Below are 140,188 nucleotides of genomic sequence, written 5' to 3'. Positions count from 1 at the left end.
TCTGGACTGCAGTTTGGTGTACTTAATTCAACCTTTTTTTTTTTTTTAAATGGCAGTTGGTATTTTAAAATCCTGAAGATTTTGCTGGTGCATTGTCCAGTCAAAAACATTCTCAAATAAGTCTTAATACAGGAAATGCAGTCTCAACAAACCAATACTTGAAAACAGTAAAATTTAAATAGTAAAGAGAACGTAAGAGAATTTATCATATGCATCACCATATTCCAAATTAACTTTTCAGAAAAAAAAAAAAAAGGCGTCAAGTTGGCAGTTTAATGAAGATCTCTGCTAGTTATAAAGCAATGGTAAAGACCTGGAACAGAGAAGGAAGAACTGATTATATTCTACTACACAAATAAGTAGGAGAACGCTAGTTACAGCTATCACAGAACAATTTTAACCATCTTTATTTCCTTGATGTAAGATGGGGTGGAACCACAGCAAATTCCTTATGCACAAGCTGAACAACCCAAGATGAAGTTACTTGGAAAAGATGTAAAAGGAATATAAATTAATACTACCTTAGAAAAGATTAAATGGGTACTTGCAGTGATACTGCCACAATATAGTTACAGGAAAAAACACAACTTCAAAGACTATTTATACACATTCAACTAACTATAACTAACCTATGGAAATGGGATTCTTTTAGGTCTCATTAAGCTCTCATCATAGCAGAAAAACAAGACAATTATCACAATGAGAACATTCACAGCCACACAATATAAGGTAAAAATTGCACTGGGCAAGACAAACATATCCTTCCTTCAAGTTATACAGCATCCATTAAAATGTAATCAAGAAAAGACTTCCATTGAGGCAGTTTTGTCAACACCAGATGATTTACTGGACCCAAGCACCTAGTATCAGCTATAATTAGAAATAGGTACTGGTCACACCCAGGAGAGTAGTTTATTTTCTGTGTAATCTACTTCATCCCACTGTAAGTAGCCTGCATTTCTCTCCCCCCTCCTTAAACCAGTTATGCTGTAATTCAAGCAGTTGTGATGGTTAAGTGATTAAACTAAATCTCTCACCATTCGTGAAAAGCATGCTGTAAGGATTCCACTTCCAGAACCTACGTCAAGTGCTTTGGCTCCTTCATGTAACTGATCAGACAGAAGTTCAAGAGCATATGCGTGCTAAGGAAAGGAAAGAAGATGTCAAAATATTTTAAATGTAACTTCACCCTACACATGTTCATTTCTTCAGTGGTTTTGGACAATGCACAGAAAAATGTACAGAGCTTAAGAATCCTCAGAATTACTTTTTATTACCAAAAGAAGGCAGAGAGTTAGCTACATAATTGCTGTTATTTCATTTACTTCAAGAAAGCATCTTTTTGTTATATATAGACACATGGTTATCCGACCATTCAGGCTTCTAGCTTGCACTCAATTTAGATACAGTTACTGGGAGAGACACCATAGATCAATTAAATTCTCTTCAAGTCTGAGGGTTCTCACTGTTCTGGTGGATATGGGCTATAGAAAATTCAGCTTATTGTGCCATATACATTGGAATATGCTGGGACAGATGCTAGTTAGGAAGAAGGCAGCTTTGGAGGACCAAGGAGAAAGGCTATTGTAGTTAAACTACCTCTTGTATTACCTGCACACTTGTTGGATCAAAGAGTAAGAAAAAAGTTGTGTATTAGAAAGGCAGAAAGACAAGAAGATTCATATATGAGAATGTAGTAATCTACAGAGACATCCTGAGCTGTTTTGCTTTCTTACGTAGCAGACCAGTACACAAACTAAGCTTACTTCACATGTTAAAAAAAACAATTTGTTATTGAGACTTGCTAGTTTAACCTCAGTCCCTGGAAAAGTTATGAAGATTACCCTGGGGGACATTCAAAGCAGGTATCAGGCATAATCAACATGGGTTTGGGAAGGGAAGATCCTGTCTCAGTAATTTAATTTCCTCCTATGAGAAGAAGGAAATCCACCCTATATCCACCCTACATGGTGGATGAAGGAAAGACAGGGGACATAATCTTTCTGGATTTCAGTAAGGCTTTTGATGTTATCCCTCACAGCATCCTTTGGGACGAATTGTCCAACTGTGAGATAAACAGGATCACGCTGTGCTGTGTGCTGAACTGGCTCTACAGTGGAGCTCAAAGGGTCATAGTAAGTGGGGCTACAAGTGGCAGGCAGCCCATTTCCAGCAGTGTTCCCCAGGGCTGTTCTAGGGCCAGTCCTGTTCAGCATTTCTATCAGTGATCTGGATGCAGGAATGGAGTGCATCCTCAGAAGTCTGCTAAATGGGGAGGTGCTGTTGACCCCCTGGAGGGACGAGAGGCCTTGCAAATTATTTTCCTCACTTTGTCACAGTATTTCTCTCTTTATATCCTTGAATACAGCTGTTAACATTTCTGCAAGAAACACTGAGGTTTCAATATTGTTGAGTAGGAACGTTCTAGCCCAGCTTGGTAGTTTTCAGTGGACAGGGAGCAAACTTTTAATAACACTTTTAAACCATTCTTTGCTCCATACATTTTGATACTCGCCAAACATTGCATGAACAAATATATCCTTCTATTCATTCTTCTCAAACTGAAGAATTACATCTGTGCTGCATTTATGTACTGAAGTCCCCTCTTAATGCTCAGCCATGATTGCCCTGGTCTCCAATTACTTGGCCAAAAAAAAAAACCAAAAAAAAACACATCTCAGTCAACAGTGTATTTTCTCCTGCCCAAAAAATTAAAGGCATTACTGCAACACCACACCACAGAAGTCACTGTTATCCACTTCTGAATTTTTGTTGTTCTTAAAGTTACATAGTCAGAGTAATTTAGGTTGGAAAAGATCTCTGGCAATCCTGCGGTCCAACACTCAATTCAATGTTGAGTTAAATTAGGCTGCCCAGGGCCCTGTCCACTCAGGTTCTTTGTATATCTAAGAACAGAATTTCCACAATCTGGGAAACCTGTTCCAGCACTTGATTACTCTCAACATGAATTTTCACCTGGAATCTAATCTCATGTTGCATTTTTCATCCACTACCCCTCATGTCTCTGTGCACCTCCAAGGAAAGTCTGGCTCTATCTTCTCTGCGCCCTCCCATCGGGTAGTTCACAAGCACATCACTGCAATCAACTGCTGGTTAAATTTGTTAGGAGAAGTATTTTACTTCAGGAGCATTTGGATCTTTATGAAATCATCTACACTAGTCACGTAAGTTTAAAGCTTACCATATGCGGAGCACTGATTGTTGCTTGGAAACCTGCAAGACAAGAAAGTGGAAGAATTGATAATTGTTCAGACAGCGATCTCACTATCTTTACAGATCTCAACTGTGAAATGGCTGCGTAAGTACTTAACTCACTTCTGAAGTAGAGAACATCATCTGTAAGCTATGCCTTGTTGATTCTGGACAGGAAAATAAAAAGGGTTCTACACTTATCTCAGTTACAATCTCCACTTTGCCACTATAACTCCTTGATTTCATCTAGTAAGTTGGATTCAGAAGACTTACGCTTCCCAGAACGAATTTTTTCTCCCCCCCTTACTCTTGGACCCTATATAAACCCTATATAAAAACAAGGATTTGTTAGTGCGAGTTTGATGTGGCGGGGATCAGAAAACCCCTGGAGACAATATTTCATCTGTTTTTCAAACAGCATACATACACCTAAGAAAAAACATGGAGGAACACTCACCTGTATTTATTTCTGTGCAGATATATAATTTTTGAGTGTGTATCTTAAAAGATTTTTTTAAAGTTTCCTACAAAAATAATAAAATCCCATTACAATTCATAATGCTCACTACCCACTACTAAAGGGGAATGGGGGAAAAAAAAGGAAATTGGTATATTCATTTAATTCATCCTTCTGCCTTGCAACGGTAAAACCAGGAACTGAATGGAAAATAAGTGTCCTAAACAACTGTCCTATCAGATCTTCCCATTTAAAGCCTATTTACATGAGATATTCTTCTATGAAAAAAAGTCTGAGAAACACTGCAACAATCTCAGCTGAGCCATTTCTATAAAGAAAGGCTGTTTCTGAAGTATGTTGGGTATGTGATTTGGTTTTCGTTTTCAATATTTAAACATTAGCTGCACCTCCACAAATTGGTGTGGTTTCAAAAATGCATTCATACCTACACATTAATAACGAAGAGCAATCTACTTGATGTATCCAAGTATGCCAATTGCATTCCAGAACAAACTGAAAACTTTGTAGTTAAAAGCTATTGAACGAACTGATAAAGAACTAAATTGCTTCCAAATATTAAAAAAATCCACATATATATCTGCCAAAGGCAGTCACTGTTACACAAATTAGAACAATCATTTTTACAAAATGCTCTTACCTATAGACTGAGGAGAATCCATATATGGGTTGTATTTTGCATAATGGCAACGGTCTGTAGCCAGCATTACTTCAAATACCTTGTCCGATTTAATTATCCCATTTTCTATAAATAAAACAAATAAAATTGAAGGCATTGTTTCTCTTCTGCAGTCATGACAACGTGAAATACATGAACACATTCCTAACACTGTGAGAGATCACGCTACCTCACAGGTCCCATCAATTAAGCTATGATCAATTAAGCTTAAGACAGTGAACGTGAAGCAAGACTCTCCCAGCAGTTACAGATGCTTTTCTGAAGCAACAGAGATCCTTTAAAAAAGATCTATCCCCTAGAAAAGCTCAACTTCATGCATGCCTTTGATATTCCTGAAAATGTACTTAGTAAGAAAACGATAGCACACTCTATAAAACTAACACGATATACTTCACATTTTTAGTGCAAGTAATTAATTATGGAAAAATCTACAAAAGCAGGTTAGAAGCTCGAAGCCACGGCTTCCTTGCTTGATATTTTATTTTCAAGTTCCATTTCTGTTTTGTGATGGCAAAAGGAAAAAAGTCCCTTTGTGAAGGAACGCCTACAGAATCAGAATTCTTATGCAGGGGCAGACCAAAGCCAAGGAGTTTTCACACCAAAACACTCTGAACCTTTGTTCATTCTTCAAAAGGAAAGGGAAACAAAATGTCAGAAGCACTATGCAGTACAGTATTTTTTCTTTTAGTTTTATAGATTTTCTTTTTTAACATTTCTAGTTTTTGAAGCTCTAAAGAGACATTTGCAAGTAAAAGAAATGGTTAGAAAACAAATGGAAGAAACTAATCACTTGCATTGAAAAATTCAGGATAAACTCAAAATAATAGAAAATGCAAAAATGTAATGCTTTACTCACTAGCTAGTAACTTTAACCAAGGGGGATTTATTTGGAAAGAAAAAAAAAAAAAGATTACTTCAGCACTTTCAAAATCTAAACCTAAATGGAGTAAATCAGATGATCAGATCTTAATTGAAGTTGCATCATTTTTTTTTAAAGCCCCACCCAGCAGGAAAACTCCTGTGAGCTGGCCTCAGCTACCTTCTGCAGTGGTGTCCTGACTGCTTACAGTGTGCTCCCACAAACTACTCTTAGCAATCACAGTTGTGTTGGATTTTTGTCAATGTTCTCCCCCCCGCAGCCCAATCCACTGCCTGTATCCAGGGTTTCATGACCCTGTATAATAGAGGTTTTGATTCAGAGAGCAAGTTACCACTACCACCACCCCCCAAAAAATAAATAAATTTTGCTTTTTGTTCTGAATGCAAAGTACCAACTAGAACTGCAACAGCAATATACAACCAAATTATTAAGGAAAACAGCAATGCTTTATATTGTTACTTTTTTAAAGAATGATTTCTATATCTGGTAAGCCTCAGAAAAAGCACATGCTCCCCTCACAGATTACACACATTACCCATTTCTCGTGCTGTGACTTCATTCATAACTGTCTAGTACAGTCTCAGTTAGAAAGAACTCCTCATTTCAGTTCATATTTTTTCATCTGAGACACAGCAAGCATTTGCAGCAGTTCCTAAGTTGACATACCGAGCGAAACAGTACCCCAAAACCAAATACAAATAAAAAAAAAAAAAAAAAAAAATCAACCAATTAACACAATGGCATTGACAATGTAAAATAGTATAAGAAAAAGCCCTAGCCACTCTGAATTAGTTACAGATCAGTTCAGGAAATTAAGCATAAGAAAAAAAAAAATCCCAATTTTACTGTTAGCTTCTCATTAGGTATCACCAAAAATTGATTTATCTAACATAATTGTACCTAAAAAAGAAAAGAGGGATGGGAGAATAAACCAAGCTGATTATGGCAGAAGTGAAAAGAAAATTTCTGGGAGCTAAGAGGGACAAAAGCAAGCAGCTGAGAAGCAGTCAAGAAAAATCCAAAGTTGCAGTTTTTTCCTTTATGGCGTATTGTTACCTATGCATCTATCTACACCATCTGCTCCTTCCTTTTGTGCCTTGGGGAAACAAACACGTGGAGAATAAACAGATCAAGCTTGAAAGAGCAACCACTGAATGGCCCGAGCAAGGCTCTATGGTCAGGCAGACAGCCTCCCCTAGTTTTCAGGGGACTGTCTCTATACTACCATGACTGCAGGCTTTTTCCACACCTCTCCTTTCACTCTACCCAATGATCTGTTCCTTTTTTTTTTTTTTTTTTTTAAAAAAAAAAAAAAAGGGCCTCCATGTCTGCCACTTCTCTGATCTATTCCTGTCATCTTTCTACTTAGAGTATCACTAAGTAGAATTCCTGGCATTTACCAGTTTTCTTCTGCCTCCATTACATTACTTTGTTTATATATTTTACCCATTTTTCCTCTCTAATTTAATTTCATTACAAGAGCTCTACAGATGTCTGCGCAAGACAAAACCTAAAATTTTATTTCAGCCGAAGTAAGCTTAATTTCACCAAGTGTGATGCTCTCACCAACACGCAAACAACCCAAAAACTTGGGAGTGGTAGTCACTAATATTTTACAAATCCCCAGTATTCAGGATGCAAATATTTCAGTAACTATTCCTGAGATTTGCTGACTGTAGGTCTGTCTTCGATTAGTGCCATCTTTTACATTGGTGAAGCAAGTTAAGCAAACTTGGAGTCCCCAGCAGAACTGGGGAAGAGCTGGATCTCATGGCTCAACCACTTACTTCAACTGTTAAATAATGCCCCTCTTCATAAAAAAATTAACCCTCTTAGCCACAAACGTGGAATTACACAGCATCATATTATCACTCATAGATAAATTCTGCTTTTTCCATTTTGTTTGGAGAACACCAGAATGCAAACAAACAAAACACAGCCACGCTCCCAGAACACAACTGCTATTTCCTAGGCAGAAAAAAAAAAATAGTAAAATTTAGAAGGGAATTAAGAAAAGCGAGCAAGACCTAAACAGTTTTTGTCCGTGTTGATGACATATAGACTTTTCTTTGTCTCATGATTAAATATAGAGCAACGCAGCAACAGGAAGGTACTGAACTCCAGCGAATGTCTTCTTGCTGCAGAAGTCAGTCCCTAGACAACCAACTGTGAGTATCTTACTTCCATCTGGAATGAATCTCTTCCAGATTCTGAATTGTCAAGAAAACACAAATACCCCCTAGAAAAGCCAATATTAGAAGTTTATATTGCAAAGGCAACATTTGAATTTTGTGCTCTCTCTAAATGCCAAGAAAGACAATCAGCAGTAAATTATTTATTAATAAAACACCAATGCAAAATGTTTTGTATATCTTAAAAGGAAGTTCTATCTCAGAAGAAAATCAATCCCAATTGAGCACATATAAGTTGACTTTGTTTCCAGCGATGACACGCACAGGAGACCTCTTCCTGCAGTTCGAGCAGACTGCTGGGTTCTGAGGCTTTTGTAACCACCACTGCAAACAAATCAGCTATTAAATTATACAGTGTTTGTAAGCAAAAGCTAATACACAAACAAACTAGGTTAGAGCCTGAAATCAAATGTAAGCCCTGTTAGCTACACCAGCACAACCCCTAAGAGGGAAAGAGCTGGTGCCAAAAGGTAACCACTTAATAGTAAAGCACGGCCTGCAGAGTTCAAGAGTTATTCTGCGCGGAGGCTGCAGCACTGACAGCTTGACATAATTGGAGCATGTTTTGAAAACTCTGGTCTGCTTCTTTTCCATGAATAACACCGGGAAAACAGGAACAGAACTCACAGAAGAGCTCCCTGTGCTTGAAGGTGGAAATATACTGCTGCTGAATGTAAGCTGGGAAACCGGACGGCTGGCTGTCAGGGAGCAAGGAAAGAGCTAAGCCTGACAAGACCGGATGGACTTGCACCAAGAAAACCACTTCTCTCTTTATTGAGCAACAGATAAGTTGCAGAAGCGCCTATCTTTCAAGGAAACGCCTACTTCACTGATGAGTCCTGACTGTTGATCAAGCAAGCTTCCAACCTACCCAGAAAATACCAGCAGTCAACACTTATGCTGATACTAGCCCCCGGATGACAAAAAGGATGTCTGCTGCTGCATGAGCTCACTACACAACGCAGAGATGGTGCAGCTGCAATGGCCTGTCGCAGCACAGGAACACCTCAAACACCTCCTGGTGCTGGCTGTACACAAACAATATGCTCATGAGGATCCCCAAACCATTTACCGTGGGGCTATTTCAGCATGAGCATCGCTCAGTTTCTCCCCAGATGACTTTCTCCATGACCACTGCAAAGAACTGCACTTACGGAGACAACCTGTCAGTGAAGCAGTGACATTTCACAAGCATAGAGGTCTTAACTCATGATGCAAAGCAATTACAGCGCAGCGTGGCAAAAGGTGAAATGCAGTAGATTACTTCAGTGACAACTAACAGTTTTCAGAGGGCTCCACCTGAACGATCCAAACCAGCCAGCAGCTTTCCAACAGAGAGCAGGCTGGGCTAGAACCACAGCTTGATTTTCAAGGCTGTTCAAGTGACAGCTGCTTTTTAGGTTGGGGTCTTTTTGCTAGGGAGAAGAAACAAAAAGATGAGGAAGAAACCACTTCAGTTAACAGAGTTTTATTTAAGTATCAAGCACAGTAAGCTTTCACTGTAAACCATGAACACAAAGAAAGCACTTTGAACAAGAAGTGATGGATCAGCACCCGGAGATGCAATAAAGGACACTGGTCCCAAAACATACAAACTTCTTTGTGCTAAAGAAACCAAGTAGGTGTTTGCAAAAGAGCATTTTTAAACCACTCATACATACAAGTCTCTTGTGCTTTGCTTACACCTTAGAGAGTAACTGCCTCATATGTTCAGCTGCAGGTCTGCTGTCACCAGGACAAGGCTCAGAAACGTTACTCAAACCAAACACTGCACAGGGCTAACTGGATGGGATCGGTTGAGACTGTAACTCAGAGACAGAACAATGACAAAGACTGAGGGAAGAAAGGAAGGGACCACCACAGCTAACCTTGCAGCCCAGAAATTAAACTCAAAAGATGGAATCTCAAGAAAATCCCTAAGAGGAAGCAATAAATAAACAAAGCTAAGCAAAACACGGGTGAAACCACATGGGAACCAACAGCTAAACATACTAGTATAGATCCTCAAGATCTAAATACAAGCTTACCCTCAAAAATTTCCCTTCTATTTTATTTGAATACTCCTTGTCTATTTAATAACGACCATCTCTGAAAACAAAATGGGAAGGTTGGTATCACAGGTAACAGTTCTCTATCCACGGATCTGAAAGTCTGCAAATGACTAATTTAGGCACATTTAACTGCAGCTGTATCTTTCCCTCATACTTGAGAAAAATGTTGCAAAGTAGGTATTAACAAGTTTCTCCTGTGTGGATAGGGTGGAGGAAGGCAGGCTAGTTCTTGCCTTACACCTCTACAGCATGTATCCCCAAACACCACCCATAATGCTGTCATGTTTCTTGAAACACGACATCAGTCAATCTACATCAGCATCTGTCTGAGCAAAGCAGCTTTTGAGAGCACGTGAAAGAATGAAGTGCCTTTAAGTTAGGGTTCAGCCTGCAAGAACAGAACTACATTTTCCAATAAACTGTAACAGACTGGGTGCAGATGAGGGAGACCACTTCCAGGCACATCTTGATCCCTCTGCATTTAGGGGGACTGATCTCCACTTACAAGTCACAGGGGGTGTCAAAACCAAGTTCAACACAAAGTAGCAACAGGCACCAGTAGTTAAAAAAAAAATAAAAAATGTTGCAGCAGTTCAGATAAACATAGCTGGGTAGGACAAGCAGATAAGGAGCTCCTCACAGTAAGGCTGGAGGCAAGGCTACTTCAGGAGCTTTAGCAGGTCTTCAAGGAGCAGAGATGCTGCACATCTCACAACTTCTGCAGCAGATTTGCTGGCCTGATTTCAGAAAAGGCAATGCTGTCAAAGCCAGCAGCCAGACCACATCGGCTGTTGGTTACTTTGAAGGGTGTTTCATTAAAACAGGCGCTAGTGCTACGTGATAGCTGAGGGAAGATCAAAAAAAGTAAAAACCATCAGCAAAATGTGACCCGAACTCTCAGAGCATCCAAGCATGGTACCCTATGCTGAACCAACTAGCTTCCCAGGGATGAAAGCTGTCATCAATTTCTTGTGAAGGAACGGCAAAAGGCAGTTCTGACTGCAGCCTCTTGCTCCACGGCAACTGCATTACGAAGGAGGACCACCAAGCTGAAGCACCTAAAAACCATGAGAAAGACATGTCCCAAAAATATCCCAAGCTAGAGACAAAACTATATATTGATATAACATTTACAGACTATAAAGCACTTAGGTACAAAATCACATGGAGCTGTCATACTAGCAGAAATGAGGGAGAACTTCTGAAGTCCTATTTGTACACTTCTCTCTTCTAGTTTTTGACAGTGCAAGCATTAAAATCTATGTTGTGTTCAAGTCCAACGTTGCAGTATTCAGGCTCTGAAGTCTCTAAACGTAAGTCAACCAGAACAGGAAAGATGTCATTGAAAAAACAACACTGGTCTCAGCCTTTGAAAAAGTTTACTCTGCTTTTGCCAAACTTTGGTAATTCAAATCAAAGGCATAAGATGAACCTCAAGAAAAAAATTCACCTGAAGTGTTATTGTAACAAACATGGCTTTGAGGTATTATATTCACAGAAACAATCAGTCAGAAGAACAGCAGCACTACACAGTTTCTTCCCAAGCTTACTAATAGCCCTCAGTGAGTTCTCTGTACTACATTAACAGTAGCATTGAAAGAAAAGCTTGCAGTTATATTGAAATTAAAACATACCAGATTCCCATTTTTAACATGCCCACAAGCAACGGTAATCACCTGCAAAGGACAGACTTGCAAGACTTATTTCCATTCTACTATGGGTTATTAGGCAGCTTCAGACTGCCAGAAAAATAGTATTATGCCATTAAACCCAAACCAGAGGCAAAAACATACCTTCAGTCAAGCAAAAGAACTAAATATTTTTAAATTAAAGTGACTGATTCTAAAACATTATAATATAAAAAAGTAGCCAGAAACATAGCTTTCTTTTTTCCTTGTATGACTGAGCATTCAGACTTTGAATTTTGGGGTTGTTGTGGGAAAGAATGAGGCATGGTTATAACTTTATATCAACACTTTGGCTAACATTTAGGGGATGCCAACAGAGAACCAGTTAGGGACACAGTCCTAGTTCACACAAATAAAACACAATGAATGTTCTGTCCATTATTTTTCCTTTCTGTTACCATTTCTTATGCCTCCCTCTTAGAGCCACAGATTTCCCACCAGAACCATTAACAAATTTGAATTGACTTTTTGCATCTGTAAAATAACATACCAATGGATGCACTGATTTTTAATAAAAAAAAATTCTGACTGTTTCACTATCCTGCCCTGAGTTACAATGCTTAGTCACGCAAGCCTCAACACTGCACGCATGTTGCAAGGAAGCCTGTTCACTGAACACGTGCAATAGGCAGCATAATTGCCTGTACCGTGTAGGTGTTAAATGTGGGTTAAGTGTTTTTTATTGGTTTCATCAATTGCTATTTCCCTTCTCCGTGTTCATCCCAGTTACATTACCCTTCCACGACCTAAATTAGTCTGTTGTGGAAGAGCTTTGGCTGAACCAAGAGGAATGACACAGCAGGAAAGCACAACCTTCAGAAGAACCATGGTCAGCTCTTGCAGAACCAAGCTCAGGCTCAGCAAGGCCACGCGCAACGCCTTCATGTTCATGGCAGCTCACCGCCCTCCACAAAGGAGGCTTGTTCTGAGCAAGCAGAAAAGTGTCTGCAGCAAAGGCGTGGATTCTCTGTTGATAAGCCTTCGCCAGGATGAAGCTTGCTTTGAAAGATACGACTTTTAATTATTTAACATATAAGAAAACACTCAGAAATATCTTTCTCATGTCTAAGAATAGACTTTTCAAAGCCCAACAATATTTGAATAAACGCTGCTTTGAAACATCATTCATGCTGAAAAATTAGGAATCTGTGCCTGAAGCGAGCCATCACACTCTATGGAATCTGCAGTACCTCATGAATTGCAATTGCTAACTTTTGTGATCCAAGGCTATTAGATGAGGAAGAGACTGGAGCGTAGCAGCAAACAGGCACAAAGGCAATTAACAACACCATGCAGCACCTCGGTCACGTCCAAGTTAATTCACCTGCACATTCAAACCTGAACACTCGGATTCAACAGTATATTTAGCTGGTTGTAACACCAGTGGCACGACATGATCAGAGAAGCAAGGAAACAGATTGTCATATTGCAGCACCCCGTGTTCACTGGAGGAGAGAAAGAAAGGTGTGATGAAGGAACCTAATTAACTCTGATGGACTGAGAGCTGGATGGGAACCAAATTTTCAGTTCTGCAGGTGGAGAAGACAAGCTGATTTCTAAGACGGTGGTGTGTAGAGCAACAGGACTTGGCAAGAGCCCAGATATGAGGAACAGAAGGAGATTAAAAGGACCCAACAGGGAGAGAAGGGTGGCTATCTGAAGATAAAGGGGGGGGGGGGGAGAGAGAGAAGATAAAGATTTAGGATCCAAAGATCCCCAGCCAAGCAATGTAACAGCAAGTAAGTCACCTGTTACCGAGTCTTTTCCTATTTTCTCAGCATCCACATATGCTAGGTTGTCGTGGTTCCGCTCGAGTGGGCAGCCGAGCTCCACCACAGCCGCTCTCTCACTCCCCCTCCTCAAAGAGGAATGGGGAGAAAATATGTGAAAAGGGCTCAAGGATTGAGATAAGGACGAGAAAATCACGCAATAATTATTGTAACGGGCAAAACAGACTCGGCATAAGGAGATAGTAAGATTTATTGCCTACAACTAACAAGCGAGAGAAGTGAGAAAACAAAGGGAAAAAAAACCAAAAGCACCTTCCCCCCCCATCCACCCTCTTCCACCTCCTCCCCCCGAGTGGCACAGGGGAACGGGGAATGGGGGTTATGGTCAGTTTACAGCACTTCTTCTCTGCCGCTCCTTCTCGGTCACTCTCGTCCCCTGTGCTGTGGGGTCCCACCCACGGGATACAGTCCTTGATGAACTGATCCGGCGTGGGCTTCCCACAGGCAGCAGCTCTTCCAGAACTGCTCCAGATATGGGTCCGTACCACGGGGTCCATCCCTCAGGAGAAAACTGCTCCAACCTGGCTCCCCTACGGGCAGCAGCTCCTGCCAGATCACCTGCTCCTGCGTGGTCTCCTCTCCACGGGCTACAGGTCCGGCCCGGAATCTGCTCCGGCAGGGGTCTTCCACAGGCGGCAGCCTCCGTCGGTGCAGGGCCACCTGCTCCACCGTGGTCTCCTCCACGGGCTGCAGCGTGGAACCCTGCTCCACCGTGGTACTCCATGGGCTGCAGGGGGACATCCTGCTTCACCATGGTCCTCACCACAGGCCGCAGGGGACTTCTGCTCTGGCGCCTGGAGCACCTCTCCCCCTCCTTCTACACTGACCTTGGTGCAAGGCTGTTCTCTCACTCCCTTGACTCTCCCGGCTGCTGTGTGGCGCAGCGTTTTTTCCCTGTCTTAAATATGCTCTCACAGAGGCGCAAAACAACATCGCTTATTGGCTCGGATCTGGAAAACAATGGGGCCCTTCCCAAACATGGGGCAGCTTCTAGATCTTTCTCACAGAAACCACCCCTATGGCTCCCTGCTACCAAAACCTTGCCACGTAAACCCACTACATAGGTTCACAACAGAAAGGAACTCCAGCCACAGCCATGTATTTAAACACAGCCAACTATTTCTGCATTCAGTACGATCTGTAACTCTCCAGCAATCTTCATTTAGATAGCTTCCTAGAAGTGCTGCTTCTTAAACGATTTTTGTTTCAATCTTTTTAGGGGTAAAGTCTGATCAATTTTGAAGACAGGTACTCAGCTATTTCCAGCTGGTAAAAAGCAAAGGCTTAAATAATTACCCCATAAAGGTGAAAAATATCTTTTAACAATAACTCTCATGCTTGAAGCATCAAAACATTAGGATTTTTTTTCCACGAGGAGTAGTTTGCAAACCACTTGAAAACAAAGCAGCTGAACACCTTGAGAAAACAGCATACACAGGGACAGCGCTCTGGTTGTGCAGAGTGTGATTTAAGCGAGCTCTTTCTGTATGTTGTACAAATTGTATGTCTATGATGCCTCAAATTAATGGTGCAAGAACACACAATAAACAGCTACAAATCAAAACAAACAAAACCAAAAGCCACACAAGATTCCTCAGTCACTTGTCTCCAAGTATGCACTGAAAAGCATGCAGAGTTCCAGGGCCTTCTTCATTAACTTACCCCTTTTAAGACACGAAAACAAAGACGAGGCTTGTAAAAGCAGTCGTCTAAATCTGCATGCAATATACACAGGCACTTAGCACTGCTCTCACACACCCCTTGTTCCCATCAGAGAACAAGCCAGCGCTATAGTTAAGGCAACAGTGAAAGGAGGGTACGTTAATGTAACTTCATCAAACTAGGGCTCTATTGCCACAAAACAGAGACGTGAAGAGCTGTCAATAGCACCCTGTAATAAAGCACAGTCTATATGGCTGTTCTAAAGAAGAATGCGTAGCCTCCGGGAGTCTTCCATTGATGCCTTTGTACAGAGGCAGAACCAGTTTAAGAAGCTCCCATTCTCCCCAGCCCACTTACACCCACAGCCACGGTCACTGCCTCTCCAGACCTACCAGCACAGCAGCTTACGAATGCCGAGGGGCTTAAACCTCTGCTTTCTGCCAAGGGGACTGATAAGAAAGGGACCCGCTCTCACAACACAGCCTCCCTCACAAGCGTTTCTATGAGCACACTGAAGAGAAAACGGGGCATAAAAGCAGGAGCGAGCACAACTCAGCCAGACTCTGCCGCGGAAGAAAACACGCTATGCCACTACAATGGGAGACACTGCCTTTATTTTAATTTATGCAAATTACATACTCAGTTACTAAGCTACACACACACACGAGATACCTCACGCTCGGAGAGCATCAAACTAGCCCCATCAGACTTGCATTATTTCTAGTATAAAGATGCTAGAGATGCTGTGCTGCTTAGCTGTTTTTAGAAGAGAAAGTTAAACACGTTGAGGGCTCTACTATTGAAATGGAATCCTCCAGAACATCTCAGTCCTTCTGTAGCCCAGTATTTTTTTTAAGTTTGTTGAAAGCACGTCTAACAGAACTACATGCCACATGAAACAGCCCTTTTTCCTAAACTCTTTCCAGCTTCAGCAACAAGTTCTCCCCTTACCTGGAGAACTCCTATTTGACATTTCTGGTCTTCACCCTGCAACTGCTGAGCCCTGGCAAAGCCCTGCCCCGTCACTGCAGTCCCACTCACGCCAACAAAACAGTGGTCAGCAACACAACCTTGCAGCAAGATCAACAGCACTTGTGCCTCTGCAACGCTTTATTCCCAGTCCAATTTGATGTCACTCAAAATATTTGGGGTTCGGATGCAGAACAAGAGGGGTAAAAGTTACAGAGTACGATTTTCTGAAATGCTGACTGAATTACCAGCAATCGGCATTTTTGAGATTATAATGTTAGAACTTCAGCTTGCTTTCCTATTCCTTCAGGAATTGCTGTTGCGTTCTGACTATAGCGGGCCTTAACTTTATTTTTTTTATTATTATTATTATTTGCAAAGCCCTCAACAGCCTCCATGCGTTGAAAGACACCGTCACCGCTTCCTGCAGCCACCAAATGCGTTTCGCCGCCAGGTCCTCTGTAACCACCCTGCCACCACCGCCTGCTGGGATGGGCTGGGGAGCCGGCCGGCCCCGCTGCCAGCCCCCTGCCGGAGAACCGGCTCCTGAGGGGCGTGAGGAGTGGAGCAGGGACGGGACGAGGGGGGACCAGCGGCCCCTCACGCCCCCCGGGGCCGTTCTGCTCCCCCGGCGGCCTCCCCGGGGCTGGGCACGGCGAACCGCCGCCTCCTCTTCAACCTCCTCCCGCCCCCCCCCCGACCGTTAGGGGCCGTTAGCGGCCGTTAGGGCCGTTCGGGGCCGCCCGCCGACTCACTGCGGAGGTTGTGGATGAGCTCGGCGTGGCTGGCGCCGCCCGACTTCCAGGCCATGGCGAGGCACACCCTGCGCAGCAGGTAGAGGGCCGCCTTCAGCGCCGCGACTGCGCACAGCAGCTTGCCCAGGAAGGACACAACCTCCAGCGCCGACACAGGCGCCGCCTCCTCGCCGCCTCCTCCTCCTCCTCCTCCTCCCGCCACAGCCGCCGCGCGCCCGCCGGGGGGAGGGGCCACGCGCCCGCCGCCCCGCGCGCCCGCCATGGGGAAGCGCGCATGCGCCGCCGGGGGCGCTTCGGGGGTGTACGGGGAGCGGAGGGAGGGGGGGGAGGACGCGCTCCGGGACGCGGCCGCCGATCGCTACCGGCGGTAACCCGCGCGCCCGTGCGCCGCAGCCAATCCGGGGCGCGGAGTCGCGCCGCGCTCCGTACGGAGAGCGCCGATTGGTTGGCGGGGAGAGCGGGAGGGGCAGGCCTACGTGTCGGCGGCTGCCATTGGTCGGGTGGGGAGGGCGGGCGGCGCGGGGGCTGAGGGGGGCTGCTGACGGGGCAGAGCCGCGCGCGTTAAACCGCCGAAACGACGCGGGGGTGGCGGCACCCCGAGCTGCCAGCTTAATAAATTAACGGCGTCACCCGCAGCCATACATTCAAACATCACCGCTGTGTGAAGGCGTCACTGGTAGAAGGACGCGCACAGCCTGTCACACCGCCCTAGGAGACGCAGATAATGTTGTCTTCCCTGTGAGAGCCCCTCCCGGGAGGGACGAGGCTGTTCCATCTCTGCCCCACACACGCCGCCCGTCCCACAATTGTTAATTCAGGTAAAGGAAACGAGGAGAACGTGGGAATTTGCTTTCCTGGCTAGCACGCCGTGCATGGCAAAGCTGGCAGTCGCCCAGTGCGCATGCCGGGTCTCCAGACCCTTCCCATCTGGTTCTTTCAAACCCGGAGACGGCTCTGCTGCTTCACTCTGTATTCAGCATCTGTCTTCTCTCCAGGCATCTCTTGGGAGCTGCCCTACAGTCTGTCCCAGAATATAAAGGGTCTCCTTGTTATACCCCGTGGGCCAAGAGAGAAGGAGAGAAGCCCTGGAGTTAGAAGAATTCCCAAAGGGCAGCAAGTACAGAGAACAAACAGACATTGTAAAAAAAATACACACACAAAAATACTTCATTGTTTTAAATGCAAAAGACGTTTTCTGTTGTGAGACATAAGCAAACTGCATTGCTCTCACATAGAGAGGCTGTTGGCAAGAAATTAGCTGGCCCATGCTTAAAAGCATTCCAGGGATATTTACCCCCTCGGGAGACCAGAAATACAAGAGAAACCATTTACATACAGTCTGCCTGTTCCTACCGATTTAGGCTTAAGCTTGTCACAGAGCGCAGAGAAAGAGACCACCTTTATCTCCTAGGAGCACACAGGCCTGCCTGGAACCTCAAGGTACCAATTGGCCGCTTGCTGGAGGTGTTCTTGGCGTGACTCTTCAGGGAGCAGCAGAACAAAGTGATATCTGGGGTGTCTTGGGTGGGTACCAGGCATCTGCGAAGGAAATCGAGTTAGGCTCTGCAGGTTTCCAGGAATTTTAAGACAGGCCAATTTGCCTCAAACGTCCCTGAGAAACTAGAATGCACCAGTGGCAGCAGGATGCACCCCTTTGGGCAGTAAACACAAGGGTCATTGGCTCTTTCTGCTCTCTAACTCCAGGCCATGAGCCTGGTTTTTAAACTTCCTAAGTGCATGCCCATCAAGATAAGCTTGTAAAAAACAAACAAACAAACAAAAATCTATGCTAGAATAAAAACAAGCCTTTTTAAAAATAAATAGATACATGTGTGTTTTCTGGCCATCAGCACTCCTGTGAAACATCTCCATCTGCTCTGCTGCTCAGTGTTCCTTCATCCTCTTCCCCCTCGCTTGTCCAAGCCAACCCAAGCACCTCGGGCCCCAGATGCCCACAGTCAGTCACAGGCTCCTTGGTCTTCCAGAGGGGCAGCCACCTCCCCAGCTCCTCCAGGGAGCTGCTGCAGGGACGGCCCTGCCAGGGAAGAGGCAGGGGAGTGCCAGCAGCCAGAGGAGTCCATCATGTGAGTGCTCTGAAATGGAGATCCCACTAATTTTAAGCACACAGCCCATCTTGGATCTCTCCTTTTCTGCACATTCACCCACATCTCCGTCCCTTATACATTTATATATAAACCCCTCCGTGCTACTATTTCTGTTTCGTCCCTTCCCTCCCACCTCATGAACCTGTTAGAATTTTGAAATCCTTTGAATTTAAAAAGCATATAAAAAGTTGGTCATCACTGTCTGATCCCATCTGCTTCTGCATATACATACCAGAAGCAGAAGTTTCCTTATGAAATGTTCCTGCTGAACATTTCCGCAGCTATGTCCCACACCACACACTAATTGGCTCCTACACCTACACTTGCTCCTCTCCCTGCCTGCGTTCTGTTTTTAACTTAATCACTCGCCTTCATCTCACATCTCTTCCTGTAGTCTCAAGCCAGCCTTGGCGTGTGCCTTCATTTTGTATTTCCATTTCCAAAGTTTACATCTAGGGCTATTCTGTGCTTTGCAGCCCCTGGTCAGGGCAAGCAAGGGCTGGGGATGTGCTCAGGGCCCTGGTGCTCTGCTCGTACATCTGCTCTGCAGTGCCCTGCGTCGTCAGCTGCGCTTGTTCAGGAGACTGAGCTGGGCACAGCTCCAGGAGCCATGACCAGCAGTAAAGACAGCGTCTCCAAATAACTCTCTTAAAATATTGCTGCATGATAATTGGAGGAAAGCAGATTGTCGGCAAGTAGAAGTCAGCATTGGCTTCCCCCTGCCCTTGCACACCCACTGGCTGGGGGGTGCCTGCCTTCCCAGGCTCTGGCACCTTTGGCAGAGGGAGGCACACCTTTGGTTCTCATCGCCCTCGCTCACACCCCTAACGTTAGCCACAGCTGAGGACAACCCATACAACCCCCTTTTTGTCTCCACTAGTGTGTTTGGACCTGATGCTCAGAGCCAGCTTTGTCCAGTCTTAAAGTCCTCATTGGCAACCTCAGAAATACTCCATCAGGCATTTTTTTCTCATGGTCTTGTGCTCGGCTTTGTACTGTGTTCAGCTTTAGGCCCCTCACCACAAGAAGGACATCGAGGCCCTGGGGCATGCCCGGAGAAGGGCTATGAAGCTGGTGAGGGGTTTGGAGCACAACTGCTGTGAGGAGCGGCTGAGGGAGCTGGGGGTGTTTGGTCTGGGGAAGAGGAGGCTCAGGGCAGACCTCATTGCTCTCTGCAGCTGCCTGAAGGGAAAGTGTGGGGAGCTGGGGGTCGGCCTCTGCTCACCCAGATAACCAGTGACAGGACCAGAGGGAATGGCCTCCAGTTGCAACCAGGGGAGGTTCAGGCTGGCAGTGAGGAGACATTTCTGCTCAGAAGGAGCAGTCAGGCACTGGGACGGGTTGCCCAGGGAGGTGGTGGCGTCACCGTCCCTGGGGGTGCTCAAGGAGAGGCTGGACGTGGTGCTTGGGGACATGGTCAGTGGGGAGACTGGTGGTAGGGGTGGTTGGACCGGGTGAGCTTGGAGGGCTTGTCCAGCCTTAGCGATTCTGTGATTCATTTTATTTAAATGTGCCATCGCAGTGAAAACGTGCAATAACACACATAACGACCAGACGCACGTAAAGCTTTAACCCTCGACCCGTCACAGCCCCGCGGCCGCCATTTTGGGCTCAGCGCGGCGGGCACCCCCTCGGCGCCCTCCCCGCCATGCCCGCCCCCTGCCCCGCCCGGCAGCCAATGGGGGGCGGCGCGGCGGGAGCGCGCGGCGGGGCGGCCATGGAGGAGGTGAGCGCCCGCTTCGTGGCGCAGAAGATCAGCAAGGCCCGATGGCGGCCCCTGCCCGCCGCCGCGCTGCAGCCGCCCGACATCTTCGCCACCGGCTCCTGGGACAACGAGGTGAGCGGCCGCGGGGGTCCCGGGGAGGGGGTCCCCGGGGGGTCACTCGTCGGGGCGGGCCTGCGGGAGCGTTGAGGCGGTGCGTTCTCCGTGCAGGACAACCGGCTGGCGCTGTGGGCCGTGGGGGAGCTCGGCAGCGGCGAGTACCTGGGAGAGCCTCAGCTGCTCTGCGACATCGGGCACGATGGGGACGTCATGGACATGCAGGTAACACGGCTCCCCTTCCTCTCCTGTTTCTCTCCTGACACTTAATCAGTAATGATTGTAACACTAATATTCCCCCCCAAAACCCCAACCCCCAACTAATCCTTATGAAAAAGGGCAAAGCTGGCCAGTATCAGTCTTTGCTCTTTACCAATAAGTTAAGATACAAGTCTAATCGCTTTGATTTTAGAGTATTGACATCAACTCATCAGGTGTTCATTATCTCCCTTTATAAAGTTTTTGGACCAGGAGAGAATTGTTGTTGCCTCTTCAACAGGAAGCGTAACCGTGTTCCGTCACCATCAGAATAACCAGGTGGGTACCTCGCACCGGCTCGAAGCTGCCACTCTGCATAACACAGGGCCACTTTGATCTTGCTCTAAGATTTCTCAAATCTGCCACAGCAAGAAACATCTGGCAACAAATTTTTTTTTTTTTGAAGTCTGTCAGAAAAAAAAAGCTTTAGTCTTATACATACAAGGAAAGAAGAACATTTTGCACTCACACCACATTAATTAGGTTCCAGTGCCAGACAGATATCTGTACGCCAACATATCTGTAGCTATGTAGTCAGTTCACTGAAAGCACACTTGAAAAGATTAGATTGTTAACTACAGATATATTTGAGTAGTTTCAGGCAATGGGAATTAATGAATTTGAGTTTTTGCATTATTTTAAAACTATTTGACTCTATAATGTCTAAAACTTAGTCACAGAATCACAGTCTTTTGCTTTGATTATAAGTCACTGAGAATAAATTATTTATTCACAGTGACACATCAAAGACTAATATTTGTTAGTAGTTTGGCACACTACCTTAAAGAAACTAAATTCCTCACAATCAGAATGTAAATCTGACCTTACATTTTGTAAAGGCCTCAGCTCTTTTTCCTTGGCCTAGGGAGAGATTGGAGGGATAAGTCTGGTGAGGGACATTTTGCATTCATAAATAGATCCTGTTAATTCTGAATTCCAGCTCTTGTTAAAAAGGTGGTTCAGAGAAGACAATCACTGTTTTATTGAAGAGTTACGTGCTCAAGCGTTGAGGGAAATTCAGATCTCTGATTCTTACTTGTGTAGAAGATTGTCATTCCTGTGAGGTGGTATGGCTTTCCTTGAGCTTCTTTCTGGTTTTGTGAGTATTCTGAAAGCTTTGCCCTATCAGGATCATTACTTAACAGCAGAATTTTGTGTCTGGTTGCTATTTAGACTTTATCGGTCAACCAGCGGTGGGAAAAAGCCCATTGCCATGTGGATCAAGACACATCTTGTGGTGGAGCGGCGTGTACTGGAGTCATCTGCAACAACCCAGAAATTGTCACTGTTGGGGAAGATGGTAGAATAAATCTCTTCAGAGCTGACCAAAAGGATGCAGTAAGGACTATAGGTATGCCAAGTAAATACTCAGGTTGTTTTGGTTTGGAAAAGCTTGGCTGATTCTATATAGAATCTATAGTTTATAGAATATAAACTATTCTATATATAATAGAATAGTTTAGTTGGAAGGGATCTTAAAAGATCATCTAGTCCAACTGCAAAATATTTATTTTAGCCAAAACACTGTTGTGTTTTCAATGCTCTTCTAGTCACAAATCCAAAACACGTGTAGCTCATCAAATGATAACAATAAAAAGGAAGGCAGTTGAGAATTTAAATATCCCAAGGTGAATGTACTTCCTCCAGATCATTCCTGTATTCCCGTAAACTTCATATATTTGAAGTGCATTTCAGATAAATGTCTATATTCATTCAGATTTCAGATATTTGTGAGTCAATGATTAAACTGATGGAGACATTTTAAGCTTAACATTCACTCCCTGTAGGCTTCTGTTCCATCAGAATTGCTAAATACTCTAATAGAATGCATGAAATATGGTTAAATTTCAAGAACCAAATCATTCATAACCGAGCATATAAAATGCATACATAACTGTTACGTTACATAAGTGAGTAAACGTCTACGGTCATTTCAAATCATTACTTGTAGTAAGATTAACTTCCCTGTACCAGAACATCTACTTCTGTGTGTCTAAAGGAACCCCAAGAGCCAGAAACCACAACTTGTGCCCTGTTCTTTTATCAGATAACATGGCTTAGAGTGATCATCTCCCACTTAGTGAAAAGGGTTCGTATTTCCTGCAGTAAGAGATGATGTGATAGAGTGACAGATGTTTTTTGGAAGGTGTCAGAACTGAATCTCAATTCTTCTGTCATGCTAGTCTCATGGAATAGTACATAGCGGCTGTTAGAAATCAGACAAAGCAAAAATGATTTAAAGCATGCTAGCGCTGTGCTTGATAATGTAACTTTCTCCCTGAAACCTCAGTTGGACACATCATCTGTGTTTCCTCTAAAGTGAAATCTTACCTCAGATTGAGCAGATGAAGGAATTTACACAGTGGTAAGCCAATTAAGGAATGAAGTGTCTGGGATTTCTAGAGAGGGATACTTGGGTGTGTATGGCTGTGTGCATGCACACACAAGGTAAATCCTATTAATTGCATACAGTCCTTTACTGAAGCTCCCTGAATATTCTTGTAAGAAATCTTTTTTTTAAAGTATAGGAAGAAATGTTGTGGGGCACAAGGCAGAGTTTTAGCACTAACCCACAAAACACAGTAACTCCTTCCCCTTGGAAGGGGAAAAATAATTAGCTTAAAAGGGTTATCTTATTTTTACATTTTAGGTAAACTTATAAACATTTTTATTTATGGCAGAGAGTGTTCTGATACAAGTTTAATAGAGTAGAATGTTTTGCTGACTCACAGGAAAGAGACGTTCACCAAAAAAATACTGATTTTTCTCCTGGCAATTGCTCAGATGGATATAAGTCGTTAGTCTTCTTGGTGTTCACTTGATAGCACTATGTAAAAATGTTTGCTTTTGTAGCGCTAGCTCTGGAGCCAACTAAACATAGCTTCTTACAGATTTGTCTCAGTAATGTTGGTTAGAGGAAGCGAGGGCTCCTTTTTCACGGGGTATCCTTGCAACACTTAAAATTTTACGTGACACTGGACCATCTCTGCCCCTGAAGAGGTGGTCTGCTTTTAGAAGAGTTATTTCGTTGCAGTTAAATGGAGATGAGCATTCGGTGGATTTACCTGAATTTCTAGTTCAATGCTTTCTCGATCTCTCTTGCAGACAATGCAGACAGCAGTACGCTCCATGCAGTGACTTTCCTTCGCACAACTGAGATCTTGACAGTAAATTCAATCGGACAGTTGAAAATATGGGACTTCAGACAGCAAAGAAATGAGCCATCTCAGATATTTTCTTTGTAAGATCTTAATTTTTGACATAGTTACTGAGAAGCATATGCTACTTTATATCTGATTTAAGTCTTTCCTTATACCACACTGTTCTTGACAATGGGATGATAAATGACCTTTTTTTTTTCCAAAGGTTTTTAACCGCTTTGGTATATTAAATACCAAAAGCAAACTCTGCCTAATGGCTGAATTACTCTTGAGACTGAGCCTTCCTCTTTCCCTGATTAAAAATATCTTTTTTCCCCACAGGCCTAGTATAAAGCTCTTGGCATTTGAAATGTTTTTTTGTGTGATAACGATGTGCCTTATAAGGCATTGTGTGAAAACAAACTTAGAGCTAGATTCAAATCCCGTTCTTTGTCTGTGGAATAATTCCCACTGCTGTTAATAGACTGCGGGTTAGGTACCTGCTTTTGTCAGTAATCGGTCTTCCTTTTTAACTAGTACTATATGTTGTAACTGTAATTATAACATGAATTTCAGAGTAACTCTCTTTTTGTATGTATACCTAAAGTACACAAGGCTTTGTGTTGTAAAGCTGCCAGATACACTGCAGGTGCCTGTACACTGCACGGCGCAGAACCTGCTGTAGGTCCAGCTGTAGCTGCGTGTCACTGCTGTGCCTATGAATTCCAGTAGGTGTCATGTGGCTTCAGCCTCTTGTGACTAGCTGCTGCAGGAACTGAAGCTGCAGCTGATACAATTAATGTGTTGGTCAACACTGCTAGGGATTACGGAGGAGAAAATATAAATTGAATGAAGAATTCACGTGTGTGTGTGTATATATATTTTTTTCTTCTTCTCCCTTGCAGGACAGGTGAAAGAGTTCCACTGCACTGTGTGGACAGGCACCCCAATCAGCAGCACATTGTGGCCACAGGGGGCCAGGATGGGATGCTGAGCATATGGGACATCAGGCAGGGTACTATGCCAGTGTCCCTCCTAAATGCTCATGAAGCAGAGAGTGAGTATCTGGATTGGAGCAGGGAGAAGAAAGCATTTTTAGAAAAGCTTCTCGAAATCCTGGATAAAAACTTGGATGCATTGTAGCTACAATAGACAATCACATGTGCTATTTAACGTGTCTTTATCCAGCTCAGGTTGGTCCTTTTCTGTACGTGAGACTGTTCTCACCTAAAAGCCAACTCTATTTATATTAAAAGTAGAACTCATTATGAGTTCTTTATTAGTCATTAGAGACACATAATCAGAAAGTCTATTTCCATGAAGTATATATTAATAGTTTCTGCTCGTAGAAACTGATGCTGTGGTGTGCAGCTGTAGCAAAGTGGGAATGCAGTTTCTAGCAATCTTGAAAATGTGAAGGAGGAGGACACAATAGTACAGAGCTAACTTTTCTGTTCATTTATGTGACTAAGATACCAATTCATTTTGAGCTGAACATTTCTTGACTCAATGCCACAATTATATTTAAGGAGTTAAAAAAAAAAAAAAATGAGGTAAGCTTTACCCACAAGTATTTTTCACAGTTGTGGTATTTAGACACAAAATAATAACACGTGTGCTGGGAAGGAATGCATGTTGTGTGCAAATTTTAACTTAATAGTAGGGAAGGTGGCATGAGAAAGTATTTGGAATGCTTCAATTCAGATAAGATTGTAACTTCTAAGAACATTCTCAGTATTGAAAATGCAACAAAATAGGCTTTTCTCCCCCCTGTCCTCTCAGGGGAGGGAATACTGTAGTAGATAACTAATGGTGGGGCTTGGGGCCTTTCTCCCCACCTGCCCCACTTAAGAATGGAAAGTTTTGATGGGGACCTGAGCTCTTTTAAGTGCATGTCCATATACTAACCAGATTGCACTGAGCTACATGCTTGATATTTCTTGTAGTTTTGTTTCTCTTCAGGCCCTGAGGACTTACTGAAGGGCAATCTAGCCTTCACTAGTCCAAAAAGTAAAGAGAAAGGTGTTAACTTCTCAGAAATCAGTAGTACTCTTCCGTTTCATCAAAGCTCTTTTTCTTTCTCTGAAACTGATTGGTCTTTCTCCCCACCCATCTCCCAAGCAAAACTGTAGGAGGTGCTGACTGGGTGATTCCATTCTGCATATGGCCAGGCTATACACATCAGTGGTAGCAGCGTTATTTTATGCTATGTGCACTCCTTTTGATTTGTGCATGAATTGTAGTTATAGATTATGTACCCTCCACCTCTTTGGCAACACCAACTACACTGCCATTGAGACACACAGTGTTCTTGCAGTCTGGACAGATCGGCGAAATACTTATATCTCAAATACCTGGAGATGGCGGTGGCTTTGTTATCCATACCACTATCCACACAGAAAGAAGCCATCCTGGTTTATGGTTGTGAAATTATCTTTCTACTGTCATAAATCACACTTAAGTTATTTTAAGACAGAAGCGAGCTCTTAGAGTTTTATACACATTATCTGGATTTATGAAATGGAAAAACCAAACTGCTTTTAATATCATTGCAATGTCAAAATCTTCAGGAGCATGTTTTACGCTTTTTAAGTATGCTTTCTTCTTTGTTTGTTTCGATACTTACAGTGTGGGAAGTTCACTTCCATCCCTCCAACCCAGATCACTTATTTACATGTTCTGAAGACGGATCTCTTTGGCATTGGGATACTTCCACAGATATATCTGAAAAACCATCGTTTCTTCATCAAGGTAAGGATGATTAAAATTTATTTGCATTGAATTTGTCAGTTGGCAACATAATTAAAGCCCATGTCAAATTACAAATACAGTCATAACACAGAACATTTAAAGCTGATTTATTTTCTTAGAAAGAAAGCACTGATAGGCACTTCAGGAAACCTACTTATAAGGCAAACAGTTGTGCGTGGGTTTTTGTGTTTTAATCTGTCCTTCCTGTACTTTGGTGTGTGAAATCTGGTATTTCAGAGATAGAGTTCAATTAAAAATCATTTGTATATAGAAGAGACACGAAGGCAGCCTAAATGACCGTACTACCTGAGTCTCTGAGGGAGACGGACAAAATTTTGTAATAAAATAAGTAATAATTATACACTTATTCCTTATGCATTTTTATGGTTATAATTGGAAGACTGTTAATTAATGAAACTGGATCCCTTTGTAACATGCAGGATTTTAATTAAAAATATGATAATGGTTTAATATAAACATTTCACATGATAGTCATAAAGACTACTTAATTGCTTGCAATTTCAGGTTGTAAACGGGAAACTTTCAGATGTCATCTGCTGCCTTTGATTTAAAAGTTGCCATTCAAAATCCAGTTCTGTGTAGGGAAATAATAGGATAACTGATGATCAAATAGGATAACTGATGATCAAGTTGTACTCTACATGTTTTGGGGTATATTAAATATAAACTCTTAATACCTCTTTAACCATGTGTTATTTTTATGCCGAATGCCAAAACTGCAAGACTTCGGTTTGAATTTAAAATTTCATGTGGAAAAAATTCCAAGTCAAATCCAGCTATATTGTTTGGGGCAGAATAAGTAGGAAGAAGATACAGTAAGGGTAAAAGTGTTGTTAAAGCCAAGCTGATGCCCCAAATGTAGCAAGACACTGTGTACGCAGACTTTTTTTTTTTTTTTTAATTTTAGATCTTTCCTTGCTTTAGTGTCTGGCTAGAAAAGCTTGTAGGTAATTAGTTTCTTCAGCAAGATGAGGTCTTAGCTGTACTGACCTGTTAGTGTTGACTGAGGATAGAGCTGGCAGCAGGCTTCTGTAATAGCTTCAAGAACTTAGTTTTTTAAGCTATTTTTCCTCAGTTTACCACAGAGACAACTTCTGTTAACTAATCCGAAAACTGACTTGTCAGTTTAAAGTGGCATTCTAATTAAGTCTGTCCCACACTTACTATGTTTCTCTAAATTCAGACAATACTAAATGGAAACTTATTTCCCCATTTTCCCTCTTCTCTTCCCTTTCTTTTAGGAGGAAGAAGTACTGCCTACCTTTCCCACAATACCATTAACCAGTCTGTTGTGAGTGCCTGGCTAAACAACGATCCTACCAAAGACCGCATGGAAATCACCAACTTGATTCCAAATCAGACTTTGTCTGTGAATAGTTTAGATGTTCTGGGACCATGTCTGGTGTATGGTACCGATGCAGAGGCTATTTACGTGAACAGACAACTTTTTTCATGAGACTCCTCCAGGAGTCCTTTGAAGTGCTGATGACCTTGAGCTACTGGACAACGTTTGTTTCATTTAGGTTAACTGTGCTCAGTCTGTTATCAGCATGTGGGGGAGAGGCCTGTAGCTTGGCCCTGGTATTGGAGCAGGAATGTGAGTTATCCCAGATTCTGAAAGCCCTCGCTTGGTACCGGTGCTCCAGCATGGGTAACTAGGCAAGTTTACATGTATGCTAGTCCTCATTTCTTCCCTAATGCCTGTCTGATTTTGGTAAGCAGACAGGTAGTCAGTAGGGCAAGATCTATGCTGTAAAGTTATTTCTGGAATACGCACAAGGCGAAGAAAAGATAACCTTTTTTTTTTAATGTAAATACTTTTTTCCAAGTGTTAATTCAAGGCCAAACTATGGAGTTCTTTGGCATTCTTTTTATGTCACATGAAAGAGATTGGGGTTTTTACTATGAGGTTTTGCTATATATTTTGGGAAGATAACTTTTTATCCAAGCGCATGAGAACTGGAGAGGTAAACTGTTAAAGATGTGAACTATGAAAGGCCCTATAGGAGTTTTAACATTTTAGTAGCATTGTTTTGGGTTATTTACAGCTTCGTCACAGATGTCACATGTTAAATGTTGACCATGATGAGATACCACGTACATAATGGGCAGAAGACTGTTTTTATAGTTAAGTGGTCATAAATGAGAGACGCGTTGGCTGTTTTCAAGTATGAGATCGACAAAGACTGTGTCTCAGATTTCGGAAGCCTCAATCAAAACTTCACATCTAGCCTTGTTGCAATCTTTGAAAGGTTGATTTTACGATTAAAGCTGTGCCTTTTTGTTGCAGAGGACCCTTTCTCTTTTTAATAAACATTTTGCACAAGAACAGTGGTCTGGCTTAATTAGTTTCCACAGGTGTAACTGCAGTTACCTGCGCAGGAAGGCAAACAACTGCAAGTCGGGCTGCCTGGGGGCGAGAGCAGAAGGACAGAGGGAGATGCCAGGACTTGTGGCAGCAGCTCGGGGACCAGCTTCTCCTCAGCAGCCCCCGCTGAGGGCTGCGCCCCGTCCCCGTCCCCGTCCCCGCCCGCTCCCTGGGGCGCTGTGAGGCGAGGGGAGCTGAGGCGGCGCCGCGCGGGGAGCGGCGGCGGCGCGGTGGCGGCCGGGAGGAGCCCACATCCGGGCCGCGCCGCGCCGCAGCCCCCGACAAAATGGCGGCGCCGAACTGAGCGGGGCCCGGCGGTGGCGGCGGCGGGCGGGCAGGAGGGCGGCGGAGCGGAGCCGCTGCCGGCAGCGCCGACGGCTCGGGGCCGGGCTGCGGGCCCCGGGGCGCTGCCGCCGCCGCCTTCTGGCCGCAGGTAGGCGCGGGGGCGGCGGGAGGCCGCCGAGGCCCGGCTCCGGCTCCGGCTCCGGCCCCGGCCCCGGCCGGCGGCGGGGAGAGGGCCCGGGGGCGCGGGCGGGGCGCGGGCAGCGCCGTGAGGCGGCCGGGGCTGGGGCCGGGCGCGGCCCTGCCCGGGGGGCGCTGGGCGCTGGGGGCAGCCCCTGGGCGGCGGGGGCGCGGGCTGAGCCCCTCAGACGGAGCCGGTCCGCAGCCCCCGCGCTCCTGCCCTTCCTGCTGCCCTCGGCGGTAAAGGCTTCAGTGAGGTTATGGTAAAACAAGTTACTGGAACAGGGACGGGGAGAGGGATCAAACGGTTACAGGGTGATGCTCGTAACTCGGCTGGACGTAGGAATGCTTAAATGGATTAAAAATAGATGTGAAACGTCCCAAACCTGCCACAAAGCTGTCTAGTTTTTATATTTTTTCCCCAGAAGAGACTAAAAGGCGCTGACAGTTGTGTGCACCTGGCCTGTGTTTTCATTCAAGTTGAGTTTTCTGTGATTATACTCTAAAAAGGCTTTTTTTTTTTTTTTTTTTTTTTTTTTTTTTTCCCCTAGTAGTTTGACCTATAGAGGAATATACCCTAAATTCCTAAAAGGACTAACAATTCTTTAGTTAGTTTAGGGAAGCGGAGAACTTGATGAGTGGAAATATCGGCATTACCAAGCACGTATCGTTTACATTTACCAACGCAGCTACAGGGAGAATACCTGGGCTGGAGTTTGTGCTCGCTGGCTGGAGGTACACAACCGAGGGGGTCTCCTACTGACCACTTGAGATTTTCTCCTTTTAAAATGAATGCAAGCATCTGTAAGAGCAGATGACCTTTGAATTTTGAGGTGCATATGTAAAGCAAGGTGAACTGCAGTCGGTGGTAATAAATACCGGCTTTCTCTTTCTTCATTAAACTGGAGGCCAGATTAACTGGCTTCCTGAGCCATTACGGCTGTAGCTTCACGTACACGTCTAACTGTTGTTACCCAATGCTGCCATCAAAGAAACAACCCATGGAAAAAAAAAAGTTAGTGTTTATCTGGGTGAGTTCCCCAGCCTGACTGACACTGCGTGGCCTTACAGACAATTGTGCTGGCTCAGGTAAGTGCTGGCAGATAAGCAGCCTGTCCGCTTTGCACTGGCAAACCTTTGCTTCTGCTACGTGAAAGTGCAGCTTTATTTTCCAGGACTGCTTAGCGCATATCCTGTTGTGCTGCCGCTGCCAGCAAAATAATAGTTGTCAAACACAGAACCTCTTGTCTTCAACTTCTCAGAGCACTGTAAAAAGAAATACAGCTAACTCGTTTTTGCACAGAAAGGCATCGAAGCACAAGATGACCTACACGCTCTACCTCGGTGGTAGAGCTGTGGTCTTTGGATTTATGGGTTAAGTGCCCTCTTAATTTAACCTTGAGATATTTTATGGGTGTTGCATTCGTTTATCTCAGCTACCGTTGGGGTAGCCATAAAGTATGTGATGAAACACCAAATGAAATTTGGTGAAATACATGGGTGCTAAACAAGTGTTGCCTCCAGAATTCCAGGCCATTGGAGCTTGCTAAAAAGAGTAACTTGTGCGTGGGCATTTCTTTCTTCTCTCGTTTGGAATTTGTCCAACACAAGGTGGATACCAACTGTTTTAGCTAGATAACCCTGCCATTGATGAACCAATGGTTGTGCTTAATTTGAACAAGTAATCTAAATTACTAAGCTCTGTTGTTCTATGTTGTGGGATGAGCTTATGCTAGAGGTTTCACTTTTCTGGAGGTGGTGATTCTTTTAAGCATTAGTAGCAAGTATCCCCACACTTGTGTATCCAACATGTTTCTTTTTGAAGCAGGTCTATTGGATAGAAAAGAACATCCCAAGCAAAAAAATGTTTTTAGCCAAGTATTTTTCAATGTGGTCTTAAATATTGCATGTTTTGAAAATGATCTTGAAAGTGACCAAAATTAAGTTATGTTTCAACTGCTCTCATGATGTGCTTTCATCTGAATCTAGATTTCTTAAAGCTTTGACCAAAACTTTACTGTTTATAATTAAAAGTCCCTTAGATGTTTGATAATTTCTTCCCGTATTCAGTGAGCGCTGAAGAATTGCCTGTTAGCAGACTGCAGGAAAAAAAACTTTAGTATCAGTACCAAATTCCATTTAGGTAAAGTTTCACACCTACCATGGGACAAAGGAAGTTTGTGGCTGCAGCTGGCTCCATGAAAAGAATCATCAGAAAACTGGGAAAAAAACATTTTAACGCGTTAAGAAATGGAAACAAGAAAATGCGAATGCTTTTGTATTGCTTCTCTTGGATATGCCGTTGTAGTGACAGAGCAGTGTGAGTTAAGCTTTTCTTCTAGTTGCCCGTGGAAAAAAGATAGTGCTAGAGAATGTAATTTTTGTGTTTTGTGCTGTCTTTCATACATGATCCACCTCAGTGGAGCAGTAGAGACTATAAAAGGCTTATTCCACGATACTCTAAAGAAGCAAAGGCTCTGTAACTTCTTCAGGGTGTCACCTTGGTTGCCGTACCTTTTACCGTCCCAGTTACAGGTCAGGCAAAAGCACGGCACAACTGCGGAGACCGTAGTTCGCTGCAGAGCACAGGGTTCTTTCCCTGATGAGTCAGTCCCTTCAAAATGCTAAAGTTATTTGGTTTTGGCAGAATTTTCTGTTTCCTTTACCAAATGTCACAGTTATGCTCTCAGTGAATTTAATGCCTGAGTTGTTAAACAATTACAGTGAGAAAGTCTGAGTGTTTTTTAGTTTGCTTTTATCCGCCTGCTGCCATCTCCCTTCGCACAAAAAACATTACATAACTGCTAACAAAGTGAGTGAGACCGGATTGAGAAGGCTCGAGCTGAGAGCCTGTGACAGCCGGAGAAAACAGGGGCCTGAGGCAGAGTTAAATGGAAGATGGTACAAGACCAGGCTCCTGCAGCTCCCGAGAGTGCTGGTGGAGGGAACGTGGCTGATGATGGCCCTGCTGCCTGTGGACCTTTCCCTGCCACCAGCGCTGCGCCGTGAACTTTCCCCAGTGGGTGTGTAACAGGAATTTGTTGTGTTTCCTTGACAGGACGGCTCTGCTGGGTTGGGGCAGGCTGCAGCACCGCCAGGAGCCCGGTTTCAGCGGTGAACGGTCGCGGCCTTCGCGAGCTCTGAGACTGCCATCCAGCCCTTCTGGAGACGGTGTGCGCGCGAGTCCTCGGGAAGGTTGCATATATACATGTTTTCATGAAGAGAAGTGAGAAACCAGAAGGTTATAGACAAATGAGGCCTAAGACTTTTCCTGCCAGTAACTATACTGGCAGCAGCCAGCAGATGCTACAGGAAATACGAGAGAGCCTCAGGAACTTACCTAAACCCTCAGATGCTGCTAAGGCTGATCACAGCATGGGGAAAATGTCATCTGAAGATCCCAGACAAGGCCGAAATCCCCCCAAATTTGTAACGTATCATAAAGTTTTGCAGGAGATCAGAAACTCTCTTCTGCCTTTTGCGAACGAAACAACCTCAGCTGTCAAAGGAACATCAGAAGTGAATCGTCAAATGCTGCAAGACTTACAAGCTGCTGGCTTCGATGAGGTGAAACTTTTTATTTTCAAGATGTAGTGTTCTGCTAACTGTAAACTACCAGTGCATGTTGGGGGGTTGTTGATCACGGGATGTTTAAACAACACAGGAGAAGCAAAATAGGTTTTAGAAAATTGGGTAGGTTTCTAATCAGGATTTAGTAAAACTGTTAATGTGAAGGGAATTAGGACTAGGTAAAATAGTAATTAGGACTTAATGAAACAGGGATGAAGAAGAGGAACAGAAGGTTACAGAAGATAAAGTTTGTCTTTTTTTTTTTTTTTTTTTAGCACCTTGTGCAATGTGTTTTTACAAGGTAGGGATAGATTGTTTTAGTTATTCATATCATTTTAGGCAGAGAGAATGGGACACCTTAAAACATTTTTGCCTCTTATTGCACAGAGTTTGAAATTGCGTGCAGTAAAAATAGGTTGATAAAATGTGAACAAATATTTCAGAAATTAATTTTAATGAGCTTTTCACATCTGGAGTTAACTGAAGGTCCAGTTTTGTAAAGAAAAAAATGGCTATTGTTGCTATATGCTTTGTCAGATACAGCTAAAATGAGAAATACAGTTATTAAATACAGCTAAAATAACAAATACAGTTGCAGGGTGTCTTCTCTGCAGTATATTCATGAAAAAATGTAGAGATCGTAGCTCTTGAGAGTGTTAGACATAAGTAATCTGCAATTACTGTTATAAAAAACAGGCAGTAGGTAATTATTTAGTTTTTATTGACTATATATTAGTAATATTTGTAGTGCTAGCAATTATTAACTAAACTTCTGTTCATCCTAATAAGTGAAAGGAGTCTGAAATGTGGTTTCCAGTAATATAAAATGAATGTACTTATTGCTCCTGTGTTTTTATTGAGATTTTAACATCAACGTAAAGTATGCCTGTTTTCATTCCTTCTCTCTAGACCTGAGTACAAAAGCAGGTGGTTTGCCTTTTTTTTTTTTTTTCTTTAACCTGTCTTCCAAGGGCAAAAAGCCCAGTGCCACAACAGGGGTTGCCTCTTCAGGAGTGCAGTGACTGCAGTAGTTCAGTTCTCAAGCCCACTTTTTCAGAATGATCCTGCGGTCACTGGCAAACTGCAGAATGGCATGTGGCTGGATGGAAAGCACCTCAAGTTGGTATTTCTGTTGGATCCTTTGCATTTGGAATTTTTGGGGGTGTGGTAGGGGGTGAGACAGAAAGTAGGACTGGAATGAAGGTGTATTGTGAGCTGGGATAGTTTGCTGGAATGGATTGTAGTGGGAGTGTGTTAGCTGCTTGCAGTTGGCTGATCTGGGCTGTTTCCGACTTAAGTTGGGTATGTGTGGGATTTAGCAGGTTACATGTAGACCTCTTACTTTAAGGATCGGATCTCTGGTGGGTTACCAGGGGCTTTCTGTAGAGACTAATCCATCTACTATGAGAGGAAGGTCGTTGCCATATTGTAGGCTCAGTCACCAACTGAAGTTTGGAAACACAATGATTTTGTTCCCTCCCCCCTTTTTTTCTTCATACATTGAATATCATAGAAGTTTTGGTTGTTCCTCCCCAGCCCTTCTATATACTAGTAAGTAGCATTTGGGGTTAAAGCTGAAATGACACATATAGTAATAAAATTATGGGAAAATGCGGTTCATTGTGCGTGTTTTTTAACAAAACAAGACAAATCTTAAATTGCTTACAGGGAATCTTTCTGACTTGGTGAGATTCAAGTTCAGTCCTCATATGTTTTAGGCACTCTTCAAGACATGAAATACTCCATGTCACATAGGTCCAGGGTTGATTTTGTTCTTCGGGCAGAGCAGGGAGAGATCCCTTGGCTGGCTCTTCCTCTGGTTCTCTGGTTAGTGGAGGAGGGAACTTAAATTTCATCTTTTAAAGTACTGCTGGTTGTGTACGTTTATTCAACAAAATCAGCTGGTCTGTAAACACTGAGGCAGTCTTACTCTCTTGATGCATTTGTTTTAAAATCCTTTTACGGGTTCTGATTTGTTTCTGAAGGCCATGTGTATGTTTGCATTGTCAAAAATGTGCACAGGTGTGGTGAAAATATCAACGTGGGTTTGAATTTGAGATCAATACTGACCACTTCCCTTCTGAGCCCTGCTGGGTTTCCCATTGATTTTGGTAGTAAGCACATCCCCTTGGATGCTGGTGACCTGTTCAGATGTAACATGAACTGATGGCTTTCAGCTGACAAAGGCAGACCAGAGCAAGTCACTAAAGGCAGCGTGGTTAAGTCTAGGGCATTGTCTGGCTGTCCAAAACTTCTGTTTGGATCTCTAAGAACACGGAGCCTAAATCCACCACAAAGCTAACTTTTTCTTCCTGAAGATCCAGACTGTTGATTTTTTTGGAGGATCTGTTGTGAAGAAAGCATTTTTAGTTCATTATTGATTTCTCTCAATTAAAAAATATACCCTGTTAAAATTACTGGAGGATATATGGTTAAATCCTCATGATTTTTGGTCATCTTGCCATTTTCTCGTAACTTATTTTTTATATTTAATTTTTCTTTTAGGATATGGTTATACAAGCTCTTAGACAAACTAACAACCGTAGTATAGAAGCAGCCATCGAGTTTATTAGTAAAATGAGCTACCAGGATCCTCGTCGGGAACAGATGGTTGCAGCAGCAGCAAGACCTGTAAACGCAGGTATGAAACCACCAGGTAGGTATATCCGTTCAGTAACTCACTACATGTATTACTACAGGTAAAAAAAAAAATATAAAATAGCAAATTCCTCCTTCACGTGCCCCCAGTGGAAGAGAAGAGGTGCTGAGATACAGGTTTTCCCTTTTAAAAATAGTCTGTAAATTCTAGAATATTTCTGGAAGATAGGTGTGTTTAGTGTGAATGTGTCAGCCTTTCTTTTTATAATTGCATGCTTTTAGTGTTGTATCCAAGTATTCTATCCAAGGAATGACATTCAGGTATCATTTTAGTCCTTTTTGCCCCAAGTTGGTGTGATGCTCATGTTTTTTCTCAGTCACATCCCTTCTAGAAATCAGTGGTGAGCACTGAATTCTGACCTTAATGCACTTCCTCACGCAGCAGCACTATGTATATGTATATATAACTGTGTATTTATATATCACATGGTCCAATATTTGTATTTTAGTATGTCCCAGTTCAAGATCCCCCCCCGCTTCATTTTCTGCTTGGTTCCAGATTTTGCCTGTATGTTTTTTTTAAGGCAGACTTTATAATAGATGCTAGGGAACAGACTGGAGTTTAGTAGCAAGAGTCAGAATTTTGCCACTTGCCATTACTGCTTTCTTAACATGCAAACACACTTTAATAAATCTTATTGCCTTTCTTTTATACCAGATTTTAGAATTGTAGACCTAAACAAGCTGTACTTTCCAGATGCAGCAGGAACACTGAACTTGGATTTGACTTAAAAGTTGAATGATGAACAGCTGGCTCTGTAAAGTCACACTTCAAATTGACAGCATAGGTGTGAGGAAAAATTGGTGGTCAGGAGTAGCAAAGTACAGCATTTATTTTCATTTACCCTGTGAAGTGGACTTAGTTGGTGCTTCTATGAAGCAGCTAGCTAAATGCTACCATTTAGCTTTAATTTTAATTATTATTCACAAAGTTAGGATAATTAACGTTCTTTTACTGACAATCCAGAAACTTTCCATGATTATAGTGTTTACAAATGTCTTGCTAATCACATGCTAAAAAGCACCATAAGACTGCATGAGCTATCAGTTTCATATGTAGTATTTTGCATGACAAGCGAAATAAGATCTGCAAAGTAAATATTTTGTAAAGCTTTATTCTGTAAGTTTTGCTCTCAGTTTAAATTCTTGCCTCCATGCAAAACTTTTACCAATATAGACATTAACTTTAAAATTCAATTACCTGAATATATTCCTCGATTGCAAAATTTGGTTAAGTTTGGATGAGCTGTATTGCAGACAAGGGTTTAAATGGGCAGTTTGCTTTTTCAGAACTCAGTTAATTTTTAGTTGAGGAACACTTAATCTGTTACAGGCGTCACTCTGGAACGAATAGCAGCATGACTAGAAGTATTTTTCCATGCTGTTGTTGTTCCGTGTTTGTCCTGAAGAGCTCTTCTGGGTGTTGTTTGTGTTCATGATTAAAAAAATCCATCATGTGCCGTATTACATATTACCATATTTTCCTCAACGAGAAATTATGAATGCATCAACATTTGCAGCAAGATGTGTCTTCAGAAAAGTGATTCCTAATGTCTATAAAAATTCCTGCAATACAGTTTCATTGAATTTCTTTGCTCTTGTACTCTGTACTGAGCATATTACCATAGCATGCTATGTATTAGATAGAAGTACATTTTCCATGAAATACATCGGGTTGTGCAACGTCTGAGAATTCCCATCACGTTTCTGTAGCGATTAATGCTGAAGAACAAAATACCAAACAGTAGGCAGAAATAATTTCTAATAACACAAATGCTGTGTTCTCTTTTTGTGCGAGCAGGGGCCGTGCAGCAGTCGGTTAACCGCAAGCAGAGCTGGAAGGGTTCGAAGGAGTCGCTGGTCCCTCAGAGGCACGGCCCGGCGCTGGGAGACGCTGTGGTGTACCGCTCGGAAAGCCCCAGCTCTCAGCCTGACGTAGGAAGGCCGCTGTCTGGATCCGGCATCGCAGCGTTTGCTCAGGCTCATCCTGGCAACGGGCAGAGAGTGAACCCCCCGCCTCTGCCCCAGATAAGGAGCGTCACTCCTCCGCCCCCGCCTCCTCGAGGACAGACGCCCCCTCCGAGGGGGACAACTCCTCCGCCTCCCTCCTGGGAGCCCAGCTCCCAGACCAAGCGGTACTCTGGGAACATGGAGTACGTGATCACCCGCATCTCCCCGGTGCCACCCGCAGCGTGGCAGGATGGTTACCCGCCTCCACCGATGAATCCTCCAGCCCTGAATTCTGCCGGGCAGGGTCAGAGAGGCATGAGCGCTGTCCCCATTGGCAGGCAACCCATAATCATGCAGAGTTCAGCCAACAGCAAGTTTAGCTTTCCCTCAGGAAGGGCTGGAATGCAGAACGGTAATTGTCAGGCCGAGTTCATGGTTCACCAGAACGTCGTGTCTGGGAACTCAGTGAGTCGCCAGCCACCCCCCTACCCTATGAACCCAACCAACAGGCAGAGTCCTACAGCACTACAGATGCAGGCAGGAGGATCTGCTCCTCCTTCAGCGTACACTAATGGAAATATTCCTCAGGCGATGATGGTGCCAAACAGAAACAGTCACAACATGGAACTTTATAACACAAACGTAGCCGGAATACCCGCCTCCTGGCCGCAGCCTCCTCCGGTGCAACCCCAGTCGTCACCTGGCAGTGGGCACGAAATCCCCGCCTGGCAGCCCAACGTTCCCGTGCGCTCCAATTCTTTCAACAACCATCACGGAAGCAGGCAGAGCCACTCCAGCAGCTCGCAGCCTTCGGCGACGACAGTGACAGCTATAACACCAGCTCCCATTCAGCAGCCAGTGAAGAGCATGCGCGTGTTAAAGCCGGAGCTGCAGACGGCCCTGGCGCCCACTCACCCCTCCTGGATGCCGCAACCCGTGCAGGCCGTGCAGAGCATCCCGTTCTCCGAGAGCCCCTCTGCAAACCTGGCAGTTATGGCACCTGTCGCAGAGGCTCCAAATTACCAGGGTCCCCCCCCACCTTACCCGAAACACTTGTTACACCAGAGTCCGGCTGTCCATCCGTACGAGGCAGGGCCCAAGCTTGGCAAAGAGGAGCCACCGATTTTACCGAAGGAGGAAGAGAATGAGAAGAGTTACGAATGTGTTGATTCAGCAGACAAAGAAAAGAAACAAATCACAACATCACCTGTCCCCGTTAGGAAAAACAAGAAAGATGAAGAGCGACGAGAGTCTCGCATTCAAAGTTATTCCCCTCAGGCCTTTAAATTCTTCATGGAGCAGCACGTGGAGAATATACTTAAGTCACACCAGCAGCGTTTACATCGGAAAAAGCAACTGGAGAATGAAATGATGCGGGTAAACTCTTTCTCCTAAGTCTCTGACTAGAATTGCTCCTGTATGAATTTTAAGAAATGTCTTAGTGGTAGGATGTTTAAATAGTACAGATAAATAGAACCTTGTGGCATAAGCATGCTGTTGAAGTCTCTTTTTAGTTTCTGTGTTTCAGATGTGGCAAATTCTTCATTGCTTTATTTACATGCTTCATTGTCTTCTTATAAATTAATTTTTTAAAGTAAGATTTTTGTCTAAACATAGCTCGTATGGCTCATGTATAGTAAGGCAGAAGAAGCAAAATAATTTTTATATGAACTGAGATAACTGTATGACTCAGAGCTTTTTGTTATGGATTCTGTACGATCCTAATTTTTGAGTGAGCAGTGTTTTAATGATATGTATTTAAATAAACACTGCAAGTACAAGTAGCACAGCAGGGACGAGTAATGGGGAACGCTAATGCCTTTATACAGTCACCCAAACAATCATTCCTCCTGCAGTTTGTTCCCTCTGGTGAGAGGGTTTTCTAACTTCACATCCGAAAAAACAGTAATCAGAAGTTACATTTCTAGAACGAGAGAGACATGGTACAGTTTGCCAGAGTATTTTGTAATCCAGGCTGGGAGGGTGTCTGTTTAAACAAGGTGTAATTGAATGGGCAATAAAAAACAGACATCAACATGTAAAATCAATTTCTTTGTGCCCACATGAAGTCAGAGGTCCATTTCCTGAGATTTTGTGTAAAAACTGGAGCTGATACGTACCTGTTAAATTTCAAAAGTAAAAAACAAATAGTGCTATTAAGACTTACAGAAATGGAGATTTGAGCTGTATTACTTCATATATTTGTAACAATTGTAGCTGAAAATTTGACATAACTATGATGTACCTTTAAATTTATGAGAGAATGTATTTGCCTTATGCCACTTTCTTGAAATGCTGCTTTTTATCTGTGTTTTCTTACTCTGAAAATTCTTACTGTAAGCTGTAGTGTTTTATAAGCATTTGGTTAATCATGAGATATGTAAATGTTAGCAAGATTTCTTCCTGGAACTCTTTTTCTAGATCTTTACTCTTAGTTTTTTCTCTTTCCTTTTCACTTCCACTAACAGCTGGTTTAAACTGGTAAGGTGTGGGAAGCTTTCCTGAACTCTGTAGCCTCCATCCCTGTGTAGGCAAGTAAGATTTTGGAGCAACAGTATTTATTGTTAAGAATAGCATGATCCCTTTTTAGAGGTCTCTGCATGCAATCCTGCATCAAAATTAAGCATGAATTTTATTTTGACTATTTTTGAGTACTTAAAAGTAAGATTGTAATTAATGTTGACTTGCAGACTTCACTTTCCCTTCTTACTGTGTTATTCCATAGTATCAGAAGCGTAAGTCTTACTTAAATGAAGGCACCGATTATAAATTTTCTTGTACATTTAAAGCACCCTAGTGAATGTTTTTTATATAAGAAAAGGCATTTTACAATATTTACACTAGATTTAAAGCTGGTATGTTTAACTGAAGACTGAAGGAGAGGAAATGAGGTATTATGCTGCAGCAGGCCTCTCCTATTTCATCAGGTTATAGGAGAAAATTCCTAAAATAGTGAAGTATATTTCAGGTCTTCATGAGAAGGAGAAAGGGAAACTTGTCCATCACATATTCTCAAGAAGTTTAAGAGGATTAATCAAGTATCAAATTCTTTCTCCCTACCAATAGGGGAGAAAATTTTGAAAGGGAAAAACAAAACAAACCTGAACAGAATGTATCCCAGCAGAAGTGCCTACCTTCCCAGGTTGCTGTATTTGTAGGATAAGTGATATATTTCTATGCTGTCAGGGTTCCTGGGGAACAGAGTGGATGTCTTTCAAAAATACTTGATTTAAATGTGTGAATTGACTTCCCTTACGTTTGTGCCCAAGTATTATGCTAGATATCTGTTGCAAAGCAAAACTAAGTCAGTCATGATCCAAGGCACAGCAAGATGAGAAGGAAGTAAAATAAGAGCAAATTGTGTGGCGTTATATAGCAGTGCAGGAAGCTCTTGCATCGATTAGAAGTAAGTGGAGGTGTATGTGCGTAAGCACTTTCTCAGCTGACAAAACCAGTTAGTTTTTGGTAGATGCGAGTAGTTCTAGGAAGATACTGCAGTGCAGGGAGCGATCAGCTTGAGATGAGCATTTGTTTTAATGAATGGCGTAGGAAAATGTGAAGACTAGAGTTAGGGGAACAGATGACAAATTGGAGTATTTAGGCTGGTTTTCACAGTAAAATTGGTTGGATGGGACAGCTAGAGAGCAGATACTAGACTGTAAATCTGCAAGGTTTTTAGAAACTGTATTTGTCTTGCAGTGACTAATTCCTGTGTTGGATTTCCCTCTTTCTAGTGTTGTGTTGCCTCCTAGGCCATGCTCTTTGCTAGTTTTATAGCTGCTCAGTGGCATTCAGTCCGTGTGCGAGTGGGGCTGCCCTGAAGCAGACTTCATGGTTTCCGTGGGACTTGAGCAGCTGACCCACCATTGTCTGAACTTTAAGAAGGCTCTGAATGTCATCTTGACATTTTGAACTCCTCAGGATTCCATTCTTCTGCATTGAAGTGTGCTTTAAGCGTGTTTATCTGCAGAAGACTTGAGATGCCTTTGACTGAGTCTCTGCCCTGGGTATTCCTGCAGCAGGGGGTTGCGGAAGGCAGTTTCACAGACCTGCTGTATGTGACTGGGAGTAGGGAGCTGAACCTATTTCCCATGTCTGGTCTGAAACTACTACTACCCTGTCCTAACTACTGCTTGTCTGATTTTGATGACAAGTTTTGTCTGAGATTTGAGACAACCTTCCCTATTTAAATCTTTTTTGAGTGGATGAGCATTTCATCTGTATTTTCCTAATTGCATCTCTTTTGGATCTGTTTTTTTTGTTTGTTTGTTTTGTTTTTTTGATACCTCTTAGAAATGTTCTGTGATCTAACAGTTACGTTTGTGTTCTGAATGAACATTATACGGTATCCTGGAAGGATTTGTAAGATAAAAGACTAGATATCATTCATTATCATTCCCTTTTTTTTTTTTTTTTTCTTCAGTCATATATAGAATCATTAAGGTTGGAAAAGACCTGCAAGATCATCTGGTCCAACCATCCCCCTACTGCCAATGTCACCCACTAAACCACGTCCCTAAGCTCTGAGTCCAACCTTTCCATAAACACCCTATATAAAATATTTATATTTATAATATAAAATATATTTTGTCTCAAGTTAGGCTTTAAGTTAAGCAAAGTAGGAGTCACCTGTTAACATATAGTCTCTACAGGCCTAGACTAGTGGATACCTAATTTACTGCTTAGTGGTTACCTACTTACTGCTCCTATACGCATCTTGGCTTCCTTTTGCTCTGCATAAAGGATCAGGGGAGGCAGTTATTTCACATTGCAGCAATTTTTTTTAATCTGAATGGCAAGTAATACTACTTGCAGTAGTTTGTAAGACACCTCACAAAGGAAATAATTATTCCAATTTTATAGGAAGAGGAAGTGAGGCCCAAAGAGATGGGAAAGGTTAAAAAAAAAAAAAAAAAAAAAAAAAAGATCTTAGTCTCAGGTGGTATCTTGTCCTCTCAGCTACGTGTTCATAGTGATTATGGAATTAGTAAAGTTTGTAAAAAGCTGAAATGTTTAGCCAAGTACGATCAAAAAGATTTATTTGAAGGGCTGTATTTTTGTTCTGCAAAGAAAGGCTTGAAAAGCTAGCTGTTAGTTGTTTATTTTTTTCAAGGGTACTATGAAAAGCCTAGTTTACTATTTGAATTTCCTCAGACTTCTGGATTGTTTGTGAAGTTTGATCATGTATCTAAGAGAAGAGTTCATCTTCTTAAATCAGAAATATTTGTTATTTTTCTGTTGAAGTTGAACAAGCAGTGAACAGTTGCAAGAATACAAATTGTTCAACTTATACTACCTAAGGGATTTTTAGTGTTCCTTTACTACATATGCAGGTGCAGCGTTGTCTTCCAAGATGGCTAAGATCTGAATTTTGACATAGAAGTAGTCAGAAAACTCTTTAGGCTTTCTTTTATTCAAGAGGAAATAAAAGGCAGAATCCCTGGCAGGTCTTCTTCAGTGAAGAGAACCAGTGGAAATAATTTCTTGAAAAAACAAACTCGCAGGGAGCAGTTCTCAAATACGGCTGTAAAATCTTCAGACGAATACACTGAAAAAAGTATGTGAAGAATTAGCTCAGTAATGACACTGTTAATCCAGAGAATCCATGAAAAATTGAGCATGCAGAGCACTTTATGGACTGATTTAGTGATTCCCAAATGTAGACCATTGGCTGTCTGAGGCCAATGATAACTAGTGCTCCATGGTGTTGAAATGAATAATTTACAAACCTCTAAGCTTAGTAGTTGTGCTGGTGATCTGCTGGGTGGTCTGATGGGTGGCTTTGTTCAGAAGTTTGAAAACCATTTGGTTTATAAGTTTAGAGTTTAATATCAAAATATATGGAGAAGGAAGGGGATACTAACAGTCCTCTTCCTATACTGTGGTCTTGCTGGCTAAAGTGAGGGCAGTTTTCTGTTTTCTTATCCCTTCTCTCCCCAAGAACATATTCCCTTCTCAAGAACCTGCTGGTGCATGGCACCTCATGCATTTTGCTGTCGAAAGTGTCCCATAGATCACGTTTTGTTTTTATCACTCCTTTCTGTTTTGATAGAATTCTAATCTGTAAATTTAAACCAAAAAAAAAAAAAAAAAAAGGCCTTGTAGTGTTATTTCCCATGCTGTATATAAGTATTTCGTTTGCTTTGCTTAAGCCTTGTAATTATAGGAAGATCACCAAGCACTAAGAGTACTGTTCATCGTCGGATTTAATTCTGTTTGCTGTACAGGTTGGATTGTCACCGGAAGCCCGAGATCAAATGAGGAAAATGTTGTGCCAGAAAGAGTCTAATTACATTCGGCTAAGAAGAGCTAAAATGGACAAGTCGATGTTTGTAAAAATCAAAACCCTGGGAGTTGGTGCCTTTGGAGAAGTTTGCCTAGCAAGAAAAGTGGATACTAAAGCTTTATACGCGACAAAAACTCTGAGAAAAAAAGATGTGCTGCTTCGAAATCAAGTTGCTCATGTTAAAGCTGAGCGGGATATCCTTGCAGAAGCTGATAATGAATGGGTGGTTCGCCTGTACTATTCATTCCAAGATAAGGACAATTTGTACTTTGTAATGGACTACATTCCTGGAGGTGATATGATGAGTCTCTTAATTAGAATGGGTGTCTTCCCAGAAAATCTGGCACGGTTCTACACAGCAGAACTGACCTGCGCAGTTGAGAGCGTTCATAAAATGGGCTTCATCCACAGAGATATTAAACCTGATAACATTTTGATAGACCGCGATGGTCATATTAAATTGACTGACTTCGGGCTCTGTACAGGCTTTCGATGGACCCATGATTCAAAATACTACCAGAGTGGTAAGAAAAGTACAAAAGTGTTGTTTGTTTGTTTGTTTTTAGTGTTGTTGACATGTTGTTCTCTGCAAGGAACTAAATAACAAGTAGAAAAATTACTGAGACATTTCCTTTGTGGACAGTAAAGCACTAGCAATGCTTCTACATGCCATTCAGATTACAAAAAGCAACCTTTAGTTAGGGAGAGTTTGTGAGCATAGGTAAGCACTGATTCCTTAAGGGAGAAGGAATGAGCTATGCTGCTCTAAGTTTGTCCCATGAGTAGTTTCTGAAACTTGGAGGCAGAAGATCACAGGTGTAGCAAATAGGTAGGGTTGTTATCTAAGTAGTTCTGTTTTGAAGGTGGGGTTGATGTTTCAAATTCATTGTTCTTGAAAATCTCACCCCAAGTGTCTCATGTACTTCTTTTAATGTAAACTCTTGATTTCTGAGGAAGGTTTAAGACTTTTTTTAAAAAAACAAACAAACAAAAAAACCTGCTTGACTTAAAACAATGGTTTACAAAGAAGAGCCAAAAAAAAGTCTCAGTTCTATGAGTGATATCAATTATGTAATAACCTAAATTTAACTTCTCAATTTAACTTTTCAATTTCTGAAGGTATGTTTTTAGTTTTGAAAACAATTCTTAAATTGCTTTTAACTTTTTTAAAATTAGTCGTGCTTCTTAGGCCAGACTATTGGCACAGTCGCTGAAGAGGAAGCAAAAGTTGTTATATTCTTCAAGAGAAGAGATTGAAACTGAATAATAGGAAAATGTTGAAGATATAAAATACGATTGATCTAATCTTTTGGTAATTAGCGTCAGTTGATGCTTTGTGCTGTATTTTCTCTTTGTATAAGAGAGAGATAATAGACACCTTGTACAGCCAGTGTAAGTTATAGTTATAATAAGTTATAAGTTGTTATACAGGTATAATAAGTTGTAATAATTTTAAGCTTCTAAGTAACTTAGAAAATATCAAACATGATATATTTCTCAACATTATGCTACAATTAACTTTAAAAAGTGTCCTCAGAAACTGTGATGGTCTGTATCGTAAGCAAAAAATCAAAATCCTGATCTTCTAAGACCTTTTCAAATCTTTTTCTCCAATGTTGAAATTGAAGTAGATTCTGGTTTTATTATAATGTTAATACAAGTATGAAGTTTTCTTCATTTAAGTACTACAATAATCTTCCTCGATTTTTGTCATCTTTCTCATGCAATTATAGGTGACCATGCGCGCCAGGACAGCATGGATTTCAGCAATGAGTGGGGTGACCCAGCAAACTGCAGGTGTGGAGATCGGCTGAAGCCACTCGAACGCAGGGCTGCGCGTCAGCATCAGCGCTGTCTGGCCCATTCCCTTGTTGGCACACCCAATTATATTGCACCAGAAGTATTGCTACGAACTGGTAATGCATTTATTGGTATTTTTTATTGTAATCTCGCTGCAGAGTAACTGGTATTCAAGTAGTAGCTTCATCTTTCTTACACGACCACTTCCCCCAAGTACATATTTTGACAATAAGTAGTTACTAATATGGAAATATAAGTATTGAATAGAATTTTCCTGCAAACCTTTCCTAAGTACAAGATTAAATGTAGGCTAAGGCTCTGACTACCATTTTTAAAATATTTCGCTATTTTTTGATTTCATTTCAGGTTACACACAGCTGTGTGACTGGTGGAGTGTTGGAGTAATTCTCTTTGAAATGTTAGTGGGGCAGCCTCCTTTTCTGGCACAAACACCTCTGGAAACACAAATGAAGGTAACTTTTACAATCTCATGTCAACAGGCTGAAAAACAGGGTTGAAATTTAAATTATTTTTCTAATTTATAATGGAATCAAAAGTGATTTTCTTGAGTGCTGCTTTATCCGAGCATGTTGTAAACTAACAGGATTGTAAATGTTACATTACTGTGGTGGTGCACTTACTTCGTCAGGGACTTCAGGAATCACGCCCGTATCTTTTATCTGGCCATGTAGCAGGTGTGCCAACCAAAAATCCCATTTCAGATCTCAGGTGTCCCCTTTCGCTTCCTTCACCACCTGCTTCCAGTTATTAATTTCCCTTCTCATTTTCCAGCTACCATGTGGCTTCCATGCCTTCTTACATACAGCAGATTTCTTTTGGTGAAGCATCCATAGGTGCTCAGCCTGCAAACGTGGAGGAACAGCAGGTGACCGTGGCTGCTTAGGGTTCTGGCAGCTCAGAGCTATTGGTCCCTCCCTTCCTGAGCCTCAGCTGTTGCAGAGAAACCACTGCAGTCTTCTGCAGTGCCATTTATACAGAACGGTGTTCAGCTTGCAAGATATTAGCTGGTCTAAACATAGTTTCGCCAACTGATTTTTTTCTTCAGATTTTTGAAGTAATTTACAAATTTTTAACTTTAAATGTGTTAATCTTTCCAATACATCAAGTAATTAAAAATTAATTTCCTGCACTCTCTTTTAAGACTGTAAGCTATGTGCCTAATTATAGGTTCCAGGCACTGCTCTTTGTGATGTCCTTGTTGGCTTATGGCAGGCATATTTCATGCCAGACTCTATTTAGACCCGGAACATGAATAAGTTTTGCCTGGATTTTGCCAAATTTCCACACAAAATATTGCTTGTGTTTCTGAAAAAGCAGCTTTACATTTGCCCTCTCTCATTTGAAAATACGCTGAATGATTCTATTCTTTTCATTTTCCCCGTGTTTTTTCCTTTTAATTAAATAGTAAATAGAAAATGACATCTCTTTGCTTTAAAGGTTATCAACTGGCAAACTTCGCTTCATATTCCACCTCAAGCTAAGTTGACTCCAGAGGCCTCCGACCTCATTATTAAACTCTGCCGAGGGCCAGAAGATCGTTTAGGCAAAAATGGTGCAGATGAAATAAAAGCTCATCCATTTTTTAAGACTATTGATTTTTCGAGTGATCTACGGCGGCAGTCTGCCTTCTACATTCCCAAAATTGCCCATCCTACGGACACATCAAACTTTGATCCAGTTGATCCAGATAAATTGTGGAGCGATGATGATAAGGAAGGCAATGTAAATGATACCCTGAACGGATGGTACAAAAACGGAAAACATCCTGAGCATGCGTTTTATGAGTTCACTTTCCGAAGGTTTTTTGATGACAATGGCTACCCGTACAACAACCCAAAGCCCATTGAGTATGAGTATGGTAGTTCCCAAAACTCAGAACAGCAGTCTGACGATGATGATGATGAAGAACAAGCAGGTAGAGGGGTTCAGAATCGTGACCTGGTTTATGTTTAGTAGAGGAGTAAACACTAAATAAACGGTTTATTTTGCAGCTGGAGTTTTTGAAAAGTCTCTTCTCCTAACAGAATTGAGAGAAGATTGCTAGGGTGAATATATGCACGCTCTTTATTTCGTTTTGAAACACTAAGAAAGTTATGTCTTCTCTTTCCCTCTCTGTACATTTTGTTTCCCCAAAATACAGGGAAATCTTTCTCAAATATTAATTTATTCCATCATTGTTAATTGTTTAATTTAGAAGAGATTCGATGTTAGGTGAAAAAATTATCACTTGAATTTTATTATCAGTTCTCTGTACTCTAAGTACTTAAAATAGGAAATAGTGATTTATTTTTTTCCACCCGAAGATGATGCCTGGTATCTATTTGTACATATACTAAATAATTTTAAAAAACAAATCTTTGTTGCAGAATTTTTTTAATGACAGTTCTTCCTTTGCATTGACCAAATATAGAATTCACTTTACACTAATAAAGCTTTCTGATACATTTGGGGGGGGGTTGGAACAAGGGTGGGGAAGAGGCTGCTGTACCCTCATTTCTCACTGAATTTAGCCTAATTATTCACAGTGTTGGGAAAAACTGAGCCATCTATCTGCTGAAATGTTTCCAGCTGCTGCGGTAATGGCATAGTTCTCGGCTTTGGAATGAGAAATTTTCTTGGCTGTAGTATCATCATGAAGTGATTAACGCGTTAGAATTGGTCTTCCATTAAATACATAAATTTGAGACTAGTAATGGTGTAGTGTGTGAGTGGAACTCTCAAAGCAGGAGGATTGCTCACTCAGAAAGAACATGATTGTCTCATCAGTTCTCTGACAGTTATAAGAGAAAACAAGCTTTAGGAAAAATACTTTCTGCAAATTAGTTTAATTTTCTGAATACAAACAAACTATAAAATCTAAAAAAAAAAATAAATACTGCTTTAGTTAGAATTTTTAGTTTGAAATCTAAACTTTCGAATAGTTTATCGTATGATTGAGAAAGTAATGAGGAAAAAAGTATAAATTACGGCTTTTGAGACTGTTGTTGCGGAGACCGCTTTCCCTTGGTTTTAACAGGTTTCCTCCTGGTGACGCAGGTGGCGAGGAGAAATGTCCTGCACCCGCCTACCTGAGCTGCCTGTTTTCCTCAGCACAGTTTTCAGTGGTCCATCTGTCACAGCCTAGTTCAGAACAGAAGTAGGAGCTTGGGGCTGTCTGTTACGTTCTGTGTTACTCTTTCGGTACCTTTCCACGGCAGGTGAGCAGCCTTCCCCTTAGTCTCGTGGTGGGAGGGTGATGAGCCTGCTGAGGCTACTGGGAGCAGGTAACCCTGTCAACAAATTCTAAGACAAGATGGGGAGTTGCAGGTGAGGCAGAAAGAATTACACTTCTATTTCTCTTTGTCTCTCTCTCCCTCCCCTGAAGCTAACACATTAATAAATAAAATGCACTACCTTTTTAAACACTTCATCCTTGGAATTGAATTCCAATGGATAGATGTAATAATGCACATGTAAAGCGTTAGTGCTTTCTTAAATTATTACTTTGTGCTATTGCATTGTCACGATGACTCTCATAGCTATTCTGGCAGCAGACACTAGCTTGCTAATTCAGTTTTCTCACCAAGCTGGCCTACAGCATTCTTGTTCGCTTTCTGTGCTGCAATTCAGCGTCTCTGTGCCAGCGCAGCCACCTCTGGGACTGCACTGTTACTGGATCAGTGGAAACACTGCTTGGTGTGCGGCATCTGGAGGTTGTTTGTTGTTGTGGGGCGTGCTCATTGAAACGATCCAGTTTCCAGTGTTGTCCAAAAATGGTTTATGTTGACATAACCGAGGGAGGAGTGAATTGCAGTTAAGACATCTCCATGCTGCCAGCCCTCTTTATCAGACTTAATAGCAGGACAAAACATGTATATGTCTTTTAAAGGTCACCCCTCTACTGTGAAGTGCTTAGGATTATGAGATGGTTACAAAACCAAACAAAATTTTAGCAGGTAGTTGCTTGCTACAGTGAAAATGGGCTTAATAAAGCAATGTATGTTCTGTCTAGCTGTTCCACAGCTGTTGAAACAGAATAGCTTTTCAGATTAATTTCATTTAGCTTAAATATTATAAAATGGCTGCAGTGTATAGCTACTCCATTTTATATATTATGTAAAAAAGATTGTTTTAAATGTAAAAAAACGTTTAAAGATTATCTTCCTTCATAGTAAGTATCCCAGTAAAACTGGTCTACTTTGCTTGGAGTAAAGTATAATATATTACTGGTTAAAGGTAATTTAATGAAACCTACCTTGCCATTTGTGAAGTTTGCAGAGAAAATAATGTCAGTTCTTCATTAAATTGACTGTTAAAATTGCATTTTTACCTGAGTATATTTCTCCTTTGCCTGCTTTATATTATGTTATATTCCAATTGAACATTATGACTGGTCTCTAGGTAGCTTTAAAAAAACAAAACACACAAAAAAAATCCAACCACTACCACCAAAAACAAACAGAAGGGTCCTGCAAAGGTACGACGCTTCTGTTTAAGCAAAGCCAATTGTTTTTTATTAAAAAGGAATTATCGAGTGTTTCATGGACATGTGCAAGTACTGAAATATTAAAGACTATTTTACCATTTTGAAACAAAGGAAGAGCTCCCTCCCATTTTTAGACTTTGGCTGATGCTTCTAGCATTTTCTGTTACCTTGTGCTAGAAGTTGTAATATTGGGTTTGAATTTTGCCACCTATATGCTAAAACATTATACGTCTCTTTGCAAAAATGCAGCGTGTTACAGTCCAAGTTCTCTGAGAAGAGAAAGTTACTTACATAAACGTTGGCACAACTTGCCAACACACTAGGCCTTACCCATGTTTTGAAACGTCACGTTTCACACTCTCGAGTCTGTTGAGATTCTTCAGAGCTGCTGCTTAAAACATGGGTATTTCTCTGGTGATTCATCATGGGGATTGCTTTGTACTGGCAGTTGAGAAGAGAGGCTCCTAACCAGTAGCTGTGGAATTCTGCAGTAAGTTTTAGTTCGGATTACTTTCACTTTGTAAAGCATGAAAATGATTTTCTCCTATGTGCCCTTGTATACATGTAATTTGTATTTATAAAATGTTCTATAATCATGTTACTGTACTGTAAATACTATTTGATATTCAGTGGCATTCTATCCTAGGGCAGGCCCTCTTGCTGTATCTTTTCTATCCTCGATTTGTAATAGAATCTATAGAATATATGGCTAGAAAGTCACTTTGAGACTGACATCTTCTGCTGTTGCAAAGCTCCAAGCTGTGAGTGGGAGTGATTTATTTAGACTCCTTGTAATATGATTTAGCTAATAGTGCGGTGGGTGGGTTCTTAGATGATGCTGCTGTCACCCAAGATACCTTTAGGCATTGGTCTTTGGCGTTTCAGATCAGACCTTTTAATCTGTTTGCTTTAACTCAGCCAAAGCAAAAAGATACTGAGCTGGATCAATGTCACAGTAAAATGTTTGAATGCCTTAGGATGCTCTCGATAAAGACACTACTCAAGTTTACTGATTTATCTATATAAGCATATAGATATATTCTCTGTGTGTATATGTATATATAATGCCTTTTTTGTATTATAAACTTTCTTTCTGAATCCTCCAATTAAATACATAGACCACTGCACAATTCTGCTTAAGCAAATTGTTCATTTATTACGTGCCTATTTAGTAAACTTTAAAATCTTGTGTTATCTCCTGGCCATAGCAAGTTACTCACCAGCCTTTGAGTGTTCTCTTCTTGTCTCTGTCATGACATGGGCATCCCCTTTTGCCAGGTCTGTGGTTCGTGATGTCCAAGTGCTTTCTGGTGTGTTTGGGTTTCACAGGAGTGTGTGATGGTGGCTTGGACCATAATCCCCGAGTCCTTTGATGTTCACATGGAAAGAAAGTGCATCTTACATGCTTTCTTTTCCAGTTGGTCCTTCCAAGACTGTCCTTCCCCTTTGTGTTAGATGCTAGCTTTACCGTTCCCTTGTCTATACCAGCTAGCTGAGAAACTGAGACTTGCTTGCCCCTGCTGACCCCACTGTTAGTGCAGCGAGCGTGTTTCACCTGGGGGCTGTGAGTGGTTGGTTGCACTGACTTACAAAAAAGTTACATCAGAATGAGAGAGAGAATTCTAGAACTTGTCAACAGCATAACCGAATCATCTTTGCGCATTTTTGAGTTATCAGCTGCTGGTAATCAATGATGTTCCTTCAGAGGTTTAGAAACTATTTCTGTTCTCAGCAGTTTCCATAGTGTAACACCTGCTAGGGTAATGAAAAATACAAGGATTTTTACAGTAAGTGAAAATCAATTCTTGTTTTGGATAATCAAATATGAAATTTAAACAGTAGTTGCTCAAATGTATTTTTTTTTTTTTGTTCTCCTTCACACCCCTCTCTCCAGAGTTCCCTTTATACTGCAGCGGCTCTACTGGTTAACAAAATAATTGTGTGTGTTTAAAAGCAGAAATGTTATTGTAGTTAGCTATTGCCTCATGTTTGTAATGTGTTCTCAAAAGTATACATTTTGATATTCAAGATTTGAATTTATTGGTGCTCTTTCCCTGTCCTCTGCTGCCTTTTTCATCGAAATAATTAAAATGTTGCTTATTTATTATGCATATGTTATGTATCATAAAGCTATTCCTTCTCTTAAGAGATGCAACATATCCCAGCTTTCATGTTTATTAGGAGGAGGGAAAATTGTCTTTAAGAAAGTCCACTTATTTAAATGCACATCTATAACTACCCATACAGAAAACAGTGTCTTAATGTAGAGTCCGTATATTACTACTTTTCTTCCTTGGGTTTGGGGGGAGAATATATATGTAAAAATATATGTATATAAGCTATTTTTCATTCATCATCAGCTTATGGGCTGGAGTTTGCCCTTCTTCAGTTTATATCAATCAAATGGTATAATACAGTAACACAATTTTGAAAACTCATCAACAGCTTTATCTTGCAAGTAAACTAATATAGAAAGGGCTATTTTAAGATCAGACATTTATTAAACACAAACTAAATCAGTGACAGCTTAACAGTATCAAACAGGTAAATATCCCAAGAGTAAAATGGATGAGATAAACATAATTAGGACTACGTAGGACTGCAGGTCTTTCGAGTTCGCCCTTATGGACTATCATAAAGCTGCTCTGTTGTGCCCAACCTTTAGATCCTCTTTGTTGCTGAGCAACTGAGTCTATTTAGACAGGTGATAAGTCACTGCTCCATCTGGGACACAGTACCCAAGGGCATTGTTCTGTGGCCCCTGCCACGCTGAGCTTGGTATCTGGATTTCCTTGCCCTGTTGTACACGATGCATTTTTTTCCCCCAGAACTTCACCCTTTATAGCAGTTTCAAGATCTGGAGATTTCTGCAAAGCAGGAAATGCGCATGCTCTGTGGAAGGAATGCATGCATGCTCTTCACTAGGAAAAACCTGTCTTAAATTACAGGAAGTAAATATGTAAATAAAGCACCTCTTTGCAGGTTGCAAACTATATTGCAGCAGGCCCTGCTTGTGCTGGTGGCGCTGCGTTCCTCGCCGTGTGAAATCCTTCCTCCTCAGGAGCACAAATATGCTTTATTGCTGTGGGACCTTTCTCCTTCCTTCTCCTCACCTCTGGCCAGGGGCGGTTCATGTGCTTTAACGCCTGGTCTGAGGAAGAGAGGAAAGACTGAAAAATCACCTGGGAGGCTGGTGGTGAGGTCCCCTCAGAGCCCTGCTAACGGGAGCTCCTGAGATGGCCGAGGCATCTTTGTGTTACTGTAATTTGTTTAATGCCACCGTATCTCTGGGGAGGAATTCACTCAGCTTTACGAGTAAATAAACAAGTAGGAATGGCACGGGCTGAAATGAGGAAGCTGTGTGGCGTTAGGTGAGCTCAGCCCCTACCACCTGCTGGGCTCTGCTCGATTTCTGAGTGAATTTATAACCGGAAAATCAAACAAATGAGAAAAAGGGGATTTGCGCGCCTTTAGCTAAAACACCGTGTGTGCGTGCGGCGGCTCCGCGTGCCGTTAAACGAAGCGTACAACAAAAAAAACGTCGATAAAATGCCGTCCCCAGCCGTTGCCCTCAACGGCCGGCGCCAGCTTTCAAACGGCCGCGGCGGGGCGGGGGCGGGGGCGGTCCCGCCCCGTTTGAAGCCCGCCGGTAGCGCGGGCAGGGCCCGGCCCCGCGCCCTTTAACTGAGCAGCCCCGGAGCCCCCTCCTGGAGCCGCATTGGTGGTTCAGTGGTAGAATTCTCGCCTGCCACGCGGGAGGCCCGGGTTCGATTCCCGGCCAATGCAGTTACACTTTTTTAACATTTTCTATCTATTTATTTTTTATTTTTATATATTTTTTTAAGTAATATATTAAAGAAAACAGCCGAAACCTCACTACCAGCGCCGAAACGAGCATTAACCGTGCGGCGCGGTGCCGCCAGCCCGCACGGCGGCGGGGCTGGAAGTGACGCAGCCGGATTTGCCTTCAAACCGGCGGCGGCGGCAGGAGGCGGCCGAGCAGAGCCGAGGCGGGGCCGCCCCCTCCCTCCCTCCCCTCCCGTCCCTCCCTCCCCTCCCGTCCCGTCTGAGGCAGCAGCGGCGGCCCCGGAGCTCCCGGCAGCCGCCAGCGCGGTACCGAGCGCTCCCCGGTGCCCCCCGGTCGCGGCAGGGCAGCGGCGCGGCCGCCCTGAGGTGAGGGGAGGGGAGGGGAGGCGGCGGTGGGGTGGGGACCCCCGGGGGGCGCGGGGTGCGGGGCTGCCGCTGCTCGGGGCGGGGAGCGGGGTCTGTGCTGGCTGGGCTGGGCGCTCCCCGTTCCTCATTTTCCCTCTTTCCCGACTTTTCTCGGTTCTTCCTCACGCAATCCGCCTTGGGGCTTTGCTGCAGGCCCCGCTGCAGCCGCCGAGGGGGTGCGCGGTGGGTGTCTGTGGGGGCAGCCCCTGTGGGGTGGTGTTTGCCTTCCACCGCCCTCACTGCTAAACGCACCGAGCAGGTGGTTTGGTGCCCCATAACCCAGCACCTGTAGGGTGTTTGGGGTACTTGGCACAGCCGCGCTCCAAACTCCAGCATTTGTTATCAACAGGTCTGTTTGAGAGTAGGATGCTACAGCTGGGAGGGAGCTCCGAGGCGATGTGGTCCCGTCACACAACGCTGCGGGCAAAAATTGGTTCCCGAAAGCTCGCACTTTGGGTTTTTCCGTGTTTTGCTGAGAGAGCTTTCTGCATTTCACGTGGCTGCTTTGATGTCGAAGCCTGCATAGCAGACTGGGGTAATGGGAACAGGAACACCTCGCCAAGGCTCGACTCTGACATAGTCCAGGCATTAAGGGCTGTCTGAGGGACTCTGCAGAAATATTTTCCTGGTAGGGCTTGTGCTGTCCTCTGAGTCACCAGAGGAGCCGGTGGGTCCTACACAGAAACTGATAGACCCTGACTTCATTCTTCCCTCCCAACATCTCAATACTATTATTTTTTTCTTTATGTGTATGGGGGACTTTGTAGTGTTCAGCTTCCCATACTGTAACGTGATCAACTTCAGGTATTTCTTGATAATTCCTTAAAGTTGTTACTGAAAACATGACACATCCCCAGTGTTTCCATGATGATGGTCAGGCTGTTACCTTTAAACTAAAAAAACAAAAATAAGTTCCCAAACCTCATTCTCCAAAGCTGCAGATACCTTGAACCTCCCTTAGTTTCAACCCATGCTGCTCCTGGCTCTTTCAAACTCTGGAAGTATTTTGGGTGCTTGGGGCAAATGGTGAAGTGTATTCTGTTACTGGAGATGGGTTAATTTGATGGGTTTCTTTTGTGTTGCTCTGTGGGAGCCCAAAATGCTCACAGCTAGTGTGAAGAGAGAGTGTTGTGAAGTGTGTGTGTACACGTAGAATTAAACCACAAGACAAAGCACTGAGGTTATTTGTCTTCTGTCCTGCTCCTTGTCAACTTTACAAGCTTGTTGCTGTTGGGACGTAGATAATTTCACTGGGTATGATTCACGGGAAGGTCATAGCTGATAAGTGCAGCCTTGCTGCTTGGACATCCTGTTACGTGACAGCACGAGGTATTTGAAAATACTTTAAAAATTAAGCAGTTTGGAATTAGGTCCTTTGCAAAGGATACTTTCTAATTTTGTTCATTGTTAGATGTTAGCTCATCTTTCTTCTGTGTCCAGTCCTTTTTTCTGTCCATCTTTTATTCTCTAAAATCACATTTGTTTGTCTGTTATGTGCAATACTGTCATCAGGGTCCTGAGCTCTCATCTCTTCCTAACCTAGCCTCAGTACCTTTTTTTTTTTTTTGATTCCTGCTATTGGTTTTTTTCCACTTGTAAAAGTTGCCCCCCTCCACCCCAATACTTACGCAGAATTGCTGTTCTGCGTGATTACTCTAATAATGCCAAGTGTTTCTACACTGTTTCATTTTACTTTTCTTCTTTTTTTCTTTTTTTTCTTTTTTTTTTTTTCTAGATGACTTCTCACGGTGTTTGAAAGTCTGGCTTGGCTTTAGTAACTTGCTATTACTTGATTTTTAAAACCTTTATTAGCATCTTGCTCAACGCGTGATTTCAGAGGCGTTAGTCATCAGTTTGGATTCACAGGACAGGCAAACAGGTGTATCTGGTAGGATGAGCACGGGTGGAAAAGCCTGCTCCTAAATATAGCAGTAAAAACTTCAGTAATATCTGCGTGATGATCCATCCGGCAGCTGGCAAACACCTTCAGGCTCTTTCTCCTGAGGTAAAAACCAAAACTCCCAAGTCGAGCTCTGTCTCCGCAGGTTAATTGGAGTGGGATGTGGCGGTGTGCGGAGCTGCTGGCCACGCTCACGCTATCAGCTTGTACACATCCCCGTGGCTAGCTCGGCGAGCCTCTGGCCAGGGTGAGATTAGGGAGGGTACAGCCACTGCCGGGCCCACCTTCAGCTGTCCTGTTGGCAAAGTTTTGCCACTTGGGCAGAAACTTTTCTCTGCAGCTTCGAGGGAAGCTGAGGAAGGAAGAGAAAGGAAGGAAAAGGCTCTGCTGGCTCAAGAGCGGATCAGCTGTGTATTCAGGCGTAACGCTGCTGGGGAAGGGAACAGAAAACGGAGGAGTGGAAGCTTTTAAACTGTTTGATAGGTACATAGCAGCTCATCTTCACGGTGGGGACTTCGCATTTTAGCAGTGTGACTTCTGAAACCTCTGCTAATGTGTCCAAATTTGACCATGACCTGGTCTTCAAATTGTTCAGTCTTAAGTCTGTTTATTGCGTGCGTGAGTTCAGTGCCTCTTACATTCTTTAAATAGTTGATCTGTATCAAGTATGCTTCATCCCAGGGCTTAGCAGTAATTGCTTGCTTGCAGTTGCTTCCTACTGGTGCTGGGTAAAGGTGCTGAAACGAGAGCAAGAAGACTCTCCTGCAGGCTTGTTTATTTGCTTATTTTGATGTTGTCTGTACTTGGGTCTGGGAAACTTGGAGGAGAGCAGGACAATTCTTGGTGTGAAGGAAACAGGGAAAGTAGAGGTGGTGCAGGTATCTTGGAGAGCAAGGGCATAGGATGTGTAAATAATGGGTAAAACCTGAGGAGGACTGCTCTGTGGATGAAGGCAGGACTGTAAAGAGTAAATCTACTTGCTAGCTAGTCTAGCTATTGCAGTACTCGTGCAAATAATAATTCTGTGCTATTCTAATCTAAGAGTACAGATTCTGCTAATGCTACAAAGTAGAAGAGGTCACATTCCGTAGTGTTTGCTCCCAAAAAGCGCTTGTGGGAAAATTAGCATGGTTTGAACAATATGTTAAATAAAGTGAGCAGCCACACAGCGAGCATTCAATTCTGGCTTTTCCTTACATTTCAGTGATATCTTACCTGCCTCAAAACAGAGGCTCTGATGTTTGAAAATGAGGGTGATGGGAAGGGGCAAGGTGGGCATGGAAGGTGGATATTTGTTTTAAGGAAATATTAAATAAAACTGAAGATCTAATAAAATAAAAAAAAAAAGGGAAAAATGTTATCCACAATGCAGAATCAGGCTGTTAAGCTTATATATGGGGTAAAGGCAAAACATAATAACAGAGCCCTATGTATCTGGAGGAAAAACTTTGTTTTTAACTGCAGATCATTGTAGTACAGGGGCTGTTGTAGCACTAACAATAAAACACCAAATGAAGAGGGGAGGAGATTATGCAGTTGCGGTTTGTAAAGGCGTGTTAAATCTGCATGTCTTGTATATAATTTTGAACAGAATCCTCATCGCATGAAGTGAAAAGTTCCACTTCTACCAATAGAGAAGCAATTTTCCTTTTCCATGGCTGACATTCATTCTGGAACCTTTTTCTAACCAATGTATTTTGCTGTTTCTGTGTTTTGATGTGCCCAGTGGGGTAACAATCACGTGAAAATAGTTGCAAAAATTTGCTCTGTTCCTGGCTTGTGGGATTTTTTTCCTTAATGTGTTTACTGTCTTTTTCAGCTTCATGTTGAACATGAGCCTTGTTATGATCAGTGAGAATGTAAAGCTGGCTCGTGAGTATGCCTTATTGGGAAACTATGACTCTGCACTGGTTTACTACCAGGGAGTTCTTGACCAGATGAATAAGTACCTCTACTCTGTCAGAGATACCTATCTGCAGCAGAAATGGCAACAGGTAAATAATCCTTTTCTGGGACATTTTGAGGGTAAAACATTAAACTAGCAAAGAGCACCTTGTTTATTGAACAGAAGTTCAAAAATTGTTGCACTGCTCTCTGATAAACTTTAGTGTTACTTTACAGACATGTGTAAGGCTTCATTAAGAATTCTGGCTCTGACACTGACAAATAGGGAGTGAAACTCAGCTATGGGAGCCAGTGCAATATCTGGCTTGTCAGCTTCTGTTTATGCTGGAGCTTTTTTTTCTAGCTAGTATTACTTTGAATAGTCATATTTCTCTCTGTTCCAGTAGTGTGACTTAACAGACATTTAATAGAAACTGAGTTGTGGCTGCCACGTTAACTTATCCTTAACATAAGCCATCATTTCCACATTGACATTCAGTTGATAAGGTCGCACTCTTTTCTGTCATACTCTTTTCATGTGTATTGCTTAATACAGAAAACTTGTCAGAAATCTTTTCAGTGTTAAATTCAAAATCTTTTTTTTTATTCTTGAAGTGTGCTGGGAAAGGCAGAAGAACATTTTTAATATCTGATGTGCATTATTCTTGTCTCTTTAAGTAGGATGAGGTAACTTATGAAACCTTGTGGAATCCATCCAGGCATTACATAGGCTTAAACAGAAGATTACGACAAACTTACTTGCACTGTGTGTAATCTACCTTTTTTTCTATTTATCAGGTTTGGCAGGAGATAAGCGTGGAAGCTAAGCATGTGAAAGATATAATGAAAACACTAGAGAGCTTTAAACTAGACAGTACTCCTTTGAAAGCTTCACAACAAGAATTACCAGCTCATGATGCAGAAGTCTGGTCTTTGCCAGTACCTGCTGAACGGAGGTAAGAAGAAACCTGGAGACATTAAATTAACATTTATCAGTGTAAAGTGTGCTTTGACTTCAGCCTGCTCCTGTGCAATTTCTGTTCAGAGCTTGTATGACTTATAATACACCATGGTGGTGGAGATGCCATTTTGAGGCATTGTCCTTCAGAACGTTCTGAGGCTTTTGTCCTTTATAGGCTGACCAATGTCAAGGTTCTTTGTGCATGCATTTGTTTGTTTTTTTCTGAGTTGAGTTAAACTTGTCATTCTGTGGAAGCTCAAGTCTATTCCTGAATTGCTCTTTTCATCAACTTTAAAACGATTCTGCATGTATCTGACACGACAAGGACGAAATGTTACCAGAGTAATGGGAAAATCTTGAAGTGCCAAGTTCAGTTCTTTTCGTGTAGCAAGTTGGTCCCCTGATCTCCACGAACTGGTCAGTTATGCTACAATATGCTGCTGTTGTGTGCGTTTGTTTGAAACTTGGAGCAGTCTCATTACAAACAACTCTAAGCCTTGCACCTACCAGGGCCTGATATCTGCTAGAAAGACAACACAGCAGAGCTGAAACGATCTAGGAGATTTCTTGAGTGCACTGATGGTAACTTCCTAGCACAGGTAATTAAGGAGCCAACAAGGAAGGATGCTTTGTACACGATACTGAAAGGAGATACTGTAAGGAAGAACTGAGGACAAGGGCAACGCTGGCTGCAGTGACTAATATTACAGAGTGTGAGATCTAAAGAAGAGAAACATGACCACAGCCTTGGATTTCAAGAGAGCTGACTTCAACCTCAGAGATGCTTGGAAAAATCCCATGTTATACAGCCCTGGAGAGGAGAAGGGTCTAGGAGATCTGGCTGATACTCAAGGATCAACTCCTCCAAGCTGAAGAAGGGTCCAGTTTGACAAGCAAGAAGTGAAGTAAGGGTGACAGGAGGCCTGCATGGGTGAGCTGAAGTGAACTTAGACCAAAAGTGTGCAGAGGTGACCCAGGAGGAGTCAGATATATTGGATCTGAAAAGGATTAGAAAAGCGGAGACCAGTCTGGAACTGAATCTGATGAAGGGTTACAAGAAATGGTTCTGTAAGTACATAAATGAACGTGGGCCTGCTGATGAATGGGGCAGGGGATGGATGGATGTGGAGAAGATCAAGGTACTTAATGTCTTCTCTGTCTCAGCCTTTACCAATAAAGCTGGTGTTTGGGAATACCAGGCCCCTGAGACCAAAGGGAAAGTCTGGAGCAAAGTCTCTCTCCCTCATTGGGGGAGAACTAGGTTAGAGAGCACTTGAACAAACTGAAGGTACCCAAGTCCACGTGTCAGATGGCTTGCTGAGGGAGCTGGTTGATGTCACTGCGATGCCACTCTTTGAATGGCCATGGTGACCAGGAGAGGTGTCTGAAGTCTGGGAAAGATCAAGTATCACTCCTGCCTCCAAGAAGGGCAAGAAGAAACACAGGGAACTACACATAAGTCATCCTTGGGAAGACGGTAGAGAAAATCTTCCTGGAAAACATTTCCAACCACATGAAGGACAAGCAGGTGACCAGGAGTTGTCCACATGGATTTACAAAGGGACAGTGATGCTCGACCAACTTCATTGCCCTCTACAATGAGGTGACTGACTTGGTGGATGATCAGTAGATGTTATTTACCTCAACTTTAGTAGACACTGTCTCCCACAACGTTGTTGTAGGCAGGCTGTCAAAGTACAGGTTAGGTAAGTGGACAAGCTAGGTGGATTTAAGAACTTGCTGAATGACTGGGCTCAGAGGATTGTTATCGGTGGCATGACGTCTATTTGGAGGCAAGTCTATCTGGAGTGCTCTGTCTATTTTGGGTTTCCCAGTATGAGAGAGATCGACTTACTGGAGTGAGTCCAGCACAGGGCACCAAAGGTGATTACTTGAGCAAGAGAAAGTTCAGGAGAATTTTATCCATGTGCATAAATACCTGATGAGAGGGAATGAAGTTGTGGGAGCCAAACTCTTCTCATTAGTAGCCAGTAACAAGACAGAAGGCAACGAGGTCAAATTAAAATGCACAAAATTCCACCAGAACATAAGAAAATGCTCTTTTACTGTGGGAATGGTCAGACTCTGATGCAGATCTTCTAGAGAGGTTGTGGAGTCTCCATCATTAGAGATGCTCAAAATCTGACTGGGCACAGCCCTAGGCAGCTCACTCTAACCCTGATTGAGTAGGGGGGCTAAACTAGATGATGTCAAGAGGTCCCTTCCAACCTAACCTAAATAATTATGTTTATGTAAGTGGTAACAGGTGTGTCCAAAACAGTATTTTTTGCAAGCTGGAGTTTCTGAGAGGAGAGCTTTGAGGGACAGGGTTAAAAAATAGCATGTGTTTTCCCTTTGAAAATCTTGATAAGACATCTTGATTGGTGTTCAGAAATGCTTTTTATAAGTTATTTTGTGCGTGTGTGTGTTTCTCTGTATTTCCCTTTAAAACAAAAACGATACCTCTCTGAAGTTAAAATCTGATAGCTTTGTGTTACATTTTGAGTTGGCTTCTGTTTTAGTTAGCCCTAGGTTAAGCCAGCAATAGAATGATAGGCAATGATGGGAGAGATCAGACTCTTTTTCTCATTGAGATGTTTCTTGGGAACTTATTTTTACACTTGTGCTTCTTTGAATTGGAAGTGAGAACAATTGTGATAAGAATGAAATGTATATATATTTTTTTCTTTTTCTAAGCTTCAAAATATTAGAATTACGTTTATTTGTGAAATAGGCAAAGCAAGAAGCTTGCTTTAAGCAAATAATGAGCCCTGAGCTTGTGGCAAAGGGAAAGTGAATGTTTAGTGCCTATCTAAAAACGTCTGTCTTCTTTCTGACCTACATGTTCTGTATGGTGACTCGTCATGTTGTTGGTGCCTTTAATTTCACTGAGTGCAACATCAATATATGCAGATAGATTTTTATCTTGAGCAAAATGTTTTTTATAGCTTGCAACCACTTGATGTGGTTATTTAGTGCTCACCAGCGACTTTGCACTGAGGCTTTTTGCATATATTACAACTAATTAGACCTTCGCCAGGACCCAGAAAACGTCAGTCTGCTCAGTGCAGCGATTGCAGAGGTCACAATAATCGCATAAGTGCAGCTGTCAGAGGCCCTCACCGCCCATCCTCTCGAAATCCCAATGATAAAGGGAAGGCAGTCCGCGGCCGGGAAAAAAAGGAGCAGCAAAATAAAGGAAAAGAGGAAAAGGTAAGTTTTCAGATAGCTTCATGATGTGGAGAAACTCAGTCTTGTTTACTTTAGTATTTTATAAAATTAGATGCCTATAAGATGTTTTTTCTTTTCAAGTCAGTGTGCCAGTTTTAATCTCACTTCATATCTTTGCTTTATGGACAGTCTTGCTTACCGAAGGGTACAAAATGGATTAATTTAAGCAAACAGAAACCCAGTAATAAAGCCATCCAGAGGAAGTGATCTGCCAAATGTGGGATTGTTCACTGCAATTTGGAGATAATAGTTTAAGATTATACCATTTAATTACTGACAACAGGCTTGGTGGAGCTCATTCAAATGCGATGTCCCTGTGGGTTTTTTTATTGCTTTTATATAGTTTAGACTGAGATCAACTTGTCTGTTCCAAAGCATTTCCAGATTTATTTATTCTTAAAGGGACGCTTTTGCCTACTTTTTGTTCTTGTTGTTGAGATGTGCTGTTAGCTCCAGATTCCCGAGCAAACAAAAACCTGACATGCTCCATGAAAGAGAGTGATGTGGGATCTATTCTTTTCTACTGGAGTGCTTGAAATTTTGTTCTGGTCTCCATAAATGTAGCTAATGATCATAGTAAGGGATCATACCGAGGACACTGTATTCATGTCCATGTACTAAAGTTTCTCTTAGTTCCAGCAACCTTATGGTGTGGGCAAGGTGTTATGGCCTGTGCAGATAGTATAAACTACACGGGTAGAAATGTTTACCGATGAAGTTTGATACTTCTAGTTAGTAGGAATTAAATCATATTCTCTTTGAGTAAAGATCCTCACTCAAAGGACGTACATATGCAGAGGCAGGGTAGTATGGATTTCTTCTTGTTTTTCTTTTTTTCTTTTCCAGTTCGGTCATAACTAGTGCTTACTAAGTGTATAAAAGAAAGGATATGTTTAGTCCTTTTTATTTGCTCTCAGTTGCGTGATCTCTTCTGTGTAAGTCTACTCAGCTGTGTAGCTTCTTTGCTTCTGCTTAGTGCAAAAGTGCTTCTATGTTCTTGTCATAAGTTATTTAGCTTTTCTATTGCTTTTATGGTCTTCGTGTGGATCAGCTTTGCTCAAGCTACGTGTGAAAGTCCTGCTTCACTTTTTTTTTGTCTACTTGACATATTTATGATACCTACGAGATGTGAGTTAGAAGGTGTCACGCTAGGCTAGGCTAATCCAGTTTCACAGAGAATTCCCCCTGCCCAGCTAAATACTGTGGATAGTTTTCAACACCTCTGTGAGAAGAGGCAGATGTTGTTATATTGGGATAGGTGTGTGCAGTTTTGATTACCTACTGAAGCAAAGAAACTGCATCGTTGCTTGCTGGCTTTGGGGAGAAGGAAATGGGACCAGAGCAGTATGGAAGTGTGAGTGAACCAAATAAATACTGCAGTGCAGCAGTAATATAGATGCCTCATAACTTTTGTGCTGTTTTATATTGCCTTCTAGAAACTTGTGGTCTTGTTATGAAAACCTATTAGTAGCATAACCATTATAGCATATTTACACTGCTATATCCCTTCTATGTAGAACAAGTCTGCATCTGAGATTTCAGAGTCTGAACCAAAGAAGTTTGATAGTACTGGATATGATAAAGATTTAGTAGAAGCTTTGGAAAGAGATATCATTTCTCAGAATCCCAACATTCGATGGTAAGTTTGAATACTGTTGCCAGATCTGAATTGTTTGCTTTTTTCTCTTGTACATTATGATAAGAATTAAATATTTTAGCTTATGCTCACCTATAAGAAGTACATAAAAGCTTTCCTTAAATAGTCAGCTAAGCCTCTTGTGTAGTTGAATATTTTTAGAACTTTTTTCCTCACCCATACAAAACTCAGCCTCTTCTAAGAGTCCTGATACCAGTTTGTGAGACACTATTTTGTAATGTCTAAGATTCTGTTGTCTGACAGCGTCTCTTAATTTAAAACCTGTTTTGTTACCCAGGGCTGTATCAAGATAGAAGACGAATTAACAAGGAAGTTATATCAATTTAGGAACCCTTTGAGTTCTTGCTAGACGTGATATGACTGCCAGTATAAAATATAACCACGTGTCAGACCCTTTACATAAATGTGTTAAATATTAAACCGTATACAAAGGAGGTTTTGTGTTCTGAATGTTTCCAAGCTTATGTGATTTTTGTGGGGATTAAATGAGCAAAACTCTGGCAAATGAAGTAGGCTTAAAAAAAAAAGAACAAACCCTGACAACTTTGTATGCATAGGAAATCTATCATGTATCTCAGTTTAATATGTGAATATACGAATCAATTTTTATACTGAATCTTAAATTACAACTTCAGATTTAAAACTGACTTTCCACCTCGTATGTTTTGTAACCAAAATGTCACTTGAGTGCACGCTGTAAGCAGAATGCCCTGAGAGTCACCCTCAAGGAAATAAGACAAGCCTGTAAGATTTTTAAGAATTAATACACTTGTAGCTTTGAAAAATAATTCTAAAAATTTATTTCAATTGATTTCCATTTACTGGTCTTCAGTAAATTGTTCTCTTAATGATGGAAGATGGTATTGAATTTTAAGAGGCAGCCGACTTCTTAGCAAAAGAGGAAACCATCATCTGTGACTAGCCTAAATTTACCCAGGTTTCCTTATTCTGCTTATTCTTGCTGTGAATAAGAACAACAGTGCTTTAGTGAGATAGGTAATGCCTCTTTGCTTTAGCATCCAGCAGGAGTCCACAGGATGGTTGACAACTGTGGCTGTAGGCCTTTGCCATTAGAACTTAATTAAATCCAACTCATTTGTCTGAATTACTGAAGAGCCAGTATATAACAATGAGTTCAGCTGCATACTGATTTCAGCTGTGGACTGATTCTTTTGCAGTCTGTCTGAGTCTGTCAAATAACTTTTTCTTTCTTGTCAGGGATGATATTGCTGATTTAGTAGAAGCTAAAAAGCTGCTCAAGGAAGCTGTAGTTTTACCGATGTGGATGCCGGAGTTTTTTAAGGGAATTAGAAGACCATGGAAGGTATGAAAAAATCTGATCCTGTGATCATAAGTAGGATTCTGAGATTGGATCTTGGAGCAACAAGAAATTACAGGTGTCTTACAGTTTATATAAATTTTCTTCACTTTTTCATAACAATACTTATGGGAAATAGTACTAACAAAATAAAGGTATCAGACAGATAAATGCTGTCTTCAACTGTATTTAAATGTGGTTGTTTTTTATCTTAATAGGGTGTGCTGATGGTTGGTCCTCCTGGTACTGGAAAGACCCTCCTGGCAAAAGCTGTAGCAACTGAATGCAAGACTACTTTTTTCAATGTTTCTTCTTCCACGCTTACCTCAAAATACAGAGGAGAGTCTGAGAAGCTTGTTCGTCTACTGTTTGAAATGGTGATTGGAGTTTCTTGACATAAATAATGAAGTAGAATTACTTCTGGAATAGTGAAACTTTGCCAAGTTTTAGAATTAATAGCACATGTAAGAGAGAACTTTCCAAACTTCAGACACTTCAGGACCTTCTGATTTGGCTATGTACATTGAAGATACGGTTATTAGTGAACACCTTCTAAACTGACAAATGGGGTCATCTTTATTTTCAGGGTTAACTTGTTAGAGATAGCTAGCTATAAGCTGATGAGTGCTGTAGGACAAGCTTGTAGGTAAATTTGGAAGGAGAATAATTGCTTTCGGGATGGAAACCCTACGTAGGCTGTGTTTTGTTGTTGTGGATGGGTGTTTTTTGTTGTGGTTGACTTGTATTTAAGATAAGTGGACTTCCAAACTGTACCAATTATATAGTTGGCTTCAGAGCATGTAATGCTTGAAGATGTCTCAGAACACTGTAGTATTTTTTGTTGCCAGGCTTGCATGCAGTGTTTGCCAGGGTGCCAAGTGCTGAAGGGGGCAGCAGAGTTGCAATTACAGTAATCAGGAAATAGAAAATTTTTGCAGTATAGTGTGATGATATTTAATAAGTTAATATCGTTACCATCAATTAAACAAATGCATATACACAAAGGAGCACATCATAAATGCTCTAGGGCAATGACTTTTATTATCGTAGACCCTTTTGTTTGACCTCTTCCATTGTCAGAAGGGTTAGGGTTATCTTGCAGTTGACCTGTCTCTTGGACAGGTTCCATATCACGGTGTCCTAGCCTGCTGTTAGTCCTAACTTCACCTGAGTGCTTATTCAAGTGTTCTGTGATGACTTTGTCAAAATTAAAAATGATATTCCTAATGTTTTTTTAAAATGTTTAATAAGATAATAGCCCTAGCAGTTATGACTGCCATTAAATGTTCTGCTCAAATGTCATTAATGGATGCACAGCTGCTCTATAGCTCTGTGTGGTGGTCCAAGAGGCAGGAGGTTAGGTATTGTTTGATACTTCTGGGCTGATTCATTGGGATAAGTATGTCATTACTCAACTCCAACTATGCTGCTATTTCTTAAATGGAAGTAGACTGCCATTTCAGCTTCTGCTTTATCTTTTGCTTTCTTCAGGCTCGATTTTATGCCCCAACAACTATATTTATTGATGAGATAGACTCTATCTGTAGTCGCCGGGGAACCTCAGAGGAGCATGAAGCTAGCCGACGTGTGAAAGCAGAACTGCTAGTTCAAATGGATGGTAAATATCCTGATCACTCGGAGCTTCTGGGCTGAAGGAAACTTGAAGGAGGGGGAAAAAATCCAAATTTCATTCTTCAGATGTAATTTCTTTCAAAGACTTATATAAAATTGGGGCAATTACACACAAATACACTATTCCAACTGCCCATGTGAAATAAAAAAGGAAACCAATTATTTAACTGTCTTTAAGTATCTGAGCAAAGACCTTATATTACTAACCCACAACAATGAAGATTCAGCGGAGAATGCAAGACTTCAGAACTGCAGAAAGAGAGAAGTATAAATGGGTCATGTATAAATGTAGCAGCCAGCATGGCATTTAAGTTGTTACCTAGAGTACCCATCTACTTTTTACTTGTAGAGAAGTGGTTCTAAATAACTGTCACCTGTTCCAATTTAAACTTCAAAGGTAATCCATATACTTAATGTCTTTGGGATTTTTTTTCCTCCTAAGTTTATAAATTAAAAACAAAGAAAATAGTTTTGTAGAAGTGGTTGGGAGACTTTTCTTCTTAAAGCACTGTGTTCATTACAGCTATTTGCTTAATATTCAGCAAATCAATGAAGCTTAAAAGTAGGTAACTAAAATATTGTTAGAAGCACCCTTTTTGCTACCTTTTTGGCAAGAAGGGAGCAGAAAGGAGCAACCAAAAATTGCTAATCTCTGCAGTAATTTGTGATACAATTCCATGAGTCAGAAAACTTACACGTTCTGGTTCTCTGATGTTGATACCCTTTTATGTCTGAGTTTAAAGAGCAGCAGAGCTGTAATGCTATTCTCATAACTCAAATGTGTATAGAAGCTAATTTTGTTAGTAACAACTATTTGAAGTCCTTTTACTTGAGAGTTCATAAATGGTGCTTTATATGCAAATTTTGAGGCAGACTAGGTACAGTGGCTATTCCCCAGCCCAGTCCTATGATTATATGCCAAAACAGTAAGTGCAGATCCTAGCAAGTTTAATGAAATACAACTTCTTCGTTCAGCAGCCATTTCACAGTGCTTTGGAGGCTGAGGTGGTTTCACTGTCTAAAAATTATGATTTAGTCCACTGAATTTGAACATTCACTTCAGCAGTTCATAAGAATCTACTTAAGTATGTGAAACATTTGGCCTGAATTCAGAAGTGAACAAACTTTTGTTAGGGAATAATGCTGCTTTGGCGCGGCTGTTAGCGCGCACTGCCCGGCCCCTGCGTGCTGTTACACGACATTGGTGTGAAAATTCAAAACGCTGTAGTGGCAGAAATGGAAATAGCTTTGCTGTAGAAGTGTTCCAGCCATGATAGGAGGGACTTCCTGATCTTGTACAGCCTGTGCCATTGCTCCCCACTGAACTGAGTCTGAATTTCTGCTTGCAGTCTGGCAGACAGTTGAAAACCTGAACTTTATTGCACTTTATTTTTATTATTGCACTTGGACAGCTGCTTTAATATTATAGAATTGTGGATATTGTTCTCTCTGTATGTCAAACTGAATAAAACATATGTACATTTTACTCTTTTCTCCAATGCAGGTGTTGGAGGGGCCACTGAAAATGATGATCCATCTAAGATGGTCATGGTACTTGCTGCTACTAATTTTCCTTGGGATATTGATGAAGCCCTAAGGCGAAGACTAGAAAAGAGAATCTACATTCCTTTACCATCAGGTATAAAGACCTGGGGAGAGAAGGGACTGAAAAGACTAACATAAAAACTATATCAAAACTCATTTAGTTTTGATTGTCTAACAAAAAAAAAAAGTCTTGATACATATATGCAGGTTTATTTACAAACTCAGGATCAGGTTAAATTGAAACACTGAACACTTCTGTAGCAAGTGCAGTGTCATTTCCTTATCCTTCCTCCTTATCCCTCTTCAATTCATTATTTATTTTCAGAAAGCAGATTGTAAATGTCAATTTTCTGTTCTTTAATTAGCAAAAGGTAGAGAGGAACTCCTAAGAATAAATCTTCGGGAGCTGGAACTGGCAGACGATGTTGACCTTGCAAATATAGCTGAAAAAATGGAGGGTTATTCGGGTGCAGACATTACCAACGTATGCAGGTATGTGAACTTTGCATCGGTTGTGTTATTGCTGCTACAAACTCTGAGAAAGTTGTTTTAAACCTAATTTATGTGATTAAAATTGTTGGATGAGAATACACCATAACTTGTCTTTTATGTATGGCTAAAAGGTAAAATACGGCATTCATGTTTACTTGTATTTCTATTTGATATTGTCATATGACAATGATGAAGAGCAGTTGCAACGTATTAATGAGCTGTGATTTAGGTAAAATTCCACATTCCTTCATGTACACCATGTACACCAAAATGCTTGTGTGAGGAATATCCACAGGATGGTAGACTTCAACCAGTAGAGCTGCAGTTATTCCACTGAGCTCATACAAATGGATGTTCTGTTGAAGGAGTAACAGGTGATAGTGACAGAATTAATGAAGCAAAAACATGGAGCGTTCTTTGTGATAAACACAAGGCAGACCATGTTGTGACAGCACAACAGCTGTGTACCTAGCATTGTTGGCTTTAGTGATAAAGCTGACTTAAGAAACTTTCCTTCTATCTCTGCCATCTCCACCTCTGCTCAGTATAGAACCACAGACCAGCTGCTTGAGCAGGGACACCCAGAGCAGGCTGCCCAGCACTGTGTCCAGGTGGTTTTTGAAGATCTCCAAGGAGGAGACCCCGCAGCTTCTCTGGGCAAGCTGTGCCAGTGCTTAATTATCCACCCAGCACAGAAGTGCTTCCTCATGTTCAGAGGAAACCTTCTGTGCTTCAGGAAAGAAAGAAAAGAGCCTGAAAAAGAAAAAAAACTGAAAAGACCCTGGCTCCATCTTCACTGCATCTTCCCTTCAGGTATCCTTGAGATCCCCCTGCTGAGCTGCCTCCTCTCCAGGCTGAGTAGTCCCAGTTCTCTCTCAGCCTCTCTTCACAGAAGAGGTGCTGCAGTTCATTCTTCATCTTTGTGGCCCTCCATTGGACTCTCCCCAGTACATCCATGTCTCTCTTGAACTGGGGGGCCCAGAGCTGGACACAGAGCTCCAGGTGTGGCCTTACCAACACCGAGTGGAGGATAAAGATCACCTCTCTCAATCTGCTGGTAGTACTTTGCCTAATGCAGCCAAGAATACATGTTTGCATGCGATCACTTAAATACCTTCTAAGCCTTCCCCCAGTTTTTTTTTCCTTCCCTTTCCAATTGTTGATTGCTCTTTTAAGAGTCTAATATTAGATTTTACATCTAAACATTTGCATTGGCACAGTTGCAGAGGTGCTAAACTGTGTAATGAGCAGCAAGTGACAACTGAAACTTCTCAAGATGCTGCTGTCCTCTAATAAGCACCCATGTAACTGCTTTCAGGCTCTGGAGGTAGCATTAAAGAGTGGCAGGTTGTGCTAGGCTGGGCCTCCGAGTTGTGCCAACACAACTGTTGTGGGGCTGTGCTTTGAGAAGGGTGAGGACTGCTCCAGTTTTAAAACACTTCATGGCTTTCCTCAAACGCAGATCCGTTTCTCGCCTCGATTTCTAGTAGAGCTCTGCAAACGTTTGTCAGCACAACTGAGAGGACGTCCCAGGCTGCAGGGGTGACTGATGGCCTGTAGGCAGAACTGTCACCGAAGCACAAAGGGTCACCTAAGGCTGAAGAGAGATTTCGGAGGCTGGGTATCATTTAGGAGTGAACTTTACACAGTGGCTGGGAGAAGCATGTTACATGCTTACAGTCAGTGCTGTACGGATTTGTTCTGCTTGTGAAATGACTTTGTGGTGGTGTTCTGCTCGGTTTTGGTGTGGGTCATGCTTTGAAAGGAGTTTGTGCTGATAAGTTCATGTTATGAAAAAAGTGCATTAGGCCTGCTAGTTTGTGCATTTTAGCTGCAGTTTGCCTTTTCCAGTCTGTTTGCTTTTACAGATACAGTGCTTGGTATTTGTAATGAATGCTGCACTGGATACTAGCACACTTGTTTAAAAGTCGGAATAATTGTAATGTTTTTGAGTGAATTTCACTCATATACTGTTGTATGAGTGAACTGTATACTCGTATACTGTTGCTTTTTATTTTTTAATCCAAGTTCATTTGGACAAACAGTATAGGAAAGCAAACAAACACCTGAGTCTTTCAGCTGGGGGCAGTTGTCTTAGCATGAAGGGGCAGCAACCAGAAATGTGGACAAGCTGGGATCTGGATGTGCATGATCTGAAATGACTTGAAATTAAGAAGACAGTACTTAGGTTAGCCTGTGTGTTTACAGTTTGTGAATGATGCGAGGGAAGACAGATATTAGACATGTTTGTTTCATATACATTGAGACAAGAAGACATATGGCTGATCTTAAAGTGCTTTTGTGTTTCAGCCTTGGTATATAAACATAGGCCAAGTTCAGATTTGTTGAATTTAACAGTACTTGCTAGTGATAAGTAAAACTTAAGTTGGGCCAAGAACTCTGCCTTGCTCAAATTATTCTGCTACCTTAAAGAACTTGAGGTAAAATCCAAAGTTTGCTGAGCCAAAGTGAAAAACAGTCAGAGATATCAGTGCAGTACTGATATCCGAACAGTAAGCATGAGGCCATGAAAAATGAAGGTGAACCTTTATTTTAAAAAAGCATATTTGGGAAATGTAAAATCACATCTAAATTGCATATTAGATGTCAGTAGGAACTGACTTTGAATCGCTGTTTGAGCAGAATTTTAAGCTTGAAAGGCCGTTGGAATGGAAGAGACTCCAGCGGGTGGCTTCTTATTATTTGAACATAGCTCGCCAGGCTCTCAGAGTGCATTTGAGAAAGCAGTCAGAGGTGGTGGTCGGTGCTGGAATGTCAGCAAAGTGACCTCACGTAGGAAAGTGGTGGCAGCTGCGCCTGATGACTTATTTATTTATTTATTTATCTATTCCATGTGAACTGCTGACTGGAGGCAAATCAGATGCATGGCTTGCTTCTCTTTCCCCCTTTGCAGGCTGGGTAAAACTGGCTTTTAGATCACAAATGGCGACGTAACAGCAACGCATGGTGACATTTGACTAAGATAGAATTTAACAAGGCAACTCTTTCTTCATTGTTGCTGTTCTGAAGTTCTAGTTATTATTCATGAGCTTGCTAAATAACTGTTAGCAACTAGAACGCAGAACTCTGTCAGTTATGGTTTCCTTTGGGGGAAAAACTGAAACAGAATATGCCAAAAATATCTTTCTAAATCCTCCTAGAAGACTGTACAAGTCTTTTTCCCCTCTGGATCCACACCTACTAATGTGGTATGATACGCTATTGTGATATTGCCTGAATTGCCCTTCCATCTTTTTTACTGCTAGACAAAATGGCACTTTTTTTTTTTTTTAAAGTAAGCTTTATAACAGTGAAATAGCAGGAACTGCAGTATCTGTATTTTCCATTTATGAAGGCATTCAGCTCATCAGCTGCTACTTGTATTAACATTGGAAATCCAAATGCAGTCAAACAATGCAGCAAGAAAATGTCTTCGCAAGTGCAACAGTTGATACTTAATGAGACCAGAAGTTCGAGGAGCCAAAGGTTGAACAGGTTTTGTAGCTTACTGTTTAGCTTTGAATGTATCGGAGGTAGATAACATAGACTGCTCTTTCTTTGATGCAGGCGTATTTGGACCAGGAAACATTCAAAACATTCCAGCTCCTTCTTCTATACTTGAGAGTAGTGAACCATTACTTCACCTTGTTCCTGCTTAAAAATGCTAAATGCAGCAGCTGCATCAAAGGCATGCATTAGCCTTAGATAAACTGGTTAATCTTTACCTCATTTGTTCAGCTGGTGTAGTTAGTATAAGAGCCACTCAGAGATCCAGTGAGGAGAAATCAGTGTTTGAAAAATATGACTGGCGTGGTATTGCCGGCTCTCCAGGCACTTAGAAATCTTCCTATAAAAGTTTAAAATTACTTGTTACGTTCAAAAAAGACAGAAAAGCTTAACTGGAATGTTCAAACAACGGAACTTGCCATCCTCTATCGGGTAACTTCTTTTTTCTTCCTTCCCACCCCGTACCTAACAGAGATGCGTCGTTGATGGCTATGAGAAGGCGTATCGAAGGCTTGACACCCGAAGAAATAAGAAATCTTTCCCGAGATGAAATGCACATGCCAACAACTATGGAAGACTTTGAAATAGCTTTAAAGAAAGTTTCTAAATCTGTATCTGCTGCGGACATTGAGAAATATGAGAAATGGATAGTTGAATTTGGATCATGCTGAGTTGTCTTACCTTGAAGTCACCTTACGTCTTAAAACAGCTTCAGAAGTAGTTAGTGTGTCAGTGCACTGTGTGCTCTTTTTAACTTTTGTAATTTAAGAGCAACAGATATCTAAATAAATATTTTTTAAAATGCAAATTCTCTCTAGCTGTCTCTGAAGTAGCTCAGCAGTTACCTGTTTTTTCTTAAATGCGAAAGCTATTGGTGGGATCTGCTTTAATCTTCAAGGTTTTAAAATATGAGTTAAAATTAATACTGGAACATATGCATCAGAGGGTCTGCTCTTGAAAAAACAGCTGTTATAAACAAACAAACAAAAAAAAAAGCACAAAAAAACTGCTAAATATGTAAGGGATGCTGAAAGCTAGAAAACAGGATGAGAGCACAGTTAAATGGATAAATGGATGGTTTTGCTCACTGACCTTAGAGAATTTACCCTTAACCTTTGTACAGGTTCTGTTATTAATGGCCTAGAAATGGTTTGTGATGCAGGACAGAATGAGCGTGGTTCTACAGTGACCATTTAGGTTATAACGTTAGATTTTAACAGTTGTCATAGTAACCGAAACATCCATGATTTCTGTCCATCTCCTTCAGAATACCCATTATTTTGGAAGCACTCCTTCCAGCCAGCTCCTCTCAGCGCTGCTGCCTGCGGTTCTTGCAGCTAAGCACTGTGCTGCCCATGAGTCAAATTACGCGGAGACTTGTTTCAGCTGGCAGGCGTGTGCTGAATGAAAGAGCTTATGTGCCTCTCCAGGTGCTGCAAGGCAGGTGCAAAGGGCAAATGGTAATGAAAACCAGGGGTCAGAGGGGAAGGCAAAGGAGCCCCAAGCGCACAGTTCTATAAATGCCATTATCACGAACATCTTGTTAACGTACTTAAAATTCACCGCTAGGTCATGAGTGACAGCTCACCACAATGACAAGGGGCTTCACGCTGGCCTGGTGACAAGGCACGGTAGGAAAACGCGGAGATGCAGGTAGTGCTGAGAGCGCCTGAGTCCCGTGGTGGACCTGGTGTGATGAACCCAGAAATGCCTCTCAGACAAACCAGCCAATTGACCAGAAAAAAACCCTACTACTTTCCTACAGTAACTTTTTGTTTTTAAATCGCTTCCAACTCCTGTGTCTGGAAACTGTGAACCAACACAACTGGTGCGCAGGCCTCTTGCCCTTTCCCAACTTGTTGGCTACGGTAAGGAGTTTTTAAATTGCTTTACAAAATGGTTCAGGCTTGTCCCAGCTCAAACTAGCGCTCCTCCGGGAGGCAGGAAATTTTTTTGACTCAGGAAAACCAGGGACCTGCTAAAGCAGAACAGTGGCACTAACACTCTTTAAGACGATAGCTCCGGCTCTGTAGCACAGCAGTGTTGTCTGGTAAATGCTGAGCTTCTGTTTAAGATCTACACTATTTTTTCACTTAATTTCCTGCAACTGATGGTAATATCTCTTTCCTTGAGCCTTGTAACTTTGTAGAACACAATCCATAAAAAAAAGAGGATTATTTAGTCTGGAAAGCAGCTAATTTGTGAAGCAGTACCAACACTTCTTCAGGCTTAACCACTCCTTTATATCGCAGCTGTTTAGACCAGCGTTAAATCATGTTGCTGTGCAGGTGCTTGGTTTATAGTTTCACAAGTAAGGATGCAATGAGCACATGCCAACAGCTGCTCAATTTCCATCTGTACTGAATTCATCCCGTGCTTGTGCAATAAGGAAAAATTCTTCTATGCTGTCTGGCCACTCCCTCATTTTTTCCTTAATTTTCAGCCTTGTACAGCGCTTCTGTTTGAACTGTGGTAATGAAGTGGCTAGGTCTGTTTGTGCCAAGTGGCAGGAACACTTCCACATACATGGAAGAGGGCTTTGTTAAAGGCTTGCTTCAGCAATTCTTGTCTGTGCAGTCACCATCCCTGGGCTGGTCTTAACAGAGTTCTTACATTTCACCTGTCATGTTTTCTGTCACCACATTTCCTTCTTAGTCGAGGTGCCTCTAGCTCCAGCACCACTTAGGTTTTACACAGTCGTGTTACCGTTGTGGTGGCTCTTGCAGCAGAGCCCAGGGAACGCGCTGCGTGTGACTCCGGGCTGTCAGCCACTGCTGGACAGCTGGCAAGGGTCAAGGTCCTACTCCCTGAGGGCACTGACCCTGAGCGTCTTCTGTAAATTAGAACGATTAAAAACTAAAAAAAAAAACAAACACCACCGCCACCAAATAGTGCCATGGATCTAATACATTCTGCAAACTGCTGCTCTATGGAGCAAAAGAGGCATGCACATAACCACGGTCTAATAAACAATTTAAATGTTTATTTGAAAAATGTTAACAGTACAAATCAGTATGGGAAGACTGAGCCTACTTAGTAAGCCAGTACTTTTGTACATTTTTAGGGGGGTGTTGGGATGTCGCGCAGTACTGCTGTCACAAATACAAAAAGCACGTTGTGAACAAGCCACGTTACAAGTGCCAACAATTTTTATGAGCGAAAGGGGCCATAAAAGTATAAAGTGCTTGAAATACAAATCTGCCTTTTTTAAGCTTTGTTTTGCACGTACGTCAAAGTACTCAAGCAACACAGATGTTGGTAGTGATACTTCCCTTGCAAGGCACGCTCAACCCTATGAGATACAAACCCAGGCTGGGCAGCTTTGTTTCAGCTTGCAGGCACGTGTCATGCTTGTGGAACTCCTCTGTCCTTTTCTGAAGAACGCTATCTGGAGACTTCAGGGTGCCCTGAATTTCACCAGCTCCCTACTTACAGGACAGCTGAACTGGTTTATCTGTGGGTGTGAAGGCAGCCAGCATCCTGACTCGAGCCGCGAGAAGTGACTTCACAGAAGTTAAAACCAATGGTAACCCTCAGGGTAGAAAGATGTTTTATTCTGAAGCTCTGAAAAAGGCTGGATGTTTATGGAGAGGCACAGGGGAGTCAGCTCTGGGCCTCAGCCTGTGTCCCTTTGCCAAATAATCAACTGACGTAAGTTTTCTTTGTAGGAAACAAGGGGTTAAGATCAAGTGCCAAATTTCAAGTAAACTAAAAATTCATTAATTAAAACAAAACAAAATGAACTCCAAAGTCAGCACAGTATTAAGTACATGCTTTCTCATCTAAATTGCTTTTCCTGTCTGGAACATCTGAAGGCAAGCTGATGGTTATCACAGGTACAAAGCTGTCTTGATCCAGCAGAAGGATGCCTCTGAAAGGTAAGATTACCTGGCATTAGACAATAGTAGACAAAATAATGCTGCGTTCTAAAAATTACAGCTTGCTCCTGTTTCAGAGGGGTCCCGTGACTCAGTCTGTGCATCTGAACTAGCAGCAGCGTAGGCTGTCAGATCAGTTTCAAAGTAGCCTGAAACTGCCCAGCTTTTCAGCTTCTAGGACTGCTCTGACAAGCCACGCACAAGCTGCACGTGCTCCAACTGAACAAGAAAGTCCTGCACGTGGCTTCCTCTCGTCTGTGCTTCCTCTGCCATGGACAGACCGTCAGGCACCGGGCTGAACAGACTATGTTGGTTAGAACTTTTTTTCTAGTTCTGCTTAGTTCGAAGCTTCACACGTGGCAGTATTAAGCTACTTGCTGCTGCAGTATGAACTCTCCTCGCTTTCTGTACCTCTAACAAGTCAGTCAGAGAAGTACTGCAGTCTGACGGAACGCTTTGTGAGGTGTCATGGGGATCTGCTTTCTCAATTTGCCAACCCTCCATTTTCCTAGCTCTGTTGGAAGCACCAAGACCATTCTTATCCCATGGTAGATACATAAATTAACCACGCTCAGGGCTTTTCAGAAGCACAGCTGGTCAGTATGATTTGAGAATATCAGCTGTGCTTGCTCAGAGTGAGGATGCACGCTTTGCTGTCAGTCATGTCTCCTGAAAGAACATATGGTTCCAAGGATTAGGGCCTGCTGAATTGACTTGGGTTGCTTAAAAACGTTCGTGCTTGCCCATTCCAGCACTAAACCTATACTGATTCTCAGCTACAGTTACCACTTTATCTTTCCATGCCTTGTTTGGGAAACTTGCTTCTCTGAAAAATATGTGTGTTGCTGGAAACATCCCAGCTGAGTGAATAAAGCCACTCACAGACAACCAACCTGATCCATAACCTTTTGCCACGAATGATACCGCCACTTCCTATGGTTTATAAGCTGCCTATACAGACAGATCCTACTTGGAGAAATTTGCAAAGCCAAATTTGAGACCTTTCATAGCTACAGTAATGACTCTTATACTAGTCAATATGAAAGATTTAGGACTGGAATGGTTTAGCTCTAGCTTCTACCTTCCTCTCTTGGAGCTATGTTAATGGTGTCTCAAAACGCAGTCCTTAGAAAATCTGATAAAAATTTGGCATTATGACAACCAAGCTTAAGACATTTCCAATGAAAGGTTTGCCTGTGTTCCTCTGAAGTATGTATGCATCAACAGGCCGCCTGGAATGGAAAGTTACTGGCAGCCTTCTTAGTCAGTTGTTGCCCCAGTATTCCTAAACAACAAGTCTGTTTCTAAATTAAAAGATTTTTTAGTAGTGCTTTGTCTTCATCAGAGAAAAAAAAAATGCAGAAGTTACTTACTTGTTTTCACAGGAAGGGAAAATCACCTTTAAGACTTTCAGAATGAGAGCTGCTCCCACGACTCCAACCACAATGACTTCCATCAAATTAAAGAAGATGGGTAAAGATCGAAACCAGAATCTGCAGAGCCATTTTCTCAAGTCTTCCACCCACTGGCACATCACCTACAACCAAGCAGGTAGATAGAAAAAGACAGGTTGCAAAACAGAGCAGGTGCAGTTTTTGTGGCTACTCCTGAATCACATTGCATGGTGATAACTTTACGGATAGATAGATAAATAAATATGCTGAAGTATATGTAAAAGCAGGATGGAGTTGATTGGTGACTCAAACCTGTTTCTTTTACAAAGTTTGGTACCTTCCAACTGAATTACTCTATTTGGAGGTTTAATTTTTGAGGAAGTGATTCATCCTGGAGGAGTCCCTTGAAAGGAAAGGGAAAATAAAGGGACACTTGAACAAAGAAGGTGAAGGATAGGCTATTTTGGCCTAGGCTTAGGGTAGCTATGATTACCTAACTATAGGTAAGAGCAGGGAAAGAGTTACTGAAGCCCACGCGAGGGGTAGCAGGTAACTTTCAGCATACTATTTTTGCCATCCTCTTTAATCAGCATACTGTAATGTTGTAATGTGTTTCTTTCAGCCACAAAGGAGGGTGTGGAGCCTAACTCTACCTCATCTGGAACTGAAACTTCTCAAGCTGCTACTGTGTTTCTTAGGGGTGAGACCCATGGCTCATCTCCCAGAGTGGCCAGCATTTGCCTCTAAGCAATGCCAGAAAAAAATACGTATTTTTAAAAAAAGTCATTTGGAGCTCAACAAGAGTCAAAATCATTATAAATAGGCTCATATAATGGAGATATCACAATCTACTTTCATGACATATCTGTGAGGTTGCAACATTTCAGGATTTAGACACTTATTTGACTTCAGCTGCAGTAAAAACCCACAATTTCTCACTGCTACAGGGTAATTTAGAAATGGTGTTGTTTTGTTTTTCTTCTTGGTTTTTACAGTTTCCTAGAATCTGTCTGTAACAGCCTATTGTTCTTAGTGTTTGGCTGCGGGGATTTCTTAGACTACTGTGGAAATCAGTTAGTGTTAGATACCTTACACAACTGAGAATCCTGTTCTTCAACAACTACAAAGCAGCAAAACTGTCGTCTGAGAAGTCACCTACTAGGCTAAGCAGGAACGGCAATTCTTTCCTCGATAAATCTGTTATTATATGCCAGGTTGCTTTTTTTCAAATGAAGAACAGAGGTCCAAAGACGAAGGTCTAGGAATGTTACACACCTTCTTAGTATCTTTAAACGGATGTTTTGGTTGGCCTTTACGCAAAGGAAAATCCCCCTATCTGAATCCTTACAATGCTGTTATGTGGTTTGTTCTGTAAATATCCAAGAAGGAGGAAAACCTGGTATTTGTACATGCTGCTGAAGACAATACTAAAAATAGTGAAGGAAGACTGTTCCCTAAAACTGTAATATTGATGAACCGTCTGCTTTGTCCATGCTATGCTGCTAGAATTAAAACACCACCACCAAATGCACCCTACCTTGTACGAAGATGGAGGTTCTATCCTAAGAGGGGTCTCTGGTAACTTGCCAGGTAATGTCTCCTCATCCACTGTAGTTTCTGCTTGCCGGATGAGGTACTGACTGGTGGTTTGCAGTGGGTCCTGAATATCTAAAGAAGAAAAGACAGATTTACTGGGAGGATTATTTTTTAATTTGACTCTCTAATCAAGAAAGCGAAGACATGCTGCCTTTCTATCTTTACGGTACAACTATCCTAAGTTTACAGGAAGATCACAGAAGGAACTATTTTTTTTTAATTAAAAAACTGTTTGTTTTTTTTTTTTAACTTTAGCAGTGAACTTGGTAAGAAGCAGCAGTGTTACAATGCAGCCTTTAGCTGCACAATGTGCCGTTAGCTGCAAAATTTCAGCTGTCACCAGGTTTAAAAAGTAATTAACTAGACAAAAAATATTAATCTCCTGTGAAATCCTTGAGTTTCTGACTAAACTAAGCCAAAATAAGATTAAGGTATCCAGTAGCTTCTCTTGCTTTAAAGTAATTCAATTTTAATAACCACTTTCTGGTTTGGAAGTGACCCAGACAGGTATTTCCTTTGCAGTTTTCTCTTTCAGTCTCAGGAAAAGGGGGGAGCTTTACAGAAATTTCCATAACAGCAAAGAGATAAATTTATTCATGTGAATGTCTGGGTTGCAGGTTTACAAGCACCAAGTAATTCAGAAGAGAACAGATTTAAAAACAAAATGAAATAACCAGGATGTAGAAGAGTGGAATTTAGGTGTAAAAAATACTTCCCTGTTAATCCAGAACTATTTTACTATGCAAAACACAAGAATAATGTTGTTCCTTTGCCCTGTACAGCAGTGTGTTAACTATGGTTAAAAATATTATTTAACAGCTAAGAGAGATACCTTTTCCTGAGAGGTTGGGGAGTGTAAACAGCATGTCATTGTCCCTTGGGATGGAATACAGCATGCTCTCTTTCAAAGGGACAGTGTAGTTTGAATGTCTAAGTACTCTCAGGTCCTTCACTAAAATATCTATTTCTGTTACTTCTTCCTGCTGAACCTGCAAGAGAGGCAAACATACCGTGTTTAAATTGACTGAATTTACAGTTAGGATGAAGTAGGCTGGCAAAGAAAACCAATATGTGACAGAAAACTCCAAGCCATTATGACTGAGACATACAGATGTTGTAACATGAGTCAGTATTCTTTGTTTTTACTTAACATGCTTCCACAGCCTATGCCACATTAAAACGTAGGCTAAACAGACTGGGTCTCCCTCGACCTGCAAAAACGTGTGGCACTCAATCCATGGGCTCTCAACCAAGTCTTACATAGCTCTTCTTGTCAGGGAGGCATCTGAAAGCACAGAAAGCTGATATATGTAGTAAAAGGACACACACGAACATTTAGTGTGCTGCTGAGACAAGACTGACACTTCTGCTTTTGCAGTCGTGTTGCTTTTTTTCATACAAGTGAAAAAATCCCACTGAGATCACTCATTGCTGCTTTTATTTTTTTACCTTAAACTTACATTCCTTTTCCTTGAACTTGTATCACTCAGGGCAGGCAACAATGCAGTGTAGAGAAACTGTTTATTCATATATTCAGTTCTTCTATTACACATTGATGTAAAATAGAATAGTTTTCCTCCTCCTCCAGCACTGCACTGGACCTACTTCATTGAACAATCACTGCAGGCCTCATTTACACAGAAGACACTCAGCATAGCTACTACTAGCATCGACAGCTGCAGTGTAAGGCCAAGAACTGACAGAAATCCAATGTCTGTGACTACAACAAGAACTGCAGCAGAGATATTTCTACAAGAAAGGAATATGGGTTACAATTCAGTTTCACTTGTGTTTTCAGAGCCATAGGCCAACTGTCTCCTTGTGCTCCTAATGTGCAGGACAATGCGATGAAGATGATGATTGTTACTGTCAGCTCATAACTAAGGGGAACGATGGAAAGCTTCTGACTTAAAGGAAGAAAACAGCATGAGCTTTCTGGTCATTCTCACCGGGTGCCTGTGCAAACCTGATATGCATTTTGATATCCAGTTTGAGATCTGAAATACAGCTCCACTACTGTGTTACAGCTAAAATAAAACAAAGCACATTATCCAACTAACAGTGGGATAAGAACCTCATTAAAAAAATGAAACAAAACCTTCAAACCTCTCAGTGGGATCATCATTTTCATGAACAGAGTAAAATTTTGGCATGATGTAGAGCTGTGAAAAGTACTACATGCTGGGCATGCCATTAATTAAAGATCACTGTTATTATCCTCCTCCTATAAAAAAAAACGCAGCGGAATATAAGACAGCAGCTTTTCCTTCTATCCAGAACCTTCCTAGTTAGAAAAATAACTACAGCGTACAGGCGATTTTGAGAACTTGGCTCTGTACATTTCAAGCTCAGCTGCAATTGTAGCCCCTCACGTTCACCAGTATTTGTGCAAATCAGATAGATACATGTGTTTGTTTTTTTTCTGTTCATCTCAAAACCCATGTTCAACATCAAGTTTTTTATTCAAATCAATCAATTAGCTTACATACACAATAACCTAAGGCTAAGCCCTCAGATGGTCCTTCACAACAAGCCCACCTGCTTCATTTGTTGTTGCTGCAAGCCACGTGATTGAAATGCTTTGTTAGCTTGGGATAAATAATGGGGAAAAACTCAGAATGAACATATGCCTCTTTTATTAATATTGTACATTACTTTGAAATTATTTGAATTATTGCTTGTGAGTTTGACTTCCCTTGCATAAATGCACATTTTGAAAAAGTATGCGACAGTTAATGATATTCTGACAACCTTAATGAAAAATCATCCAACTCTTAGCTACTAAAATAAGAACAGAAACATTAAAACTTGAGTTCTCCTCAAGAAACACCTCTGCTACTACACAGGTTGGTATCATTTTCCTCAGTACTGTGCTAGCTACACATAAACCTTTTAACTCTTGGTTGCCTCTCCTAAATTCAAAACAAGCAACGTGTTTTTTTTTTTTTTTTGTATTATTTTTATTTTTGCATTATCTTTATTTACCTGTCTGCCATCAATTTCTGTCACTTCTTCCTGGATGACAATCAGCTGCAAATCAGAACTGGATGCCAAAGGCCACTCGTGAACCATGATGCGGACGCTGACGGTTCCCAGGCGCTGCTGATCTGCTGGGTTGCCCAAGCTTCCATTCTCCACTGTTAGGACACAACGTCACAGTTTTCAAAGAGAAACCATCCCAGCCAGAAAGCAGAACTCTCCATGGGGCGAACAGATGCAACTCTAACATAGAGCACATGTGCCTTTGCACAGGTAGCATCTCCGTGGGAAAGTCATTACAACCACAGAGGACCACTAGAGCTGGGTTTTAGTGAAGAAATAGCTAGCGAGGAAGCATGTTCCCTTTCATTTCAGTTCTTTAGAACTGGGGCTGGGAATTCACCATTTTATTTTGCAAGCGCTTCAAATGTTTTAAATGAATCAAATGCAGTTGGATTTGATGATCTTTGTACGTCCCTTCCAACTGAACTATTCTATACTAAACCAGAGATGTCCTAGCGATTGTATCAAAGCCTGGACTAGGCTGGCGTCCTTAACATTTCCAGTAACTGCTACCATAAGCAGTTGTTCTCTGGGGAACAGATGCCAAGGTTTTTAGCAGATCAACAAATCAAACTCAGAGCAGTCTCATGATACACACAGCAGACAACAGCAGCACTGTACGATCCCCGAAGTGAGGGAGCTCACAAACAACGTGGCCTTTGAGGTTTGCATCGAAGCACCCTAAGCTGCACCCTTTGGCTCCACTATTACTGCTTTCTTATTTCAGTTGTCCGAAGGAGTTCATAAGAGCAATGCCACAGTCCAGACAGCCTCCTGCAAAACCATCTTGATTCATATAACATTCTTCCTCTCCACACTGAAACAAATACGCTCTCCAAAATCACCCTTCTTGAGATATTTGTGTGACATGCATCGCCTTTTCTTTCAAGTGGCTGCCAGAGACATGTTGCTCCTGGGTTCCAGCTCTTCAGCTCTTTCCCACACACACTGCTTGTGCTAGACAAGTGTTGGCTCCCTCATGCGTATTTTTCTGCACCTCCCTCACTCCTCACCATTTTCACGTGGGACTGTGACACCTCAAACTCTCTTCCTACTGAAAAGCTTTCAGCTATTCAACAACCTAACGCTCCACTCGTACACAGAACTACTGTCCATGTTCCTCCACGAGCTTAGTATCCTTCTCCCAGGTACCATGCCTCACCTTCAGGGGAACTGAGACCCAGGAAAGAAAGAGGGGCTACTCCCAACAGGTGTAAGCTGGAGTACTGACCTGTTTGCTGAGCGTTTTCTGAACTGTAGCAGCAAGCAGGCATGAAAGGAGCAAGGCCACAAATATCCCAGGCAGCTGAGGCTCCCTGTGTTCAACCTCTCCTGTCTGTGTAAGGCTGCTCAGTCCCCACTACATGCAATAGGAGCTGAAGATGCTCACCCACCTAAACATGACTCTGTGGGAACTTGAGGTGGAAAAACACCAGGAGAATGCTGTTCAGGAGATTTGGTCTCTACTGTTCAAGGGCATGAATCTTTGGCTCAGTTTTGCTATTACATACAGATAATCAGGAGCATTTTTTCCACTCTGTTAACAGGTAACAAGTATCTCAAAATTCCTTCAACCTTTTACAAACATTACCTGAATCTGTCATTGATAATTTAGTTAGCAAATACTGTAACTGTCACTTCACAGGTAACAGACAGGAGGAGCACTTGTTGTCTGGTAGGTAAATGACACGTTGCCGTGTTTTTCTGTCCTAGATAGGATAGACATCTATCTATAGGATAGAAATTCTATCCTATGCTAGACAGGATAGAGAACACAGAAGCAATAGGAATATATCTATCCCAAAAAATAGATGAGCAAATTACTGCTCTCCCACTTCAGAAAAGAAATAGTGTCACATTAATAATTGATGACATTTGGGAAGGAAGGGTTCAAGAGACAAGGTCATGGCTAAGAGAACCAATTTAGAAAAAGCATTAGTACCCTCTAAGTAAACATCTGAATGTAAAAGGAGGATGACCTTAGAAACCAAGCTGGAGACTGCTGCACCTGATCCATCAAGAGATCATTCTGGATACAACAGAAGCTTAAATCAACTAGTTTAATTGCTCTTGCTTAATTAATTATATAGTATGCTCTGTGTATCTCAAAAATCACAGTGCTTTCTGATCTTTCACAAAAAGGTATAGCACTGAATCAGCGTTAAAAATAGCAGTTTCAAAATCATCTGAAGTCCTTAACCACTACAGGACACTAGCAAAACTGCAGCACAATTTGTGCTATAATATCCTATCCAGGAGAAACTTCTTTGTCCACTGAAGTCAGGCATAAGATAATTAAAAGGTCTTCCCAACATTAATTCATATTTGTGCTATTGAATCCCTTTTTGGATGTATGCCAGCCAGCCTCGGGACACAGCCATTAGCAGGGTGGAGTTGCATCCTTCTGTTTACATTGTCTAGCTTGTAGTGCAAAACACTCTTCTGAAAAGAGAGGCAGTCTCAATTTCAGATGAAACCATTTACATTTAAGCAAATGAATGAGACTTGAGAACAAGATAGTAAGATTTTTTTCCACCCACGTCAGGAGCAAAATTCTCATAATTTGGGAAATGACTTGCTTCTACAATGCTGAAGTTAGCAGGGTATGAGAACACACAGACTTTGGAAGCTTTGGTTACTAGATAACAGGGAATCAAAATACAGCAGGAAACAACAATGAGAATACTCACATATTACTGTTTGACACGTTATGTGGGCAACCCCGCTTTTCATAGGGAAATCATTTAGATATACCTGTCCATTAGCATAGGTGATATTAAAAACAACCTGAAAGACAGACAGACAGAATGAGTGTGCGGTCCTGCCCCTATGCCACAATTCTGTTCCCAGAGGAACGTAATTAATACTGACTGAAGTCAGACAAAACAAAATATTTGCATTCGCATGTGGACTTCGTTTCGCTGCGTATTAATTCATTGCATACATAGTCAATAAATGAAAAAACTGACGAACCTGTCCTTTGTGAAATTCTCCATTGCTTTTCAACATCATAACATCGACTCTGATGGTTTCCTGGAAAACAATGATGAAAAGAGATGTAAGTTTCTATGAGAAAACACAGAAGCAGCTACAGGCCACAAGCAACTTTCACAAGTTATCCTGACAGAATGGCAATGTACCAGTCCCAGAGCACATTGCCAGGCTTTCTGCCTTGCAAAGAAGACTATGCTTACTTGTTCCACGTAAGGTGTTTTTTTTTCCCTCTTTTAAAATCAAAGGTATTGATGAGATAAAATGACTGCTTCCCCTTTAATACACTTTTAAAATAGAGATACTAATAACCAACCAAAATTCTCAGAAGAACTTGTTATGCATGGATACAGTGGAAGTCTCCCATATTAACTGAAACAGAATTGATTAAGCAAGATAAAATCAGATTCTTGGTCCCTGTAAAGAGCATTAAGCACTCCACTTACTCTTCAAGATGAAGTATAATGTAATACATGTTAGCCTATACTAAAGAACACTCATTTTTGTCAGCATCAACAATAATCCTGTTTTTTTTTTCTTTGGTTACCATTCCCAAATAATGCCACACAGGATTCCTCCAAACCCACAGGTAATAGGGATTTATTTCCTTCTTTCAAACCTCAATTACTGTAATTTCTTGTTTCCCTCATTTGGTCCTCTCACTTCATCCTTGTCATTTCAGGGGCTCTATTGCAGATGGGACCTCAAATCTCCCAAATCTGAGCCCTGACAATGTCTATATCTGGAAACAAACCTCTCTTGAACACAGACAAAGGTAATGATTACCACACTGCTCTCTTGAGCCATCTACACAGAAATAATGTTAAAGTCCCCATTTGCCTTTTGGGAATCTTAATTGATTCTATCTGTGTTTAATTTTCCTCTGGAAAACTCCCCTCTGTGTCTTCAGCACCTTTTCTTAGCACTGAGTTTAATTAAGTTTCACACTAAACAACTAAAATTGAGCTGTGTCTCAAAAGCAAGTAGAACTCATGAAAATTTAAAATGCAAGAATGAATGACTTTCCATTTGGGATTTTTAGGCAGGAAATACTCAGAGTACACAGCACAGAACAGAGAGCTTCTCAAGTACAGCTCCAGTATTAACATTTCCTTAAAATAATGGGCGTTAATCGGTGCACTGAGGTAGCCAGAACTATCACAAACTGAAAAACAACATCTAAACCCAAAGCAGCAGAAATCTGGCTTCATATGACAAGCATGGTTTTAAATCCGATACAGATTTAAATTAAAAAAAAAAAAAAAAGTGCAGATTTAAAAAAATAAAGTAATTTCCTTTGGTTCGAAATGACTTGCCACTGATGTTTCAGATACATTTGTCAAGTCAGCAGGAAAATTCTCTGGCCACTGAGACCAAAAAGAAAATCTCTTTTTCTATGCCCCTCCTAGGAAATGGGTGTTTATACTGACTTTTCTCCAAAACTCAAATCTGAGTTATTCATATTAAACTTATCCATTTACTTAGAAAAACGGAGGTCTATTAACAAATATGTAAAGCGGGTCAATGATATAACAGTAGGATGTGATCTGTTCTGTCATCCTGCAACTTCCTCAAACCACTTTTTCCTCATGTTTTAAGAATGCTGTATATTTAACACAAAAATCCCCTACACGTTTAGCACTTTATTGAGCATCTGGAGCTGTACTTTTAGACTTCCTACTATTTTCTGCCTGATAGGAATCCAAAGGGCCCAGAGGAGGGACCTTCCCGGCAGTCTTAATAGTCCTTCAGTTTTTGAGCTTTAAATCTGAGCTGCTTTACGCAGAAAACATTTTGCAATCTTCTTTCACCACCAGCAATGTGACTCATGGAGATTACTAGAAAAAGAAAATGACTGGTAGATAGCTACTACTGAAAAGGAGGAAAATCCCCCTGCTCTTTGTTTTAGTCAAATGCTGTATTTGATAATGAAGGGCAGAGGGCAAAATAGATACGCTCAGCAGCTGGGCACCATATGCCCAAGGTGAAACATACATGTGGGGATTCATCTTCTTTAAGGCAGTTGTCAGTTCTGCTGATTTAGTATCCAAAAACACAGTCATGAATGATGGTATGTACTTAAAGCTTGCACTCAAAGACTTTATTACATGTTTAAAAAATCAAAATATTTAGGTGGTACATGTCCATGCTGACAAATTTACAAAAAGTAGAATGTAGGATGCAGACAAGTAAGACAGCTGAGCTGACCTAGAGGCCTCTGCCACAGAAAGGCCGCAGGCCTCTTGTATATCATCCTTCTCTCTCCTTTACACCAAGCCAGCGAGCTGTTTCAGCTCATTAAATGGGCAGAATTTCAACATTTTTGCCTATTTCTTCTGACAAGAAGATTTCTTCTGACAAGAAGAAATGTACACGAAGAGGCACGGGACTGCTGACACCGCAGGCCTGAGCTGCCAGACAGGCTCCATGTTGGGGCTGCCTCTGCCCCTCAGCGGCACGGGTTCGTTAAGCCGCCCCAAAACTCTGGGCTCAGATCAATCCTCCGCCACAGCTTACACCATGTTACACCATGACCCTTCACAAGCAATGGAGAACTCATAGTCTTGCCTTCCTGTCAGCCCCGTGGCCCGTCAGTTCCCACCTGGAGCCAACAATTTCTTCTCCTGACGACTGCCCGTACTCTGTATACACGTAGTGGCCTATCTGATTTTTTCAGGCTAGAAGCACTTGCTCCTGAGCTGTCCTCGTGTTCTTGTCTTGCCCAAGCAGTCTCACAAGACTTGGTATGAAACATTTCAAGCAGGTCTCAAAGTTTCGGCGTTAACAAATAACTAGTTTTCAACTGTTCCTGCTCCAAATGTTCGCAAACTGATACCCAAAACGCAGCGGGGCCTACTGTGACCAAACTGCTGTGGCCCACCTCCCCGACCCTACACACCCCATAACAGCGCCCACATGAGGACAAGAGCCACAAGACAGGCCAAACACAGTGAAATGTGGGGCAGGGGGCTCGCCCACAGCAGGCTCTGCGTGGTGCACCCCCACCTGTTAGGAAGTGCTCCCATTTGGGACCATCTCACCGTTTTTCCAGTTCCAGGCGTGAAGACTCACGGACTTAACAAACATCCTTTAATTTCAACACAGAAAACGTTTGATTGTCTTAGCATAATGCAATTCACTACTTCAGAAAACAACAAAAAAAGGCACTTTACATCTTTACGGATATGCCTTACAGCTACACACCTCACTACTAAGAAAAGTAAGTAACTCCACATCATTTATTTCCTGTATCAAAAACAACGAAGCCAATCCTGTCGTAACAAAGCCGCTGAGTGCACGACATGGGCCCTGTGCCGTAATCCACAATATTGCTCTTCTGAGTTCTGGAGAAGCCTGAACTATGAGTATAAGCCTTGTTTGTATCACTTACAACACATTTTTGAATATTAACAATATCACGAATGTTCATGTAAGTCTCAGACAGTCCTGTAATTTAAACATTCATTGGGATATTTGAGAAAGCTGCTCTTTGAGAGTCAGAATCGAAGGACAGCCCCACAAAGCAATTCAGGTCCCCAGGAATCAGGCTGTGCTTTCAACTTACCACTGACACCCACCCCATCGCTCACAGCACCTTAGCCCTCGCTGTGCGGGCGCATACCTTCACACCAAACTCTCCAATTTACACTAGAAATTTACCCATTGTTCTTAATGCCATTACAGGATGTAGAAGGGCCTCCTGAGTTTTCCTAAGGCTTCTCATTGCTGTTTTAGTGCTCTGGCAGTGACATTTACAGTGGCAACGGCCACAGGACCTGCAAAGCAGACAGCACTTCCACCACAAATGCATGTCATTCTCTTCTTGGAAAGCTATGCTATGGCTGTAATAATGTAGCAATGTTGTGATTTTTGTGAACCTGAATCAATAGCGATAAGCAGGCAGCGATCATTTTCCAGTCCTTTCTCTTTAGCCATGTGCTGCGACAGAACCCAGGAGGGGTAAGCGGGGCAGCACAATACAGCAGTAGCAGAAGAACAAGATGACAAAGAATATATAAAGCATCTGACATAATTTAAAAGGGAATATCCATTAGCTCTTAAAGACTCCCCACACCAATGCCACACAAAGCTACAGAGAACGCTTCACCAAACCCCAGCCTTTCATGAAAAATGCCACACAAGACAAAGCCGTTTGGTCTAATCACTCAGGAACTTTAAACAGATCTGACTACAGATTCATGAAAAAACCTCTGGCAGGCAGTAGGTACGCGCTGCGGTGCTGTGTAGAGCTTCCCCCAGCACAGGGTAACTGCTAAGTCCTGTATCACTCCCACAGAGCCCATCTCCTGACCGAGCCAGGAGCAGCCAGCCCACTTCAGGCACAGCTGCTCTCTCTTGAGGCTCCCAGACGAGGCTCTGTCTGCGCTGGCAGGCGGCGAAGCGGAGCGGGCAGCGCTGGCAGCAGATGGCCCAGCGCCTGGCCCAGCTGCATGGCGGGCGGCACACAGAGCATCCCACAGAGCATCCCCTCGCAGGCACAGCTGGGACATCCCGCCTGCAGCATGGAGACGTGAAGGGAAGGAAGGCTGCCAAACGGGTAAGGAACGGACGAAACTAAAATCTCTTCATAAATATGACAAGAGACTGTGGGAAAGAGTGCTCAAACTAACCAACAGCTAACATCCAAACTCATACCCTTTGAGTCCATATGGAGAACTGGCTCTAAGGAGAGCAACTCTCTTTTTATAATCTAGGCTCTGTTCTAATTCTTTCACCAGGCTCCGACCAGCTGTGTTAGAGGATAAGCCTTAGCAGGCCATGGGGCACAGCTGAGTTAGGAAATAGGCATGGTGCAGTCCTTGACAAGTTTGCAGGACGATAATTAGCCCCTCACATTTTACCAGATTTTAGTACAAAATCTTCTCAAACAAATATTGATGTTATTAAACTGCATGACAATATTTAGGGTATGACAATGAAATCCTGTATTTAAGTAACTGAAGCTAAACTATCCGTGTTAGTACACAAATCTAACACAATGATGCTTTTGCTTCTCTTTACTTTTCTGAACAAGCAGAAAAATAAGCTTCCTCGCTTTGCCATGACTCATAGTACAACATTGCTTATCCCTTCCTTTGCCCCTCATATGTTGCTAGAACTAATTGCCTTTGCTTTCTCCCTATTAAATCAACTAATGCTATGAATATTTTAACAGGAGTTTTAAAGGTGAATGCTTAGTCTCACATCATCAGGACACAGTTGCACCATACTGCTTTAATTTAATCAAATATACATGGAAAGATGATGTGGTGGTGCCTTTTAACTATAAAGCTCAGAACATGTGCCAGGCTGTTAGTAGGGAACCTGGGATAACGCTATGAAAGAAATACTTCAGCGTGTCACAATTTAAAAGTTTCTTTGATTGAAATACATTACACCCACCGAATCCATACTCACAGGGCTGATGGAGTGAAGATGACTTTTTTCTGTTGCGAAACAATCTATCCTCATAGAGGTTTCTTGCAGTCAACAACAGCCTGAAAAAATGTTTTTCAAGCAACTGCACTAAAAAATTCCAGTAGGTAAGTAAGCCTTTTCAAAAGTAAACAGTTAAATCTAAATTATCTAGAGACAAATGGAGCAAACAAACATCACAGCATTCAGCCCGCTGTGCTTTTAGCCAGCTTTTATCAGCACATTAAAAATAGTCTACAACACAAAATCTAATTCTTGACCTAGCATCAGAAAAGTACAGTCCTTTAACACAAAGATCGGTTATCTTGTTGCATGATTCCATGCCTTTTTATATAAACTTATGCCTAATATCAATCACTCTGTAATCCAGATTTGCTCATGCAAATTTCAGGAGGAGAAAGCAAAGCTAAAACACATATGCTAACGTTTTTTAAAAAAAGCCTAGATTTCAAAACAGCTTATTTAAGAAACGACAAGTATTGCACAACAAGGGGGGCGTTCACATTCCGGAGCTCAACAAAAGTGTTTCAGACTTACAAAACGCGATTGCACACACGTTATTCCAAAATGCCAATGTCTTTCCTCAATCCTTCCATTACAGGTTTTGTAACATCGTGGACATCGACTTGGAGGTAAACTTTCACACAATGCACAAGAACTACAAAATGTGAAGCTGTCAGAAGTATTCTGCCAGCATACTCCCAGGATTATGGAGTGCACAGTCATGGGAGCCAAAGAAAAGCTTAAAAGACCACCTGTAGTCCCAAACCTTTCTGAGGAAAGATCCTTCTGCCCCCATGCCCTGAGTTGTTAAGCTCGTTGCTTCTGAAGCCAGCCCATGAGTGCTGAATTCCCGCTCTGCCTGTTCCCTTCTTCTCCTACTTAATATAAATCAGCTCCTGCTCAGACAAGAGCAACTCTTCTACTCAAAACCCTTTAAAGACGTGTTCTTCCTTTTACATCAAACATGATCCTGTACGTACAGAAAGAAGCAGTGCAGAAGGAAACATGAGTTCTTACTTATATGTATATTTTAAAATTTCAAACTGAAAAAAAGTAGTAGAGGTGCATGTTCCTTTTCTGACTCTTGAAAGAGCTTTTCTGCACATACTTACACCACCACACCACTATAAAGCTAAAAAGGTGCAGATATGTCTAAACTGGCAAAAACTTTGCTGGCAGACCACCTGAGTAATACAGCACGAAAGGACAAACCTGTCCCCACAAGCAAATAGCACGGCTGTACTCACCAGGTGTTATACCCCAGTTACTCCGACAGGCTTTACTCTGAAACATACCAACCCTACCTCTGACCCCAAGCTGGCTTCCACGTAACCAACTCAGGCACCCCTGCGCCACGCTCACTCACACCTTCAGACCCTAAGGCAGCATGAGTAGATGTGCCTCTGTGTCTCGTATAATTGCCCGCTGTGGGAAATAGCTTTAACGCTACGGAGCTGAAGTTTTGGTGTGAAAGAATGACAGTTTCTGGATGGAAGACGGTAAGCAATGGTGCAGGTTTATATTATATCCCTCTGCTACTTCTGCTTGCCCAATCCCACATCGCTCTCCTTTCCTCAGAGGGGGATTCACGAAGTACCTGAGCTTCCTCTGCCCTCTCGTACTTCTGTGCGCCTGACTTCAAGCACAGGTGCATGCCTATAGATCTCTGAAGACCTAGATCCCCATTTTGAGGAGCTAAGCCCATCTCCCTTCAGAGGCTCACCAGGAGAGGCAGGGACCAGGAAGCGAGCCCAGGATCCTGCTTTGCAGCACAGGATGTGCCAGCGCAGGGCCTGCGCCAGGCTGCCTTGGAATGGCGTTATGCCAGCGCAGGAGCTCTGGAGGAAAAGAAGCCATAATAAATTCGTGCCCGTGACAGCGATTTTGCTATGGCTAGGCAAGTGACTACGAACCCCATCTTCCCTCTGTGGGATCTCACAGCTGGCAGGTCACGATTCCTAGGGTCTGAGGAAGATATTTAGTCACGACTTAACCACAGGCACCAAAGCAGCCGGTTCTCTTCTGTAAGCCCCGAGGCCACAGCTCCCCCCGTCACGGCGCATCGCTGCATCCCCCCTCAGCACATCCCTGCACAGCACCACAGCAGTCCTTCTGCTCCTCGAAAAGCCACCACATTTAACTCGAAACGGACCTTACCGGGACACAGCCCGGCTTCTGGACGAGGAAAAAAAGCAGCTGGCACGGCGCCCCGCGATGTGCCGAGAGACCCCAACCCGCCTGCGGGTCCCACTCACGGGCACAGACAGCGGGAGGAGCAGCGAGCCGTCACGGCTCGGCCGGGCACCCCGCGCACCGCACCCAAATACCCCCCCACCCCCCATTATAGCTCTTTTTGGGGCATTTTACATCGCATTTACCCCCCCCGCAGGGCGCCCTGCGGGCACGGGCAGCGAGCCTTGCCCTCGCCCTTCGCCTACGGGCGGCGGGGCGCTGCCTGCGGGCAGGGGTGGCGGCGCACAGCCCCCCTCCACCCAGCCGAGCCCCCCCTCAGCCCGGCCGGTCCCCGGAGGGCTCCACGGAGCCTCCCGGCCCGGCTCGGCCCGTCCCGGCCCGGTACCTGGCCCAGCTGCGGAGCGGCGGCCGGGCCCAGCAGCGCGGCGGCCAGCGGCGGCAGCAGCAGCAGCAGCAGCAGCCCGGGCCGGCCCCGCGCCGCCTCCATCTTGCGACCCGGGAACGAAAACAAAGTGAAACACCGCCGGCGGGGCGGGGACGGGGGACGGGCGGCCAGACGGGGCGGTGTGGGGCGAGGGGAGGAGGTAGGAGCTGGGTATGGGGCAAGGGAGGCGGCTGCAGCCGGGTATCGGGTGAGGGAGGCGGCTGCAGCCGTCCCTCTGCTCAGGGCTCCCCTCAGAAGGGCCCCCGCGGCTCGGCAGTGCTTATCGGTGTTGTTATTTGGGATCCAGGAGGGCTTCAGAGCAGGCGAGGGGGAAACTTGACGAGCGCTCAAAGCCACGGGCAAAGAGGAAGGCGCTGCGTCTCCGGGTAACCTCACGACAGCGAGGGTGGCAACGAGCAGGTACCCCAGGGAGGTTTTAGTCCCCCCGGGACACGGCAATAACGTGTGTTTGAAGGAGTCTGTGTCCCCGCTTCATCTTGCACTGTGAGTCACACAGCCGGCAGTGGACACAAAGCATGAAAACCAGAGGTTTGTTATTTGATATGCGCTGTGCCGTCGTGACACGCTGGTGCAAACATCCGGCATGAGGTACAAGGCGTTGGAAAGGGAAATTTTCATATTGCGAAATGTGTGCTACATGAAAACCTCAAATATGTCATCACTGAATACATTTATTGACAGTAGTTAGTACGATTTTAGAGGTTAGAAAAAATAAAATTGGTCAGCTGATTTCCCTGTAATCACACCAGTCAGTAATGCATGAGGAATAAAAGCACAGATGTCTTGATTTCCAGTGTCTCTCTTTAACATCACACAGTTTCTCTTAAATCTGTCCTAAACCTGCCTTTTTCTGTTGTTGTTGTAAATCTATTGTGTGCAGTAAATTAAAAGAAACAGATGAAGGATCCGTTCAGTGTGCAATCTAATGAGGCAAAAATCTACACATCAGCTCCCCAACATGACATTTTGCCCAGTCTCGTAAGGGGCACATAAGAGTCTCTGGGGACAGGATGGTAGCTACAAGAATGAGACTCTTGTTAGTACTTGCAGTCGTTTGCCTGTGCTGGTGGGAGGAAGTTTAAGTTATGTACATTCCTAACTATGTGTTGCACTCCATGCGTAATTCCGACTGGAGGTTATGTCCCCAAAAGGCTGGTGAATCCTAAATGCACAAAAGCAAGCTACAATGCTCCAGTGTTTTGTGTGTTAAGATGATGATTAACATGTTTACTGAATGTACCAAAGGCATAAAAATTAATGGTGTCAGAGCATATAAAAGTACAAGGAAACAAGGCTCGCTGACCTGTCGAATTTACAGATTCAGCAAAGTTCAAGCTGGGTTATCAGCTCACCTCAAGGAATTCAGCATCTCACTGAAATGGAATTCAGGAATACCTGTTCCTTCCTGAACGTCTTTGAATGTCTCCATCTTCAACTTAGTTAAACTCCATCTTCATATTCTCCATCTTCAATAGTTAAACTTCAGTTAGCGCAGGCTTGCATAAAACTGATGTGCTGTTTAAGTCCCTCTTAAAGTTTCAGAGTAAATAAATGTGTGCTATAATGCTTTCTTCTGTCAATAACTGTCACACAGGATGGCTTAAAAACAGTCTTAAATCAATTCAGGAGTGATGTACAGACTGGGAATAAACTCACAGAAACATTGCAACACTGCAAAATGCTAGATAGCACTAACAGCTTTGAAAACTAGCACACCAAGGATGCAAATACAACTTCCTAAAGTGCAGACTTGGTCCCAGGACCAGCCCACTTAGTTTCCAGGACCATCATGCAGCAGGATAATGATGAACAGAAACCCATTTAAATTCCCTGTCTGGCTTTTTATTAAGGTGCACTTTGTAACATGGTTATCTGATGCTATTTTTTCTGGTACTTAAGGAGAAGATCTTGCTCTTACCTACATGCATCTCTTTGTACTCCTAACTGCGCATTTCTGCTCCCTCACCTTCACTGCTTCCCTTTTACTGTACTCAGATCACTGTCAACTCAGGTCACTAATCTGGCAGATTCAGCAATAGGAAATAAATTGTTTAGCAAGAGATCTGTGACTCAGATCGACTCATTGTGCAGTGAGTACCAGGGCTTTACCCAGAAAGAGATGAAAATTGTGCAGCCTGAAGTCATAGAATCACAGAATCATTAAGGTTGGAAAAGACCTCCAAGATCATCTGGTCCAACCACCCCCCTACCACCAATGTCACCCACTAAACCATGCCACTAAGCACCACGTCCAACCTCTCCTTGAACACCCCCAGGGACGGTGAATCCACCACCTCCCTGGGCAACCTGGCCCAATGCCTGACTACTTCCAAGGAGAAATGTATCAATATTATGAAAATATGAAGCCATTGGTTCATACACTGCCTTATGAAAATATTGCATAGTGCTTATAGCAGTATTATGACATAAATATGAAATGTACTTCTATTATTGCATTAAATTTCTATTTTCAACATAGCATAACATGGTTTGATATTACTATGAAAAATAAGGAAGGTCAAGGTCAAGTTGAAGTTCTTAGCATGGGATCCCGTGCTTTGAAGGCAATGAGATTATTTCAGCTGTATCATGTAACACCAAGCACATGCTATGGCATCAGTTAAAAGGGAGTAAATTCTGTTTGTTTGCTCTTTCAGCATCACCCATGGCACCACAAGCCGTGCCTAGCAGTGTGCTCCAGGCAAGCACTGGACCAGATAACCCACTAATAACCTAACCGTGAGGTGACAGTGCTTGTGTCCAGAGCAGGGCAACGAAGCTGGTGCAGGGCCTGGAGGACTCAGTCCTGTGAGGAGCGGCTGAGGGAGCTGGGGGTGTTTGGTCTGGGGAAGAGGAGGCTCAGGGGAGACCTCATTGCCCTCTGCAGCTACCTGAAAGGAGGTGTGGGGAGCTGGGGGTCGGCCTCTTCTCACAGATAACTAGTGATAGGACCAGAGGGAATGGCCTCCAGTTGCAACCAGGGGAGGTTCAGGCTGGCAGTGAGGAGACATTTCTGCTCAGAAGGAGCAGTCAGGCACTGGGACGGGTTGCCCAGGGAGGTGGTGGCGTCACCGTCCCTGGGGGTGCTCAAGGAGAGGCTGGACGTGGTGCTTGGGGACATGGTCAGTGGGGACACTGGTGGTAGGGGTGGTTGGACCGGGTGAGCTTGGAGCTGCTCAGTGACCCCCCAGCCCCTCGCCCCGCCGTGCCTCACAGCCCCGGCCCCCAGCGGCTTCTCCTCCTCCGTCCCGCCAGAGGGCGGCCGTGCGGCGGGCAGGGCCGGGCCGGGCCGTGCCGTGAGGGAGCGGGCAGCGGCCATGGCCGTGCTGCTGGAGACCACGCTGGGCGACCTGGTCATCGACCTGTACACGGAGGAGCGGCCCCGCGGTACGGGGCGGCGTTGCGATGGGGAGCGGGGCTGGGGGGCGCCGGCTGCCTGGGCACGGCACGGCACGGCCCGGCACGGCCGCCTCGGGCCTCGGCGGGGCTGCGGGCGGGAGGCGCCCGGGGGCGGCGTGTGCGGGGGGCCTGAAAACGGGGAGATGGAAACGAGGAGATGGGCAGGGGGGAAGGTTGAGCCCCTGGGGCATCCCCTTACAGCCGTGCGTACCGTGTCCGCCAGCCCCTCCGGTAACCGGCAGCGTGTTTTCTTGCAGCTTGCCTGAATTTCCTGAAGCTCTGCAAAATCAAGTACTACAACTATTGCCTCATTTACAATGTGCAGGTGAGTATTCGCAGTTCTCTCTCTGTATTTTTCTTGGCTTAAATTCGCAAACACGACAGCAACATCTTACATATTCTGCTTTGTGACAGAGGGACTTTATTATACAAACTGGGGACCCCATGGGGACCGGCCGAGGCGGCGAATCTGTATTTTGGTAAGTAAAACGTGTTTGTGCTGCTTCATAGCAGAGACATCATACGGGAGCAAAGGGTCCGCTTGGCTTGTCTTCAGCTCTTTTGAGGCAGAGTTACTGCTGGGAAGTAACAATGATGCATAAGCTTCTTCAGCTTTTATAGCCAAATGCTTTTTTAATTCCTACACTGTCCTTGACCATTGAGATGCTTTTTCTGGACAGTATTCTATCTCTGACCTTAGAAACAAAGTTATAACTGGCTGTATGTAAATGTCTGCTTATTTAAAAGTGAGCAAGTAACTAGGTTTGGTTTTGTAGGATGAGTATCATAACTAACTGCTCCACGGAAGGCACAATCATGACCAGTTTGTTACTGCTTTTATTTTTATAATAAAATATATTCAGTTGAGCAAGAGGGGAACACAGAGGCTATGCTTGATTTCCTGTGTGCGAGAAAGCAGTCGTGTTGCCTTAAAAATTGACTTGTTGAAAATGTTAATGGTCGTAAACACAGAAGCTGAAGAAGTTCAAACAGTAAAGTGGAACCTAGCAAAGTCTGTGTGTTCTGTATGTTTCCTTTAAAAATAATATTGAAAATAGAATTAAAATTGCATAGTAGAACTAAAAGCCTGGGGTGCTGAGGAACATGGTATATAGAGATAAACAGCTCAGTTTGACCAGAGCCAGTGTTGCTAGACCAGTGTTGATATTTGTAACTCTGGTCTGGTCTGTCAGAGCCTTTAAAATAGAAAACCTTTGGGGACATGGAACTGTTGTGATCCTGGAAGCAGTTTAATTGAGCTAGGGAGATGTTAGTCTAGGTAGGCATGCTTGCCAGACCTGAGCTGTCTCTGCATGTGAGTAGATCAAGTTCATTTTTACATTATTTTCTGTTATAAGGATTGTTTTGGTCTTCTTCTGAGGCCCAGTAGTATGGCAGATAGGGAAGAAAAATGTGATAAGCGAGTTGCAGATACTCTTCTGCTGCTAGCATGGAGAACAGCAATATGTCATTTCCACCTGTTTATTACTGCTGAAATCCACAGCACTGGGGTTTCCTGCTACCCAGGAAACTGATGCAGGCAAACTTTAATTTGAATCTTCGTAAAGACCTACACATGCTTAACAAAATAAGTTCAAACACAACATTGTTCCTTATATTTGGGCAAAACTATGTATTGACCGTGCCCCTGTCAATTATGGAGTAAGGTGAAAATCAGGGATAGACTTCAAAAATTAAAAATGTTTTGATGATTTTTCGTATTTTACGTGTCTTAAATTATAAAGTACATGCAGTCCTGCATGTACGATGAACTTAATTTATACGCGGATAATAGTGGCTTTCTGTTTGTCTTGAAAGAGAAATTGAAAGCATAAATTGTTGCATTTTTAAAGTGTTGGCTTAATTTATTCTGATGGACCCTTATCAAAATCTGTACTCCCTTCAGACCCTAGAAAAATACTGTATGCTGCACTAAAAACCAGAAACAAGCCCTCACAAAAACAAACAAACAAACAAAAAGAACTCTGAAATGCTTCAGAGAAAAATCTGTTATCTGTAATATAAAGTGAACTGTATAACTGTACTGGTACATTGCGCCGATGTTTTAAAAAAAAAAAAAAAAGTTGCATTTACGGTTTTACAGCATTTTTTAATCTCACTTTTAAATATTTACTTGCTTGATAACATATAACATATTTCCCATGTATTTTCAGTCAACTGTATGGTGATCAAGCCAGATTTTTTGAAGCAGAAAAAGTGCCGAGAATTAAGCACAAGAAAAAAGGAACCGTGTCCATGGTGAACAATGGCAGCGATCAGCATGGATCACAGGTCAGTATGCAGTGTTGGAGGTGCACGTCTAAGTAAGAAAAATGAAAATTCCTTGAATTTGCAAAAAGGGTATAACAATATATAATGATGTCATCTCAAGAGCATCATCTTGTAAGATGGTCAAAAGCCACGTATAAAAACGGCCTTAGGTAAATACTTTTTGTAGTGTTCCAGGTGCCAGTAGGTATTTGATTACGGAGAAGAAAGAGGTTGAGATGCTCAGATTAAAATCCTGGCCTAGCTCAAATTTATAAATTTTGTTAAATTCAGCCCTCTCATTTTTTTCTCCTTGTTTGTTTTTGTTAATACCTTTATGTGATTTTGACAATCTTAGAGTAAGATTAAGGAATAACAAATCCTGTAGTTAAATGGATATGAAAAGTGAAGAACTTGTTTTTTAGAATAATCTTAAAACTTTACAATTATAACTTCATCTGAGTTTGGAAACTGAAATCACAGCGTTCTCTGTATGATTACATTAAAGTGTGCATTAAGACAATGTAAATGTATAATTTTATCTGAGTGCAAGTTTTATTTCTTCCCACACCAAAAAAAATATTGTAAAACAGTTTCTGAAATTGATGTTGTTCCCTGTTCAAGTGCACAAAGCTTTTTCTGTAGGTATGTTTAAAGCTCTAATCTCATAGAACGATACAATTTCTCAATAATTATTTTAGATGCATTGTCACTTCCATAGACATGTATTAAAATTCGTCACATGAAATATCCATACATTTGAATTATTATTTTTTTTCATGAAGAAAGAACAACTTAAAAAACAATAAATGTGATTTTGCTCCAGCTAGAGCTTGTTATAATATACAGAGATAATTTTCCTGTTTCTCTGCATTGGAAGTATGAAATTGTTGGTAGGATTTTTTTTTTAGGAAGAAGCAGTGATATTTGCATTTACATTTAAGAATGCAGAAGTTAGGAAGAGTTTCTTTTCCCCTGACTCCAGTGAGATTTTTATCTCTCCTAAGGTAAAACTGAAGCCCTCTTTTTTTCCATTCACTGTTACTGATTTTGTATCTTTTTTTGCAGTTTCTCATTACAACAGGGGAAAACCTGGATTACCTCGATGGTGTGCATACAGTATTTGGAGAAGTGACCGAAGGCATGGACGTATTGAAGACAATTAACGAAACCTTTGTGGATAAGGATTTTATCCCATATCAAGATATTAGGTGTGACTGCATTTAGCTTCCCATTTTGGAGGATTATATAATTTAACACATCCGTCTTCTTGGAAACTAAATCGTTATGGCAACGTTAGGTGACTTGTACATGGTATCTAAAATACTATTTTACTGCAGTGTTCTTGGTGAAATGCTGTATGATTCTGTCCTTACAAGAACTTGAATTTCTTCTTAAGTAATGTAGTATTTATTATGGAAGTCTGTCGTGAGTTGATACGAGTTGCAAGCCATAAATCTGAGCGTTTGTGTAGGCATGTGTTTTCAGATGGACTCCATATCTTCATGGAGTCTTTAACACCTATGTGAACTTGCAGGAACAGGGATGGAAATGCTGTCCAACCTAAAGTATAAGACAATTTGAGCAAAATAATCAATGTAGTCGCTCTAAGAAGTTTTATTCCATTTGTATGATTCTTTTAACTGTGATTTCTAGATTTATGTAGCAGAAGGAATTAGCTGCAAAAAAAGTGCAACATTACTTGATATTAGATGTTACTAGGTTATGTATTAGTCTGGAAATAGGTATATAAGAAAATAAGCAGCTACTAAAATAAGAAAAATCAAAAGAAGATGTGCACCTACCTTGCCTTTATAAAAACACTGATTCTAGTATTTACAAGTATATGTGGCTTTTTATGATATAACTGAGAATCAGCAGGGCTGCTTTCCTATTACTTGGGTAAAGAGAGTTTTATTTGCTTGTTGACTGATTCTGGTCTTGATGTTGTTCCCTATTAGGATAAATCATACAGTAATTTTAGATGATCCCTTTGATGATCCACCTGGCTTGTCTATTCCTGATCGCTCACCAGAACCTACTAAGGAGCAGCTAGATGTGAGTATTTGTGACAGCTTCTTGGGGAAAGCTGGAAGAAAGAATTAAGTAAACAGATCCCTGTTAGTTGCCAGCAGAGACTGGTCAAAATAAGAATCTGTCTTTAATACTTTGTGAAAGTATTAAGGAAGGGGGGACAAGTGGAAGGCAGAAGGCATCCAAGTAAGATTTGGAAAATGAGAGAATCTTTTGGCCATGGATTGCTATTAAATAGTTTTTCCCTTCAATTTTTTTCAGAGTGGCAGAATAGGAGCAGATGAAGAAATTGATGATTTGAAAGGACGATCTGCAGATGAAATAGAAGAAGTTCAGGCGGAAAAAGAAGCGAAAACTCGTGCCATTCTTCTGGAGATGGTGAACATCTTTTTGTATTTACCTTTACCTGAAGAGATGAAAAATTTAGTGTACTAACATTTCTGACAGCACGTTGTGTCCTTAAGATCTTTTCTGGAATCTGTTTCTTACTTGTATTACTTTGCTTCTTCCTGTTACCACACTAATATACATTTACCTTTTTATTAGCATATTAAGTAAAAGGTGGAGATAAATTGTTTGTGTATCACTAGTCTTTTATTCGGGTTTTGTAAAGAAGTGCTGCAATTCAACAGGAGGTGTTGTGTGTATTTGTGCTTTCCTCTGGAACTTAGATTGCTGGTTCTGATGAGGGAATTTTGATCTGAGATTGCAAAAATCAAGGTTGTGCATACTGTAAGCAAGCGTTGTCTCCTCGGTAGCATGAATGCTGCCTCCCTTTGTCTATCTGAACAAAGGTGTGTAATTGTCATCCTTATCTAGTAGGGCGAACTGAAATTTAGGATAGTTGTTGCCAGACTTCAAGGCAGTTTGAAGTTGTCTTAGGTACAGATAGAAACTAAAGAACGGATCCAGTCCATTCTATTTTTGAAACAGAGTGGCTCTAAAAATCACACTTTCACCATTTATTCTAAAAAGGAAAAAAAAAAAGTGAGGCTTTTCATCAATTAGAACTGAGTATTGTTAAGTTATGAACAGGGAAAGCAAGGTGGGAAAGTATTTGTGACTTTCCTGAAATCCCTGTGGTGGAATTGCAAATAGGTTAATTGTTTCTAGGTTCTTTAGAAAATAGTCTTATTGTGACATTGAGGGAGAAAACTATTGTGCTTGGTTTTGATTTTGTGATAGGATTTTGTCTGAAATCATCCACAAGATGTGTTGTCAGTGTGCTTGTGGTGGTAAAACACAGAGAACTTTAGGCAGAAGTGATGAAAGTCTATTTTTGTATCCCACAGGTGGGAGACTTACCAGATGCAGAAGTCAAGCCACCAGAAAACGTGCTGTTTGTTTGTAAACTGAATCCTGTGACCACGGATGAAGACCTGGAGATAATATTTTCACGATTTGGTCCAATTAAAAGGTAATTATTGTAATGTGAAGAAGAAAACCTTTGTTGAAACTGAACTTTATACCCATCAGTCTATTTAGGTTGGACTGTTAAGTAGTATTCTGGTGTCTCTGGAGGCTTATCCCTGGGTAGATGATGACAATGGTGGTGACACAAGGTCACATCTAGCTAGCTGAATATCCTGTCTCCAGCAGTGACTTTAAGTGAAAGTGGAACAAGGGAGACATACAGAATATTTTTTCCCAGCCCCCTGCCCTCACCCTCCTTTCTGCGGTCTACAGTTCAGATGCTACACGAGCTACATACAGTCTTCGTGTCTTAATTTTCCCTGGGAGTACGTACAGCTTGGGATAAAGTGGTAAACATTTCTAGCGTTCAGTGTGTTCTTTGTTAAGGTGTTCCCCATGCCTGCTGCCTTCTTCAGCTCTGAACCTGGCTCCTAGTAGTTTCAGCTGATTTTCCCCTATGCTGGTATCAAAAGATAGTGAAGTGAAACCTACTTTCCTACAGCTCTCTATCATATACTCTCAAATCATCTTTGTTTCTGGCTAAGAGTACAAGCCAGCATAGTTTGTAGAGGAATTTGCCTTGCTTCATTTCCCTTTTCTCAGCTCTTTTCTGTTCTTTTGTTTTCACCTTGAGATGAGAGGAACAGAACTGCATACAGTGTTAAAGAAATTACAGAGTTAGAATGGCACAGGGGTATTCTCCACTTTGCTTTCAACACCTTTTCTAATTATTCCTAGAGCTATAAATGCTTTATAGCCTGTACTAGTAGCAAGTTAATAAAAAAAAAAAAATCTTACAGATTTTAGAATCCTACTCTTCTTGCATGTTTTTATCAATACATGTCTTGCACATTTTTATCGATAAAAGATCTTTCTTATGCCATTACTGCTTAATTTCACTAAAACACTGGTGCAGAAGTTTCTTAGAATTTCCAGGGGGATTTCAAAAGTGACTCACTATCTTGCATAGGCACGTTGACCCTTTCAAAGAAGTTTAGTTAGGTTTATTCCGATGGTCTCGGGTAGGTCCTATTTATTCATATGCCCACTAAGTCAGTTCTGTGTCACGTTCCTACAAGTTTGTGCACTCCTTAGGGTGTGTGTGTGTGACTGATACTGTGTTCACCACACACTGGAGCAGAATTTCTGGATGTTGTAGGGATCTTTTTACACCTTTTCTTTTCCTTTATCAGTTTGTTTAATAAACTCTTTTGCAGACCTTCCACTTTTAGATAGATTGTCTGAATAATTCAACAAAGGGAAGAGTCCTTGCATAAGACAGTCCTACCTTCCTCTTAATTAGTGGCTGCTGCAAAGAATTCATACAGCTTGTCTGAATACTCAGTTTCTCCCCCCCTTTTTTTTTTGTCTTGATCATCTTTTGAATTGTGTATTAAATCATAATATGTCAGCTGCTTAATGTGCTTGAAGGAGTTTCAAGTCTCACATGAATGCCCTATTTACTGCATTTGTTGCCTATTTGAGCTTCTTCAACATACTGTATTCAGAATTCTGGTGCTGTATATGAGTTTGGTAATACTGATGCAGTACTCTAATTATTCCCATTTTACTTCTACTGATCCAATACTTCAGGCCTTTTATTTTTCCCCAGTGAACTGCCTGGTAAGATGGCTGCTAGCAGTGTGCCTGCTAAGAAGAGAAATTTGCCTGTTTAAACTTTCCTTCAATGACTGTAAAAACAGAATGTGAGGTTTATTGTCTCTTATTGGCGAAAGGCAAAAACTTAGTCACAAGCAGTACTGTTGGGAAATAATTTTTTCATTAATCCAATACAGTTCTGTTCCTAGTGCTACAGTTCATCCCTAGCTTACAATTCAAGTTAAGGACTTGTGAACTAAGTGTTAAAATTACTTACTTCAGTAATACCACGTGCACTTTTCCTGTGCAGCGACACCCGTATCAGTAAGGGTCTCAGAATCAAGTGTTAAAATACCTTTGAGGTTTGTTTTTCTGTTTCTTTTATTCTTAAACAGTTACTCTCCCTTTTAAGCAATGCTTACGTGAGTCTTGCTCTGAAAGCACTGACATGTTGATCTCATGCCAATTTTTCAGCTGTGAAGTGATTCGAGACTGGAAGACTGGTGAATCTCTTTGTTATGCTTTCATTGAATTTGAAAAGGTACGTTTTGTAGTTGTGTTGGATGTAGATTCTGCTTATCAAGGTTCATTTTCAGTATCCTACCACTAAAGGAGAAGAGTGAAATCTTCAAGTGTGGGGTAGCTACCATTTTCTATTACTGACTGAGTTGCAGAAGTTGTAGGTCCTAAATCAGTCAAAAATCTTTTTTTTTTCAGCCAAACGATATGAATATGGCCTTAGCTGGTCTTGAAACCAGTGGGTTTAGAGCGGGACTGTGTTTTTCTGAGTACATTAGGACTTTCAAACAGTTAGGAAGAGTAAAAGAAAGGAATGCCAGCAGAAAATGGGGTAGTGCTGCATAAAGAGAGGAGGGAATATGAAAGAAGGGAGATTAGTGTCTACACCACTGTGCTACAGTACTTACTGGGGTTGTAAATGGCGTTAGCTTTATCCACATGCTGCTCATACAGTGTGATTGCTTGTAAAAGCTTTTTGATGGTGCATAGCTTCTTGCTAGAGACTTTCTGATAATCTTGTTAATCTGTGAGAAAAACTGGAAAACACTGGACAAGCAAGAACACGTTCCGTTAGCCTATTGTGTACTTAAAATGGAACTTTTGTTAGTTGCTGTTGTCCCTGGCAAATTTTTAAAGAGGTGAAATGAACTGAAAAAAATGTAATTTTAAATGTTTACATTGGGACAAAGCATAACTATTTCTTTTGAAACGACACAATGCATGAACTGTTGTGGTTTACGCAATTCTAAGAAAAATACCATGTGTGGTGTGTTCATTGGGAAACGTATGCCACTGAGCAGTTGAGTTTGTGTTTGAGCTCTTTGGTGGAATACTTCTTTGATATAATCATGACTCAAAAATTTCTGGAAACATTAATGTCAGGAGGAAGACTGTGAGAAAGCCTATTTCAAAATGGACAACGTGCTAATAGATGACAGACGGATACATGTGGATTTTAGCCAATCTGTTGCAAAGATTAAGTGGAAAGGAAAAGGTAAGTACATGTGATTTTTGACCCTCACAAAAAAAAGCCATGACTCCTAAACGGTAAGTATTTATGTAAAGAGAAACAATTGTTAAGAGCTTAAATCATCTCATCTTCCAGGGTGTAGATTTCCCTGGCAATATAGTAACAGAGCAACAAGGTTTCTAGCTCTTCTCTTCACTACTGCTACATGTACTGGCTAGCTCAGAAACAAAAAATTGGATCACCATGGATTGCCTTTCAACAGATATGATTTACCTGCAAAAATCTATGTTCCTACCTCAAGCTTCAAAAGTGGTGCTTTTGAAGATGCTTATCTGCAACATTAATGTGGCAGTGCCTTGTTGCTTTCTAGTTTCATTATTCACTGTATGACAGTTGGGTGTACGCAAGGAAAAGTGAACATTCAGGCCAAGCCTTTCCTCTCTTCACCTCCTCTATATCGCGCATATTGTATAGCTTGTATGTTTAAAAAACAAAACAGTTTCAGATGTTTGCAGATATTTGGGGCTATTTCTGACCCAGCCAGTTAATCTTGCAGTTTCAAGTAGGACCGGGCGATGGCAGCATGTTGCCATAGAATAGCATTTCGGTCTGTGAGCTGCTGTTGCCAAGTGAATGGGTGGAAAATGAGATGGGTGATGCCCCTCTTAAGACATAATGATTTTTTGACAGCTTAGGAATTCAGATGGAGAGCTGTAGCTGTCTCAGAGGTTTCCCTTTGTGCATCCCAGAGCACAGGTCCTGTGATACATTACTGTTGCTGTGAAAGCCTATGACTATTCTCACTATTAAATGACCTATAATCAAAGAGGGGCTAAACCAGTTACTAAATCCTGCTTTGTGATCCTGTTCATGCTGTGTCTCTACTGGATGTGACTGAGGAGAAAACCGTAATTTGTTTAATGAGATCTGCAAGCAAGAGAAGCACAGAATCATGACTTGCCCTACCCTTTTCTACTCTGTTATCCAGATGTCAGTGTTTTTCTTGGAACTGTATGAATCCCTGTAGGGTTAGGAAGATCCCTTGTTTGCTTTTTTAGTTGCAGTGAGTTGAATATATTTTTCTGTGGACAGGTGGGCAGTATACCAAGGATGATTTCAAAGAATATGAGAAGGAACGTGACAGACCTTCAAAATTTGCTCTGAAAGAGAAGGTAAAACCAAAGCAGGAGTATCCTTTTCCGGTCAAATGTATTTTTTGCCCCAAGTAGAGTTTATGAAAACAGTCTGGAAAAGACTTCTTATTCTTAAAGCTTGCCAAATGTATATTTTCGCTGCAGCTTCACATAACCGTCTGGTGTTTGAGATGGAATTAAACATTTTGCCTTTTTCATTTAGTGACGAAGGTGAATGTAATCAAATCGCTGTGTGCAGGTAAATAATGTTCCCTGTGTAAAGCCATGCAGTGACATAAGGCATAACAGAGTTTTAAGTAGTTTCACGTGGGATCTGCTGCACCTGGAATGGGACAATAGTAGGTTCTGCAATCCTGCTTTGCTTGTGGTGAGCATGAGAGAACAGAAAGCTGTAACTTTTTCAGAGATCTGTGGGTGGTGGGGAAAAAAAAAAAAAAGAGTGAATTGGGACCTGGCTGTAGTGTTTGATGAGGCAGAATTCAGCCATTTAACACAGCTGATTATTTCAATACCTGTGTGCCTTCATAAACCACTCACTGTCTGATAAACTGGGGTTTGTTTGCTTCATGAACTTCTGTGTTCTGATATTTATTGATATTAAGTAATAAATATGCCCTTAACCAACGCTATCAGTGCCAAGTATGACCTTGTGCTAGAGGAGGAGGAAGAAGAGTCTCAAACAAGTCAATCACACTCAGCTAAAAAACAGAAGAAGAAGAAGCATCACCACTCTGACGATGAAGAGGATGACAAGCGGACCAAAAAATACAAGGTGCTCACCTCTTCTTGCATTAATGATTTAACTTGATAGCAGTTTATTTTCCTAGTAAGGGTAAGCCGGGAAAAAGAAGTCTGATTTTGAACTGGGGACCTGGTGTGCAAAGTCCCATAAAATACAGCGGTTGTAAACGTACAGAAGGCTGATGTCAGTGCCTGATTATGAAAGAGGTTTCCCAAATCTTTCTGGACTTTCGAAGCTTGGCATGTCTGAATGGCTTTTTGCCAAAACATCCTGAAGAAGCAGTGTAGCCTCTCATAAGGTAGGAGATCTTCAGCACTTTGAACCTGTTGTTCACATGTTCCCAGTCATAAACCAGAAGTTAATGATATTTCATGAATGCAATCTATTTTTTATTTTCTTGCCAGAAGCGCATGTTGGCTTTCTCCCATGTGGAATCAGAAACACAGCCTCTTTGAATTGTCTGTTTATTTTTTTCTGAATTGTTTTGGAAATACTTGTGCAACATCTCTGTGTGGGTTTACTTGCATCTGTACAGTGCTGTAGGACTCCGGCTGTGGAGGGGATTGCCAGAAGACAGCAGTTCTGTCATTCACTGCAGCCTGTTCAGTCAGCATTTTCACGTTTCTGTGAACCTGAGGTAGTCAAAATGTTGATGTTTCATGGAAACTGAATGCCTGTAATACCAGGTGCAGAGGTTACTACTGTCAAGATTTGAGCATTAAGGAGAAATGAGCTAAGTAGAAAAAAAAATCACTATTTACTGAGTAGAATAGAATAGAATAGTTCAGTTGGAAGGGACCTTCAAAGATCATCTAGTCCAAGTGAGTATGCATTCAGTCCAAGTTAAAAAATCAGTAAAGTGACATGAGCACAGCCCTTTCCAGATGAATTTTGCAGGCAGCTTAGCTGACAAATCCCACATAAAATATACAAACTGCCTTTTGTTGTTGTTGTTTTCTTAAATTTATAACACGGTCATAATCTGGGCAGCTCATAAAAGAAGCAGGGAGGGAGGCATGTTCCCGAGGTGGAGACTGCTCAGTGTGAGTACTGAGGCCAGCACAAAGCGTAACAGCACGGAAACTTTTCTGTTGAATGGTAGCATTTTTAGAACAGGCAAGCAAAGTGTTTTCCCTTAACCCCATTTTGGAAATAGGTGAAGCCTTTGAGGTAAAAACTTGAAAAGAAAACAACAGTTAACTTTCCACAATCAATTGCCGAAGACCGCAGTGACCGTGTTTCGTAGATAAGCTTCCATCCTGAGCCCGTAGGATGTCAGAGGTTTTAATTGAGAGAGAGCAGAGTCTTACAATAGGAAGTTCTAGCAACCGAAACTGCAGTTGGTGCTACCAGCTTCAGCTATGACTGAAGGGAAGGGGGTTTTATTTTCTGAATAGTTTCCATGATGTTGAGTTGTTTTTCTGTTCTCTTGCTGTTTTTTTTTTTTTTGCCTTTTTTTTTTTTTAGTGTAGTTTGACTCATCCCTTTTCTTAGTCTGACACCAGTTTCCTGAATCTTCAGTCTTTGTGTTGAAGTTTTAAGAATATATTTTTGAACCTTGTGCTGTTGACTTGCTTCCAGAGGGCTGAAGAGGTAGGGTGCTGTGGCTTGCTTTCAGTAGGTAACAGGATGTGGGTCTGGAGCAAGAGGCTGCACCACTGTGTGGGTTTGTGGATAGGATTTGGCACAGCATTTTGATTGCTTCTGCTTGAGATCTGTGTTATGACCTTGTTCCCTTCCCAGTTTTCTCTGCGTCTTTTTTGGTTGCTTGGATTGTTTATTTTTTAAAATAACTGGATCTGTGGAGGATGGGTGTAACCAGTGGGTGTTTGTTACACATAGGGCCTTCCAGACTTTCAGATTTCTGCAGTTCATGATTTTAGCAAAAAGATCATGATCTTTCCATTTTTAATCTTCTGCTCTTGCTACTTATTGGAGGTTGACGAGGTCTGATCAAAATCTCCCTGCTGAAATGGCTGTCTCTTCTTCTTCTTTGCTCCTTTTAACCTTTAATTAGCGTGCTTAATGTCTGTAGAGGTGGCGTATCTTCCTTCTGCTTTTGTATCCCGGTATTTCAAGCTGATTTACGTTCAAGTGCTGCTTGGCAAGTTACTACTTTTGGCAAAGTCAGCCATGAACTTGCAGAGCAGTTTCTTCCCCTCTTCTGATAATTCTTTCCTTGTGTGTTCACCAGCACAGTGCTGGATTAAGAAAGGGGGTGATCGTCACTCATTTGTTGACTGGTAAGAGGCAGCGATCCCGGATTGAGAAATCTGGACTTCAGCAGTAAGAAAGAGTCTGGTTTTAAATAGTAATTTTCTTCTGCTTCCAATGGGAAAAGAGCATTTTTCTGACTTGGACAGAGCATAAAAGATTGGATTTCAAATACCATTAGTATTTTTAGTAACTTAGCATTTTAAAAATGTGACCCTTCCCTGTGCCAAAGACTTCAAAAAGGTAGAATCTTGCATAAGGGGAAATACAACTTTCTTTTTTTTTTTGAGAACAAAGATGCAATTTATCTTGTTAATTACTATAAATGACTTCAATGACCGTGTTGTTTGTCTAGACTGCCATCATATTTGCTACTATGACAACCTTTTTGTGGCACTTACAGCTTCAGACACGTCCTGTACACCTTTACATTAAACGCTTCTTAAAGATCATTGTGCTTATCTGGCTCCATTCCCCTGTGGCTTTTTTAATCCTTTCAGCAAGTCACTCTTTTCTGTGATGTTCAGTGCAGGCAATTTTTCATTACTTTCAGGTCTTCGCTAGCCTTTTCCCTGCCCTGACTTGCAAGCGAGAATTTTTGCTTCTATCTGGCCAGTAGCCCGTCTCTGATGTTGGCTTTGTAGATGTTCTGAGCGTTGTTCTGGGTTTCTCCTGTTCCTCCTCGTGCTCTCTGTCAGCAGCAACCCCCCTGAAGGCAGCAGCACACCAAGCCCACCATCTGTTTTACTGGGCAGTGTTTTTGTTTTGTTCCTTTCTACTCCACTGCTGGTGTCCACCTTCTGGCGTGTACTCAGTCCCTGCCACAGAGAGACCTGGAACCTGGCTTCTTCTCCAAACGTGGAGACCGAGACTTTCAGGTTCGCTAGTAAGACATTTGGTAAAATAGTTGCTCTTTAAAGTAGGGAAATCTGTCCCTCATTCTGAAGATGAATGGACAAAGCTCTTACAAATAGCTTATAAATATAAAAAGCAACACTCCGTTTTGGTTGATTCAGATTTTAAAATCTGTACTGAAATAGAGTTCAGCAGTAAAGATGTGGAATAATATTTGGCCACCAGTGAGATTGCTGCACTCAGCAATAGCAGAAATTTTCAGTTACACAGATAAAGATCAAATCTATGGTTGTTTATGTACATGTTGCTCATTGTAACTGATAGGGTTTTCACTATTAAAAAATAAATAAAATGTGCGTGATCATAAATGTGATTTGGATTTTAGCCATACACTGGTGAATGTTACTGCCACGAGCATTTAGAAAAATTTAGAGTTTAGAAAAATGAAAATCGTATTTGAAACTAAGAAATAGTATATAATTGAATGCAGACCTTTTCCATAGTTCATAAAGATCCGTGTTTACTGGTGTTGTTATTAAAACCCCACTAAAAATGGTGTCAACCTGCTAGAGCATACGTTGATACTAAACTTGTGATCATGCTTTCAATTCAAAAGCGTCCACCACTTCCTCCATAGGAAGTTGCATTTGCACCTTCCTGCAGGATCTGAGGCCCCCTCCTGTGTTTTGTGTCTCCCTGTATGTCTTTATTGAATAGTAAGAACAAAATAGTTCCTAGCAGTGCTTAAAAATGCCAGCAGGAGTTCATGTGTTAAAATTCAGGGCTGTTTATTAAAAAAAACTTTGACTGAGTGACTTCACGGGAGAAATGGCATCTTGTTAAAGGATCTTGTCTTTCTGAAACTGCTCTGGCCTGGCTGGGTGTTGGTGTCACCACCTGGTCGTTCTAGCACGTACGGTGTCATCACCTACCAGTGTCACATTTCACAGTGAGTAATTCAGCCACCTCTCCTTCATTCACTAACACGCTGTCTCAGTGGTTTCGTACCATCCACCTGTGGCAGCAAGCAAAGGAGGTGTCCTGCTGACAGCCACACTCCTTTGGTACATAACATTTATCTCCAGAGCAAATCCCTCCTGTGCTCTGAACCTGCTAGGCAGGGTCCTCTGTGATGCTATGCAGAAAGCCAGGGAAATTCAATATTTCCTCATTTCTGCCTACCTGGATTTGCAGCAGTTTTTTAGAGAGTATTTTGTGTGTGCTCAGACACCACCACCATGTGCAATACATTCTTGGTCTCTCCTTTTTTAGGCCATTTAAATAGACTGGTACCCCACAGAGTTTTCTGTAGATGTATCTTGATGCAGTTAGTTTTATTTATGGTGTGTTACCCTTTTCAAATAATAACAGATGTGAATCTGTTTCAGGCAGTGCCAGCCTTAGGCAGCTGAGGAGCCATGCTCAACTCTTCCTAGTTCTCCTCACGCCTTTACAGTTTTCCTCTTCTGTCTGTAACAGCGTATGCATCCGATTCCTTTAACAGGATTCTGATCGGAAGCATGAAGGAGAGCGCTACAGGGAGAAGACAAAGAGTGAGAAGAAAGACAGGCATCGGAGTCGCAGCCGATCCCAGGAAAGAGGCTCCAGTTACAGCAAGCATAAGGACAAATACAGAGAAGATGTCCGAGTAAGAGACTGGGATAAAAAGGCGGACAGAAGCAGAAGTCCAAAGAAATCAAAAGACAAAGAGAGGTCCAAGTACAGATGATGGAGGAGAAAGAGAGAAGGGAACTAAAACTCTGTTTTCTTCCTGCATTTCCAACATTGCTGCCATATGACTGTGCAGGTACTGGTTGAAAGCAGCTATCTTCTGTCGGTGGTTTGGCCTCACGATTCTGTGAATTCCCAGTGTATGACTTGGAGTAAGGCTGGGTTCCCAAAAGCTTGTTTCAATAAAATATTTCACATCAGTGGAATGATTTGAGTCTCCGATAAGGAATTTTGTCTAAAGCTTGTTGGAAATGTAAGCGTGCTATCAAATGAATTGCCCGCTGTGAAGAGATTTGCAGCGCTTGCCTCCTGTCTGCAAGGAGGCTGTGTTCCTCTTCCAGCACTTGCAGATCTTACAGGAAGGAGTGTGATAGAAGACCCATGAGACAGAAATGTTCTGTGCACACTCCCTCCAAAAAAGTGCTCTGATACCATTATTACAAAGAATACTCAAAGCTCTGTTTCCTTCCTTTGAAATTAAATTGCAGCTTGCCGTCATCCTGCCAGCTCTTACCTCACTGAATCCCGTGCAACAGTGATTGAAGGCACCCAAGTGCTGCTCTGCTGCTTGCGAGGGAGATGGAAGTGCTGCACTTGCCGCTCAGCTGTTTGCACAGCTCGCTTGGCTGTGGCGTTGCTGGAGGATGCTTCTCAGAAGGAAGATGCACAGCTGATAGTTGGCACAGCTGCCATCGCTGTTAAACATCTGACCTCTGTAGTGTCGGGGTGTGCAGCCGCTGTGATGTCAGGCCAGTTACTCTGGGTGGGTAAGGCAGAAGAAAGCAGGCATCAGCAGGAAGGCAGAGTTCGTAACTTGTGGTGCACTTGCCCAAGTGTACATGGGAATAATTTTTGGGTTTGGTGGCAGAAGTCGTCAGTTAACAACTCTTCATCTACAGAGGAATGCAGGTGATGTTATCAGAGTCTGGGGCTTACTGAAGGCAGCAGGCTCTGAAATGTGCAGCTCACCCTGATAAACAAGATTTGGACATTTAAACAGTGTTACTCAGTTTGTGTATGTTTTCAGAACATCTATGTCCTCTTCCTCTCCAGAGGAGGAAAGATCTTGCATTGATAGGAGGGAAAGAGAAGCTAAGGCAAGGTTTGTCTTTTCTTCTCCTCTGTGGAATGTGTGGTGGCTCGAAGGCGGTCTGGTCTGGTGAATAAACTTAACTTTTGTTGTTGTGGTTTCACTATAATGCCTGTTGTAGTGTCTGGTTCTCTTGTAGCAGTATAACAAGTTTTTATAGATTGATACCTCTCAACGGGACTTGATCTGAAGTACCAAACCAAAATAAAATACATGGCAGCCATGGAGTCTCACAACAAATCCCCCTGCCCTGGAGGGCCAGCAGCAGTGCTGCTCTGCCTGGCTGGTGCATTTGAAGGGGCCGCATGTGGAAAGTGAGTTCCTGATTAACATGCTCCTACAGGAGGGCTGCTGTTACGGGAACAAAGAAGCTGTTTACCCCATGGCAGAAAATTCTGACTTAGCAGGCCAGGCCAGATGCCTACAATATTCAGACCCAGACTAAATGAGGATGCTGAACGATGTGTACAGGAGTGTGTTCTCCAGAGCCATCTAACCTCTCTTTGGTTCATTAAACATCAGGTATACATGGCTAAGAATACACTCCTGCTACATCTTTCCTTTCCATCTTTCATGTGCTCCAAAGCATGGAACTAGAAGTCCAGTTTTCCTTAACTGCTGCTAGGCCACTGGGGGCTTACAGGGACTTGTGCAGTCCGTACAGAGCCTGAGCACATGCCTTGGCCCCTGTCCCACAAGAAAAACAAGCAAGCCCGCACTCGGGAGTATGTTGAGGGGCTGGCGCTGAGGACTGCACACTGTCCTCATCGAGAAGATTTCTTCCTTCAATCCATCAGATTTCCAGAGAACTCTGCAAGACCAGGATGTGATGATTTGGAGTAGTGCTGCTCAGGCAGTAGGTTTTCTCTAGCTCTTCCTGCTTTTAGCCTGCTTTGTTACAGAAATAAGGTTTGAACTGGTGCATCGTCCCCAGTTCCTTTCAGTGGCGCATTTTGAACACCAAAACCCATCGGCAAAGTTTGACAAGGATGTGGAGGTGCTGAAGCAGTGAAGCTCTAGCTGGTGTTAGAGCAGGCAGTCATAGAAAGAAGAAAGTTTCCACTCTGAGGAGAAAGCTGGATTCTTATAAGAATCCTTTTGTGGGAAAGAAGATTAAAAATGACTCAACAGCATGAAGAGTTTCAGTCGCCTTTCCTAGGCTTCAGCTAGAGCCCAAGCACCTGTGGGAATATGAAACATCTTGGTATATACAACAAGCACACTATTCCTGGAAAACGTGCTCACTTCTCAGCAGCAGAAATGATGGCTTCTTCTCTCAAAACAGGTAAATTCTTAACAATTAAGCATTGATATGAATAGCATGTGGAAGGGAACAGTTACTTTTGTGTTGATGGCCAAAGAGTCTTCAGAATAAGAAAATAAATAAGCACATTTGAAAGAACTCGGGTGTCTGGTTTTGGATACACCTTAGTGCTTCTAAAAATGTAACGTCACTGGGTTGCTGGATCTCGTAGCTTCAGGCTGCGGGGCTTAACTCTTTATGCTTTTAAGCAGCAATTTTCAAACATTAATGCTAAAATAAGCGACAGCGAGACAGTTCAGTATCTGGAGGCAAGTACTGAATTGCAAGCGCTGCTTAAGGAGACTGCATTTCTGGGCTGCTCTGCTAACACTTGATGTTCACCTGGCATACACGTGAAGTGCTGTGTGCCGTGAGTTAGACGGGACTTGGCTGCAGCCACGGGAAGGGGCGGCTGTGTGCGTGTGGTGCTTCGGGGAATGGCATGCACGAGCTGTGCCAGCAGCCGACAGCACGGGCACAAGCTGCTGTTCCTGTCCTAGCAGAGCAGTTGGAGCCACCAGGACTTCTTCTTATCCAGCAGCTGGAGAGCTGCCTGCTTGTATTCTAATGAGAGCTCCCACTTCCCTACCCTCATTTCCTTTTCGTCAATGCTATCTCCAACCTCAGTTTTGGGGTTGACCTTTGGTGCTTGTGGTAACTAGAAGACAAAACAAAACCAAACCGCCTTCCTCTGTGATATTGAGAATAATGCCCCAAATGGTACGGCAGAAATACCACTTCTTCACTTGAACTTAGCTGGAGCCTGTTCAAAGGGGAACAGTGCATGCTCTGGGCTCGCTGTTCAGAGGTTAAAGGCATAAATGAGCTCCCTAAAACAGCCACGTTATCGATGGCGTTTGATCTTAAGGCACTGAAAGCAAACGAGGAGGCTAGAGTTCTGCAAGAGAGCTCTCTTTTAACTCCCATGGGTGTCACAGAAGCCAGCAGAAATAACATAGGAATTATATACCCCAGTGGTTGGCGTTCCCAGTAGGGCTGACAATAAGCAGTTGCCCAGAACCCTGCGTTTGTTCATTTGTCCTGGTGTGCGCTGTCTGATGGCTCTTGGCATTCTTGCTGATGACTTTTTTCCCCCCAAAGTTCCTTAGTGTGCTTATAAAACTCCTTGAGCATAAGCTTGGTTTGTGCTTCGTGTGGGTGAGGGAGCTGACAACATGAGAGCATCCTTGCAGATTCCCGTTTTGGCACGGTGACGCTGTGGGATCTTCCTTCGGGACGTGTGCCAGCTTTGGGCCTGGCTGCTGTCAGAATGTGCTTTTTCTCACTGAACAGGCCAGTATAGTCTTGTTAAAACGTGGTATGAGAGTTAAAAGGCATCGATAGGCCATACTAAGGTTTGGGTCTACCGAGCATGTGATAAATCTCTGAAACCGAAAGACGGCTCCGAGAGCTTTCTGAAATCTTAAGCCGAGCAGTGGTAAACTTTTGAACTCGAAACTTGTTTGGGGCTTTCTGGTTGTAAAAGGTACTTTTTATATAAGCTTAGTGGAAAACACTTGACTAATAGCAGTATCTTTTTTTGTAAGAAGGCAGGAGGAAAAATAGGTATTTCAGACTGGCGAAAACAAGCTGGGTTCCTGCTGTGTCAGATCTGGAGATGGGATCGAAATTTTCCAAGAAGCAACAGAACCTGCCCGCTGGCCGCGCCGTTCAGATACACGTCTCTCCTCTTCGCCCTCTTCCGTGGACAGATGCAGAGCTCACGACTGCTGTATGTTTGTGGGGCGAGGGGAAGGTGGTCTTTTTGGCAAGCATGTAGAAACACCTCTTGTAAGGATACTGCCTCTTCACCTACCTGAATATTGGGTTGTCAACAACATCAGCGTTTCCAGTGCCTCCAGCAGTGAGAATTTCACTGGCAGAAAACATCCAGGCTTTGCCTAACAGTGCATAAAGAAACGTATTTAAAATCAGGAGCGTAGCTTGGACTGTATGGTGAGGACTGCTTAGTGAGGGTTAACCAAGATACGGGTTGTAGCGTGGGGTGAGGGTCTGCCCCAGGGGTGTCCTCAGGGGGCAGAATGGGGGGGTGCTGGTTCCAGGAGCTACGTAAAACACTCCTGGCAGTAGGACTGCATTTGATTAAGCTCTTGCTTTATCCTGACTGGTCGGGGACTAAGGAATTGTCACTGTGATGCTACGGCTGCATCGATTTGTTTCATTTTCCCAGAAAGCGAGTGAAGGTGACGAAGGCAGGAACGCTTTTCTGTGCTGCTCATGCAAGGAGTGCATGCTCCCTGGTGCAAAGCTCATAACTCACTGGGGCGTGGAGACCAAGCCAGCTGCGACGCTGCCCGCTACGAGGTTCAAGAGAACATTTTTCCGTGCCGGGGATGACACCGTGCCTGACACCAGGGGACAGTGGCACTGCACGGGCAGCCTGCTGAGGTGGCGTGCTCGGTCCTTCCTGGGCACAGCCAGGCTGTTTGGCTCGGAGGCTGGTAATAATTCTTGCTGGTGAGAGCCCAGTTGTTTCGCAGGGCAGTAAATCCTCAGATGTCAGCTCGGCACAGGAACATCCATGAATGGGTCCTCCCCGCAGAAAGCCTCTCCCACTGGATCCGTTTCCCTATTGAACGTAACAACACCATCAAGAAGCAATAAATCTTTGCACTGGGAGAATTTGGTGTGCTCATCAGCACAAGGAAGCAGCAGGGAGAGGAAATGTCTACGAAACCACCGCCTGGGGCTCTCAAATATTTATCTGAGCTGGTGAGCAAAAGGGTTTTGAGACCATTTTAGAGTCAAACCCAGTCCTTTATTTCGCGTGGCCTGCTGACACTTGCTAAGGCTGACCCGCGGCCACCCGCTCCTTGTGATTAGGCACTGTGCCGGCACAGAGCTTTCAGCCACCCTGCCTCCTGCCCCACAGCCAGTGGGCAGGGAGCGGGGACCCCACAGAGCTGTCTGCAGCCACGGAGGTGTCCCAGGGTTAACCCCACCTCGCGTCCTGCGCCCTCCCTCTGTCTCCCTGCGGGTCTCGGCAGGCTTGCCTGCAGCGAGCTGAGGAGCCAGCGGGAGAAAAACCCCAGGTTCCTGTTGGGAAGTGGCTGGCTGGCAGTCCTGGCTGCGGACACACTGCCTGCCACCACAGCTGGCTTTTAGTTCAGGCACCCGTGAGGTGAGCTGGGCTGGGCTGGACGGGCTGCTTTATTTATTTATTTTTTGAAATCTATTTTACTGTAGCATCACAACAAGCTCTCTCAGATGTGGATGTGTTGGAATGAGGCTTTGCAGTGCCAGGCGCTACTAAAAACACCGATTTCTTTTCCCTGATGTCTCTGGAGGTCAGGGATTTGCCAGATGTCAGGGGAGGAGGTCGAGATGACTTGGTCAAGCATCCTTGATGGAAAACTGCCCATGTAACCCAGAATTAATCCACGGGCCGTGTTCTGGCTGCTGGGGTGCTCTGGATCCCTGCCAGCGAGGGCTTGACTAATCTTTGCCTGTGACTCAGAACAGAGATATGTTGTTGGGAACCTCTGTTTTTTTTTTTTTTTCCTTTTGAAAAAAATGAAGTGAAAGTTTATCAACCTGTGCAGTTAAATGAAGGATCAGCTAGCCAAATGAGGAAGTAAACCTTCCTACAGAATGAGCTCCAACCTGCTCGCTGCACTTGTTTGCTTTCAGTTGACATCAGCCTTGCCATAAAGGCTCTAAATACTGGCTGACTTCCTTGTGGGCTCAGTGCTCCCCTGAAAACAGCTTCTGGCTCGCCGATGGTGGGACGATAACGCTGGGGCTCGGACAGGTAACGTGCAGAGCGAGTGGGACCAGCCGTGAGTACAGCCCCCGGGGGAGGCTGTTGCTGTTACATTTGGCAAACCTGGTAGAGAGGGTGGGGAAGAAAAAGGCAAATCTTTTTGTAGTCACCTAGTCGTGTTGCTGAGAGTTTATGTGCATCTCCAATCTGTGAAAGTAGAAAATTCTTATTTATCCAAAAGTAGAGCAACCCCCTTCGTTCAGAGAAGAGAAAGCTCAGGGCAGTGCCCAAGGAGCTGGCTGGTGCAGGCACTTTGTGGGGTGACTCTCGGGGACCGAGGGGGAAGAGGAGGCAGCCCAGCCCGCGTGTGAGCGGGGCACAACCCCACAGCAGGAGAGGAGCGCCCCTGGGTAAATTTAGCCTGGAAGTGAGAAGAGTGGTTATAGGCAGAGGGAAAAGCAAGAGCAGCTTCCCAACGGGGGCTGCAGAGGGCTGGGGAAGGTGGCAGGAGGAAATCTAAGCAGCTTGGAAATGAAGGTCGGAAAGTTCATAAATCGGATTTTACAACCTGTTTGTGCGATAGGGAAAGCTGGGCTCTGCGGTGCAGGGCTCCTTCCCATCATATCTTTTTGCACTGGCTGTGGCAGCCAGCTGGCCTCTTGGACTTGGGCACGCTCCTGATTGCTTACTGAAGTGTAAGCTGGTGATTTTATCATCCGCCAGGTCTCCCTTTCGGAGGGTGACCGAGGGCGCAGCGTGAGCCGTGACCGAGGCTTTCATCTCAGGGCTTCATACGCGCTGATTCTGCGGTGAAACCCCTGCCGTCGCGCTATTACTCACCTTCAGCATCTGGCCAGGCAGTAGCAGAAGCGCAGTGGTTACCTCTGCAGAAAACCCGGTGCGGGCAGGAGGGCCGTGCTGGTGAGCAGCCCTCGTGAGCGTGGGGCTGCGTGGTGTGTGCGGGAGGCAGCCGTGGTCACTGCCCCTGCTGCAGCTGCAGACCTGCCTGGGGGAGTCGTGCCTCCCTTCTGGTGAGATCCAGGACCAACACACAAAACACAACATGATGCTAACGTGGGAAATTGCGCTGGTGCCAACGGTACCCAGCAGGGTGCATGGAAACACAGCGTTAAAAAATACCAGCCATGGCCATTAAAATATGCCTTAACTATTTTCTTTTTGACCTGAGGGCAGACGATCATTTCAGTTCTTCATTTATGATAAATTATTCAGACAATCCAAGCATCAAAACAAATGGGGGAGCACGTGTCAACTTGACAGCGTGCTCAGAGCCGCTGGCTGCGCACCTGAAAGCTGGGCTTGGTATGCTGCCCAGCCAGCACTGACGGCCTGGGCTATTTTCAGGCACAAAGTTGTATCTCTGTACTTCAGCTCAGTGAGCAGTTATTTCAAGGCTGAGAAGTCATCTCAGTACTGAAAAAGCAGGGAAATTCATTTTCATCTTCAGGACAGGAATTGAAAACATGGATTAGAGGTAAAGTGTGCCGCATTTCTGAAGTGCACTGTAAGGAAAGCCTGTCGAGTCTGCCAGCTAAAATAAATGCTTCCTATTGTTAAGATAGGAAAGTACATGTGGTAACTGCTTTCCCCTCATGCATGTGACACGATCAAGGTATTTTCTGTTTTGCTGATGCTGTTCATCACTTGAATAGCTCAGGACTTCTTCTGCAGAAAACTACCTGACAGTTAAAACGCTACGTAGGGATGTAAAGGTCAAAGTTGTACGAGGTATGGTTACCAACTAATTATCGGGTTTTCCTGTTCCTGGCTGAACAAATACTAATCAGTTTTAAATTAACTGAGCCCAGTGCAGATTTCTCTTCCACCACCCTGGGAAGGGCTTTCAGTGCCCTGGGGAGGAGCTGCCGTCACGCTCCCCTCCCATCGGCGCCTTCCTGGTGGCTCCATCTCCTCCTCCAGAGGATTTCAGCTTCTGAGCTCCCGGAGGGGCCAGATCAGGCTGGGAAGGGGAGTGGATGGGGGTGCTAAATCCAGCCCAGAAGGTGGTTGTTTGGTTGGATAGTGCTGGGCCATTTGCTGGCCACGACGAGGCTGTTATCCTTGGCTTGTACCATCACAGAGTGAACTGCTGACGGGCTGCAGTGGCCCTGGAGTCGCCTCCTTCCCAGGCTGAACACCTCGCTCACAGCTCCAGTGTGCTGCATTTTCTCCCCCGTGCACTTTGCATCTTAATGTGAGCAGCCCGCGCTTGTTCTCCCATCAGTGACAGTGCTGAGAGAGCTGCAGGGAAGGGGAGACGGCCACACTCGTGTCCTACACATGGGTGGGGGAACCGGCCGTGATTCTGGTATCACCAACAACCACAGAGAGGTGATGAGGGAAGCGTCAGCACAAGCGTGCCAAATGTAGCTGAGAGCATTCGGCCTGGTGTTTGAGTAGTCCCCACGTGTGCCCGTGTCTTGTTTTGCTCACTAAGTTGAAGTCCTTCCGGCCATAGCTGCTTATGCTGCCTGTCGCTTTCTTTTACGGGGCAGTGCAGAAATGTAAACAGCCAAGTTCTGGAGAAGCTGGAGGTAGCTTTCTGCTGCATCGGCACACTCATTTCTGAATTAGCCGTTTCTCTCGACAATAAATCTAAGTGAAATTGAAACCAGTTTTCAGATTGCTTCCAACCACCGCTGATGACAGCTTTCAAAAAACAAGCTGCTTCTCCGAATGTGAAAACCCTCGCTGAAATAGAAAACAACAGGAAAATATTAGCTCAGGCATCACCGGAGCGGATGAGTGATGGGCTTTCAGGAAGGCTGTCTGCATGCGCTTGGGTATATACCAGGAAACACAGCCCTATGGAGAAGTGCAGAGTTCCCGGTTACTTTGCAAATAATGTGTTTCCTTAAATCGCTGGGTGAGATTTGCTGTGCATGTCAAGTTGCCATGGCATCCGAGACCATCCAACAGCATTTGCTAGATTTTTATCTGCGGCTCGTTAACCACACTGAGCACATTGAAAATCCCCGGTTGCACTGCCTTTTATATCATATCCTGTCAGATAAGTCCGAAGAACAAACTTCACGCATGCAGGGTGACCGTGTGCGACAGGCTCGCGGAGCTCGTGCAGCAGGATGACACCTGTCTGACATAACACCCGGGGACCGGCCCACGTTGCGTGGAACACGCCGCCGCTGCATAAATAGGAGCGGGACAGAAAAATGCTTAAACGCTGAGAGAAGCCTGGGACGGCTCCTGCAGAGGGGACGGCTAAGCAGCTAGGCACCCTGCTGAGCTTGTGCCTTCCTCCTTAACGCTTGTGCTTTGTTATTTCTGATCTTTCTCCCACCTGAAGCTGATGCCTGCGGGACGAGGCCGGGAGGACGGCGGCGCTGTGTTCGGGAGGAGCGTCGATGCCCGCTGGGATGGCGCTGGCTGCTTCTAGCAACCCACCGCCACCGCGCTCCAGGGGAGCTCCTGCAGCGGGGATGGAGGTGCACCACAGCAAGCTGGACTTCTTCTGCAAGCTGGGCTACAGCAAGCAGGACATCTGCAAAGTGCTGGAGAACCTGGGCCAAGAGGCCCTGGAGGACGACGTGCTGAAAGAGCTGATTCGGATGGGGAGCAAACCCCAGGCTCTGGAGAGCCAGGCTCAGCCCGCCCCGCCAAAGCTCATTGCCCGGGGGTCCTGCAGCACCTCTCCGGTGTCACAGTGGCTTGGGGGAGATGAAAGTGATTCCTCCAGTCACTTGAGACCCATTGTGATCGACGGCAGCAATGTCGCGATGAGGTAAGCTGTGTTTCCTGAAAGGGATCTCCCTTCCTCGGTGGCTTTTGAATTGTACAGCTGCTGGCTTGAAGCGTGTTTTTTCCAGGTGAGGGGTGCACTGAAGTATTTGATGTATAATATATCAAGCACTGCTTATTCCTCTTCTTTGGCTGAGGCACAGCTTATGGGCACCTTCTGTCTCTAAGCCCATAGATACATACACCTAATGCAGTCACTGGCTTTCTCTGCATTTTGACCTTTTATAAGGTAATGTCAGCGTGATTCAGCAGCTCTTTCCCCTTTAGCTCACCACCCATGTTTCCCTACCTTTCCGGATGGGTACCTAGGATTTCTAGGAGGACAGAACAGCCCCACTTACTTAGGAAGTAGAGGGAAAATTGAAGACAGGTGGCTGTGGTCCCTAACGAAATCAAAGCTGTATTGTCTTCACTTACAACTAAAAACGATAACTGACTTTTGAGTTAAATAGTCTTACTTCTTCCTTAATTCATTCTGTTTCTGGGAAACGTGATAGCAGCCCATGCTGGCCAGTTATATTTCCTAGGTAGCGTCCTGACACCGTAAAAGCACCCTCAGTGCTGCAGAGGCTGGCATTTCCCTGTGGACGGGCAGTCCAGGGGCAGCAGCGTGTTGGCCTCTGCTCATTCCTCTGAGCAGTGCGAGCTGTCAGAGGCCCCGGGACACCCTGGCCATCCACCACTCCTTCCCCTCGGCCTCCCTTTCCTCTCTGCGGGGCCAAGCCCGTCCGTGCACCTCTGAGCAGAGCAGAGGAGGGCTTCCTGCTCTGGTCACCCCGGGGTGAGGTGAGGTGAGACCACAGCCCCCCCTGGTTAGAGGGCAAAAGGGACACATGCAGAGCAGGTGGTTCTGGAGGCTAAGTTGTGCCATCTTCTGGATGAAGGGAGAAATCCCTCCCGAAAGCAAGGGGATCCTCGGGGAAGCCCACAAGTAGTGAGGGATACCCAACAGCTGTCCTGGGGTCTCCTGTCTGTTTGCATTTTCACCCTAGACCCTCCTTAGGGGTCCTTCTGTCTCTGTGTGAAATAAATGAGCACCAGCTTAGGCGGAGCAGCTGAGCAGGGCACCCACCCTGTTGTCGTTTTAGGGGCAGGGATACCTGTGGCTGGCTTGGTTCTGCCGGCACAGCCGTGTCCTTGCTGACGTCCCGGGGTTTTTGGAGCAGGCAGAGGGGGACAGAGCAGAGAACAGCGCTGTCTGTAAGGCAGCAGCAGCTGCAGCCTTGCCACATTGACCACACGCCCACCAAAATGGTTTTCCAAAAGCCACCTGTGCTTCCAGCATGTGAAACTTAACTCTTTTTAAGAATAGCTTCCAAGATGCAAGGCAGAGAGCTGTTTGCCTGCCTAGATTCCTGAATGCTGGTGTTTTGCCATGGATTCCTTTTCTTTCACGGAAAAGGAATTAGAGGAATGTGCAGTAGTTCCTGGTTTCAAAAAGGCGAAGGTTTTGCAGCTCCTCTCAGACATCCCCCGACTCTGCCTCGATAAAGTTAAGGACTACTTGGCAGAGTGGAGAAGACTCCTGAGCTTGTCAGCTCATACCGACCTGATGCAGCCTGGAGGGAGCTGCTTTGCTGTCCTGGATGTCTTTCCAAAGTGGAGCTGGATGACATTTGCCTTTGGATAATGGGATGGGCTTGGTGAGTGGTAGCCCCGTTTCAATTTTTCTGGTCTGCAGCTCTCAGAAGGAGGGCCATTTACAGCATAGTCAGGGAAAAGCGATGTTAGGTTTCCTTGCTGGAAGAACATCATCACCAACGCCATCACCAGTAAAAGTGCAGGAGAAGCAGCAGCTTAGGGATGGAGCTATTAAAATGTTGGGACTTGGAGAAGGACTTGCCTCTGTGGAGAAAAACATCTCGAGCCTTTGTATTCCCGTCTTGGGACTGGTGTTCCTGGAGCACTTCCGAGATGGCACCAAGGGCCTGTTGTGGGGTGCAAGGTTTTGAAAAAGATTGATGTGCCCCGATGTAATAAAGCAATTGGAAGATTTGGCAGTCACCAGGCAGCCTATCCGCAGACTGAATGGAAAGTAACGTTGCCTTCAGCTGAGTCTGGCATTAGGCTCTTAAATTCCCTTCCTTAGGCTGTACTTGGTTATCAGGGGTAAGCAGTGCTGGATCTTGTTGCTTCAAGGCAGTAATTAGAAAGTCACCTGAACTTCTAATTCACCTGCCCAAGTGACTTTCAGTCTGTTCTTGGTAAACCCCAACCATTAAAACCAAACCAAACTTGTTCTAGAATGGAGATTATACACATTGAGCACTTCAGCTCACAGTATAGGCTCTTTTTTTTTTTTTTTTTTTTTTTTTTTTTTTTTTTTTTTTCGTAAGAATTCCCATTGCCTGGATTTCTATTAATAGACAACCAGATTTTATCCTCCCAACTGTACCATTTCTGATTTGTGGTCACTATTTCAGTAGTATAACTTCCATTATATATATAAAACATGGCTATAAGGTTGATATAAGCAGAATCTGGACTTGAATTTCTGGGGGCTGGGGAGGAAAAAGGCTTCTAGGACTGTGGCATCTTCTTCAGCTGGTCAGTCACTGCAGGTAGTAACGGAGTGTGAGAGTCACTTACATCCACGTTTCACAGAGGGGAAAGCAGGAGTGAGATTGTGGTGATGTTATCCAGAAAGCTCAAAGTACAAGGATGAGGTTTCTGTAGATACTGCTAGGCTGTCTATCCATTTCAGGACCTTTGTGAAGAGTTTATTTTTGTTTCCTTGTGCAGAAACAATCAACAAATTGCCTTCCTTTACACGTGCACTGCACTATAGTCAAATTTTAGATAACAGACACATAGTATGAACTTTCCAAAGGGGAAAGAGACTTAGGAGGGATATGACCCCTATCTATTTTCCTTGGGCATACTTTCTGTGTCTTGTTTTGAACACGGATAACTGTCCAGAACCCACTTTGCCTGCATCTGCTACAGTGCACATCCTGGGGGTTTTCTACCTCTTTGTGCAATGAAGACAAAATCTACCAACTTGGGCAAGATAAAGATGGGCCAGAGGCATCCTTGGCCATCCCAGCTGAGGGCTTGTCCCTTTTTGGGTGTCCTGGGTAAGATTCCCGATATTTCTGATCCTGCCTCTTGCAGTTTTTCTTTCTCTGTATTTTGACTCCTGTTTCCAGATGAGGCTAGCAGCAGAATGACCTGCAATCACACTTGCAGCCACATGAAAGTCTGTGTGTCACTGTTACCACAGAAGGAAATCCCCACATTTTGTTTAATGCAAGAGAGTCTCATGGGTTTCTGCACATGCTGGAAGAAAATCCGTCCTCAAACCATTATCAGAGAAGGCATGTGAAGGGTCTGACACAACTTAGGTCAAGGTCTTCCTGGTACTTTAGTCCTAAAGTCCATCTAGATACAAGTCCAAGCCCATCTAGATACAGATGAAAGCAGCAGATTTGGTTAGCAGGCAGGTCATAGAAATCTGGGACGGAATATTTCTGTCTTAAAGCATCCAAACTTCTTCATATAACAAGTGGTCCTGCTGGAGGAGGTATTTGGCTCTGTCCAACTGGGATAGCTTGCTCAGGACTGGAGGGTTATTTTCTTGGAAACTGGTGAATGACACAAAAGCTGTATGTTTTGCTTTTTGTTACTGATTCAGTTAGAGACCTCTGTATGCTTCCTCAAATCTTTGCCTCACCATCCTCCTCCAATTTTGTTTTCTTTTTAAGCCATGGGAATAAAGAGGTCTTTTCCTGCTGGGGGATCCGCCTGGCGGTGGACTGGTTCCGAGAGAGGGGGCACACCTACATCAAGGTTTTTGTCCCGCTTTGGAGAAAGGAGCCCCCTCGACAAGACAGTCCCATTGCAGGTAGGCCACTATCCCAAGCATAATTTGGCAACCACTAGGTGCAGTTTGGAGGCAGAGGTGTGAAGAATCCAGTATGGTTTTGCCCTGTAAACACACAGTGCAAACAGTGTCTAAGGTCTCCATCTCCATTAGTCACTAATTTATTGCCGCATGCTCCTGGCTAGCAAGTAAAACTGCAGACTGGGCTTTGTTACAGTGCTTAGAAGCCCTCTGCTTCGAAAGCACCAGTTTCTGCCAGATGAGTTAAAGAATAATGAATTTGTTAGCTCACAACAGGACCGCAGAGTTTGTACGCCAGCCAGTAAGCAGTGAGATTGTTTCTGAGCAGATATGTTTCACGGGTTATCCAAAAGTGTCAATGTCCAAAACGTGTTCAGTGTTGCATAACTGCTCTCAGTCTATCAGTTAGCCTCTTACCCTGACACAGGGGCTGCACGGGTTCCTCAACCAGGAGAAGAAAGTGCATCGTTTGAGGTCTGTGATGGAGATGTAGACTGTACAGAAATAGATCAGCAAGATGTGTGCCTGCAGCTTGATGTCTACAGCTGAGAAGGCTAGCAGCCCACCTCCCTGCGAGGCAGGAATGGCAAGAAGTCAGAGTGTGCTCAGTGGCAGAGAACTTATTTATTGATTTTATCAGGCACATCTTATCTCCCAGTGATACTCACACTGGGGCTGGTTATGAGCTTCCTAGCATCTACTGGGGTAAAAAGGGAACTACAGGAGTTCAGCATCCTTTAATGGTTAAGACATAAAAATCAATAAAAGGCACCTCAAATTTTATGAGCTGATGCTTTTATAAAATACTTAATTTTGTAAACTGCCAAACAACCACTAGGTACCACTGTACCTAAAATCACACCACTTCAAGTTGCCTGAAGTGCTGAAACATTTCTAGATTCCTGTAGGTTTCTAGCATGACTGATATCAGGTCACCATTAATTGATTTATTTATTTTTTATTCCTTTTTTCCCCTTCTCCTTCTGCCAACCACCCCACCAGATCAGCACATTCTTGAAGAGCTTGAGAAGCAGTCAATCCTTGTGTACACCCCCTCTCGGAAGGTGAAAGGCAAGAGGGTGGTTTGCTACGATGATCGCTACATCGTGAAAGTTGCGTATGAGAAAGACGGAGTCATTGTCTCCAACGACCACTATCGGGATCTCCAGAATGAAAACCCTGAGTGGAAGTGGTTTATCGAGCAGCGGCTGCTCATGTACTCGTTTGTCAGTAACAGGTAAGGGAACATTGCTGTTTGTTGTTGAACAATCTGTAACTTAAACATTATGGGCCAAGACAGCTCAAACATTGCTGCACCTCCGGCTAGCACTGGTGTATGTGAACCCTGTTGGGAAAGGAATTTATCACAACTTTTCTTATCTCACTTCTTTAGTTCCTGCTCCCTCAGCTTTGGTTGTAAAACCCCATGTCACTTCTCGGTGAACTTCTCTATTTAAATGGCAATATTAATGACCATCTTTGCTTCTCGCCAATCCAAATTGGGGCGTTCACCCAACACCTAGAATGTGTTCAGTTCTATTTCCTAGCAGTGTAACTGAATTAAATCAGAGAGGGGAGGCTGGCTAATTTTTTTTTTTTTTTTTTTTGATACCCCTACAGGGCGGGAGAGTACTTCTTCCTGTGCTTTTATGATCGTAACTTTCTGATAGAAGAGAAAGGAGAAACTGGTCTCTGGCCCCTTGAGCATCCTTGCTGGGGAAAGTCTTGGTTGACACACTGGTGCTGTGTTCATGAGACAGAGCTGTGTGCTCCTTGGTTTGCACAGTTTGTACAAACTTTGTACACAGTTTTGGGAGTCTCTTAAATAAAACAGCAGCCTGAAGGTGGAGGTTTCAGTCCCATCCTGTGGATAAACAATCTCCTTGCCTCCCCCTTGCTCCCGACCTGCTTTGCGCAGTGGGAAGTGTGGTGGAGTGAGGGTTCATTCAGATCAGAGCTATATGAATCGGTTTTCTCCCTGAAGCATTGCATTCAGGTGCTGGCATAGATGAGTAAACAGTTTGTCTGAGCACTTTGCAGGCCTTGTTAGCACCAAGGCTTTCCTGAACCCTCGAAAATGCTGGGCATGTTCGTTGCACCGGATGGGTACTATGAACTGTAGCTCCCAATTAAGGAGTGGCTTCAGACCCCGTTCTCCTTTTTTTTTAAAAAAAGTGGATTTGTTGTGGAAGGGAGCTGGGTGGAGGGACTACAGAGGCATTTGCTGCTGTTTCGGAAGAAAAAGGAAGTGATACTGTGACATCTGGGGCTGCTGCCAGGCCAGGGCTGTGCCAAGCCCCAGCGTCTTTCCAGTTGTTTGAAGTTATTATGAAATGAGAAGAGTGGCTAATGTGAAGGTGAAGCACTGTTGGCTCGGCAAGCAGGAGGGATAATGCAGCTCCTGGAGGCCAGGCTGTGAAAGCATCACAAGCTTGTCCTGCCCCGAGCTTGTGCAGCAAGCTGTGGCAGCACTCAAAGTACTTCTGTTATTCCTGTGACTTCTCCTTTTTCAGGTTTATGCCTCCTGATGACCCCCTAGGCCGGCACGGACCCACCCTTAATAATTTCCTCAGCAAAAAGCCCGTGCTTCCTGAACCAACGTGGCAACCTTGCCCCTACGGTGGGTTCCTTTATGCTCCTCCAGGGCCTTGCTCCCTTGCTGTGGGGGGTGCCTGCACTCCCTACTGCACCCTCAGTGTGGTAGAAGATGGGGATGAGGCTGCTCAAGCGTGTGGTGCTCCCACTGCGGGACAGCTTTCCTGAAATTTGGAGGTAGATCTCTGCACACCGTTTTTCAAAGCCGCTCTCTGTAGCAGTAGGTTTCCCAGCCCCTCGAGTGCAGCAACCAGAACACAGACCAACGTCAGACTTCACGCAGAAACTTCCTTCCGCTGCTGCAGCCTGCTATTTCGGTCAGCAGCATGTAAATCTGGGGGTCAAAAGTGGCATGTGGGAAAGTGGCACTTCCCCTCTGTGCTGCTAGAGCTCACCCCAGCCTTGTGGCCGCATAGCGCTGGGGAGAAGTCCTGGGTTACGCGAATTGATGGTGGCACTGGTAACAATCTCCTATTTGATATATGTATTTTTAATTCTTTCAGGTAAGAAATGCACCTATGGCAATAAATGCAAGTTCTACCACCCGGAGAGGCCACACCAAGCTCAGCTGTCAGTCGCTGATGAGCTCCGAGCCAAGACCAAGGTGCCTGGCGGCCTGGGGAAGGAGGAGGAGCCATGCACCCACTCTCCATGCCGGACAGGCGGCGATCCCGTGCCCCCTGCCACTGGCACAGAAACGCTGCAGGGAGCCAACAGCGGTGTGGGGCACTGCTGCTACACGGCCTGGTCCCCAGGCAGCTACTGCCCGCGGCTGGCTGACGCCTGGGCCCTTGGCCCCGACCCTGCCCTGGAGCAGGACCAGAGGCTGCCGGAGGCCCTGAGGGACGGAGGAGCCCTCGTGGAGGAGCTGTCGTTGCTCTCCATCAGCGAGGAGGTGTTTGGTGGAGCTGGGCCAGCCTGCGCCCCCCAGGACCGAGAGGTGGCTGACAGCCCACAGGGCTGCTGTGGCCTCGGGCACGGCCCCTTCCTGCTCCACCACCACCACCCCTCGGACTGTGTCTGGAGGCACCTGGAGCACCGCTGGCCCCGGGAGAGCCCACAGGAGCCCAGCAGCCGCTGCCTCCCTGCCAGGCCTCAGCACAGCCCGGCCCTACAAGCACAGCAGCAGCAGCACCTCCTGCCTCCCTCCACCATGTCTCCAGCTGGGCTGCTGCAAGGGTACGGCGAGCGGTCTGCACTGCCCCGCCGCTGCTTCCCCAGCCAGTCCCTGCTGCTGGACGCCAGCGGCGGGCTCAGCTTCTTCCAGAAAGCCTACGCTTACCCCGATGCTGCTTACTGCAGCTACTGGCCGCCCCCCGCTGCACGACCTCCTTGCACCCAGCCGGCCAGCATCCACAGGGAGCTGTGCACCATGTTCTCCTGCGCTGAGGTGAACCGAGTCATGGCCTTGTACCCCGACATCAAGGACATGGCTAGTTTGACTTTACTCATTCAAAGACACAGGAACTTGTGAAAACTCCAGGTTAAGCTCCCCAGCAAATGCAGAGCTGCTGTTTTGAGGGTTGTCTGTGTTCTTAAAGGGCTTATGGCTGTTCAAGTAGCGCGCATCTAAGCCTCGACCAGCTATGGTGCATGGGGTATCAAGTCATTGTGGTTCACAGCAGTGGGGTTCACAGCATTTACCTTGCTTGGACATGAAAGGAGGGCTTGGGTGAACCTCCCCGTGGCCTGTTTTTTAGGCTGGTTCCTTATTAATTCCTTGAAACACTAGACATGTTTTCAAAGTCTTAAAGTCCTGGTCAACTACCATGAAAGAGGCATTCTCCATGGGTCTCATTAAAGAGCTCCTCACAGACTTATCCTGACTAGCAGAAAAAGTAATTTGGCATATTTCTCCTAACATGCGGCTGTGCTCTCTGCTAGAAGGCATCTTCAGGTCCCCGTCAGTGCCTGATGGCTTTAATCACTAAAGCAACCCTGTCCTACGGGCGCAGCCCTGCATCTGTGAGCTTTAAAAGAAGCAGCTAGCGTTTATGAACCAATGCTGTGAACCCATAAGGTTACTAGTAGGAGTTGTGGAGAGACTCCAAGCTCTTGGAAACAGCTGCAGGTATATTTCTCAGGGCTCAAGCACAACATAAATCAAGTCAGGGAAGTCATTGTTAATGTAAGTCCTGCTGTGGACTGAAGGCTCTGGGCTGTTTCTTCTTATTTGAGTTAACACAGACAATAGCAAAGAGGAAAAAACCCAACAACTTTAAAGGGCCTCTGTTCTAGTGAACAAGAAAACTGTTGTTGAATTAACCCTTAATTACCAAATGTGGTCCCATAATGCTATTATACAGATGATTTATGAGTACAAACATTTAAACTGTGTTCTGCTGGGACATTCGATTTTCAGTAAGCTGTAAAGCTGCTAATCTCTGCATTATTCCACTGACTTCTTTAGGGTATAATTCAAATGTTAAGGTTGATCCTGAAAGTTTTTGGCATTTTACCAAAGTTTGAGTATGTCAGTATGACATGTTTTAAAAATTATTTAGCACATTGTAAAATGATCACCTAGAACACTTTGCTCTGAATATGTTTGTTTGTTTGCTTTTTTTAAAAAACGTTTTTTATACCATTCCTTTTAGCACTGATGGATAATTAAGTCTAATACTCAAGATTTATAGAATCTCTGCACTCTGTGGCCCTACACTCTAGGTTAGGTTCTTCTCAGAAGTACAAGAATTAAACAGAAATTAAACAGATCTTGCTGAGTTCTCTTGTTTTTGAAAAGGTGACCAAGGAGAAGTAATTTACCCTTAGTATCACTATCAACTATCAAATGATTCATCTTGAATGTGGTGCTACTTTAACCTGTTTCCTTCTGGAAACCACCAGCACCTTTTTATTTTTTTATTTGTTTAAAGACTCATCAGCAAATTAGTACAAAAATAAGCAAACTGTATCAGCTGAATTGCTTGTGGTCATATGGTGGTTGACTCTGTCAAGAAATAATTATAGCTTTTTCCTCATGTTATTTTCCACTAGTTATAGTCATTTTAATAGTTATTTTTTTTTAATAAGTTACCTCATTCAGATAATAAGTTTTGGATCATCAGAACAGCTTACAAGAAGATATCCACTGGAAAATGCACACAGATTAGAACTGATGTTAAACCAAAACTATGGAAAAAGTGTCCTGTGAACTACTTTGGAAAGTATTTAAGTTCTAAAGCCGTTGTTAGTTGCCATAAGATATGCACACACTGCTTTTAACACATTAAAGTGACCAGACAGGCTCACTGCATTGCCTCACAACCTGCACCAGAGCTTTCCAAGCTACCTGCTTGCACATTGGCACACTCAAAAAGTGCCATGCAGAGTGGATAAATGCCTTTCCCACGTGCTCAAACAGCAAGTTCCAAATGACAACATTCAGAAAATACACATGCGATATGTATGGTTATAGCCTGCTGCAGTGCCAACATTTGTTTTTATGTCTGGAATGGAGGTAGGTTACCTGTTTCAATACAGAAAGCATTTAAAGCATAGAAAAAAATGGCATGATGCCTTTATACAGTGCCCTTGGCTTGCTGGCAACACATGCGTAAGCTTTTCTCCTTTTCCTTCGAGAATGCACTGGAATTTGCTGCTTGTTCAGAACCTCTCTCTTAGGTTTAATAATTTATTTTGCATTCATTTCTGCTATAGTCACTAAGAAGTCTTTCAGTAAAATACTTAGAATGTGCATTCTACTGAGAAAGCGTCTGAGAAAATAAATCAGACTTCGGTGCTAAACAGAACTTGATTTCTCTTGGCTCATCCACTCAGAGGGATTTTTCTCATGAAGTTTGTGTTTCAAGGGCAGAGCAGCAGCAGCGTTATGTCATTGAGTGCTGCAGAGGAACTCTGCCCTTGGCAAAAAGCCCACGGCAAGCACAAACCGTTTTGTTATTTTGCCACTGAGCAAGCATGTGGGACTCAGGACCTTCTGCTTCAGTCTTTTATACTCTCCAAGACAGTAGGATCACTTTCTGGCTTGAGAGGTAAGGGAAGAAATTGCTAACAGAAAGGAATAGGTACCTCTTGTGCAGACACGATAGACGGCTGTTGCCATTTGGTGTCTCTGCTGAGATGCGTTTGAGTCCAGCTCTCGCTGCCAAGTTGAAAATGAATCCATAAATCCCAACAGCCTGAGAGTCTCAGAAAGCCCTTGATGTGTTTTGCTCTTTGGTCATCAAGACTCTTTTAGAAGATTGAAGCAGTGGGAGCAATCCTCCAGGAGCCTGGCTGCTTTCCTAAGGGAGATTTGCAAAGTTGCCAAATTTATTTTAAGACTTAAAAAACAAAACAACAACAACAAAAATCATAGAAGAGGAGCCTCTTCCCTTCTCCACGCTCACTCTTTCCCCAAAAGTTGGGAAGCCAAAGACACCCCAGTGTGTGAGTGGCTGGGGAAGCTGGATACAAGTATTTCACTGCAGGGTCGTGGCATGAAAAGGGCACCGAGCACGGCCCTGCCCAGCACTGCTGCTGGAGCCTGCTGCTCTTCCCTCAGCTTCCCTAGAGCAAATGTTTCTCCACGAGCCTGCTAACGGTCTGGTGAGCCTAGATGCCATGACAATTCACGCCGTAGGAAGGGCTTTGAAGTAGGTGATCTTGCTCTGTATCAAACACTTGGTGTATTCACCAGTTATTCAGGCTGGGAGTTATTTTAACTCCCTATAAAAACTGGCACAACTTACAAGCAAATATCTAAACTGATGACAAATATTTAAGCAGGACAGGAGTTGTAGCTTCCTTCCTGCTTAAAAATGTTGGATTGCCAGGAAGGAAGGAAGAGGTAAGTACCTCAGGGAGTGTGACAGACCACCGCTGCAAGCCAGAAAATAATAACCCTCTGGTGAAAGCCAAGCAGACGCCTCCCTTGGCCAAAGGTACTTTGTGTTCTTTATCTCTGAGATAACAATTCAGATATATATATTTTTTTTCTTCCACCTTTTGCACGGACTTTCCCCAAGCCAGGAGCTGGCACACCTCTGCTTCAGTGCCGTGGTGCTGGTGGGACGTGCAGGCCGGTGTGACTCAGCAGTGCTGTTTGTCACCAGCCCCAGTACAGTATTCTGACCTGCTGCCGACCTTTCAGGGGGTTTGTGGCGTTTTTGTCCCATCTCTGCTCTGGACTGGCATTGCCACCTTGACAAGGTGAGGCCCTGCAGGGGGCTGGGGGGCACTGGCACCACACGAGGCCAGGCAGCGCCGCCCTGCCCCTGAGCCATCATGCCCTTCATGGGGCAGGGCCCAAATCACAAAAGGTTTTTTGAACTTGGCATCAGCATCTTTGGCTTGGCAGAGCCCTGACGTGCTCAAGCTGTTTTCCCATCCTGCCTTATAGCAGTCCTCCCAGCAAACACTCTTTATACATGGAGACAGAGGCCACATTACACCCACATTTGCTTGTGCTGACTTCATCCAGCTTTCTCTATGGACCTAATGGGTTGCTAGCAGGACCTCAACCATCACACACTCTTAGCTACATTAAATCCTAAAACCCATCTATCCTCCCACTGCCACCAAAACAGTATGTTTGAGGGAGTTACTAACAGTATAGGTTTCATATAAAAGACAAATGTGTTTTACAGCACTACATGGCAGAATAAAACCATAAAATGGAAGCTGACAGCAAAGCATGGATGGCATAAAAACAGTCAGTCCAGATAAATGGAAATAATTTTTCATGTAGAAGACCAAAGAGGTGTTAAATAAAATTATAGCAATGTCAAGCTGGTAGAAACAAGCACTGTATAGTACGCAGGGTATGATTTACCTCCAGAAGATACTGCTCTGCAAAGGAAGCCTCAAAAGGGCAGCTGCCATCCATCGGCATACTTGCAGCACTAGAGCAAATGGGGCCAGCTCTCTCCTGTGATCGTCACCTTACTGAATTTATCCACGCTGCAGACACTGCAAACAACTGAGGAGATCACTAGGTACGGAATGGTATCAGCTACTGCTGACAATGAGAGTGAGCTGCTGACTGAGGAAAAAGGCAAGGATACCATTACTGCCTGGCGATTTAGTTTCCAGATTAATGGAATAATGCTATCCTCCTACTGTCATCCAAAGAGCTGCAGACAGATGAGAGCAGCCTCGGAGGACTGAAGGCCAACCAACACTTGCTAAATAGGCTAGCAGGAGAAATACAGAGGAATGAGAAGGCTTTTACCACGTTAAATTATAAGTTGCAAAACACACTTCATAACTAATACCACATTCTGCAGCTTCATGGAATCCAAATGCATAAATGCCATGATGAGCTGGGCAAAAGCTGTGGTCCATCTGACCACTGCTCCAAAAGCAGTGCTGAAGAAATTTTAGCAGGGAAGCAAACTAGAATATGATTTGTTATTGCCAAGAAATACACAGCCATTGGCAGACAATTATAAATGGTACTCAAAACTATCATCAGAATGAGAAATACTAAGTTCTCCCCACAGGAGGTCCTGTTAGGAAGAGACTGAAGGGAATACAGAAGCTTGTAAAAATGTTATTTCCAGCAGGGAAACATTCTCGGATAAGAACTTCAGCATCTGAATATCCTTTTGCTCATAATGCCTAGCTCTGTAATATACGACATGGTGGATTTGGAGCCCTGTCTTCATTTAAAAGAGCATATGGAAGATCTTTAACCCTTTAGAGCATCTTTTTTAAGTTGCACAGAACACATTTAAGCCTTGTAGAAGAAGAAAAAAGATGCAGATATCTGTCTAAACTGAAGTCAAAATAACAAGAGTATGGAAAAAGGGGCAGAGAATCAGAGTTCTAGATAAGTTTAAGAAAAAGAAGGAAATAATAGTCTGCAGTGATTATTTTTGTTTATCTTCCATGCTATTGCAAACACAACTGGGGATGATACCTAGGACATACTGCTTTAGGGCAGCTTCTGCACTTGGCTTTTCTGATGTTATTATTTGTTCTATGGAGCTTAAGCAGCGCTGTTTAAAGAAAAAGTACAAACAGAAGGGGGAAGCATCTCAGAAACCTCTAGCAACTGACATCTGAAACGTATACCAATCATCCTGCAGTACGAAATATTTATAAAAATGTGATGGCCAGCTCCACCACAAGGTGTCAATGTGGTAGCACTAGAAACAGAGGAGCCGGCGCTCAGGGCTGACTTCCACAATCTAGCACCTAAAACCAGTCGGCAGCCCTGTTCTTTACGGGCAAGAAGATCGCTAACCCCAAAGGGGCACGATGCAGTCCGATTACCCACACTGTTGCTCTCAGCTCCAGGCAAGCATTAGAAATCACAGAAGGATCGCTGTGGGGATCCAACACATAGTTGGGTCAGGAGATGGCTCCTCCAAGCAGACCCCATGCTGCATCTTAACTTCAGCGCATTTTTTTTTGTGTGTAAGCAGCCCTAAAACCACACACAGCAGCTCAGCCTTTGGAGCTGCTGCACCAGGTCAGACCGCGGAGCGGGGAAACCCAAACCTGGGGTCATCTGAATAAAGGGTTTTGGGAACAGGGCAGGGTACACAACTCGCCCTTTGCTTCCCCTTTTACTCTCCCCTCACCTGTGGCTCCAGTCGCCGCTGTGCTGGCATCCGCCAGGCGCGTTTGTCTTGGCGGGCGCCCAGGCGCCGCTGCCAGGCTTCCCTCTTCAGGCAGCAGCGCTGGAAAAGTCACGCCGGGTTAAGTTTAGAGTTCCAGGTTGGCACATTCTTAACGCAAGCCAAAAATAAGTGTGAATGGGGATCAATTCTATGAATTTGCTGAGCTGCCAATTGTATTTTAAAGCTGAAATTTGAGACTAGGTTTGCCAATTGGGTAAGTATCACTGCCAGCCCTTAGACAGAAGTTAATTAGGGAAACGCTTTCTATTTGAGTCCAGAGGGCATTGCCTTACAAACTGTACCTCCACATTCTTTCTAAGTGTACTTTGGATGGTATCAGTCTGTTTGAGCACAGGGGATTTTACCTAATTAAGTTTATCATCTCGCATAGACGTGAATCAGGAGTTAAGCAGGGATTTCACAAGTATTCCAGGCATGCAACTGTAAGGCCCCATTGAAGGAAAAAAAAAAAAAAAAAAAAAAAAAAAAAAAAAAAAAGCTCTTTCCAAAGCAATTCCGAGTGCCACCACTTCCTATTTATACGTTCACCCCTTGCATTTGGGGAGCAGGTTCACACAGCTCCTCCACGCCTGCCTGAAGCTGCTGGCCGCAGGACCTGGGCGGCACCCTGTGCCTCCCCCGTGCCTCTCGCGCACGCCTGTCGAAGGGGGAACTCTTGTGCTTCGGTATTTTTAGCAAACTTCCTCTCGAGAGAGCGCCGCAGGGCAAGCAAAAACCACAAGAGGAATTCAAAAACAATGCCTCAATTATAACTGATTTCTTAAAAAATTTGGTTGGGGAACTGCTCGGCTATACAGGGGACGAAATCCCACGCCATACAGATCTGCCAGGGAGCTCCCACAGTAAGTCTTTCGGAGCACTCAGGTGATGTTTAGATGTAGCCATACTCTGAACAAAGTCAAGCTGGCCAGGCTGCACAGGGGCTTAGCTTCAACACCCCAAGGTTGCTGCTGCTGCTGGGTCTGGAAGCACTGTTCTCCTGCAAGCAATGTCCAAAGCGGGTCATCTGCATGGGAGGCAGCACGCCAGCCACAGGCATGGTCCCTGCAGGCCAGCCCTGAATGCAGGGATGGAGCTACTGCTGTAGCTACGTGTGATGCAGCAGGGCTGGAGGGCTGGGAATGCCCCAGGAAACCAGCTCCTTTCAATGTGAGTGGTAGCTGCTGTTTGAGGGGATCACGCAGGACTTGCTGGCAGATGACTGATGATGGACAAAACAAGCCTCTGAGCAATCAGATTAATGCCACCTACCTGAGGCTTTTATCCGCAACTTCTTCCCTCATGTGTTTTACTCCTTACTCCTTGGCCTTTTATACGTTTGCAGAGAAATGCTTTTGCTCTTTATAAAAAGAGAAGAGGAAAAAAAAAAGAAAAAAAAGAATTAGGCTATGGAAGTAACAGCAGAATCCAACTGTGTCGCAAAATGAACTGTCATCTTTCTGAGACCTGGCTGGAGACATACCATTAAAATTCAGAAAATTATATATATGTATACATGTTTTAAATAAAATAAAATAAAAATCATTTATGTAATTTATACGTTTTTAGTATATTTATATGTTTGTATATATACATAGATACATACATAAAATTCAACGCTTGCTAACACCTTTCTTTTGGTCTGAGAATTAAAAGCCCTTCTGCACTAGTTAGAAAGCAGCAGCTGTGACCAAACTACAGAGAATCACTAATCTCAGCACTGCCTGTCACCCCTAGAGAGGGTGTGCCATTCCGATGCCAAAACACAGGATTAATAGCTCCGCAGAGAGCAGAAGTATCACGAAGCACAACTCTGCAAGCTAGTAATGAGGACACTTCCAGCTGGGGTGATGCAATCCCTGCTCCAAAGCATTACTAATGCATTTTGTCTTAAAGTCTTATGAGTTTCACATGTGAAATTGAAAGATATTTAATAAGTTGAAATCATCGCATGGCAGCCTACCGCCTACTGAGGCAGTTTGAGAACTAACAAAAATATTTTCAAAACAAGAAAAAAAGCACGGTCTGCCTGGGGTGACAGACAGATGTTCAAGAGCAATCTGGATGCTGGTTCAAGCTTTAACCAGGCCCCTGAATGCAATCAGTGATCAATGGGTTCAGTCCTGATAGCAGGATGCAGGTATTGGTCCAGGAAGAGAACAGGATGGAAAGGCAGGAGATTATCAAATAAATAAAAGACAGTGGAAAACAACGTGAGGCAATAAATCAGGAGGTGGATACTCTTTTCATCAAAACTGATGCAAGACATACTTTTGCACGTTGCTTACCTTATATCTGTTTTGAACAAAGCTGGGATCTCAGTCAAGGTGGGAGGGAGGTACCAGCACTGCGTCACCTGCGAGCACGTCACACAGCACAGCTATGCCCGGCGGCTCTCTTGGCTGCAGCTGTAAATCAAGGGACGGGGAGCTGGGGCAGACATCCTGGGTAGCTTCCCGCAAAGTGCCCTGCAGGTTTAGCTGCATCCAGCCTTCAAGTTCCAGCCTCATTCCCTGAGGATGGCACCCAACACCCGCCTTTCGACAGGAATCACAATTTGTAGAGTTGGGCCACCAACAAATGACTCTTGCAGACAGAAGAGACACCACACGACAATCGCTTTGTAGTTGTGCCAGCTGTCTGTCAGAAGATGGTATTTTCTTTCCTCAGGTCTTATACAAAGTTGATTTCTAACCCCAAAGCAGAGGGAAGGAAAAATCTCATGAGAGAAAACAAGATGCTTAGTTTTAGCCCCAGTCTTCACTGTGCATACTGGGTAACTGCAGCAAAACACAGCGACCTTGTCTTGTGGGGTTGTTCAAGTCTCTCACTGAAGTGGGGAGAAAGGGAAGCTGAAAAGATGAGAGGCAAGGATAGGGACAGTGAAGAGTAAGGGCATGGATTAACATTTTACATCTTCTTCTAGAAAGGGGACCTGTGACTCAATCATACATCTAATGCTTGGCCTCAGGGTGCTGTGGTGGTACTGGCACCTGAGGGATCTTTACAGTTTTTGTTTTGTATCTTCTCTGACTCCGACTATTTCTCCAAGTTTTGACTATTTCTTTGGCTAGCAGCAAACACAGTCCTTGCAACATAAACACTAGCAGAAAACATGGATGTTTTTGGGATGTCTTGGCAGGTTATTGCAGTGGGTTCATGTGGCAAGGCTTTGGTAGCAGGGGGCTGCAGGAGTGGCTTCTCTGAGAAGAATCCAGAAGCTGCCCCATGTCAGATAAGGGCCTGTTCCAGCTGGCTCCAAAGGGACCCACCACTGCCCACAGCTGAGCCAGTAAGTGATGTGTTTGTGCCTCTGTGAGAGCAGATATAAGAAAGGGGGAAAAAATTGCTGCACAACAGCATCTGGGGGAGAGATGAGCGAGCCAGCCCTACAGCCCCCCAGGTCAGTGCAGCAGGAGGTGCTCCAGGCATGCAGCAGCAGTTCCCCTGCGGGCTGTGCAGGGAGAGGCCCCTGGTGGAGCAGGCTGTCCCCCTGCAGCCCATGGGTCCCACATGGAGCAGATCTCCACGCTGCAGCCCATGGAGAAGCCCCCAGTGGAGCAGGTGGATGTGGCCTGGAGGAGGCTGCGGCCCATGGAGAGACCCCGCAGGAGCAGGCCCCGGGCTGGAGCTGAAGCCCATGGAGAGGAGCCCACGCAGGAGCAGGGGGTCTGCGGGGAGCTGCAGCCCAGCCGTGGGGGACCCGTGCTGGAGCAGTTTGCTCCTGGGGGATGGACCCTGTGGTACGGAGCCGTGTGGGAGCAGTGCTTGGAGTTGCTGCCTGCGGGCAGCCCCCACAGGCTCAGTTGGGGAAGGACAGCATCCCATGGGAGGGACCCCACGGGGAGCAGGGGCAGGGAGGGACTGTGAGGGAGCAGCAGAGACAAAGCATCAGGGACTGACCACAGCCTACCTTCCCCTCCACGAGGTGGGGAAGGTGAAAGGAGGTAGAAGAGGTGAAGGTGTTACAGTTTTTTGTTTCTTAGTTCTCTAGCTTGTTAGTAAGTCGTGAAATCAATTTTACTGAGTAATCATGATAAT

The 140,188-nt window shown here is 43.3% G+C and overlaps 7 protein-coding genes and 2 long non-coding RNA genes across 16 annotated transcripts in view; 5 read left to right on the top strand and 4 right to left on the bottom strand.

Annotated features, from left to right (window-relative positions):
* PCMT1 (protein-L-isoaspartate (D-aspartate) O-methyltransferase) overlaps positions 1–16,666 on the bottom strand; it is a 34,889-nt gene extending 18,223 nt beyond the window's left edge. Inside the window, exons 1-4 of one of the 2 annotated variants that reach the window (XM_084514307.1) lie at positions 16,355–16,666; positions 4,329–4,433; positions 3,203–3,234; positions 1,038–1,142 (exon numbers count right to left, since the gene is read on the bottom strand). In XM_084514307.1, the coding sequence (XP_084370433.1) occupies positions 1,038–1,142; positions 3,203–3,234; positions 4,329–4,433; positions 16,355–16,616 (504 nt within the window). In that variant the 5' untranslated portion in view covers positions 16,617–16,666. The remainder of the gene's footprint in view (positions 1–1,037; positions 1,143–3,202; positions 3,235–4,328; positions 4,434–16,354) is intronic. The other variant, XM_084514306.1, reaches the window with a different exon arrangement.
* Positions 16,667–20,141: 3,475 nt separating this feature from the next.
* Positions 20,142–28,777, top strand: NUP43 (nucleoporin 43). The gene is made up of 8 exons (XM_084512411.1): positions 20,142–20,296; positions 20,393–20,503; positions 20,738–20,815; positions 21,710–21,887; positions 23,642–23,777; positions 24,582–24,733; positions 26,305–26,427; positions 27,690–28,777. Exons 1-8 carry the CDS (start codon positions 20,177–20,179, stop codon positions 27,902–27,904), a joined length of 1,113 nt encoding a protein of 370 aa, XP_084368537.1. The 5' UTR covers positions 20,142–20,176; the 3' UTR covers positions 27,905–28,777.
* Positions 28,778–29,087: 310 nt separating this feature from the next.
* On the top strand, positions 29,088–47,917 carry LATS1 (large tumor suppressor kinase 1). 2 transcript variants are annotated; one of them, XM_084512410.1, is made up of 8 exons: positions 29,088–29,249; positions 32,337–32,845; positions 35,354–35,489; positions 37,308–38,833; positions 43,684–44,266; positions 45,476–45,658; positions 45,909–46,015; positions 47,001–47,917. In XM_084512410.1, exons 2-8 carry the CDS (start codon positions 32,495–32,497, stop codon positions 47,514–47,516), a joined length of 3,402 nt encoding a protein of 1,133 aa, XP_084368536.1. In that variant the 5' UTR covers positions 29,088–29,249; positions 32,337–32,494; the 3' UTR covers positions 47,517–47,917. The 2 variants fall into 2 exon arrangements, with proteins under 2 accessions (XP_084368536.1, XP_084368535.1); XM_084512409.1 differs by having other exon boundaries at positions 35,354–35,504.
* Positions 47,918–53,790: 5,873 nt separating this feature from the next.
* On the top strand, positions 53,791–73,175 carry KATNA1 (katanin catalytic subunit A1). 4 transcript variants are annotated; one of them, XM_084512405.1, is made up of 12 exons: positions 54,670–54,775; positions 55,976–56,245; positions 57,960–58,134; positions 58,823–58,980; positions 62,015–62,198; positions 63,734–63,855; positions 65,092–65,197; positions 65,410–65,568; positions 66,683–66,809; positions 68,328–68,462; positions 68,734–68,860; positions 72,840–73,175. In XM_084512405.1, exons 3-12 carry the CDS (start codon positions 57,964–57,966, stop codon positions 73,036–73,038), a joined length of 1,488 nt encoding a protein of 495 aa, XP_084368531.1. In that variant the 5' UTR covers positions 54,670–54,775; positions 55,976–56,245; positions 57,960–57,963; the 3' UTR covers positions 73,039–73,175. The 4 variants fall into 4 exon arrangements, with proteins under 4 accessions (XP_084368529.1, XP_084368532.1, XP_084368531.1 ...); XM_084512403.1 differs by lacking the exons at positions 54,670–54,775; positions 55,976–56,245 and adding an exon at positions 53,791–54,201; XM_084512406.1 differs by lacking the exons at positions 54,670–54,775; positions 55,976–56,245 and adding an exon at positions 54,074–54,201 and having other exon boundaries at positions 62,026–62,198.
* A 2,155-nt stretch (positions 73,176–75,330) lies between these two features.
* Positions 75,331–94,212, bottom strand: GINM1 (glycosylated integral membrane protein 1). Its single transcript, XM_084512408.1, has 8 exons — positions 93,286–94,212; positions 85,251–85,310; positions 84,968–85,064; positions 82,221–82,372; positions 80,068–80,224; positions 79,177–79,307; positions 77,619–77,782; positions 75,331–76,238 (listed from the first exon to the last, which is right to left on the bottom strand). The coding sequence occupies exons 1-8, from the start codon at positions 93,385–93,387 to the stop codon at positions 76,130–76,132; spliced, it is 972 nt and encodes a 323-aa protein (XP_084368534.1). The 5' UTR covers positions 93,388–94,212; the 3' UTR covers positions 75,331–76,129.
* A 2,384-nt stretch (positions 94,213–96,596) lies between these two features.
* PPIL4 (peptidylprolyl isomerase like 4) lies at positions 96,597–112,452 on the top strand. The gene is made up of 13 exons (XM_084512407.1): positions 96,597–96,732; positions 97,002–97,069; positions 97,159–97,223; positions 98,919–99,036; positions 100,081–100,223; positions 100,974–101,070; positions 101,308–101,424; positions 102,339–102,463; positions 104,533–104,599; positions 105,460–105,571; positions 106,640–106,736; positions 107,335–107,473; positions 112,017–112,452. The coding sequence occupies exons 1-13, from the start codon at positions 96,663–96,665 to the stop codon at positions 112,239–112,241; spliced, it is 1,443 nt and encodes a 480-aa protein (XP_084368533.1). The 5' UTR covers positions 96,597–96,662; the 3' UTR covers positions 112,242–112,452.
* Positions 112,080–119,335, bottom strand: LOC311433380. Its single transcript, XR_014690726.1, has 2 exons — positions 119,201–119,335; positions 112,080–117,226 (listed from the first exon to the last, which is right to left on the bottom strand). It is a non-coding gene; the product is annotated as an uncharacterized lncRNA (long non-coding RNA).
* Positions 117,222–131,290, top strand: ZC3H12D (zinc finger CCCH-type containing 12D). Of its 3 annotated transcripts, none has more exons than XM_084512401.1 (6): positions 117,222–117,369; positions 121,686–122,120; positions 125,842–125,981; positions 126,984–127,218; positions 128,495–128,601; positions 129,080–131,290. In XM_084512401.1, exons 2-6 carry the CDS (start codon positions 121,744–121,746, stop codon positions 130,048–130,050), a joined length of 1,830 nt encoding a protein of 609 aa, XP_084368527.1. In that variant the 5' UTR covers positions 117,222–117,369; positions 121,686–121,743; the 3' UTR covers positions 130,051–131,290. The 3 variants fall into 3 exon arrangements, with proteins under 3 accessions (XP_084368527.1, XP_084368528.1, XP_084368526.1); XM_084512402.1 differs by lacking the exon at positions 117,222–117,369 and adding an exon at positions 117,386–118,408; XM_084512400.1 differs by lacking the exon at positions 117,222–117,369 and having other exon boundaries at positions 119,379–122,120.
* LOC311433379 lies at positions 125,953–139,751 on the bottom strand. Its single transcript, XR_014690725.1, has 4 exons — positions 138,436–139,751; positions 137,420–137,507; positions 132,609–132,823; positions 125,953–126,065 (listed from the first exon to the last, which is right to left on the bottom strand). It is a non-coding gene; the product is annotated as an uncharacterized lncRNA (long non-coding RNA).
* Between the last annotated feature and the right edge of the window lie 437 nt (positions 139,752–140,188).

This window comes from Aythya ferina, assembly GCF_964211825.1.
Source record: "Aythya ferina genome assembly, chromosome: 3".
Taxonomy (NCBI): domain Eukaryota; kingdom Metazoa; phylum Chordata; class Aves; order Anseriformes; family Anatidae; genus Aythya; species Aythya ferina.
The sequence above is the reverse complement of the archived record's forward strand: the minus strand, read 5'-3'. Positions and strand labels throughout refer to the sequence as shown.

Bases quoted from the DNA above. Each gene is read 5' to 3' on its own strand.
- NUP43 (XM_084512411.1), top strand. From the start codon at position 20,177: ATGGAGGAGGTGAGCGCCCGCTTCGTGGCGCAGAAGATCAGCAAGGCC. The intron at 20,297-20,392 runs GTGAGCGGCCGC...TTCTCCGTGCAG, and splicing joins CCGGCTCCTGGGACAACGAG to GACAACCGGCTGGCGCTGTG. The intron at 23,778-24,581 runs GTAAGATCTTAA...TCTCCCTTGCAG, and splicing joins CCATCTCAGATATTTTCTTT to GACAGGTGAAAGAGTTCCAC.
- PPIL4 (XM_084512407.1), top strand. From the start codon at position 96,663: ATGGCCGTGCTGCTGGAGACCACGCTGGGCGACCTGGTCATCGACCTG. The intron at 100,224-100,973 runs GTGTGACTGCAT...GTTCCCTATTAG, and splicing joins ATCCCATATCAAGATATTAG to GATAAATCATACAGTAATTT. The intron at 104,600-105,459 runs GTACGTTTTGTA...CATTAATGTCAG, and splicing joins CTTTCATTGAATTTGAAAAG to GAGGAAGACTGTGAGAAAGC.
- GINM1 (XM_084512408.1), bottom strand. From the start codon at position 93,387: ATGGAGGCGGCGCGGGGCCGGCCCGGGCTGCTGCTGCTGCTGCTGCTG. The intron at 85,311-93,285 runs GTACCGGGCCGG...ATTGTTTTCCAG, and splicing joins CCGCTCCGCAGCTGGGCCAG to GAAACCATCAGAGTCGATGT. The intron at 82,373-84,967 runs GTGAGTATTCTC...GTGTCCTAACAG, and splicing joins AACGTGTCAAACAGTAATAT to TGGAGAATGGAAGCTTGGGC.
- KATNA1 (XM_084512403.1), top strand. From the start codon at position 57,964: ATGTTGAACATGAGCCTTGTTATGATCAGTGAGAATGTAAAGCTGGCT. The intron at 65,198-65,409 runs GTATGAAAAAAT...TTATCTTAATAG, and splicing joins GAATTAGAAGACCATGGAAG to GGTGTGCTGATGGTTGGTCC. The intron at 68,463-68,733 runs GTATAAAGACCT...TTCTTTAATTAG, and splicing joins CTACATTCCTTTACCATCAG to CAAAAGGTAGAGAGGAACTC.
- ZC3H12D (XM_084512401.1), top strand. From the start codon at position 121,744: ATGCCCGCTGGGATGGCGCTGGCTGCTTCTAGCAACCCACCGCCACCG. The intron at 125,982-126,983 runs GTAGGCCACTAT...CCACCCCACCAG, and splicing joins ACAAGACAGTCCCATTGCAG to ATCAGCACATTCTTGAAGAG. The intron at 128,602-129,079 runs GTGGGTTCCTTT...TAATTCTTTCAG, and splicing joins GTGGCAACCTTGCCCCTACG to GTAAGAAATGCACCTATGGC.
- LATS1 (XM_084512409.1), top strand. From the start codon at position 32,495: ATGAAGAGAAGTGAGAAACCAGAAGGTTATAGACAAATGAGGCCTAAG. The intron at 38,834-43,683 runs GTAAACTCTTTC...TTTGCTGTACAG, and splicing joins TGGAGAATGAAATGATGCGG to GTTGGATTGTCACCGGAAGC. The intron at 45,659-45,908 runs GTAATGCATTTA...ATTTCATTTCAG, and splicing joins AGAAGTATTGCTACGAACTG to GTTACACACAGCTGTGTGAC.